At 38.8% G+C, this 144,179-nt stretch overlaps 1 protein-coding gene and 2 gene segments (V, D, J or C); 1 reads left to right on the top strand and 2 right to left on the bottom strand.

Annotated features, from left to right (window-relative positions):
• The first annotated feature begins 6,003 nt into the window (after nucleotides 1-6,003).
• On the top strand, nucleotides 6,004-58,935 carry STARD3NL (STARD3 N-terminal like). 2 transcript variants are annotated; one of them, XM_072760032.1, is made up of 10 exons: nucleotides 6,074-6,207; nucleotides 6,907-6,963; nucleotides 34,334-34,601; nucleotides 40,400-40,477; nucleotides 43,454-43,531; nucleotides 45,859-45,912; nucleotides 46,026-46,143; nucleotides 46,351-46,446; nucleotides 56,931-57,006; nucleotides 58,194-58,935. In XM_072760032.1, the coding sequence occupies exons 3-9, from the start codon at nucleotides 34,377-34,379 to the stop codon at nucleotides 56,987-56,989; spliced, it is 708 nt and encodes a 235-aa protein (XP_072616133.1). In that variant the 5' UTR covers nucleotides 6,074-6,207; nucleotides 6,907-6,963; nucleotides 34,334-34,376; the 3' UTR covers nucleotides 56,990-57,006; nucleotides 58,194-58,935. The 2 variants fall into 2 exon arrangements, with proteins under 2 accessions (XP_025839839.1, XP_072616133.1); XM_025984054.2 differs by lacking the exon at nucleotides 6,907-6,963 and having other exon boundaries at nucleotides 6,004-6,207.
• A 3,021-nt stretch (nucleotides 58,936-61,956) lies between these two features.
• On the bottom strand, nucleotides 61,957-112,433 carry LOC140599109 (T-cell receptor gamma chain C region C10.5-like). The segment is given in 5 exon segments: nucleotides 61,957-62,575; nucleotides 68,188-68,517; nucleotides 103,657-103,707; nucleotides 111,976-112,281; nucleotides 112,391-112,433. Coding segments are annotated over 5 exon segments (909 nt in total).
• On the bottom strand, nucleotides 90,537-100,903 carry LOC140598951 (T-cell receptor gamma chain C region C10.5-like). The segment is given in 4 exon segments: nucleotides 90,537-91,043; nucleotides 94,111-94,192; nucleotides 96,380-96,731; nucleotides 100,894-100,903. Coding segments are annotated over 4 exon segments (615 nt in total).
• Nucleotides 112,434-144,179: the final 31,746 nt, after the last annotated feature.

The following is a 144,179-nucleotide window of genomic DNA, read 5'->3' on the forward strand; positions in this document are numbered from 1 at the left end:
TAGTAAAATGAATATTTTATAATTATAAAGTAAGTCACAAAGTGAGAAAAAGATACATAATACATATATCTGACATAGGACTCATACCTAAAATATAGAAAAATCTCCTAGAAATCATTGACACAGTCTAATTTTAAATTGGGCAAAAGACTTGAACAAGTGGCATATAGACATATGAAAAAGTGCTAAACTCTTTGTCATCCAGGAAATGCAAATTAAACCTACAATGTGATTCCCCTACGTATGCACCAGAATGTATAACATTCTGTATAACAGACTTCCATGCTGTTTTCCATAGTGGCTGTACCATTTTACATCCCCACCGTGTACAAGAATTCTAACTTCTCCACATTCTGTCAATATTTGCCATCTTTTGTTCATTTCAATCCCAACTGGTGTGGGGTGTATATCTTAGTGATTTTGACTTGCATTTCTCTGATTAGTGATGTTAGGCATCTTTTCATATATATGTTGGCCAATTTAATGTCTTCTTTGGAGAAATAGCTATTCAAGTCTCCTGTCTCTTTTTTAACCGGGCTATTTGTTTTTGTTTTCTTTGTCAGAGTCGTAGGAGTTCCTCATATATATTTTGTGGGGAGAGGGGCTAACATCTTATCAGATACGTAGTTTGCAAATATTTTCTTCCATTTTTAGGCTGCCTTTCCATTCTGTTTTTCCCTTTTATTGTGAAGAAGCTTTTGTTTGTTGTAGTTCTACTTTTGCTTGTTTCCTGTCTTTTAGATGTCCAATCCATATACCCATGAAATCATTACCAAGACTAGTGTCCTGAAGGTTTTCACCTGGAAGTTTTACAATTTCAGGTCTTCTGTTTAAAGCTTTAATCTTATTTCAGTTGATTTTTGTGTGTGTTTTGAGGGAGTTTATTTTCATATTTTTACATGCAGATATCTAGTGTTCCTGACCCCATTTGCTGAAGACACTATCCTTTCCCCACTGTGTATTCTTGATACCACTGTTGAAGATTAGTTGCCTATATAAGTGTGGGTTTATTTTCAGGCTCTCTAGTATGCTCTATTAGTTTATGAGTCTTTTCATGGCAGTATCATACTGTTTTAACTATGGCCGCTTTGTAATATATTTTGAAATCATGAAGTGTGATGTCTCCAGCTTTGTTCTTCCTTCTCAAGGTTGCTTTGGATATTCTGGGTGTTTTGTTGTTGAACATAAATTTTAGGATTATTTTTTATTTCTGTATAAAATGCCATTTGAATTTTGATGGGTATAGAACTGAATATATAGTTTTGGTAGTATGGACATTCTAATAATATTAAGACTTCTAATCCATGAATGAAAAGACTCTTCCCACTTATTTGTGTTTTCTTTGTTTCACTAGTATATTATTTTCAGTGTACAAATCTTTCATCTCCTAAATATTTTATCATTTTTGATACTAAGGTACCTGAGAACATTTTCCTAATTTCCTTTTTGGATAGTTCATTGTTGCTGTATGGAAATGCAACTGATTTTTCTATGTTGATTTTTATACCCTGCAACTTTCCTAGATTCACTTATTCATTCTAATAGGTGTGTGTGTGTGCATGTAATTATAAGGGTTTTATATATATGATCATATAATCCACAAACAATTTACTTCTTTTCCAACTCAGATGCCTTTTATTTCTTTTTCTTTTCTAATTGTTTTGACTAGGACTTCCAGTATTATGTTGAATAGAAGTGGTGAGAGAGGGCACTTTTGTCTTATTCCTGATTTTAGAGGAAAAGGTTTTAGTTTTCCACCACTGAGCAGGAGGTTAGCTGTGGGCTTCTCACATATGGCCTTCATTATGTTGAATGAATTCTTACTATACCTAATTTGAGATGTTTAATATAAAGGGTGTTGAATTTTGTCAAATACATTTTCTGCATCTATTGAGATAATCATGATTTTTATGATATGATCAATAAACATTTATTGATTACATTTGAGCATCCCAGGAATAAATTCTATTTGATTGTGGTATATGATACTTTTAATATGCCATTGAACTGTTTGCTAGAATATTTGTCACAAATTTTTACACTAAGCACTCTTTTTTATAGATTTTTGCATCTATGTTCATCAGAGATATGGAGCTGCAATTTTCTTTTCTTGTGGTGTCTTTTTCTGGTTTTGATATCAGTGTAATGCAGGGCTTGTACAATGAGTTTGGAAGTGTTGCTTCTCTTTAATTTTTTGGAAGAGTGTGAGAAGGATTGGTGTTAATCTTTTACATGTTTGGTAGAGTTCACCAGTGAAGCTTTCTGGTCCTGGGCTTTTCATTGTTAGGAAGTTTTTGATTACTGATTCAATTTCCTTGCTTATCTATTGGTCTGTTTATATTTTATATTTCTTCTACCATATGATCCAATAATTCCATTCCTGGGTACATATCTAAATTGAAATAAGGATCTCAAAGAGATATCTGCACTGCCATGTTTATTGCAGCATGATTCACAACAGTCATGATTCAGAAATAATCCAAATTGCCATCAACAGATAAATGAGTAAAGACAATGTGGCATATGCATAAATAAAATGTTATTTAGCTTTTAAAAAAGAAGGAAATTCTATCACTTGTGACATCATGGATAGACTTAGAAAATATTGTGCATTTTTCAAGCATTTAAAAAGTAGAAGGGAATATTCTCTATACCTCTACATTTTCATTAAAATTCATTTTTAAAAGATTTTATTTATTTATTCATGAGAGACGAGAGAGAGAGAGAGAGAGAGAGAGAGAGAGAGGCAGGCAGAGACACAGGCAGAGGGAGAAGCAGGCTCCAGGCAGGGAGCCCGACGTGGGACTGGATCCTGGGTCTCCAGGATCAGGCCCTGGGCTGAAGGTGGCGCTAAACCGCTGAGCCACCCAGGCTGCCCCATTTTTCATTTTAAATATCCTTTCCTCCAAGTAATAATTGCTTTGAGCCAAAAGCTAAAGAGATAATCCATGCATTTCTGGCCTTAAAAACTTATTCGGGTCACAAATGATTGCATTTTGTAGTTTTGATTACTTAAAAGTCATGTGAAAGGCCAGTTGCAGAACCAGAGACAAGTTCTTACTCTGACGTTGTCTCACTTAGGTTCAAACATCACTCTTCCTTTATAGCATCTGTCTTGCCCAGACAATTCCTAGGGATTTGTGGAATACAAAATCCAGGGCCAAAACTTATCCTGGCCATCTAGGCAAACATGGGTCCCCGGAACCTGAATGGGGAGGCTACAGAGAAACTTTTAGGTTTAGGTGCCAGGTCTAGGGAAGTCTGAGGTGGGGGCTAAGAGAGGCGGCAGGCAGAAAGGAGTAGAAGGTGACCCACACTTACCACAGCACCTCTTACCTGCTTGTGGTCCCCTCATGATGATTATCCTCAGGGCAGACACTGAAGACTAGCCCGGTTTGGGGTTTTCATGAGGTTTGGTGTGAGGAACAGGAGACATTGTATCATCATGGAAAACATGCCTGGAAATAAGTCAGTCACAGAGGAACAAATGCTGCATGATTCCACTTATATGAAGAATCTGGAATAGTCAAACTCATTGATGCAGAAACTAGAATGGTGGTTGCCAGAAGATGGGAGATGGGAAAATGGGGAATTTTGTAATGGTTACAAAGTTATAGTACAAAATGAATAAACTCTAGAGATCTGCTGTCCAACACAGAGCTTATAGTTAATAATAGGGTGCTGTGCACTCAAAAACTTGTTAAGAGGGTAGAACTCATGCTATGTTCTCTTACAGGGAAGAAACAAAAAGCAACAAAATCAAGGGGGCACAAGAAATATTTTGGTGATGATGGATATGTTTATTATCTTGTTTGTGGTGATGGTATCGTGTATATGCACACTGTCTAAACTCATTACGATTTAGACATTACATACATGCAACTTTTTTGTATGTTCAATCTGTCTCAATAAAACTGAAAACAAAGAAAAAAGAGGATGAGCACAAAACAAAACTGAGAATATCAAGTGTCAACAAAGACGTTGAGCAACTGGAATTTTTACTCACTACTAGTGAGTTGTAAATTGGCAAGCCAAAACACTAATTGCCAGGGTCTACTAATAGTGAATATATGCATATCCTGTGGCACAGTAACACTACTCCCAGGTATATGCCAAAATCAGATGGGTAACTAGGTGCATCAACAGCGATGGACAAGAATATTCATAGTAGTATCACTTGTAGTCACTGCAAACTTCAAACAACGTAATGTCAAGCAATATTAGAGTCAATGGAGAAACTTTGGAAGCGTATACAAAAACGAAAATAAACTACTACCTTCTTTAACACGGATCAGTATTACAAGCATATTGTTGAGCTAAAAGAGCCATGGGGGAGTACATCATACTATCTGTTGTCCATTTACAAAGGTTCAGGCAGCCAAAACTAATTTTGGCGGAAAATTTTGCAATAGTAGCTATTCATCTGTAGAACAATGACTGAGACAAGTATGAGGAGAGATTCTATATTCCTGGTAAACCTTTAAAATCTTAGCCTAGGAGATGCTTACACAAGATCATTCGTTTTCCTACCAAGACATACACTCATGATCAGTGCACTTCTTTTGCACATGTGTCATCCCTCAAAACTTTTTTTCACACTGATCGTCTCAGAATTTTTTTTTTAATTTTATTTTTTCAATTTTAGCAAGGGTGCAGGGAGTTGCTCATCATATACCACGGGTAGGAATGCTAAGTTGTAACAGCTACTTAAAGGAGCAAATGAAGAGAACCCACCACGGGGATTTAAAATGTACATTCTCCATGCAGCACACCGACCTGCTCGTATTTCTACCCTAGAGAACACTTGGATGTGGGTCACAAAAAGGAGCATGAACTTAGGCGGAATGTAGCAACCTTTTTTTTTTTTTTTTTTTTTTTTTTAGTTGTGGTCCAATTTGCCAACAGATAGCATAACACCCAGTAGCAACGCTTCCAATGGAAAATAAAGAAACCAAGTACATATTCAAGGAATGAATGAATAAGGAAATCATAAATTGTATCTATTAGTTCCCAGGACTACCACGTAGTATTCCAAAAAAAAAAAAAAAAAAAAAAAAAAAAAAAAAAGAGGAAGATTTATATATAATACGGAAAAATCCCAAGGATGTAATGTTGATTGGGGGGGGGGGGGAACCCTACACATGCAAATGCATGGGAACTAGGTGTCCTATAGGGACCGGGTTTGCAATTAGCGGCGGAAAAGGATTTCGGCCCAATTTGCACGTGCACATCCATCATTATGTGTGACTTAATAACTAATAGCAGCACTTAGGGCGCCTTTGGCCTGTCCATCCAGAGAACAACACGGGTTCCCTCCAGTAGGCGAACTGACCGCGGGAGGGCCTGGAAGCGGAAGAATTTTCACTCTAGGACCTTCTTCATCTTTAAATGTAGCATCTTTTGGTTAAAAAAAAAAAAGTTCAATTAGGACTTAAAAGGTAATTGAAAGGCGCTGCATCTCGTGGGAAAGCAGAAGACGAGGATAACCAAGCGTGACGACACGGAGGTCGGGCGCCAGCCCCGCCGCGGGGCGCAGAGCGAGGCCGCCCGGCCGGGGCCGACCTGGGTCACCGCGGCCGCGGGCCCGCGCTCAGGGGCGGAAGGTCCCGCTTTTCCCTCCCGGAGCGCTCGGTGCGACGTGCCAGGGGCCGCGAAATCCAGGCCAGGACCGCTTTCCGCGAACTGGAACCTCAGTCCCCAGCGAGACACTGTAGGAAAGCGCAAGAAGCAGAATCCCCGAGAAAGGGGAAGCGGCCGCTTCACCCAACCGCGCGCGGCGACCATCAGGTCCGAGCAGCTCCGCGCTCTCAGGGTCCGGACTCCAGATTCCCACCCTCCCCTCGGGGCAGGCCAGCCCGCCCCCTTCCCCCGGATCCGCGTCGCCTATTGGGCAGCGAGTGATCGACAGACGCTTCCGCCAATCGCCGGCTCTGTGACGGCCCCGCCCCCGCCCCGTCTGCGGTCCCCCGGGCGAGAGGGGCCTCTGTGCGTCGACGTCAGCGTGTTGACGTCACGGGCCGGGCTCTGGAGGAGGAGCGGGGGTGGCTGACGGCGGGCGGTGGGCTGCGCGTCGGCTGCGGGGCTCGGTTCCCCGGTCCCGCCCCGCCAAGCCCCGCCCCTCCGCCCGCTGGGGCTCCCGCGGGCGCAATCACGGAACCGCTGTCCCCGGGCCAGCCTGGGGCGGCCGGCCCGAAGCCCCCCGATAAGGTAGGCTGGGTTTCCCATGACCCTATTTGACAGATTGGAAAACTGAGTCACCCGGGGGGGGGGGTCAGATGACTTGCTGGGAGCTCGCGGGAGACCGCGCGGACGGAGGCCCGAGCCCGAGCCCGAGCGTCGGGGCGTTTGCCGGGCGCTGCGCGGTCCTCCGGGAGGAGGAGGGAGGAGGAGGGGCTCGGCTGTTCGTAAAGGATGCGCGGGTGAAGTTGCCGATGGCAGAGACCCACCTCGTTTGGGCGCCCGGGCCGGGATGCGGGGCTGGATGCAGGCAGTGAGGTCTGCATCCCTTCACCCTCCGGTCCCGCCCCACCCTCCCGCCTGGGGCCCTCCGGAGTTACCAGGAAGGGAGACCAGGGCGACGCCTGGGCTGTGCAGGCCAGGACGGTCCCTGGCCTCTTTTACTCATTTAAGACAATCTGTGTTCAAAAATCTTAAAAATTAAAGCCCAAGTTATGAGGGTCGTGGTGGTAGTTTCCTTTCACTGCCTTGCCCACCCATGGTATCCGGCCATATTTTGAAATCTCAGCAGCATGATGATTTTTGTTGAGGATTTTCTAGAAAGAGATATATATATATTTTTTTCCTCCCCTCTCTTTTGTTCAAATATGGGTTAACATTGTGGAGCTTTTCTTACCCTTCCATTAATGCGCCAGTTATTCACCATGTCATTTGTCTTCTATTTCACAGATGGAATCACTGAATTCATCACTTGACTCAGTTAATAGTTTGGATAAGTTTAGCAAGGTAACAAACTAACAGGTCCAATCTCTCAAATATACTGGAACTAGTTCAGATGGTTTCCCTTAGAATCTTTGTTGAGAAGGGCTCTGAAAGATCATTCCCACCTATATACCCTCTCTTTCTAAAAGCAGGATCTCAAAAAATAAAACTTTCATTACCTTTGCTTTATTGATGGATTCATGCCCATAAAGTGAAAAATGTGCACTACACAATATATGCATACATATATGATGTTTTCTTCTTTTCATAAAACAATCATTCTCTTTAAATCTTGCTGTCAAAAACATTGGACTTTTAAGTCTGCATTATTGCATAAAACTGCATTAAAGATATGGAATTGAAGTCACTTTTGGGGGGACTTTTCCTTCCTGATGTTCACAGGATGGCCATTTTAATCATTTGAATTTATTCTTTGAACAAGTTTATCGGACGAGTACCTCGTCTCTGCCGCATTTTGCCTGAAGATGTTGAGGATTAAGTGCTGAAAAATCTACATCCTTAAAGACCTTCCATTTTGGTGGAGACACAATAAACATGTAAATGGAAATGACAGTTTTAGGTAATGATAAATGGTAGAAGAAATAGTTCAGGATAAGGGGATAGAGTGTGACTGGGATGTGGGAGAGTAGGAGGGGATTTAGGTATGGTAATCAGAGAAGACTTCCTTGAGGAAGTGACAGTTTCATGAGACGTGAATGTTTGGAATGAGTCAGCCCACAGGAAGATTGGTGGAAGTTTCCAGGCAGACACTGCAGTGCAAAGGAGCATGTTCCAGGGGTAGAAGAGAAGCTATGTGCAATGGAGTGAACCTTGGAGAGAGTGAAGGGGGGGGGGATGACAATGGAGAGCTGGGTGTGAGCTGGGTGTGAGCTGGGTGTGAGGCAGAGGACATAGGATTTGTGTATTGCCAAATCCCTCTTTATTTAGTGACATTCATAGACTCTAGCCAGCTCTCTGCTTTATTTTGGTTATGAAATCATTGCAGCAACTCATTACATATTTTTTTCACCAGTAGTCACCTCTCAATGAAAATATGTCTTCTTCCCTTGAGCACTGTGTCCCATGCTATTTTTTTTTTTTTGTGTGTGTGTTCATTATTATGTGCAGGACTTTAAGCCTCTGCTTCTTCTCAGCTCCCTGCTTTTATCCTTCCTTCCTATGAATCCTCCAGTATTATCTTTATGTGTTGGCCCTTTGGAAAGAACTGGCTGTCAATCCCAGCTCTTGTCCAAGCTGAGTTCTAGGAAACTGCACTGTCAAGTGGATTACCATTTTCCATGAGAACTTTGAACTCACCAGAGACTTAATGCCTGCCTTTATTTAGTGCCTACAGTGTGTCAGGTGCATTACTTACATTCTTATCCTTCCAACATATTGCAGAGGTAAATATGATCCCTTCTTGATCAGAAAGGAAGCTTGCCCTTTGGCTGTCCAGCTTGTACTGAGTGAGTAAAGATTTGAACACTCCAGTTAGCCTGCCCCCAAAGTCTAATCCATGCTACTCCACCTCACTGCTTCCCTGAATATATAGCAGTAGCTACAAATCTCTGTTATTTGAAGTTATATTTTTTGAAATGATATTTTAGAGGTCATGATTCAGTCCTCTCATTTTATAAAGATTTTATTTATTTGGAGGGGGGGAGAGAGCACAGGCATGAGTAGGAGGAGGGGCAGAAGGAGAGGGAGAAGCTGACTCCCCACTGAGCAGGGAGCCCGATGTGGGGCTTGATCCCAGGACTCCAAGATCGTGATCAGAGCCGAGGGCAGATGCATAATGGACTGAGCCACCCAGGCATCCCCAGTCCTCTCAATTTAAAGGTCAAGCTGTGGAGGCCCAGATTTTCAAAGCATAACTGGCACCAAGTTCTTACCTTACTGAATCTCAGCCAAATATTTTTTTCTGTTATACTTCATAAAAGTTCCATCACAGTGAGTTTCTACATATATGAAAATACAATATTTCTTTTTTTTGAGAGACAATATTTCTTTTTTCATTCTTATTAATAATAAGAATGAGCAGGTGGGAGAGTGGGGAGGGAGGGACACAGAGAGGAGAGAGAATCTTAAGCAGGTTCCAGGCTCAATGCAGAGCCTGATGTGGGGCTCAATCTCATGACCCTGAGACATAATCTGCAAGAGCTAGACACTTAACTGACTGAGCCACCCAGGCGCTCCTGAGAATACAATATTTCAACATGGTGAATTTATTGTCCATAAACTCATTCAAGGTAGTAATATTTCTTGGGCTAGTATAGTCCATTGCCTTGTTTTCCTTACCTTTTCTCAGCAAGGAGCAGCTGCAGACTTTCTGAATGAATCCTTGATTTTTGTTAGAAGAAAGATAGTAGTTTCAAAATGACTTTAAAATTTAAGGATTAATTGCACACATTTCTTAAAAAAAATTTTAAAAATAATTTTGTTAGAGAGAGAGAGAGAGAGAGAGTCACAGTAACAGTGAGAGAGGGAGAGGGAGAAGCAGGCTCCCTGCTGAGTAAGGAGCCCGACATAGCGCTCCATTCTGGGACCCTGGGATCATGACTTGAGCCACCCAGGTGCCCCTAATTGCCCACATCTTTGAAATGGAGTTCAAAATTTGTTACTGGTTTTCCAGATTTAACCGTGTACTTCCAAGTGTGAGAACATTGTCTAGAATTGCAGGCTCATAGTTTCTGTTAGCAAGTGGAGTTTCTTCCTGGAATTGAGGAAGTCTTCGGGTTATCTCAGAGATATAACTTCTCTTTCTTCGTAATATATAATCATTTTAAAAAAAAGTAAAAATCATTTCATGAATTTCATGGTTGAAAAATGGGTTATTATCTTCCTACAAATTTAAAAATACTCATTATTCATTTCCAGGCTTTGTTCATTATGATTGGGATATGGCAGGTGAATAATAGTAAACTAACAGTTTACCAGAAAGTACTTTCTGGTGGCTTTTTGACTCTCCTTATATAAGTTAATAGAGATTGTCTTTCATTAGTCAAATTAGAATTATATTACCTGGTATCCTTGGTCATACACTCTTATACATATATGTTTGCTTGAGTCTAAAAGACACGTAAGGATTCATGTTATAACATGCAAAGTTTTTTTGTGGATTGTAGAGCCCTTCAGTTTTATTTATCATTTCATCTTTGAGAGAGGCACTGTTATGGTTTTCTTGGCTTTGGTTCAACAGAACCTCTTTACTGTTTCAGTTAAGGATCTGACTTCTGACCCTCAATTCCCTTGAGAGGAGCTCAAGTCTCTGGGGTTATAGATGTTGAAGGCACATTGTCGCAAGTAAAAATCGTTATTGTCTGTCTTGGTGGTATTGGAAAAAGTAATAGAAAGTCCACTTTTTAATATTAAAGATTAGAAAAGGCCCAGAGAGCCTATCCAGCGGTGGGTGTCCTGCTGAGCTAAGAAGCCTGGTCCACATCCCTGGCTCAAGGCAGCAGGGGCTCCCACCAGCTGTTGCAGGCCCCCATGTCCTGCAGAGCTCGAGGCTTTGTGTGCTATTTGACTTGTTTGGCTTGTTCTCCATCTGGATCTGGAAGGTACCTGTTGTGGTGACTCCACATCAAAGCAGGACATCTCACCCAGGATCCCTGCCTCAGCTGTTTAAGCCTGCAGGATGTTCCTGGGCAGGTATTGGGGAAGTAAGTAATGGGTTTGGTCAGCCCTCTAGTTTAAAACCCTTCTCCTCTACTTCTTCTCGTTTTCCAAAAAAATATCCTGGGACCAGTGGGTATCCTCAGTGTGTAAAACTTGGGAGTTGAGAGGAATTTTGCCTAGTACCTTCTAAGTTATGGTAAACACAGGTTTCCACGACCCCTGTTTTACAGGGCAGGATACTTTTCAAATACTGTGCATTATTGCTCGCCCAGGTATATTCTTGTTTGCTTTTTGTTTTAGGAAAATGTATTTGCAGGTGTTCGTTTTTTTTTTTTTTTTTTTAATTAACTACTTGCTTGTTGAGCTAAAGCTGTGGAACTAGGGAGTTTCAAGTACATTTTCCTATTTGTATGGTAGTTAAGTTCATCAAAGCAAGGAGCTCCAGAGCTATTAGAAATTTCTTCAGCCGAGGTAGGAAGCCAGCCAGGACTTTGGGCATTATTGAAAAGAGCCGACACTTAGAGAGGCCTTCTTCTCTGTCAGCTGCTGTTCTGATTGCTTTGTGTCTGGATTTCTCATCCTGTTGACATTTTGGGCTGGGTATTTTTGTGTGTAAACTTTGCAGTGGCGTGAGATGATACAGAAGTGTATGTGTATTTGATGGTAGAAATGTGGGGGGGAGGCACGTTTCCCTTTGAAGGCTCTGGAAATGAGGGTGGATGGCAGGGGGTTCCCAGACTAGAAGTGGGTGTCTTGCAGCTTTGTAAGCCAGCATGAGAATGAAAGCTGGCCATCCGACACCCTTTGAACTTTCAGCGCTCTGCTGCTCAGTGCAGACCATTTGAAAGTTCTGTACTCTCTGGCCCTTCAGCACGTTGGTAACTGTTTCTCTCATGCCCTCTACTTTTCCAGGTGGTAAAATAGATATTTTTATAGGACATTGAGAAAACATAAATTCTGGAATCCTGGAACGGCTGTATCCTGGAGAAGCAAACCCCAACTATACCTCTCTTTGTTGACAGCCAGAAATCAGTTGAGTCCACATTTAACGCTTTGAATGACCAGCACCTCTGCCTACATTTCAGTAGCGGATGGATGGCTGTGGTCTTCAGTGCATTATCCTCATCCTCAGACTCTGGCCTCTTTAGTTGAGCCTGTGTGCCCTCATGCCTCTGCTCGGTGTGAAATCAAGCCCATGCTCCCCTGTTCCCCATCCATGCGCCTTGTCACCTGTCCTCCTTCCTGGTCCAGCTGCACCTTCTGAAGCTTCCTCACGTGGGGCCCCTTCCCAGACCATCCGTGGCTCACTGCTCCTGGACGTGATCCTATGCCTCTTTTTAATCTATTCTACTCGTCTTCTTCCTCAAAATATACTATCTTTCCGTTTCTTGCAAAGTCATGTTTCCTTTTGGGCCAGCTTTTTCATGAAGCCTTTTCTGGTCACCACAACCTAAAGTTCAGTCTTCTCTGTATTATAATTATCTTAGGCTTTGATTGCTCCTTATTTGTAGAACTATTTTACCTCCTTTATAAAACTAATTCTACTTGGGGATCAGAGTCACGTCTTTTCCATCTTAGTTTTCCTCATAGCTCTAGGATAGTGTCTTACTTGTGGTAGATACTTACACATCTGTCTGTTTGGGTCCCATTCACATAGTGATTTCTTTCTCTTTTCCATATATTTGTTTGTTTATGTAGTGTGTTGTTTTGGAGTGACTTCAGTAAATAGCATTCAGAATACACTGTAAGGGTCCCTGTGTGGCTCAGTCGGTTAAGTATCTGCCTTCAGGTCAGGTCATGCATCTCAGGGTCTTGGCATAAAGCCCTGTATCCAGCTCCCTCTCCCTCTGGTGCTCCTCCTGCTGGTGCTCTCTCTGTCTCTGTCTCTGTGTCTCTTTCTGTCAAATAAATAAATAAAATCTTTAACCCCTTTCCAAATACATTAGAAAAAGAGATGACCAAAATCATTAAATCGGGGCATTCTGATTGTTTTGTCAGTTATAATAATTCAAGAAAGTTCAAGTATTTTGGTTCCTTTAATGTAACATATTGAAACTCCAGACATGTGTGTAAACTTGCCTAATTTTGGTTAACAAGTACCCAGACCCCAGACTTCTTTACAATGATATTTGTGATTCATGAATTGAACAAACAAATGCTTAACATATGACCAGGTATTTCCCCAGGTGCAAAGGGTATAGACGTGTCTTGTAGGAACTCTTGATAGCACTGAGAAAAGAACATGTGAAAAAATGTGTGAGTAGAGGTGCCATTAAAGATATGTGCCATGTGTGTCATGCAGTGGGGCCACAGAAGGTTTCTTTGAGGAAGTGGTACTTAAGCTTCCTTGAACAATGACTTATTGTTGTTGTTTAAGGGCTCAGACGAAAAGGCTCTCTAGGAAGAGGGAGCATTAGGGCAAAGGCATACATGTTGAACTTCCTCCTGTATTGGGAACTAAAAATAGGTTCCTATGGCTAGAGCCCTGGTTCTCTATGGCTAGAGAGAAATTGAGTTTGGAGTAGAGGGATGAAATGAGCATTCAGGTTTTCATTTTTAAAAACCTAGCATGATACCAGCATGGAGGGTGTTTCGAGGATGAAGTGAGTCTGAATTATTGGAGTAATGTGAATAAATGATAATTGGGAAAACTGGGAAAGTCCAATAGAGATCTTAGGGGAATGACATGGTCCCCAGTTTGGAGGATGGAACTCATGGCAGAATGAAAATAAATGCATTGTCTTTGTAGTAAAAACTGTACACAAGACCTTATGGGTTATTATTTGTCAGTTTTTTCCTACCTTAAACATGTTTGAAATATTTACAGGTAGTATATATGTTTTACATTGTTATCTGTATTTTTAAGTCATTCTTATAATTTTCTTTTTGATTTTGTAATTGCTTATCTCTTGTTACATTGAGAGCAAATAATGGAGCTGGTTTCAAACCTTTATCGAGAACCTTGAGAGCTTAAAGAGATCCTACTACTTTTGTGATGTCCTCTGCCTCTGTAACGTCCTCTGCATCCATTCTCATTACGAGGCTATAATTCAGTTTTCTGGGTATATCACCCTATAGTTGCCCTGAGTCTTACAATTAGTTGGTCTTTGCTTTTGTGATTCTGTTTTCTGAAGCGTAAGCTAGGTTGATAAAGTCTACTCATGCTGATCTCCTGAAGGTCAGTTTCCTGTGTGACCACCTAAGAAGTCAGACGACAAAAGATTACTTTTTTAAAAAATCCAGGCATCACGATTTTGCCATTTATTTTCCTTATCTGTCATATGCACCAAGCTGATCTTCATCCATGGTAGAGATTAGTAATTATGTTAGGAACTGTGTGCCATATCTGTATGTCAGAGTGGAGGAGATAACATGTGTAACGTCTGCCTGTTGGTAGATAGTCCTGGGCAAAGATGTCAATAACAAATCCTTTTATTGGCTTGCTCTCGTTTGTGAATTAGGAAGTTGGCCTTGGATAATGCCAGGGGCGGTTGATACTCTTATCTTCCGTGGCGTCACTCTTAGGGTACCAGTTCTCCCTGTGTCGGAGCCACTGTAGGAGCAGTGAGTAGAGGATGGCTTTGTCAGCTAGAGTGATCCTTGCAGGAATGCTTATTTCTCCTCTTCCACAGAAGGAGTCTTGTGTTGTTGAATGAAAAGAAACCCTGCTCGCTTCTGGATAGCCACCTTAGGTTTGCTGTCTACTCATCAGCTGGCTACTTGGAATTTAGCTGCTATTTCCCTCCTGTGTAGAGAAGAGAAGTTTGGAGAGGCCTATGGAGAATGTGTGATGAACACATTCTTAATTCTAGTCATTGAGATGAAGAAAGATGGTTACCAAGAGAAGTATACACTGGTAACCCCTTGCCTGTGATTCCCAGGAGACCAGTGAGCTCACTGCCTTGGGCTATTAACTGATTTTCAGATCTAGATCAATAAGATTATAGTTTGTCCTGAGAACCAAAAGCCTCCGTTTGAAAATTGCTTGCACCAAGCACTAAAGAAGTGGCATTACGTGGTGTAGAAATGTCCTCAAATGCACTGAAAAATATTTCAGGTTTCTTAATTGAGGGATTTTGTTGGTTCACAACTTCCTCTGGAGCATCCAGAGTGTAACCCGAAACTGGCCCCTGTGTGTATAGGACAGGGACAGAGTGAAGGAGGAGTTCACTTCACATTGGCTGTGGCAGTTGTAAGGAACCAAGGAACTTAACTTACAAGGCTTGTTTGAGCAGCTGCAAGATGAATAGTTTTCCTCACCCAGCCTCCAGAATCTTTAAAAGTTTACATCGCGGCCTCCAGCGAGTTTAGTCAGTCATACACCCAGTCCAGATGGCTTCAGCACCACAGTTCTATTTCAAGGCTGTATCTTTGGAGCAGCTTCTGGGAGTGAGGAAGGCAAGGAGAATACACATTCCAAGGACAGGAAAGGGGATGGGGAGCCTCCAGTTGGCCAGGTCCAGCTCACAGGTTGGCTGGTGGTCACGTCTTCTTGATGATCTCCTCCAACAGACCTCATCTGTCTAGAAAATAATGACTGTTGACTCCATGATCGCTAAAGCTGGCAGCACATCCCTAAGAGGAAGTTTTAAATATTCATGAGAATGTGTGTGGTCAGGAGCAACAAGGTTGTCCGAATTGCCATCTCCTGATGGTTGAGAGTACTAATGAATTCAAAATTGGGAAAAATAGTGCTAACTCCATAATAGCCATAATAACTGATCTCTTGTGATTTTTTAGGAAAGCTAAAAGTAGATTTCCTTCTGTGGGAACAAGAACAAGTTCTGGAAAATGGTGGGTAGTCAGCAACCAAAAAAAAAATCAGCAGTCTTTTATACCTGTGGAAATGACTTTGTTTGACTCATGAAGGGAAATGGGGTTATGTATAGCTTCTGTGACCTAGAAGATTAAAATAAAGTTGTTTCTAGGTGAGCTGTGAAGGAAATATATGAGTTTAGACATTAGAGCTAAAGCTGAGAAGGGGAGAAAAGCTGGAAAATCTATTTGAGCACTAGGAGAGCTCTACTAGGAGGAGAATCAGAGTTTGGAGAGAGACAATAGAAGCTGCAGGAAGGTAGCTATAAAGACCCCATGTCATTCCAGTTATTCTTGGCCACCTGATAGCAGTTTCTGAAAGAGATGAATGTTCTTGTTTGCCAGAGCCCATCTTGAGAGAGACTTTTTTTTTTTTTTTGAACACTGATGAGATGTAGCTGTAACATGCCAGCCATCTGACTCGCCAGTGGGGGCGCATAACTCCCTACCAAGTTGTCAACCAGGGTAGTGAGCTAACAATATGAACTACCCAACATGACTGGCCACTCCATGGCATGCTGCCATTTTGCCAACTGTGATCTATGGAAGAACAAATATACATTGTCAGATGTCCTTCCTCTCTCCAACTGGTTCATCTTTTCCTGGACTAGGCCACACCCAAGGACATGGTTATTCTCAGGGGGACACACTTGACTTCCTTCCTTTCTTTTTCTTCAGTCGTTCCCTTCTCTTATTTATCTGTCTCCTCAATTAGATGGAAGTTCTGCTGAGATTAGGTGATGATCTCTTGCATTGCATTTTGAATCCTTTTAAATATCCTTGGGGTTTTACATTTTGTAGGTGTTCAGCGCTTATTGTTCTTAACAAAATGGGAACTTTTAGTGGATCTACTTTCTTACTTATTTTCTGCTCTATAAATAAAGGCACTTTGTTTTTTTCTCACTTTTATGGAAAGAAGGGAGAACATTCAACTTTCTGTTCTGTCTCATGGTTTGACCTTCCATCTGTATTCTGTCGACTCTCAGATTTCTATGTCTAGCTAAGATCTGTCTCCTGAACTCCTGACTTATTTCCAGCTACTTTAATTATAATTACTGTCCATTTGAATGTTTTTTTTTTTTTAAGATTTTATTTATTTAGTCATGAGAGACACGGAGAGAGAGAGGCAGAGACACAGGCAGAGGGAGAAGCAGGCTCCATTTAGGGAGCCTGATGTGGGACTCAATCCCAGAACCCAGAATCACACCCTGGGCCGAAGGCAGACATTCAGCCACCGAGCCACTCAGGCGTCCCTCCACTTGGATGTTAGTAAGTGCCTCACACTTTGTGTGTCCAAACTAAACTGATAGAAGTTTTTCCTCGAAGTTGCCCATCCATTAACTTCTCGATTTCAGTAAGGAGCAACTCCATCCCTCTGTGTCCCCTGGCTGTAAAGCTGGCAGTTCTTGAGTCCTTCCTTTATCCCATACCTCATACCCAGTCTATCAACAAATGCTTTTGCCTCCGTGTTTAGAACTAGTCTGTTCTCATCACCTCCACTGCTACCATCCCAGTCTGCTGAGTCACTGTATCACCTCTTCCCTGAATTGTTGCCATGTCCGTTGATTGGTCTTCCTGCTTCTATGGTTCTCTCAGCTAGAGAGCCTCTGCTGAAAACCTTCCAGTTTCTTCCTGTCTCCTTAAAGTTTTTAAAGTGGACTGCAAACTCCTCTGTCCCTTCTTAACCTCTCTCTTGTCCTCTTCTCCAACTCTATTCTGTTACTTCGCTCCAGCAAAACTGAAAGCTAAAGACCTGTGTGCATTCCTAGGTGGCCAGGCCAGCTGCACCCCACCTGAGGGCATTGGCCTTCTTCCCTCTCCTCACACTGCTCCTTGCAGGTCTTTGCTCCGCCTTCCTAGGGAGGACATCCTGACTGTCCAGTTTAAGAATTACAGTGCTCTTCTGTTTATCCTCAGCCCCCTTACTTTAGAAAGTAAGCTCTGTGAGGGCAGGAAATTTTTTGTCTGTTCATTACCACATCCCCACTGCTCAGAGGAAGACCTGACACATTTTTTTTTGGTGCTCAGAATGTATTTGTGGAGCAATAAAAGTGGACATGGTATATTTCTGGGAAACTCTGAATTTTCAGAAATTATCAAATGCAATTTTAAAATGTTGTAGTACACATCCAGATTCAGCTTCTCAGTATATATTTTTGTTTGCTTTACAAATTATGGAAACGTCATTATGGATTTATCCAGCCATCTGTAAACATTAATATGTCTACATTCAGTGTCAAAAGTTCACAAATATTTTTACTATTGCTATAGAAATAGATCACTTAGAAATCAGGTTTTCATAAAAACAGCTTTGGGCTTGGGAGATAAATTAGTGTTGTTAGAAGACTGACCTAAGGGGATCCCTTGGTGGCTCAGTGGTTTAGCGCCTGCCTTTGGCCCAGGGCATGACCCTGGAGTCCCGGGATCGAGTTCTGCGTCTGGCTCCTGGCCTGAAGCCTGCTTCTCCCTCTGCCTGTGTCTCTGCGCCCCCCCCATGTCTATCATGAATAAATAAATAAAATCTTAAAAAAAAAAAGAAGACTGACCTAAAAGCAGCACCATAACATGTTTGTTTTCTACTTTAATTTTTCCCCACCACTAATATTAATTTCTAAATAAATCTTAGTCTTGAAGCATACTGTTGAAAGGTCAAATCCTTTTTATGCACACACAGTTACTTTGGTCTGATATTAGCAGAAATTGTTGAGTGAGACAAGACTGCTAGAAAGGACTGAGGGTTTTAATAGAAAACCTTGAATGTGTGTGTTGGGGACAGGGGGAAGAGAGCAGAAAGTAGCAGCGAAGAGTGAGTAGATTTGTCAGGACAGAATAAAAGCTTTTGTTACATCCCAAGTGAGTAAACAACACTAGGAAATATGAGACCTAAAAAATAAATATTTGGAATAAAACCTTGGAAAATATATATGGAGAGATGACTATGGAGTTGGACATTCTTAAATTCATAAAGAGAAGTAGGAACAGAAGGAGGTGGTGTTGAAATGTAGGTACAAGTTAGTATAATAAATCAACTGCATGAGTAAAACAGCACATGGTATGCCTGGGCCTCGGTGCATGATACCTTGTAAAAAATCCCCTTCCCCAAGTGTCTGGGGAAAGTTTGGGTACTACTGTATGGAACCAAATGTGGGACAGATGTGGCTAGCAAAAGCTTACAGCAAATAATTATCTTGTGCACATTTTCACGAAAGAATTGAGCAAACTAGAGCCTAGACTGTTGCTCAGTGTACCCTCCATCATTTGATTGGGGCCTCCATCGATGGACAAAAAAGACCATTAGGTGTTTGACACTGGCTGAAAGTTCATGCAAATCAACTTCTATCTGCAGTCACAAGTACTTTAGAAGTCTTCAACCAACTTTCATTTGTGTGGGGATAATTTGTTAGTTATATAAAGAGCAAAATTATTTGGATGCCTAGAGATCTTACAGAGGTTTTCCTTTTAGTCTCACTGTCTCAAACAGTCATGTACAGAAGAATTCAGAAGAATTATGCAAATGTATACAAAATGCCTGTTCATTCTGTTTTGTAGAATGGCTTAAGCGGTTTTCTAGGATGAATTTAGTGCCTCTGTGCTCATAAGGGTAGCTCATACTTTAGTGATTTTCTTTTTGTAATGAAAATTTGCCTTTGCTCTTTATAATGTCTATATGCTACATATATATGTACATATTGTATACACATTGTATTTAAGTGTATGTCCTTTGTATGTTTATAGGTCCTAGTTGGATGGATAAAGAGAGCCAAATCTATTACAAAACATCTTTCTGTCCTCATGTATTTCTGAACTATTCATAAGTTAAGCTGTGTACTTCATGACACTACTACAGAGTACTTCAGCATGCATCTACTAAGAATAGGGGCATTCTCTATAACCAGAGTATTGAACTATAATCAATTCCCCAGTTGTCTTCTATAGGTATTTTTTCTTTTCTTTTCTTTTCTTTTTTTCTTTTCTTTTCTTTTCTTTTTTCTTTTCTTTTCTTTCTTTTCTTTTCTCTTTTCTTTTCTTTCTTTCTTTCTTCTTTCTTTCTTTCTTTCTTTCTTTCTTTCTTTCTTTCTTTCTCTTTCTTTCTTTTCCTCTTTCTCTTTTTCTTTCTTAAATTCAACATTTAGTCTAGACTTCTGCATTGCATTTGATAATTGTATCTATGTGTTTTAAGTTCAAAGAGTATGCACACTTTTCCTTCTTTCTGTTCTTGTTTTGTTTTTAACCCTGTTGACTTCTTTGAACAGTCCACAATACGTATCTTGGAGAACATCCCAATATGCTGTGATGCTGTGTTTGTCTGATTGTTTCTTTCTTTCAAGATTTTATTTATTTATTTGATAGAGAATGAGAGAGACTGACAGGGGGAGGTGCAGAGGGAGAGGGAGGAGCAGATCCCCCTCTGAACAGGGAGCCCAGTGTGGGGCGACTCGATCCCAGGACCTGGGATCATGACCTGAGCTGAAGGCAGATGCTTAACTGACTGAGGCACCCCTGTTTCTTTATGAGTAAAATCAGGTTAAACATTTTTGGCAAGGGCATGTCACAGTAGATAATTGGTGTTATGTATTTCTTACTGCATCACATCAGAGGGTATATAATGTCAGCTGATTCCAGTGTTGATAATGCTGTTTGAAGACTTGGTACAGATGGTGGCTGCTAGATGTCTTCACTATAAAGATATATTATCCCCAAAGGAATTATTAGATAATCTGAGGGATAAGACTTTGAGATTATGAAGATCCTATTTCTCAACAACATCTTTTTTAGTGTCCATTGAAGATTTTTACATGGCTCAGTTACTCCAATTGTGGGTTACAAATTATTGATTTTTTTCCAACTATATTATCTCTTCTTCTTTTTTTATGTGACATTTTTTTCCTGTAAAGGAGAACTTCTCTCTGTCTCTCTCTCTCTCTCTCTTACAATAAACACTACTGTGGACTTTTGCAACTTTTTTTTTTAATACTTTATTTATTTATTCATGAGAGACAGAGACATAGGTAGAGGGAGAAGCAGGCTCCCCACAGGGAGCCCGATGAGGGACTCCATCCCAGGATCTGGGATCACGCCCTGAACTGAAGACAGATGCTCAACCACTGAGCCACCCAGGCAGCCCTCAGTTTTTCCAACATATCTTGTCATTACTTGTTTTCATGTTGAGGTTTTTCTACATTTGCCAGTGGGAACTCTTCAAAACAGCATATACAAAATTTTTTAATGATTATAGATTTGTGTCTTCTATAAGAAATCCTTGCCTATGAAAAGGTTGTAAAAATATTCTCCCACACATTCTTATTTTTTGTACAGTGTGAGTCAGGGTTCAAAGTTCTTTTTTTTTTTCCCCGTTCAGTTTTGATATCTGGTTGTCCTGGGATGATTCGTTAAAAACAAACTTTCTTTTTACCTTTGGATCGCTCTGGCATCTTTTTTCAGTCAAATGATCATAGAAGTGCAGGTCTATTTCTAGGCTCTCTCTTAGCTCCGTTGATCTATCTGTTGATCTTATGCTGGTACCACACCATTTTCATGACTGAAGCTCTATAGAAAATCTCAAAGTTAGGCCATGTGAGTCTTCCAATTTAGTTCTTTTTTCTCAAGATTACTTTGGATATTCTCATTTCTTTGCATTTCTATATATATTTTAGAATTAATTTGTCAATTTCTACCAAAAAAACTTGATGGGATTATTATTAGGATTGAGTCATAGCTATAGATCAATTTGGGAAGAATTGAAGTTTTAACACTATGAATTCTTCTAATCCGTAGACATCATATATCTCTCCATTTATTTTCATCTTTATTTTCTAAGCAGTGTTTTATAGTTTTCAGTGTTGGGATCTTGCATCTATTTTGTTCAATTGCGTGTTTTTGATGCAATTTTCAATAGTCTTTTGTATTTTCTTCTAAGGTTTATTTACTTATTTTAGAGAAGGAGAGAGAGAGCACACACATGCAGAGAGAGGGACAGAAAGAGATAAGCAGACTCCTTTTCAGCAGGCAACCTGATGAAGGACTGGATCCCAGCACCCTGAGATCATGACCTGAGCCAAAATCAAGAGTCAGACACTTCACTGACTGAGCTACCCAGGTGCTCCATGTCTGTCTGTCTTTAATTTCTCCCACTTTCACTGTCCAGAATGAAGGGACTGGTAAATAGATGAATCCCAACATTTTAAGCAAACTTGCTTTAAAAAAAATGAAGAGCAAAAATAATCTTGATGCAGTGAAATAAATGTCATTATAGAAGTTCCGGCACTGCAGTTGCCAATTTTTTCTCAGGGCAGAGAGGTGTGAAAGAGTGGAAGAAGCCAAGGCTTCCTGAGAAAGTAACCTTTGAGTTAAGGCTTATAGGATGAGTCAGCCATAGAGATGAGAATAGCACTCCAGGTAGAGAGAAAAATACAAGTAGAGCTTCCAGAGAATGTGATTACTTTAGGGAAGTGCTTATGATTTTTAGCATGAGTGGTTCTGGAGAGGGAGGCAGAAGTAGACCAGGTGGTAGGTTAGGCAAGATTTAAGAGTTTGAGGTCTACCTGAAGGTCTGAGGAAATTATTTAATAGATGATCTCATAAATTTAATTTGCTTCTCTAAAAAATTTACAGGTATCGGATGAGAATTCTTTTTTATTAGAGTATCAATACATTTTTTTCTTATGTGTCTTGTCTTTGCCCATTTTTCTAATTGAATTTTAAGATTTTCATTATGTCTTTAAACACTTTTAAGTTTCACTTTTTTTTAAATAATAAATTTATTTTTTATTGGTGTTCAATTTGTCAACATACAAAATAACACCCAGTGCTCATCCCATCAAGTGCCCCCTTCAGTGCCCATCACCCAGTCACCCCCACCCCCCGCCCACCTCCCTTTCCACTACCTCTAGTTCATTTCCCAGAGTTAGGAGTCTTCATGTTCTGTCTCCCTTTCTGATATTTCCTACCCATTTCTTCTCCCTTCCCTTCTATTCCCTTTCACTATTATTTATATTCCCCAAATGAATGAGACCATATAATGTTTGTCCTTCTCCGATTGACTTATTTCACTCAGTATAATACCCTCCAGTTCCATCCACGTCGAAGCAAATGGTGGGTATTTGTCGTTTCTAATTGCTGAGTAATATTCCATTGTATACATAAACCACATCTTCTTTATCCATTCACCTTTCAATGGACACCGAGGCTCCTTCCACAGTTTGGCTATTGTGGACATTGCTGCTATAAACATCGTTAAGTTTCACTTCTAACGTAAGATAGAGACACCTTTGATTTTTATATACTGATGTTTCTCTTTGTAGATGTTCTTACAAATTCCTCATCCTAAAATCATTTATTTACCTGAAGTTTCTTTTACTACATAATGCGTGCAAGTGGTTTTGTTTCATTAACTTAAATGGAACCTTCAATATATTTTGACATATAAATTTCTTTCTCTGTGAGCCAGAAAGACTAGTTATTTTCTTTTGCAACTGAATTTTGATGGCATATTTATCATCTGTAGATGTTTTTTTGCAGAAGTACAGGCCAGATGGTTTATAAGTAATGAGTTTTCCTTGATCTTTAGTGGCTTTATTTATTTATTTATTTATTTATTTATTTATTTTTCATTAAACTAACACTTGGTGTTTGGTTAATTTTCTCTTACAGTCCAGATTTCTGACTTATACTGATAGAGCAACATTGTAACCTCTCTGTCCACACGTGTGTCCCTAAAGATGGGCACACACTCCTCTTCTGATGCCTCTTGTTCCCTGCCACCCAGCATTGCAGTTGTTAATTTTTTCTTTCAGTTTGCGCTTTTTTCTTATATCACTAATATATTACCCTGTCTCTTTCAAAACACGGAGAATGAGAGACTTGAAAGAGCCATGCTTGAAGGAAAGTGGAAGACAGTAGATGTCAATTTGGAGATGAAGAGTCCACAAAGTTTGAAAGTATGCCAGGGATCCCTGGGTGGTGCAGCGGTTTAGCACCTGCCTTCGGCCCAGGGTGCGATCCTGGAGACCCGGGATCGAATCCCACGTCGGGCTCCCGGTGCATGGAGCCTGCTTCTCCCTCTGCCTATGTCTCTGCCTCTCTCTCTCTCTCTCTCTGTGACTATCATAAATAAATAAATACAAATCTTTAAAAAAAAAAAAAAGATTAAAAAAAAAAAAAAAAGAAAGTATGCCAGGCCTCCTAAACTGAAAACCAGTCAAAATTTATATAATTTCAAAGCTTTTTGGCTTATGTGAATCATGTTTTGTTCATGCATACTTTTGAAATGCAAAGAAACATTTTTTTTTTGCAAAGAAACATTTTAATGGGTAGAAATATCTGCCTTATTGCGTTTAGTTTTTATTTGTATGAGTTTTGACTTATGTATGCCATGTTTTGGAAATACATTTGAATATAGGAATCCTACTCATGGGAGCTATTGTGAGGCTTAAATGATTCCAGTGTAAGTTAAGTACCCAGTACTCTGGGTAACTCAGTCTGTGCTAAGGAAATTATTCATTTTGCTACTAGGCTAATATATGGTATATACAGTGTTATATAATAACATGTTCATAGATAGGATATAGGATATGTTTATACTTGTGTTCTTTGTCCTTGTATATTCTTGGTCAGATAATGTCAGGATTATGCTAGCCTTATTTAATGATATGATAGCTTTTTTTTTTTAATGTTCTGGAACAGTTTGCAATATTTTACCCTTTTTTTTTTTTTTTTTTTTTATTTTACCCTTTTTAAATCAAATTTTGAAATACCGAACAAGCTGTCTGGCTCTAATTCCTTTGCTATGTAATTCTTTGTAAACTTTTTTACTTTTCTTTTTTGGGATGGTGCATTGTAGTCAGGCCATCTACATCTTCTTGATTTAGTATTTCCAGTCTAAGTTTACCTATTTTCCTATTTCTTGGGTTTATTTATATATTTTAAATTTGTGGAATTTTTCATCCATTTGCAGAGGTACAGAGTTTAGTATAATGAATCCTATTGTATCCATCCCCCAGCTTGGAACATTTATCCTTCTCCTTTCTCCTTTAGGATTTATTTATTAATTATACTCTTGTTTTTTCTTTTCTTTAATATTTTTCCCTGTAAGATACTTGTGATTTTTGTAACCTTATAATTTAAGTCTCTAATTTTTTTTATAAGTATTTTATTTATTCATGAGAGACAAAGAAAGAGAGAGGCAGAGACACAGGCAGAGGGAGAAGCCGGCTCCATGCACGGAGCCCAATGTGATACTTGATCCCGGGACCCCAGGATCATGCCTTGAGTCGACGGCAGACACGCTCAATGGCTAAGCCACCCAGGCATCCCAAAATGTCTAATTTTTAAATTTTATTCTTTATTTAAAAAGTAATTAAAGCACTTTAAGGAAGTGAATTTTATAAGTGCAACTTTCCACTATTTTTACTGTTATTTTTTTATTATACAAACGAATTTTTTTTTTTTTTCAGAGTAAGGTGTTTTACTTCCATTGTATCCACTTTTCATCCTTGATATAGGAAAGGAAAAAATGAAACTTTACATTCAATATCAGAGAGTTTCATGTGTTCTTACTTCAGTGATTCTATAGTAGAACATTTTCAGAATTTTTTTTAGATTTATTTATTTATTTATCTATTTATTTATTGAGAAAGAGAGGGAGCAGGTGTGCACAAGCAGTGGGGAAGGCAGGACAGAGGGAAAGGGAGAGAGAGAGAATCTCAAGCAGCTGAGTATGTGGAGCCTGACGTGGGGCTTGATCCCAGGACCCTGAGATCATGACCTGAGCCAAAATCAAGAGTCAAATATTTAACGGACTGAGCCATCCAGGAGCCTCTTCAGAAGTCTTTTATAAACATCTCCATATGAACATTTTCCTAAGGTCTAACTATCAGTTTTTAAATTTAATTACAAAAATTTTTAAATATATTTATCTCAGTAGTTATTTTAGAAAGTACTGCTCTGAGTGTCTATTATGAATTATTTTTTCTATATACAGTTCCAAATTTTAAGACTTATTGAATTAGATTTTTTTAGTAGTATAGTTTTACGCTGAAAAAAATCTAATTCCATATAAGAATATTATATCTTCAAAATAACATATAGTCTGTGATGGAGCGGTTAAAAAATAATTATCAAGCTTTAAAAAACTTATGTATTCAAATAATTTGCATCCATATGTATGTCATTAAAATACCAATAGAATTTTTAAAAAAGTAAACTATTAAACCTCCCATTTTGATTGTAATCTATCATTTACTTAGCTTTTACATTTTATTCATTTTTAAGATGCATGTTTTATCTCTGTTCTTTCTGGTAAGGCATACGTCATTGATACTGAGTGGTAAATCTTACACCTGATTTCAAATGTATTACACTTGTCTAAATATTAGCTATATTTGCTTAGTTAAGAGGATATATGTCAGAATCTATATTCTTATTAAGAAGCTTTAGCTGAACTTCCCCTGCCTTTTATTGGTTATGAATTAGTATTCATACTCAAATACTGGTAAATTTGATTTTAAAATAAGCAAATGTACTGTATTACCATGACAGAGTCAAGTGCATTTATACTATCTCTGTTTTGAGCCTGATAACTGTGGTCATCTTAATAATTTACTTACAGAAAATTATTGATAATTGCATATAAGTCCACAAATAAATCTGTGTGATACACCGCATTAATAAAAGAAAGGGTAAGAACTGCATGATTCCCTCAGTAGATGGACAAAATACATCATCCTTTCTTGATAAAAACCCTCCACCACATAGGGACAGAAGGAACATACGTCAACATCATAAAAGCCAAATATGAAAGACCCACTGCGAATATCATCCTCAATTGAAAAAAACTGAGAGCTTTCCCCCTCGGATTAGGAATATGACAAGGATGTCCATTGTCACAACTGTTATGTATCTTGTAAGTTTATAAGGAGATATTGGAAGAATACTCGAGTGAATGTATGACTTTCTATACATCTCTTTTGTTTTTGGAATGTCACTACTTGCATATGATACACAAAATATGCTAATATTTAAAGATGACTACCATTGAGAGTTGGTATCTCTAGGAGTTCTCAAAGAGCAATGCTTTTGAGGATCATCAGGCGACATCCAGACATTCACTTCCTCCAAAATTTCTCAGCAGCATCATATAGTCTTTGTTATAGTACAGCTCTTTCTCTTGATTCCCCGAGAAACTTGATTTGTCACCATCTGTTTATAGAGCCCCATGGGTTAATTCACATCTCACATCTGCAGTGAATACTGTAGCTGCTATGTAGACGGTTTATTTCAAGCTGGTCAGTCTATTGTTTATCTATCTACACTATGACATTTTAATAAGAAACAATTTTTAAAAGGTAGTAGGAGGCATGCAGGGAATTATTAAATTGTTCAGTGACAAAAGGCACTGATGATACCTTTATACCATCATATTAATCATAGAAATAATCTGGCCCGTGGACTGGAGATACTGAAAATGCAACAGTCAAGGTACTCCCACTTGAATATGCCAGGCTAAATACAGCTTCCGTATGCCGTGATAGTCCTTTTCTGTCTTCTGGACTGACCTCCATCCATCCCTTTTCTGATGGGCACATTTCCTCTTCCCCTCTTGAGGGATGTACATATGTCCTGTCAGTGTTCTCCTATCTTGGTCTGTGAACCATTTTACTTCTTTAGGAACACAGTACTTCTACTCTGATTGTTGATGTGTTGAATTTATTGTTTATCAGAGAGCAGTATTATTTTAATTGTTTCAAAATTCTCCTCTTTGCTCCCCCATTGTAGCCCTGATGATATAGGCAGATCTGTAAAAAGCTTTGCAGAGTTTTTATACATGCATATACATTTATTTTTTAAAAATATTTCACTCAATTGTTAAACTTATAGGGATCTACTGGCAAAATTTGACTTGTTGACTGAGGAAAGATTTTTTTTTTATTTGAAGTAATGCCAAACAGGGTGATTTAATTTAAGTGCTTTATAGAATTTTTTACTAAATTTTTTACTAAAATTCAATCCTAGGATAATTGTCTTTCTCTGACTGACTTACTTCACTTAGCATAATACATTCTGGCTCCATCCGTGTCCTTGAAAATGGCAAGATTTCATTCTTTTTGATGACTATAAAGAACATACTGAGGGATGCTGAAGAAGACATGGGTGAAGGATGGGCTAGCTGGGTGGTGGGCATTAAGGAAGGAGGGCACTAGTGATGACCACTGAGGGTTTTATGTAAATGATGAATCATTAAATTCTACTGAAATCAATATTACACTGTATGTTAACTAAAATTTAACTAAAAACCTCAAACAAAATAAAAGATAATAAAATTCAATCCAATAGCCTAGATTTTAGAAATATTTTTGTAGACATAGTTTGAAGTATTATATGGCATAAAGTAAACCAAGACTTTTGAAATGTGGACATAGTGGTAGTGGGCTATTTGCCCCTCAAAAAAGGGTTTGTTTGACCTTGATTTTGTTAAACTGCCTGTAGTGCTTTGTAATCCTGGTTCTCCAGCTCAGGAAGCCCAAGTGTTGCACAGAGGCGTCAGCTCCTTAACTTTGCCCACTGCCAGTCTTTCTAAAGCACTTTCATCAACATTGTACCAGGCCTTTACTTTCCAGGCTAAGATCGACATACCTCATAACACCAACAGCATGAAGTACAGGGCAATGAATTATACTTTTTCCTTGTTTAGAACATCTTTTCTACAAACCACTTTGGAGGTTTTAAAATATATAAGCAGCTTCACTTAAGCAAACATGAAGTAGACATTTTTATATTTTACAAAAGGTTAATAATTGAGTTTGACATGTAGGATATCCAACTCTTAGGCATGGCAGAGCTTTGCTCACATCATACTGATATCTTTAAAATAGGAAGGTTGTTTCACTATGTTTTTTGACACTCCAGGTTGGCTTTAGCTCCCTTCCCACATCCTCTCTTTCTCTGCATGTTTATTCTTTAAAGCGTCTATGTTTCTTAGTTACCATGCCTCTTTCTCTTACTGGCAGGGCATGTTTGTAATTGTCAGGTTATTTCCTCAATATTCCCATTTCCCAGTTCTAGCTGTTTAATCTTGGAACCTTTAGACTCTAGATAGGACTTTTGCCATGATAAACTAGGTCTTATTACATGTGGGCCTTGCAAGAGGATAGCCAGCTGAGGCTGCTTCTTCCTCCCAAAGAAACCCAGTCCTATGATAGAGTGGGCACAGCGAGGCAGCCCATGTCTCTACGAACTCTCAAATTCATTGCCTACATCCCCAGCATTTAAATACTAAGGAACTCCTAGTTCCTTTTAGTAATCTGGGAGGAGGCAGAGTGATGGAGAGGAAAGAAGTAGAAAAGTAGAAGTAGAAAGAAGAGTAAAAGAAGTTTTAATCTTAAAATATATTTTAAAGTATCTCTTAGATGGGCATGTCCCTATAATCCACATAGGCCTCAGATTCTCTTTTCTTTATTTTTAAATTTATCTTAAGAATTTAAGATAATTTAAGAAAAATTAAAATAATTTTTCTTAAGAATACATTTGTTTTATAGGCAAGAATAACTTTGGTAACAAAGATGAAGAAAGCTTTGAAACAATATGATGAGACTAGTCTTCAAGTGTTAATTCATCTCCTTGTCTATAAAACAAGGAAATAGGTCAGAGCGCCAAACTCAAATGCCTCCAAGCTATATCAAAACCTAGGCCAAGTAGAAAGTGCATGCCCCATCTAAAGAGGTCAGCAGCTTCTTGACTTTATTGTCATGGTAAGGAAATGCAGGCCTGGAAATTCTATTTTTAACTTTTCAAGGGAAGCTGCACATCTGGATTTTTATATGAAAATTTATTATTTAAAATGTTAGCGATTAGTTCAAAATCTTGGGAAACAATGTGCAAGACCAATCAAAACATGCCTATAAGCCAAGTCTGCTCCCTAGCCCTTTGGTTAAGATGATGACTAAAGTCTGTCTAAAATTAAGTGATTTTAAAGTCTGTCATTCTGACACTCTCTTGGAGAACGTACAGTGTCCTGGCTGTTGCCAGAAGTAGTACAGAGAAGAAGCTTGGGTGATTGGGTTGAAAGACATGGTTTGGCACCGTCAGTAGGTGCCTAGAGGCTCTCTCTACTCCTCCTAGGAAGGTAACAAGAATGTGTGGGACTTTTGTCTGATGCTAGCAGTGGTAGTGAGTGCTCAGAGCAGCTGCTGTTTACCATCTGGATAGTATCAGTTCTGTGCTGAAGCAGATGGAGTTGAAGTTTTGGCTCAGCATTTGCACCCAGCCTGGGGATGAGTGCAGTAGAAGAATACCAAAGATGTAAGCATTTCTCCTTGGTAGCAGAAAGGATCTTAGTTCTTTTTGTTTCGGTTCTTGCATGTGGGAAGGATATCATCATTCATGAAGCTACCAGCATAAATGGGGCATAGTTTTTCTCCAATTCTGGTAGTGTGGAATTAAGGAAAGAGAATTAAATCAAAGAGCAGCATATTTATGCTGTAGGCACTGCTGAAGTGGCCCTCGGGTAAGCCACCATAAGGCGTATATGTAACCTGTGGTGTTACTAGAGCAACTTGTTGAAAAATTAGAATGAATTACAGGTTTTTGCCAATCACGCAACCAGAGCATGTGTTGGAAAAATTAATATTCATCAATTAGCCTAGTTTTGCTAATCTAAACAACTCTAAATCTTACCTGGGTCTTCTTTGTGAAGCTAATGAAAACAGTAATCCCTCTTTCTAGAAAAATGCCCATAGTAAATATTGTAGTATATGACTTCTGTTGTGACAATTCACCTCTGCCATCATAGTGTGAAAGCATCCATAGACAATAAGATTGGGTGTGGTGGTGTTCTATTAAAACCCGATATTCAAAAACAGGCAGCAGGCCATTATTTGACCTTCAGGCTGTAGTTTGCCAACCCTGGTTTAGAACCTTGATAGCTGTGCTGGATTGGAACGTTAACCAGCAAATACTCCTTCTCCTCTTCTTTGAATGGAGCGTACATCCCAGCTCTGCTGCCTTCGGGCATGGCCTTGAGATATACTTTGGCTGATAGAATATGAACAGACGTGTATACAAAGATTTTAAATGTATTTACATGACCTAGCTTGTCTCATGTGCTCTTGCCACTTGCCATGAAAAGAACATGACCCAGATAGTCCTGGTCCAAGGAGGAAGACAGACAAAGATCAGAGTAGATGGAACACACAGTTTGAAGCCAAGTTCTACTGTCCCCAGAAGCCTCATTGCCCAGCTGAGCCTCTACTAGATAAGCTGAACTTCAGGCAACCTATAGACCTGTGAGCTTGAGAATAAATGTAGATTGTCTTAAGCCACTGAATTTTAGGCAGTTGTTAAAACAGCATAATTATAAAAATAGCTGGCTAATATTATAGTACAGGAAGATATTCATCTAGGCAGGAAGATAGGAATCTCATTTTCAAAAACTGAAACAACAAAAGGGGATTCTCATCTCCTTATACGAAGCCAAGAAAAAGATAAGGAGATGTTTGTCTTTTTTTTTTAATAATTCTCCACCCCACTCCTCATCCCCCATATTTTTTTCCAATAGTTGGAAAAAATCTTGAATTGTAGATTTAGGTTCCTGTGCATACAGCTGATCAATGCGTAACACCCACATTACAGAGGCTTAGCTTTCCTCAAGCCAACCCCAGAGAGGCTCTCAGTACCAAGAACTGAATATTCAGTAGTTCCAAAATTATAACTGGGCGAATATCCAAGCTCTTCCTTAGAAAAAACAGTTGTCGTCTCTTCCATTCAGAGAATTTTGAAAGCCACTGTGCTAGATGGTAGAATGGACTTAGTCAACAGTTGTTTTGTTCCCGCCATGTGCAGTTATACTGTGGTAGTTCCTGGGGCACAGAGGTGTGCAAGTCAAACTCAAGGCCTTTACGTAGCACACTGACCAGCAGGAGAGAGAGGCGAGTAAATGGGTAATTAGGGCACATTGTGGTAAGCAATACCGGAAGTGGCATGTCTACAGTCCCAGGGGAACTTGAAGATGTGCTTGACCCTGCCTGGGGATTGGAATGTGGCGAGCATTTCAGTGACGTCTTCCTGGAGGAATCCACACTTGAATCTTGGGAGAACAAGGTTAGCATGAAGTCCTATGACTGTAGAGTTGGAAGGGGCTTTATGTAGTACTCTTCTCTTTTTTTATACATTAAAAGGAAGCTCTCCCTTTTAAGATTTCCCTCTGTCCTAGGGAAGGATCAGTCTGATAAGAATCAATCTGCTCACGACAGTCTGTGCTTTGAGTAACTATTGTTGAAGGTATATAAATATCTATAAATTTTAGCTAGTTAGCAGTTGTGCACATGCATCTAAAAAATAATGTAATGATCCTCATTTCTCAAGGCAGGTGCATACCATCTGTATGGTGTCAGGTTTTAGTTCGAAATAGACTCGATTTCTAGGGTTCGTGTTTTGTTACCATTTTTTATTCATGAGGAGTTGGCTCAGGGAAGGAGGAGTGAATGAGCCTGAGAAAATGATCTAATTACCTTGGAAGTGATTTTCTTCCTAAAAACAGTCCTGAGTTTCAGTTGTGAATTCATTGGATTGTCTGTACAGTTTAGTAGACTTGAGAATTTTTAGATACAGTTGCTAATAGAATATTAGGTTGGTTTAAACACTATTTAGATTGGTTTTTCTTACTGTAGAATGTATTGTTACAGAAATAGGTCTGTATTTATCCGGGTTCAAATTTAGAGAGCATTTTTGGTGTCTTTTTGAACTCTGAAATGTGTGTTTCATCACAGAAAACACAGTTGCTTTCCTTTTTATTGTTTCAGAATTAACTCCTAGAAGCCTGGCATGTAAATTTAGTGTTTTGCAAACTTTGTTTTAAGAGCAACTATACTGGGGAATATGCCAATGTTATTCCTTCCCCTAGGATGGTAATGATCTCATTGAGAAAGAAATTGTGTATAAATAATTTTGGTTTTTGGAATTTTAAATTTTTTTTACAAAGCACTGCAGTGGACTTCTTTGAGCTTTTCAGAACGTCCAAGATGATGTTATCTACTGTCACCCGGATGTGTTGAAAAAGTAGGGAAGAGCCTCATAAAGTCCTGGGACATCTGTCCAGGACTATAAAAATATTACGTTTGAATTTAGTCCTTCCTGTTGTAAATATACTATGTACAAAATAGGGAATCTGAAAATATGGAAAAGGAAAAGGGGGGATATAATATTATCAGGGAGAAATAATCAGTATTAACATTTGATATGCTTCATATGTACATTCTTTTAAAAATTTGGTTTTATTTTTACAAAATTGTGAACATACTCTGTATGTGTATGTGTGTTCCATTTAATATTCAGAGTTTAGGCTAGTTACTATTGTAATATAAGCCTTCTTCTGACTTCTAAATACTGTATAAGTATTTCAATGACTACTGTGTCTGTACTATGATTTATCTATTTATCTATGATTATTACCTTTCTGTTAGATATTTAGATTGTTTTCTAACCAGAACTATTATAGATATATAATGATAAGGTCTGCTTAACAGAGACACATACACAGTTCATAAATATGTAAGTGTACATAAGTGTATAGCATTTTGAATATTCACAAATCAATATACCACTGAAACCACAACCTACATCCATGCTAGTACTACTCAAGCCAAGAAATGGAATTTGATCAAACTTGTGAGCTCTAGTCAACTTCTTGCTCAAGAGTAATCACAAACCTGACCTCTAATGACATAGATCAGTTTCTGTCCTGAAGGTCTATAGTTAATTTTCTCTAGGTTTGCTGAAGTAAGATTACTAGCCCAAGAAGGATGAATATTTTAAAGCATCTTAGTTTATGTAACCAAATTGCTTTCAAAAATGTTACTTCGTTTTATTACCACATCTATGAAAATGTGGGAAGGACTTTTGTTCCCGAATGTGGAAAGGGAGAGAAGTGAGGGTCATGTGTAAAGAAATAGTTCTGGACTGTGAATAGGACCAAGTGGGACTACAGTGCTTTAGGAAAATCTCAGCAGTCTGTTAACAAATTCTATTTTACATACCTTGAAAATGCTTTTCTTTATCTGGACATCACCAGTCACTATGCTAGAAAGAAAGGAATCTGCATTTTTCCTAGATCTGGACAAAAGTGGCACACAGACTTCTGCTTGCGATACATTGGCCAAAGAAAGGCTCATGAGGTTGATAGAGCCAGGGGTATAGAATCCTCCCGTGGGGAGAGATGCTGTGGGAGGGAAACGGGAATATTTGGTAAACGACACTGTTCACCATACTGTTTCATGACTTTGCATCACCTGTGAGGTGATCAGACCACTTAGATTACTAATCTTTTACCTTTATTATAGAAGCACATCCTGATCTTGGGGAGAGATGGCCCTGGATCTCTAGATAGAGCTGTAACTTGTGTAATTAGCACAGAGGTGTTTGCATAATGCTGAACTTTGGTGGTGGTGGTGGGGGGTGTACTTCCTTTGCAAGAAGAGGCCAGGAAACATGCTTACTCATTCAGAGGTGATGGGGAAATGCATTTCCTCTTCAGGAATATGTTTTTCCTGTCTAGTTTAGATATTCTGGTTACCTACTGTCTGGGGAGCTTTCAGAAAATGTTTTCCTGGTTCAGGAGAAATGACACAGAGTTGGAAAGGTTTTCTCCCTGGCACAGCAAAGGACGGGTCTGCTCTGGATTATCAGTTATACCTTTCTCATGTGGTTAGCATCCTGTCTTCTCTCTTTAATACTGTAAATTCGCATTCTTCTTTATTTCATTCATTTCTGTAACAGCTCTTTTGTAGTATTGATTGATAACATCTAGAATTGCTTCCTATTTCACTTTCTCTTTATTGTCTTCATCAAAACAAATGTCTTCAGTTAAGACACTGTTGCTCATTAAAGAAACAGTTGCACGGTGGTGGGTGGTGGGGCTGGCATGGTGGTGGTAGGTGAGCTCTGATTTAACACAAAGCTCTCCTTTCTCTAGGGATGGTGAAGTTGGAAAAAGGCTCCTTTAACCTTCCTTCAGGATGAACCCCCTGCAAGAAGACATGGAAAACGCTCTCACAGGGAGCCAGAGCTCTCACGCTTCTTTGCGCGACGTCCATTCCATCAACCCTACACACCTCATGGCCAGGATTGAATCCTATGAAGGAAGAGAGAAGAAAGGCATATCTGATGTCAGGAGGACTTTCTGTTTGTTTGTCACCTTTGACCTCTTATTTGTAACATTACTGTGGATAATAGAGTTAAATGTAAGTGTTTTTTTCCCATGACTTTATATAAGAGTTGTTTCCGAGACAGGAAACAATTTTCTTATTTTTCTCATCATTTCTGTCTCATTTCGTGAATTCCATGTTCTTTTCCAGCTGATTTTGACTTTTCTTGTGCTGTATTGGCATGTTTTAAAGCAAAGCCAGAAAAAAAAAATAAAGCAAAGCCAGGTCATTTAAAACTCACTTTGAAGTTTGAATTCATGGTGTTTTGCTCTATACCAGGAGTGAGCAAACTGCAGCCTGGGGGACAGATTCATCTGGCCTTTTTTATAAAGTTTTATTGGAACACAACCCTGCCCATCCATTTACCTATTGTTCATGACTGGCATTAGTGCTCAGTGCTTGACTTGAGTATTTATTTCCTGACCCTTTTCTTGTTCCAAAAAGGTAACATGCCTCTGGAATATGTTTTAGCTGTTAAACCTACTTTTTCTAATCCCCATGTTTGAGATTTTTCATGCATTCTTTACTGTTTCAGAAAGGGACTATTCATATTTTATGGAAAAAAATGTTGTAGAAACATTTGGAGGTTTATCTCTGTCTTGTCAAGTCTATGCAGTTATATTATCATATAATTGTCTGGACTAATACTGTCCAATGGAAATATGATGCAAGCCTCACAGATGATTAAGTTCTCCAGTTGCTACATTAATAAAGGTAAAAATAAACAGATGAAAATACATTTAAATAATATATTATATATCACCCAATAGATTTGTTTTCTCCCAAAGCCTTGGCTCTGTTTATATTCCTTACCAACAAATAGGAAACTTCCAGAATGCTTTCCTCACAGGCAAGAGTTGTTTAAAACCAATCAAGCCAGTGATAAGACATCGTAATTTAGAAACATCGTAATTTAGAATATTTTTTATTATTTGTCCCACATGTATACTTTAAAGACAATATTTAAATTAATATGTATTTCAAAGGAGTTAAGGTTTCCAAAGCTAATGACTGTGTATTAAGAAATGAAAAGAAATACATCTTTTAACAGGAAAGCATAGCAGTAGTTTTAAGGGAACTCACTTAAAAATTTTAATTTTAATTTAATTTAATTTTAATTTTAATGACAGCACAAAATCAAAGCATTTATTGATGTACCAGTAATATCACTATCTGCTTTTAAGTGAGTGAAATTGTGGGGGGGGGGGGATCACACTATCTCATCCTTTCTTATTGCTTCAACAAAATTGAAATGGAAGTGAAGTGGACTGTGCACTGTTATTCATCATAGGGGATCGGTTTTTGCCTGTATGCAACATGTTATAAAAAAAAAAATCACTAGGCCTTGCAATTAAGAAAGGTATTTTTATTTAATTTTTTTATGAAGTATAATGAACATATACAGTGGTATATTAGTTTCAGAACATAATGATTCAACATTCCTGTATATTACTCAGTCCTCACAATAAGCATAGTCGCCATCTGTCACCAGACAACAATATTGCTGTCTCACTGACTATATTTCTTATGCTGTACTTTTTATCTCTGTGACTTATCTGTTTTGTAACTGGAAGCTTATGCCTCTTAATCCCCTCTATTTCATGCATCACCCCACCCACCTCCACTCTGGCAACCATCAGTTCTCTGTACTTAAGAGTCTGTTTTGTTTATCTCTTTGTTTTCATTTGTTCATTTATTTTGTTTCTTAAGTTCCACATGTGAGTGAGAAATCATATGGTATTTGTCTTTCTCTGACTTACTCCACTTAGCATAACACCCTCTAGGTCCATCCACATTGTTGCAAATGGCAGGATCACATTCTTTTTCATGGCTAATATTCCAGCATGTGTGTGTGTGTGTGTGTGTGTGTGTGTGTGTGTGTGTGTGTATACACCACATCTTCATTCATCTGTTGATGGACACCTGGGTTGCTTCCATTTCTTGGCTATCGTACAATGCTGCAGTAAACGTAGGGGTGCATATATCTTTTCAAATTAAGATATGTGTTTTAAGACTCAACTTTTCCACTGACTACTAGTTACCCCTGTTGGAAAATTAAAAGACTAAATAAGAATATAGTAAAATAGCACATCTTGACCTTTTAAGCAAAGATTTATTTATTTATTTATTTATTTATTTATTTATTTATTATTATTAATAAATGATTTATTAACATTTAGTTTCTAATTCGGTTTGTTTTATATTGTCAGTCCTGACCTGGGTTTTTCATCCCTTTAATTTGTGGTCTGTCTCTAAATCTAATCACTCACATCCATTGTTCTTTTTACATGTCTCTATGTTTCCTGAGTGCTAGGGCATAGGGCATGGTGAACTCCACAAAAAAAATTATATAAGATTTGAAGTTTGGCTGAGGAGATAAGACACGTATCTTATACTGCCTTGTAGTGTTGGTCTTGAAAAGAGGAAAGAAATAGCACAAAGGGTGTTAGGCTTTTGGCAGAGTAATGGGACCTAGCTGTCCTATGCAATCATAACAGTAACCAAAATACTTTGCCCTCATCTATGACTTTCAAAGTAGCCAGTTTTCCTCCTTGCTTCAAGGAAGCAGGATTCTCAGGCCAAAAATGAAGACTCATTGTTTATTAAGTTGCTTGTTTGTTTTGTATTTCTCACGCTCCACATCCAGGGGAAAAGTAAGCCCTGTCAAATCTGCTTGTAGAATATATCCAAAATGTGACCTCTTCTTTCCATTCCTATAGTTGGTCCCCTCAACCATGCCGGTGCTAGCACTCATCCAAACTACTATACCAGAGGCCCAGCCGATTTCCCTATTTCCACTCTTGTCCTCCTCATGCCCATTCTCCTCACAGAAGCCAGAGGGACTTTTAAAAGTAAAAACACAAATCAGATAATGTTACTTTCTATTTATAACCCTTCACTGACCTACCAGAGCACTTTGAATAAAATCCAAATGCTGTAACATGGCTTGCACAGCCCCAAGGAGCTTCCAGACTTCCTTCCCCACTCTCTGTTCTGGTCCACCCAGAGCAGCCCAGACGTGCCTCCTGGTCTCACAGTGTAACAAACTCTCTTCTCTTGGGGGCCTTTATACTAGTTGTTCCTTCTAAATGAAATGGTTAATTGCCTTTATCTTGATGCAGATTCTGACTATCATGCTGGTAATCTGTCAGTTTAAATATCACCACAGAGAAGCTTTCCATTTACCACTGGACCAAAAGAAGTCAACCATTACTGTGTCACCCTGCTCTGCTTTGTTCTCTGCATGGCACTTATTTTCTTGTTTGTCATCTCTCACTGCTTGGTAGAATGTAAGTTCCATAAAGACAGAGATACTATTTTGTTTACTAAAGTATTCATTGTATTTAGAACCATACTTGACGCTTAATACGTTTTCAGCAAATATTTGGTGAATGGATAAAGATCTTGTGGCAGTGGTTTGCCAGTTGGATTACCTTGCGGACAGATTGGTTCTAAAGCTGTTAAAGGAATCCCATGTACAGTGGTGGGACTAGGAAAGAAAAAGCTAACCTTAGAGAAATACTAAAAAAATAAGTATGCTGATAGAGTTACCGATAGGCTGGTTTTATCATCCCCGGGGTCCAAAAACGACTCTGAAGATTTCTCGTGTTGGAATGTAGAAGAACAGGATGAGCTCTGTCAGAACTGTGAGGAGAGGTTCCATGTGAAACTAAAGACGAGTCTATAGTGGACACCCTGAGCTAGAGACAAAGATTTTGAAATAAGATTTAGAGTGTAGGTTGGAGCTACAGATGTAGATTTAGATTTCCCTATTTAAAGGCAAGACAAAATCCGTCTTTTTTTTTTTTTTTTAAACTTTTTTTAAAAAAAAGATGTATTTATTTTAGAGAGAGGGAGAACATGAGCAGGGGGAGAATCAGAAGGAAGAAGGAGAATCCCCAGCAGACTCCATGCTGAGTGCGGAGCCTGACATGGGCCTTGATCTCACAACCCCAAGATCATGATCTCAGCTGAAACCAGGGGTCAGCTGCTTAGCCAACTGAGCCACCCAGGCACCCTCCAAATCAGGGTCTTTTAAAGTGTGCAGATACTGTAGAAAACCTTTTTTCTACTGACTGTTGATTGAAGAACTGCATGAGCAGGTTGTTGGCCGTTCTTAGGAGGATAGAGATTAAGAACCCCTCTTTACTGTAGGTCAGTTGGAATAATCATTCTTCTAATATTTGAGATAGTGCTAAGTGTCCTTAGTCTGGAGACACACAGCGATAACACTGCATGATTGTTTGGCTTTTAATAATTATTTTTCTTTGCTCCCAAGTTTTCCATTCTATTTGCTATATAGATCTATATTCAAGCAGGTCAGTAGCTAGTCTGCACAAATTACACAGAAACCGAAACCTCCTTAGGGGATTTTAAAGTACCAAATGTTTTTTATGGTATATTTGCATTTAAGCAACAAATACAAATACTTGTAAAAGTTTCCAAGCCAAGAGGATCCATTCCTTGTGGCAACTTTAATTCCAGTTTGACCAATTAGCAAGCCTTACAAAGGCATTCCTTTTTTTTTTTTTTTTTTTTTATTATTTATGATAGTCATACAGAGAGAGAGAGAGAGAGAGAGGCAGAGACACAGGCAGAGGGAGAAGCAGGCTCCATGCACCGGGAGCCCGACGTGGGATTCGATCCCGGGTCTCCAGGATCGCGCCCTGGGCCAAAGGCAGGCGCACAAAGGCATTCCTTAATTGATTTTCTCCTCATTTATCCAGGTCTTTGGTCCATCACCCTTCACTTTGTCCTTTTTCAGATCATCTCCATCAGTTTGCCAGGATAAACAATGTCTGTACTTCAGATTGGAAATGCCAATTTACTGTTGCATGTCATGTTCCCTAATCCACTGGCCCTAATGATTCTAGTGTCTGCTTGACTACTGCATTAACTGTCAGACACACGTTCCATTACTTGATTTTTTAAAAAAGATTTTATGTACTTATCCATGAGAGACGCAAAGAGAGGCACAGAGACATGGGCAGAGGGAGAAGCAGGCTTCATGTGGGGAGCCCAATGTGGGACTCGATCCCAGGACCCCGGGATCACGACCTGAGCCAAAGGCAGACACTCAACCACTGAGCCACACAGATGCCCTATTATTTCATTTAAAAAATTTTTTTTCTATAAGTGTAATATGTAGAGTTCTGAACTTGATCATTTAAAAGTCATCTTGGTAGGAGAATTGGCAGAGGAAAGTTTGTAATCTTAGGTCTGATTTTCATCATTTATTGTAACTTCAGCACATATGATTGTAGGTCTGGTTTGTCCCTCATTTCATTACCAAGTTAAAAATATATGTTGATAAAAGTGCAGGGTTTTCATATGCCAGGAGCAAATAAAAAAGAAAAACCAGAGAGGATATCTACACTTCCATCCCATGTTATTGATCTTTGCTAAGATTAGAGGACCTGTTGGCCTTCCAAGAGCTAAAACAATGGAAAGTGGTCAGAGAGTGAGGGCAGCTCTGGACGAATGTGAATTGTCTCCCTTAAAATTACACATTTGTATAATTGAAGATTTTATTTAGAAGAAAAAAGAGGCGGTTTTTAAAAACATTTTAATTTGCTAAAATAGGAACTACAAACAAGGCATTGTTTTTCATCATACATTTATATTTGTTGAATAAATGAATTCAGAATTGAAGTGGGAAATGCTATTCAACATTTTTTCTATTAGAGTTAATGAGTATTTTGTTCCTCCTATTTTAACATTTCAGTGTTCTAAGAAAGTAGGCAGAAAAGCGCATACAGAACCTTACATGTATGTTTTCTTGTATTATTTTCACACGTAAATGTCTCATTTTTACTTCTCACTCTCCTTCCTAGGTGAATGGAGGCATTGAGAACACATTAGAGAAGGAGGTGGTGCAGTATGACTACTACTCCTCTTATTTTGATATATTCGTAAGTATTTCCTGTTTTACATTTCACTTCACATATGTGGTTGATGAATCTAACCACAAGTGAATTTCTTCTGAGTCGACCACACACTCTATGCCATTCTCTTTCCCTCTCTTGAACCCTGGTTTTCCTTCCCTCTCAGTTTCCGGACCAGTCAGTGCACTCTCACTCTCTTTGTAATGAATCGTCTTGTCACAGGAAGGAAAGAAAATGATTAATGAGAGATAAGGAAGGGCAACAGAAGGAGCCTTTTTTAAAAAATATATATATTTTTTATTGAAGTTCGATTTACCAACATATAGTATGATACCCAGTGCTCATCCTGTCAGGTGCCCCCCTCAGTGCCCGTCACCCAGCCACCCCATACCCTCACCCACCTCCCCTTCCACTACTCCTTGTTCATTTCTGAGAGTTAGGAGTCTTTCATGTTTTGTCACCCTCTAATTTTTCCCACTCATTTTCCCTCCTTTCCCCTATAATCCCTTTCACTATTTTTTACATTCCCTGTATGAGTGAAACCATATAATGATTGTCAGAAGGAGCCTTTATTCTTTTCATAGAAGCCAGTGACCCACCCTAATCACTAACAGGAAAATTGACCTCTTTATATAACAACACGATGAAAATGCCATTCCTTTCCTGCCTTGAGATAGATTTCTGAGTGTACTTCATTAATATACAACATTTCATTTTTCTATAATTGGAGTTTTCAAGGAAAGTTATCTGTTGATAATTCTGGGCAACCTTAGTTAGTTGTAGAACTACACAGATGTGATTCTCTATAGACAAGGCCTTCATTTCATTCAAAAGAATGCTTACAATCTTTCCAGGGCACACTGTGACGCGCACTGGGTTTGGTATATCTCCCCAGTATCTTTTTATAGTTGATAGTGTAAGTAAATCAGATTGTAACATCATGTTAGGTGTAGTGTGGGCAATTCATATTCACCATGAATTCCTCCAAATTCATTTTATCTACTTTGTTCACTACCTTCAGAAGCTTTATGCACAGTTGTTAAGAGCACGACAGTCAGAAAAACTTGGGTTTGATTCACACCACTATCACTATTTGTACATCTTTTAATATATTGGGTCTAAACTTCAGTGTTTTCATATGTAAAATAAGATTACCCTAGTTCTGAAAAGTAAATGAAATAATGCATGGAAAACATTTAGGCCAATGATTGATACATCCTGGAAGCTCAGAGAACCACCTGCTGTCACTATCATCATCATCATTTTTGGTTGAGAATTTTCATAATTGAGTAATTATATTTTCTAGACTATAGAAAATATAGACTATATTTTCAGACTACACTAGAAGGCTTTTTTTGTTGTTGTTTTATTTCTGAAGGGGCCTGCAGAAGTGTGTATGGGGAAGGAGCTGTGACTCCCAGTAAGCAGAGGTTAGGGTTCCCTGTCATTGACATCTTGCAACCCAAGTAGTTCCATTTTTCTCTGTATGATATGTTTGACTTCCAATAAGATTGTGTTGAAAAAGTGTTTGGTTGCTACAGAATATTTGGAAAATCACTAATATAATTTTAATTCCCTCATTTTTCCAAGTGAGGAAATTGAGTTTCTTTGGTTCGGTGTCTTGACTCATCCCAGGTCATTAAAGTTCGAGGCAGAGAGTGATAGATCCCATATTTCTTGACATTTCTTTCTTCAAAAACAATTGACCTATAATAGCAAGATTGATTTCCCTTTTTCCTCTTCTTTCCCTTGCCGAATTTATGTTAAACTAGCCTCAGCCAGGAAACCAGGCTAATCTATCAGCCAGATCTCTGAGAGTTGTCTGTCCTTTATGCTTAGGAAGTCAGTGGTCCTGGACAAATAGTCAGGGCCCATTAGCTCAGACTAAAAGGACTGACATGTCTGGCCTGGAAATGGACACAGCCTCCAGGAAACCTTTGGACCAGGGAGACTTTGAGATAGAGGGCTGAAGAAGACTTATCCTTTTGCCAAATCCAGAATGCAGGGCTAGAATTAGAATGAATAGAGAAGCTAAACAGTTTGCAGATTGTTGGAAAACACATTTTTAATGAAAACAGCAAATTAAAACAAAACATAACCTGTGACCTTCATTTACGTAAAAGGATCTTAAGTGTGGTCCTCTGGTCAGTGGCTGCAAAAAGGCTGTCAGCCTCCAGCCTTTCAGCAGTTTTGATTAGTGAGAAACTTTTGGCAGACTCCTGCCCTCAGGCACTGCTCAAGAGTCACCTGACTTTTCTCTATCCACAATAGGCATGTCTTCCAAGGAAAATTGGTAAAATCTTACTCTATATGTATTCCTTACTAAATGAGAATTACAAAGACAGCTGTGACATAGTGGTTCAGTAGAGCCCGACCACCTGGGTTCAAGTCCTGGCTTCCTCCCCAAGGAGTTGTGTGACCTTGTATAATTTTTCTATCTACTTTATGTGTATGGTGGGATTAATGACAGTAATTGATACATGGGATTGTTGACAAAGGGATTACATGGGATAATAATACACATGAAGGATTTCACAAATGTCACAGAGCTACCCTAAATAATCGGGTGGTAGCTACTTGGATAGAACTCTCCCAGTACCCCTGTAACCCAGAGCTTTACTAAGTGGACTTTACTAAGAACCTGTCTCTTTCAAAAGTGAGTGTCTGTACCAGGAGTGGGAAAGTCAACTCTGAGAACATTCTCTCCAGTCTTAACAGCAGATCAGAAATATATGTGTACTCAAATAGAAAGGAAAAATAAAATGGTGTTTTATTTTTATAAAAATAAAAATGGTGTTGATAATGGGAAGTGAATTTGAATCCTTATTTGGGCAGTATTACATAAAATCTAAAGCAGAGGTCCCAAATACAGGTCTGTAGCCCAGTGCCAGTCATCAGTTAAGTCAGAATAATAAAGACGCTTTGGTGAGTTCTTCATAAAACTCCATTATTTTATATTTGTATCTGTTTTTTAAAACTTACTTTGTCTTTTTCTTAATACAGCTTTTGGCAGTTTTTCGATTTAAAGTGTTAATACTTGCATATGCTGTATGCAGACTGCGCCATTGGTGGGCAATAGCGGTGAGTATGTCTGTGCGAGTTGTTCATCTTCTCCAGTGCTGGTGGCCCAGGCCTGCTCACAGCAGCAACAGGCTGGGAGAAAATGTGCTTTTCATCTGGGTTGAATTCTGCTAGCTTCAGTAGGTTCAGCACTCCAGGGCTTCTTTCCAATGGCAATGAGTAACTAGCTTTGTCTCAACGGATACTGAGCCAAATGAGGAATATAGAGACCCAACAATGGTTCTTGGCCAAACACCAATGCACCCTCTACCTCATTTTGCAAATGAATGATGAGATCAGTACCTCTGTCATAAAGATACTTGTGAAAATTTCCCCTTTGGTTGAAACTGCTTGGTAATTCTTCATGACTTGTTCTCTCCTTATTTTGATCATTGCCTTTCTTGCTATTTTATTCCCCTCCCTCCAATATCAAAGGGAAAAGTTCCTGTCCTCCTTTTATATTGTTACCTTCAGGCTTCTTGAAGTCAGTGGTGGTTTTTGTTTTGTTTTGTTTTGTTTTGTTTTGTTTGTTTGTTTTGGCAGTGGTGTTTTTAAACATTTATTTACTTTAGAGAGCTAGAGCACATAGTGGGAGCAGGAGAGGGAGAGAGAACTTCAGGTGCACTCCCTGCAGAGCTTGGAACTGGAAGTGGGGCTCAGTGTCTCAACCATGAGATCCTGATCTGAGCCAAAACCAAAAGTCAGACACTTAACTTAAGGAGCCCTGAAGGCAGTGGTATTTTTCCTCGTCTCTGTTTCTTCACATCTGGCACGGAGCCTTGACACTCGCTCTTCACCATCAGTAAATATTTACTGATTAAAAGAAGAATTATAAGCCGTTCTGCCTCAGTTATTTTTGCCACTTCCACAGATGTCTGAACACTCGCCTTTTGAAGAGCTCTAATAAGGCAGGTGTATGGGGATAACATTGAGCTCCCCAAGCTGGAGGGAGCAGCTCCAAAATACTTGCAGTTCTGCTTCTGGAGTGAGGCCTCGGTGTGTGTGTGTGGGCCAGGAAAGCTTGTCCAGCTGGGGATGGACCCTCTTCTAAGACGTGGTCCTCGAGGAGCCAGCTCTTCCGAGCATCCACAGAATCACAGGCAGGACATCAGACCCTCAGCTGAGTCCCAAGCTAATGTGTCTCAGTTGTAGGCTGACAGCATTAGCCAGATTTGACTCCCTGTCCTGAATATATTTTTACTGATAACAAATAGCTGTGATTGTGTCTTTCTGATTTTCTTCAGCCATCCCATTTGAGACATTCTACTCCAAAGTTTCTTTAACGTACACTAGTGTTTGTCAGGCCATCTGCCTCAATATTTGTTTCAGAGGCGTGAGTGATACTCAGTGAGTTTTTATTATTTATTTATTTAAAGATTTTATTTATTTATTCGTGAGAGACCCAGAGAGGCAGAGACACAGGCAGAGAGAGAAGCAGGCTCCCTGCGGGAGCCCGATGCGGGCCTCAATCCTCAGACTCCAGGATCATGCCCCAGGCCGAAGGCAAGCGCTCAGTCACTGAGCCACCCAGGGATCCCCGAGTTTTTAGAAAGTATCCAATATCTACTTCAAATTATGAAACGATAGGTCATGCTTAGCACATCCATTTGATTATTTTTTATTTTTCCTTTTAAAAACATTTGCAGAGAGGGGTCAGCTAGCTGGAAGGAGGACTCACCTGGTACCTAATAAGGTACTAAGTGTCAGCCTATAAAATTAATTTGTGTCAGAATGTAAAATGCCTCCTCTCTTTCAGACACAGCTCACTCTGGCTGGGGTGTGTGTGTGGGGAGATATATATATATATATATGTTTGCGTGTAGGGGGGTGATTTGCTAAAAAATACTGACTCTGCAACTGTGTTTATACTCACAGAGCTTGACACCCCATGTCCCCTGATCCCTGTTCTGTCAGGCTCCTGCTGGTATCACCCTGGTCAGGGGTCATGTTGCTAGGAATCCTCTTTGGGGGATGGAGAGACTAGGCCCAGGTCCTGTGGGATGATCTCTGGGCTCCCTAACCACTAGGGGGAGCCCCGGCTCTGCATTTCAGGGGTCCCTTCTGTAGGGACAGCGCCTTTGCAGGTTGGACCTTGTGGGGACAAAACTTGGTTTCCCCACACAGCGGCCTGCTAGACCCTGGGAGGAGGGAGAGCACCAGCAGTCAGTCGGGAGCCACGGAGAAGCCCATGTTGGCCCAGTGTTGGTTCAGGGGCTGGGGACAGAGTGGTGGGGGCAGAGCTTTTCCGGGCATTGGGAGCTTCTGGCTCAGACAGGGATCTTTGGGAGCAGGTGCCTTCCCAATGTAAAATGTCTAATGCAAATGATGTTGGATGATGTGTCTTTCAGTTGACGACAGCAGTGACCAGTGCCTTTTTACTCGCAAAAGTGATCCTCTCAAAGGTACAGCCTCCCATGTTCTCTTGCCATTACCATCTATAATGGCGAAGCCTTATTTTCCATTGTGAGCTCCTGGTAATTGCATTTCCCTCTCCTGCTCACATCTGTCTTTCCAGCTTTTCTCTCAAGGGGCTTTCGGCTACGTGCTGCCCATCATTTCCTTCCTCCTGGCCTGGATTGAGACCTGGTTCCTGGATTTCAAAGTCTTACCTCAAGAGGCAGAAGAGGAAAACAGTGAGTGTCTCCCCAGATTAGCCTCCTGAGACAAGCTAGGTACCAAGCTAGAAGGGAGACCCTGGAAGTCCTGATTTGAACAGAGCTTACCTTTTTGCTAAGCCTTCCTTTCATATAATGATAACAGCATTTTATTGTGATTAACCTTGCCCAGAAGCTACCAGAAGTATGACATCATTCCCAGCATCTGAATTTCTTCTCTTCCAGGACTCCTGATAGTTCAGGATGCTTCAGAGAGGGCAGCACTTATACCTGGTGGTCTTTCTGATGGTCAGTTTTATTCTCCTCCTGAATCTGAAGCAGGTAAAAAAAGTTGTGATTCTCCTTTGTGTTTACATTCATCACTCAAAAGCCCAGTCCTCCCTCCCTCTCCTCCCTCCCTCTGCTCTCAGAACACTGAGCAGACATGGAGCACAGCAGGCATGGAGACAGGAAAGTAACTGAGACCTGGTCTTGCTGTGGGACCTGTGGTGAGACCCAGAGTGTAAAATAAATGTCTCCGAGGGCCACAGACCCTGTGACGTGCCCTCTGCATCTCAGAAGACAGGCAGACCAGGGGAAGGGACTGGATGTTCTCTGATTACCTGTCATGCCCTCACCTGACCATCCTCCAGGACCCCTCTGTGTGAGGATGGAGCTCTGTCTACCTGGTTGCTGGTGATGGAGACCAGAGCCTCCTTGGGGACCTGCCCTTTCTTAGAGGCTCCCATCCCATCACTCACTAGGCCATGTCCACCCTCTGGATTTCTGCCTCCTGTGTCTCATCATTGTCCTACCTCCTGTTTCTCCACCTTGCATTCAGCATCTCCTGCTTCGGTTTCTGCACCAGCCTCCTGCCTCCTGCCACAGTCACCCTGTCCCAGCCCCATGTGAAGTAGAACACTAGACTTGTTCCATGGGTTCCTCAAACCAGTCTAGGACATGAAAGTCTCATTAACCCTGTTTTAGAGATGATTATATATAGGCACAGAGAGGGAAGTCATTTGTGCAAAGTCATACAAAGAGTAAGAGATGGAGCTGGGATTTGAACCCGGCTCAGGGCTGGAGTCCATGCTCACAGCTAATCCATGTGTGGCCTTTCAGTATTAATGGAAACACAGTGTTGATCACATCTTCTCCTGCACAACAGCCTTCAGCAGGGGAAAGGATTAAGTAAGTCATGGTCCTCATTCTGGTAGAAAGCACCATTTGACCTCCCACAGGCAGTTATCCAAACTCCCAGTACTGTCTCCTTGTGTCTCTTAGTTTTCTGAAAACACTATGTACCAAAACCCCCAGGCCATTGCTCAGCTTGCTTTTTCTATCCTTCCCACTGTTCCTCGGCAGTCCTACTCTCTGCTCACAGGAGAGAAAGCTTCTCCCACCCCACCCTCACCCCCAGGCTGCTGGGAGGGTGTTCTCTGCATTTCCTTAGGAACCTCTCCTACAGCCCTGTCGTCCGTGCTGGCTCCCTGCCCTCAGCGCTGACCTCGCTGTTCCTACCGTGGGGATGGGGACCTGAGTTAGAGACTGCATTATTGTATTCCCAGCATTGAGCTCAGTGAGTAATTGAACTCACACACACACACACACACACACACTGTATAGCAGTTTCCAGGCAGAAAGCCTCATGTGAGTGATCAGAGACACAGCAATGAGACACAGCGAATCAGGGGAACTCCAAGTAACATGGTATTCTGGACTCTTGGTATTGCTTCTAAAAGCAGGTTAAAATATGAAAGCATAGGATCAGATGAAATACAGATATGAATTAGCAGAAAACGTATTTCTCAGCCAACAGAAACTCAAGTAAGTAGTAACCTTTTGTATACCTCATGAGAGTTATTTCCTTGAGTTTTTTTGTTATAGGACTCATTCTTTTGGAAAGAGGAAGTTCGCATTCTTGTTCATGCTTTTGTATAGCTTTCATTTTCCTAAGAGTAATAAAAGTTCTCAGTAGTGATGTGTTTACTTAGTTAGAAGTTCAGAGCGGGATAACAACAGGAGGAATCCCACCTTAGACATTCTTCATCAAGCTCCCAGGTCTGAATCCACTGGCTTCCTGCCTCTGACTTGTACCCCCACCTAGTGGTGGTTGGGAGCATTTCCATTTCTTTGGGTTCCGGAGCTGATCTGGAACAAACCTGGTCAGGGTGCTCTGCTGGGAAGCTGCTTTGTTCAAGACAAAATGCAAGTGTGTAGTAGGAGAGAAGGAGTGTTCAAAGTGACTTACTTTATTGTATTATATTTTCATTGGCTGAACCTTCAAGTTAGGAAAGAATTATAATTAAAAACTGTTATTGGAATTAAAAACTGTGCCTAGAAAAGAAGATTCAACTCTAAAGCACCACTGGCTCATGAGGCCAGTGGTTGAAAATTAAGCAAAACAGGCATCTGTGCTTCTTCTGCCCTGGGACTGATGCGGCGCTGGTTGGCCCCTGGTGGAGAAGAGGGCATCTGAGGGCTGCTTGCCTTCTCCTGACTTTCTCCTGCACCTAGTGTGGTGCCGGCACAGAGTACATTTATTTATAGCCGTGGAAGGAATGGATGAAAGGAAGAGAAATAAATCAGAGTCAACAAAAATTAAAATGTTAGCATTTTTCCTTGTGAAGGATTGGCCTGAATTTTAGTATCACAGAGATTCTGAAAGTTAGCACCTTTTGATAGGTTACTTTTAAAGGCTATTAAGGTGGTGTGTTTGCAGGTTTACATGTTGGTCTAACCATATCGTGCTTACCTGTGTATTCAGTAGAAGGAACGAGGAAGCACAGTCCTTTGTCAGGTGATTGGGATGAAGTTGTTTGTGTAGTCAGACAGCTGAAGTGAACCCATTGTGATGTTGAGGAAAAGTTAGTCACCTCATCATCAAAAGACTTCATTTGAAGAGTAGTTCAGTTGCACAATATACTCTGTGCTAAGCAAATCTAGAGAAAGACACTGTAATTCTGCTTTGATACTTTCTAATAGTAACCAGCCACACAGGCTTGTTTGCCCTGGACAGTATTAGCTTACTCCTGTGGGTCCATGTAATTATTATTATACTCCTTTGATCTCTAGGAAATGTTCTTGTTTAGATGATCAACTCTGTAGTCACCTTACAGATAATCAATAAATTTGACACACAGGTTTTCTACTTTTTATTAAAAATTTTGAAGTGTATTAAAACATCACCACTGAGGATACTACCTAACCTTGATTTTAAAAAAAGAATAGCTTTAATGAGTTATACTTTGCATACCATAAAGTTGATCCATTGTAAATATGCAATTGTATGGCTTTTAGTAAATTTGTCATTTTAAACCAACATCATAGTATAATTATAGGGTACTTTTATCATCCAAAAATATTTTTTTTTATCAAATCATCACTCCTATTTCCTAGATAAAATGCTGATCTACTTTCTCTCCTGAAAATATGCCCCTTTTGGATAATTAACATAAATATTATCACAGAATATGTAATTTTTTGCATGTGGCTTCTTTCTCTTACTATAATATTCTTGACAAGCCACTCATGATGTAGCATGTGTAAGTAGTTTCCTCTTTTATGTGACTCAATAATATTCCTTTTTATGGATATACGTACAGTGTTTTCTTTACTCATCAGTGGTTAGCCATTGGAATGGTTGGCAGTTTTTGCTATTATGACTAATCCTGCTATGAACTTTTATGTGCGTGTCCTTGTGGAGACATTTGTTTTTATTTTTCTTAAATTCCTAGGAGAGGACTTGCTGTGTATGATGGCGAGTTTCTGTTGAACTTTTCAAGTCATTGCCAAAGTCTTCTCCAAAGTTACTGTACCATTTTTCATTCTCTCCAGTAGTATCTAAGGATTTGTTTTTCCACGTACTCACCAGTGCCTGGCAGAGGCTGTCTTTTTCATTCTAGTTATTCTAGAAGGTGTGAAGTACTTTCTCCTTGTGCTTTTCATTTGCCGCTGAGGACTGATGACCTTGAGAACCTTTTCATGTGCTGTGAGAGTTATTCATTTATTTCCTTTGGAGAAATGTCTGTTTTTACCACCACCACCTTTTTTTTTTTTTTTTAAAGTTATGTTGTTTGTCTTCTTCTTGAGTTGTAAAAGTTCTTTATACATTCTAAGTAAGAGTCTTTTGACTCTTGAATATGATTCACAAATATTTCTTCCCAGGCTGTAGACTTTTCAGTTTCTTCATGGAGCTTTTTGAAGCACACATTTTGAATTTGGGTGAAGTCCAGTTTATCAGAATGTATTCTTTTATGGATAATGTATTTGGGGCCATATCTAAGAATACCTTGCCTTAATCCTGTATTGCAAAGATTCTCTGTTATATTTTCTTCTAGAAGATTTTATAGTGTTGGCTCTTCCATTAAGTTTATCGTCCATGGTGAATTAATTTTCATGTATGGAGGAGGTATGAATTAAGTTCATTCTTCTGCCTTTGGATATCTAGTTGTTGGAGTACCATTTGTTGAACAGACTATCCCTTCCTGCACTGAATTAATGTGGCACATTTGTCAAAAACCATTTGACCATAAATGTAAGTGTTTATTTCTGGGCTCTCAGGTCTCTCTCAGTGACCTGTGTGCTCTCTTTGCACTCGTAGCACACTGGCTTGTTACTGTAACTTAACCTTTTTGTAAGCCTTGAAATCAAGTCCTGCAAGGCCTTACTTGAAAGGCCCACCCTGCTGTCCTCAGAACTCCATGTGTCAGTAATAAACCTTTCGACACCCTCCGTGTGTGTGGCATCATCAGTCTCCTCATCGAAATCAAATTTTGAGTGTGCCCTCCTACACTGCTTTTGCAGGGTGACCATATCATCCCTTCAACCTTGTTCTTTTTGAAAATATTTTGTTTATTCATGTCAATTTTTGGTCTTCATGTCAATTTTGAGATGGGCTCGTTAATTTTTGTGAATAAAGACTGCTACATTGGATTTATAGCTGAATTAGGGAAGAATTGCCATCACAACAATTTTGAATCTTCTGATCCATGAATGTGGACCCTCTCTGCATTTATTTATTCTTTAATTTTTTTGCATTGTTTTTTTTTCTTCTTTTTATAAATTTATTTTTTATTGGTGTTCAATTTGCCAACATATTGAATAACACCTAGTGTTCATCCCATCAAGTGCCCCCCTCAGTGCCCATCACCCAGTCACCCCCACCCCCCCGCCCACCTCCCTTTCTACCACCCCTAGTTCGTTTCCCAGAGTTAGGAGTCTCTCGTGTTCTGTCTCCCTTTCTGATATTTCCCACTCATTTTTGCATTGTTTTGTAATTTTCAAAGTTTTGCTCTTCTTTTATTGTATTAACTCCTAAGTGTTTTTTCCTTTTTGGTTCTACAGTAAATGGAATTGTTTCCTTAGTTTCACTTTCATATTGTCATGCTAGTGTATAGAAATGCAACTGATATTTTGTGTATGGAATGTGTACCTTGTGACAATGCTAACTAAGCTTGCTCATTAGTTCTAGTTTTGGTTTTGTGTATATGTAGATTCCATGGCATTGTCTACATACAGGATTATGTCATGTGTGGTTAAAGACTTTTTTAATTTTCACTCTGTTAAATATCTTCATTCTTTTTTCTAGTTGCACTGTCTAGAACTGTAAAACTATGTTAAATAGAAACGTCAAGAACAAACATCCTTATCTTGTTCATAGTCTTTGGGGGGATTCATTCAATCTTGCAGCATTAAGTATGATGTTAGCTATGGGTTTTCACAGATGTCCTTTATCAGGTTGAGGAAGTTTGCTTTTATTCTTAGAGTGAAAGTTCTTATCATGAATAGGCATTAAATTTTTCACATGCTTTTTATGCATCTGTTGAGATGATAATGCGGTTTTTATCTTGTATTCAATTAATATGATGACGTACATTAATATTTGGATGCACATCAACTGTTTATATAGTATCAATCCCACTTGGTCATGTTGTATAATCCACTCTTATTTTTGTAGATTTGATTTGCTTATATTTTCCTGAGAATATTTGTGCATATATGTACATATAAAATACATACTCATGATATTTTGCCTATTGGTCTGTAGTGTTCTTATGTCCTGGGCATTAATATCAGTAAAGGTGATCTCATAGAGTACATTAGAAAGTCTTTCCAAACACACTGTTTTCCAAATGAATTCTTCTTATGAATGCTTAATATTGTTTCTCCTTTGAATGTTTGATAGATTTGTCAGTGAAACCATCTGGGCCAAGAATTATCTTAATGACTAATTCAGTTTCTTTGCCTATTACATATAGATATATTCAGATTTTTAATTTCTTTTGATCATTTGTGTTTTCCTAGAATTCATCATTTCTTCTGAATTATCTAGTTCTTGACAAATTATTCATAATATTCCCTTATAATCATTTTAAATTTCTATAGAATTGGTAGTGATATTCCTTTTTTTTTTTTCTTCTTCTAGATTTTGGTAATTTGTGTCTTCTTTCATTTTCTCTTTGTAACTCTAGGTTGAGGTTTATCAAACCTGTTGATACTTTAAAAAACTGACTTGTTTTCATTGATATTCCTCTCTTGTTTTTCTTTATTCTACTTCAATTATTTCTGTTCCAATTTTTATTTCCTGTATTCTATTTGGGTTAGTTTGGCTTGCTTTCTTTTCTATGATTGATTTTAGATTTTTCTTCTTTCCTAACATAGGCATTTAAAGCTATAAATTTTCTTCTAGGCATTGCTTTAGCAACCTCTTATGAAATTTGATGTGTTATATTTTTATTTTCATGCACTCATGGCTTTCAGCAGGTTTACTGTTAGGTGAATCTATTTGTGTATATCCTAATCTTATTTGTTTTACTAGATTTGTAGATTAATATTTCTCAACAAAATTGGGTGTTTTAGCCATAAGGGAGTTTGAGACGTTGTTTCTTCAAATCATTTTTCCTGTTCTTTTTTTTTTTTTTTTTCCCTTTCTCTTCCATCTGGGAGTCCCATGCCATTAATGCTATCTCATTTGTCTTTGAGCTCTGTTCAGTTTTTCTTAAGTCTTTTTCTCTCTGTTACTCAGCTTGGATAATTTATACAGCTCTATCTTCAGATTCACAGATTATTTCTTCTGTCAATTTGAATATTTTTTTAAACTCCTAGAGAATGTTTCATTTAAAGTACTATATTTTTCTATTCTACGTTTTACTTTTTTAAAAAAATATATATTTTACTATTTTATGAGAGAGAGAGAGAGAGAGAAAGAGAGCGCACAAGCAGGGGGAGCATCAGGCAGAGGGAGAGGGAGAAGCAGATGTTGAGCAGGGAGCTGAATGAGGGGCTTGATCCCAGGACCCTGGGATCATGACCTGAGCTGAAGGCAGACTCTTAACTGACTGAGCCACAGGCACCCCCCACATTTTACTTTTTAAAGTATCTTTTTGGGACGCTTGGGTGGCTCAGTGGCTGAACGTCTGCCTTTGGCTCAGGTTGTGACCCCGGGTTCCTGGGATCAAGTCCTGCATCAGGCTCCCTGCAAGGAGCCTGCTTCTCCCTCTGCGTATGTCTCTGCCTCTCTTTGTGCAATAAATAAATATCTTAAAAAAAACTATCTTTTCTTTTTTTTTAATAATTTATCCCATCCTTTAGAATATCTCTTTGTTCATTTATTATTGTCATACTTTCTTTTACTTCCTTAAACATGGTTTTCTCTACTTTCTTGAACATATTTATAATAGCTGCTTTGAAGTCTTTGCTAAATAAAGTACTCACACTTTGCTGACATACTCAAAGACAGTTTCCATTGAATTGTCAGGATTTCCCTCCCTGCCCCCTGAGAATAGACACAGTTTCTGAATCTTTGCCTTTCTGTTTTTTTTTTAATTGAAAATATTTTGTTGAAAAAACATAGTAGCAACTCGAGAATCTAATTTTGTTCTCCCCCAAAATTTGCTTTTATTGTTATTTTTTTTAAATTAAAAAATTGCTTAGGCTAAATATGTGAAATTGTGTCCCTTGCAGTATACGATTGTTGATGATTGTACTCAGTTTTTTCTTTTTTTAATTTCTTTTTAAGTCTAGCTCCCTAGGGTCACCTGTGTGTCTGCATAGTTTAGTGGTAGCCAAAGATTGGATGGAGATTGTGCTCAAGCACCTTGATAAGATCTCCATCCTCTGTTAAGTGAAATAAGTCAGTCAGAAAAACAAATAGCATATGGTTTGGTTTCATTTGCTCTTGGGATTAAAGAAAGAAAAAAAAGATAAATAAAAAAAAGACTCTTAATTATGGAGAACAAACTTTTTACCAGAGGGGAGGTAGGTGGGTAGATGTGTAGAATAGATGAAAGGGATTAAGAGTATATTTATTGTAATGTATTGAATTGGTGAATCACTATTTGTACACCTGAAATTAATACAACAGTATACATTATACTGGAAATAAAAAAATTCCATTCTCTAACAAATATTATGGGTGTATATAGAATAGCGTATTCAGATTTTAGAGATTTTCAAGTTTTCCTCTGCTTGTACTCTCTCCTGAGTCTTTTCACATCTCCTCTGCATATGTCCAAAGCCTCAGGATTGACCAAGAGTCTTTGGCTGGCTTGGGCTCTTTTGGGTCTCTGCTAATCATGCACACAGCCTCAGCCAAGCATATGCTTGCTGCAGCCATGACCACAACCGCAGACCAGCAGAGCCCATGGCCTTCCTGCTTGCACACCACTGAGTTTGTAGTTCACCATCACATCACTCTCCACCCCAAAGTAACTCAGCTCCCTTCAGCTGTGTAATTTTGCTGACAGTCCTCCTGGCCTGGCCTGTCTTAAAGAGCTTTCATATCTATTGACTTGAATATTGGGAGGTCGGGAAGGGATGGGATCAGCTCTAGGTAAGAGCACTACTGTTGTTCCTTTCTGCAGCTTTTCAATCATAAACGCTTCTTAGATTGTTGTATGTCTTTGGAAATTTCCCAACTTTTGAAATGGTTGGTTTTGTTCATCTAGTCCAGTTGTATAGCTGCTTTTCAAGGAGATTTGTTAGCCTCACTTGACCATAACCAGAAAGCCTGCTAGCATGTACTTTTAAATTATGTAAAACATACCTATTACTATGTTTTAATTAAAAGTTTGGCTTTATTCAGAACTCCCAAATAATTTCAAGACATGTCAGCTCTTTGTGGTTCAAATGCCATTAGCCTAACAAGTGGGGTGGAACGTAAGCCCAGAAACAGGAAGATGTGGTATGATCATCTGCCTTAGACTTATTTCAAAGTGAGAACGCAGTCACCCGCGTGACTTAACCTCATCTTATGAGGTTAAGATGTGGGGCACGATCTTTTCTTAAGGTTCTCTGCTGTTCATACTCCTGTACCAAATTTGTTATTGCCTGTAATGCAGGCAGACATTCTCAGAAGAACAAAATGTCTTCTTTGAGGCATATTATCTGGCCAGAGGAAAGCAGCTATGAGGCAGGCTGCCTCCTCTGTGTGAGGAGGCTTCATCCCTCACCTACTCCCTTGTCTTCCCACCACTCCTGTTTTGTGTCCCTTCCCTGACAGTAACACTTGCCTTTTATAAAAACGTGCACAAAAAACAAACAAACAAAAAAGCAAAAAAACGGGCACAGAAGAGCAATCGAAGATCTTGTCCTTCCAACTCTACGGCCACATCTGTGTTGACAGTTCAGTTTGTCTCCTGCTGGTTTTGTGTTTGTAATTTCACATCATTGTGGCCATGCTGCTGGTATTTATACAACCTTTTTGAAAAAATTATAATTTAAAAATTATGAAGTCAGTTTGTTGCACATATTTTGGAACATCCAGAAATGATTCAGGCCATCTGGTTATTTTCTTATAGGCTTTCTGATTGGTGCATATATACTTAGGTTTTTATTTTTGTAATTATGATCCTATGTAATTACGATCCTAATTTTTCATTATGTATATGCTTTTACTTTATAAAACGTGCACTTCTAATGCTGTAATGAACTATATCAATGTAAGGGGGTACAAGATACTTTGTGAAAGTAAAATAATTTTTTAACTTTTACCCTCAGAAATCTAGATTTTTTCCCCTGATTTTTAGCAGCAGAATCTGCTTAATGGAAAATGAGTGTTATTTAGTCAGACATATTTCCTAAAGAAATAATTCCAGAGTGAAATTGTGGGCTCAAATGTACAAGTAACATAAGGTTCACAAGACAGGACCCAGCACAGTGATACCAGTGCTCACTGGTAACAGCCTACAGTGCCATCACCCTCAGCATTAGAAAGTCTTCACCATGCCTACTCACCGGGTACAGTGATTTGTAAAAATAAGTAGATTGAATGATTTGTACCAAAGGTTAAAGTTATTTGCACTTGATAAATATTCAGGCTTGGGGATCCCTGGGTGGCTCAGCGATTTAAGCACCTGCCTTTGGCCTGGGGCGTGGTCCTGGAGTCCTGGGATTGAGTCCCATATCGGGCTGCCTGCATGAAGCCTGCTTCTCTCTCTGTCTGTGTCTCTGCCTCTCTCTTTCTTTGTCTCTCATGAATAAATAAATAAAATCTTAAAAAAATATATTCAGGCTTGTCAGCAAAGAGATGGTTAGGGAAGGGCAGTAGGTAATTAATTCTTGTTCTCTCTGAATATTTTTAATAGTACCTCATTGATATCTGTTTAACAGATTAGTATGAGTCATAGATTCTATTTTAAATATTTCTTCCTCCAGGAAATAAGTAAAACTTTATTTGATAGTTACAGTTTTTTAACCTAAACCTTTGATATTGAGGTTAAACATCGGTATCTCCCACTTAAAATTTGGTGCCCATATAGTATAATTAAAAAAAATTGTTCATTTCCTTAATCGAATACAGTACTTTTTCTCTTTCCTTTTCCTAGGATCTGAAGAAGAAGCTGAAGAGAAACAGGACAGTGAAAAACCACTTTTAGAACTATGAGTACCACTTCTGTTAAAGTGAGTCTTTGAAAGCAGAAACATTAACAAGAAATTGGGTACATATGGATCACTTCTTTGAGTAGATTCAAGGTCAAATTCAAGAATATGAGTATAAATACATAGCCAGATTTATCCTATTCACTTGAATTTATAGTTGTAGTTTATTTATGTAAAATCTCTTAACATTCTTTTGCATTGGTATAAATTTGTCAAGTGTGAAAAATGCCTCAGAGTTCAAATTTCTTTTTCTTCTTCTTCTTTTTTTAAATTGAAGTAAAATTGGCTGGTAACATGAAAGTTTCAGGGCACAACATCAGAATTCGGTATATGTGTATACTACAGATCACTACTGCAGAGTGATCCCCGTCATAAGTCTAGTTACCATCCACGTAGACAGAATAAGGATGAGTTCATTATTCTTTACTTGGCCAGAATGTCTCCATGTCAGGTGTTGTTCAGTTACAAACCCTAACTCAGTGTGTTGAGGGGAGCAGTCGTATGAGACGGAGGGACTGCTAGTCTCTGTCTACACCCGAGCACATGGTACTAGGATGCTGAGCGGCAAAGCTGACAAGTGGCAGAGCTGGGACTCAGGCTCGCCCAGCATGATACCAGGGTCTGCCAAGTGCTGGGGAGATGGCTTAATGAAAGGTATGTTCTGGTCAGAACAGTAGCCTGATGGGCTTCAAGTGGAGCCACATTGTTGAGTTACTTCAGATCCTCAATGGAAAACACTTCAGCCTCGGAAATGCCAGCAAATAAACACAAAGTGAATTGTAGTAACAGCAGCTCTGCCTAATTAGTGATGTAGGAAAGTGGTGGCTGTCTCAGAGACATCTCAGAGCTGCCGAGCAAGTGGGACAGGTGGGGACTGGCTGCAGAGGCAGCCTGGGGCCAGTGAGCACACCCTGTTTCTACACCCCCAGGGCCCCAACATGCTCCAGCCCTACTTTGTGCATTGGTGGTTGCACAAAGTAGGGATCAAGCCAAGATGAGGACATGTGAATAGTAAAGTTCTAAAATGCCTTAAAATAAATTCTCATGGGGCTACATCCAGGTCTTTACGTATCTATAACAGGCCATCTTCATGGACTTTCTTATAAAATATATAAGGCATGTAAACATATATAAAAATATAAGGCAAAGTGCAGCACTTTACTTTTTAACACTGTATCTCAAATATTTTTATGTTCTCTTTTTCTAAGTGTGAAAATCCATCATTGAAGGTCACTGCAGGGAAAAAAAAGGACCAGAGCTGGGGTCTCCCTATTAAAAGTTGAAGGTGACGTCCACTGCTGACTTTAATGAATGGCTAATAAAGAATTTATTTATTGTAATACCTCATAGACATTGTACAGATCCATGTACCTTGAGGACCTGCCTGTGGCTGGTAAGATAATGTGATGATCCATCCTGTGTTCAGTGAGACGGAGTCTGATCTGTTCATGAATAGTTGGAGCAAAGTCTTGTGCTGTATTCCCGATCAAAAGACTTCTTAATATATTGGAATAACACTTTTTTAGTAAGCAAAATATCTTTTTATTTGATTCGCAGTTTGGAATTTTTTGTTTCATGTCTCAGATTTCTTTTGTATTTCTTTTTTAACATCCGACATTTCCCTTGTGTTTTTTAACTCACGCTTATGCGCTCTTTGTACAATTTTACAGAGTAATAAATACAACATATCAAAATGGTTCATTTTATTTTTTTGGTTTTGCATTATGCATTTGGCTTGAAGTGTTAGAATTACCAAATGGGGCAGGGAGGGAATGTGAGTACATGTACAGTGTAACCAGACATTTTTGTATTATTTTCATTATGAAGTAACATCTTTCTCTTAGAAGTATGGTTCTGAAATAGTGTGAGATCCTTATTTTGAACCCACATTGCCATCATTTCCCTTTGTGTGGCTAATTTGAATTAAAATAAACTAAATTATATTGTGAACTCTTTCTTTCCAACATGAATATTTACCTTAATGCTTCATAGGAAGGCAGTGTGTCTCTTAGTTTTCTTTCCTCATTCATTGTGTCCTTCAAGAAAAACTCAGTTGTGTATACTGACTGGTGCTCATTTGGCTGGAAAGCAGCCATTTGTGCAGGTCAGATCAGCTCTGCTCCACTCCCAGCACACTTACCTGATGGGCATGTCTTCTACTGAGCCTTGCTCAGCCTCACTTTGCAGTCATTTGTCCCGTTAGTGGGACTGAGATGACTCAGTCTGACATTAAATTACACACTTGAACTCAGGGCCTCCATATGTCTGTGTTCTTGTGGGGAGAGAAGAACTACTGTTGTGACGTCTACAGTCTCCCTGTGCTTCATGGGCAGGAGTTTCATGTCACCCTGCCTATGCTGACAAAACGAGACTAAAAAGTATGAACCTCAGTAAAACACCTGCCATAGAAGAGCGCAGATCCTGGTGGAATGTCAGGGATCACCTAGTGCTACAGGAAGTCTGCATGCTATTTCCTTCAGAACAGTGTCTCGAGTGGACTGAGGGTGCAGTGTCTCAACAGTCCTGGTCAGAGGATCCCAACTCATGTGGCTCCTACTTGGAGGAACATGGTATAAAATAGGGGACCCCTCAAGCACAGCCTGAGTATGTTTGACAGCAAGACCATGTGTGTGTTGATGAATATCTTCTTTTCATTAGCCGTGATCTTTTGGGAGTGAGCAAAGCTGGCTGTGGTTTATTTCATCTTACAACAACCAAGCCACTGCTTGCACAGCCCCAACCAGCAGAGGCCTGTTTGACTTCAAGCATTTTCCATGACTTGACCACATTTGACAGGGCACGTAGGCAGAAAAAAAACAAAACCCAAAAACAAAACCAAAAAAACAAAATAAAGCACCACCACCACACCAGCACCCTCCTGCCACTCACGCCATCTCCTGTACCACCACCCTCCCCCCAATTTGTATCTCCAGGGCAGCCGAGGTTGGGTTGGAGAAGGAAGGTGCTAAGATACTGGAAGCCACAGGAGACACTGCCTAGGAGCCCCAGCAGGGACATCAGCCCACTCAGCTTTCCATCATTTGCTGTTTTCCCCTCTGTGCCTCTGTGCTTTCCACATGCAGAAAGAGTTCTAGATCCCTAAGCAGAGGCCCAGGCATTTGTCCTAAAGAGGTCTGAGAATCAATGAGTAGATCGAGATTAAATTTCCTCTTCCTTGCATCTGGTGGGTCTTATATTACTTCTACATAGGAACCTTTACTTGATTTTCAAAGGTATCTGTTTCACTGAAGCTGATTGTAAGTAAAAAATCCTTCCCAATTTTAAGTGAGACATTGTTTTATTCTAACACATAAAACTTCTAGTTTAAAAGGATTAATGAGAAAATGAGAAAAAAAATCACATATTCGTTCACTCACCTACCATGCATTGAACATTTTGTTTTACACACGTTTGAAGAGATACGCACATGTAAATGAATATCATACTTGGTAGTATTATTACTCAGTAGAAATCATGGTCAAAAGACTGGACAAATATTACACAAAAGAAATATAAACAGACTCGACATATGAAAATATGGTTATACTCATCAGGGAAAAATTCAAACCATGATGGGATATTATTTTTCATGTGTCAGATTAGCAAAATCCTGATGTTTGATAGCAGTGTCCTGACATCCACCTACATCGTGGCAGAAGTACACAATGGTGCTAGATCTATTGGAGTAAGTTGGCAATACTTCTACCAAAATGACTAGTACACAAGCCCAAAGTGGCATAAAACTATTATAATTTCAGTATATTTTATAATACTAAAAGATTGGAAATAATCCATTGGTGTATCACAAGGAATTGATCTTAAGAAGTCACCAGTGAGATAACTGTGCAGCTAAGTGTCCTTCTATACTGACATAAAAAGAGCTCAAGGATGTGCAAGAATAATGTATATTGTACTCTACCTTTGTGTTAGAAGGAAGAAAATTAGTTTATGTGCATTTATATTTTATCTATAAATTCATATTCACATACATAAAAACTGGAAGGATGCACAAGCAATGAATGTGACCTGTAAGTGGTGGGAAGGTAGAGACAATGGTTGGAGGAAGATTTCTTAGTTCAGAGTGTTTTGATTTTGGCCACATGAAGGTATAATCTAACAATTTTAGTAGGGTCATGCCATGCATAGTTCTTCAACAACACTTTCTGATTAATTTTCCATTTTTTTTAACAATCTACATTTTTTTGTAGATGCAAACTACTCCATCATACGACATTATTTAGTTTGTTTAGTTTCTTATTGGGCATTTGAGTTGATTGGGACTGTTACGAATGGTATTATGGTATTGCACATAAATCTTCGTGCATACCTTTTGTGTATGTGTGTGTGTTTGTGTGGGTGTGTGTGTGCTAATGTGTGTGGGTATATTATTTATTGTTTCTAAAGTAGAGCTGCCAACAGTAGATGCTAATGCATTGAGGACTGGCATGTACCCCCAAATTAGATCATCTCACCCATACAACTCCAGGGACAGGGCGCACTATATCTTCATTTTACAAATGAGAAAATTATGGCACAGAGAGTTCAAATAGCTATAGACCCAAGATTTAAACCCAGGCACTTGAGTTTCAGAGTCCAAGCACTTAAACCTCCACCATTCTACTTTTCTGATGTTAGTGCAGCTCTCATGGGGTTCTTGTGAAATCAGGAAACATGGTGCTCATGAAACATTGCTATAAGGTCTGAGGTCATCCATCAGTCACCACCAGAGTGTCTTAAATGAGTATGAACCTGCTGACCTTTGAAGGGGAAATAACCTGGGCATATTCACTGGTTATGGCTCTCCCGGGGCCAGTGCCCCCAAAGAAAGCATCATAAGGTTTATCTCAGGGCAAGAATTAGAAATGTGGAGTTGATCAGTATTACAACCAGCACTGAATTGGAAGTTGTCATGCTGTCCCTTATCTTGGACTCTCAGATGGCGCCAAATGATAGTACACAGAGGCAAAAGTAGACATTTAATTGTTTTTATTGTGCCTATTATGTAAGACAGTACAAGCTTCAGGTAGCAAAGATGGCAGGTTCTGGACATGTAAATAGGCTTCCAGGCAGTTATCCAGTTAAAGAGCCCTGGGGGATGTGACTAGAAGCTATATGCTGGCTGTACTCAGAGGCATGGGTACTGGGTAGAGGGAGGAACTGGTGGACATAAGGAGAGAGCAGTGCTGATGCCCCTGTGAATGGCCCCCCGGCCCCGCCACTGAGTCATGGCAGAATTTGTTCTTGGTGCAGAGTGGAAGTTTCTGTTTGCCCAGGGGTTTGTAAACCTGTTCTGCAATAATGACACAATTGAAGAAGACACATGTGAACTGAAATAACCCAAAACCAGAAGGCAAGCCCAGTTAGATCCTCAATAAACACTTTTAGCGACAAAAGCCAATGGACCTTTGGTGCTACCATGTGTTAGGACTCTTCCCATTGCCACAGGGCGCTGGTCTCCTAAACAGACAGAAGGCGGTGATGATGGAGTACATCAGGCTCTTGAGGAAGAGGAGGAGGTAGGTGTAGTAGGCAGAGGTGGTCTTGAGCTGTAGCTGTAGTATGTCTAAAAGAAGTCATTTATTAGTATCTTCTGTTCTTTTGAAAGATGAAGACTTATTAATGAGAGACAGGTCACATTATACATTTCTGATCTAGGTTGAAGGGACACCCCAACAACAAACCAACCTGATGGTAAACTATCCACCACCACCATCACCACCAAGACAACTCAGAATCTAGCTTGTATATCAAGTCAAACAACAACCTCCAGGAAATTCACCTGCAATATTACAAAGTATTACAAAGTAAGATTAGGTCTTAGATGAATGAGTCAACCTGAAAAAAGCACTGGTGGTAAGTAACTTTTACTATTTCTTCACCATGACTCTAAGTAATAATAGCTAATATGGACCACTAATGCCAAACATTTAATCTGAGAGCTTTGTGTGCAAAGCTTTAATATGTTACTTAATTTTTCAGTAACCCAGGAGATTATTTTCATTCCATTTCACAAATAAGTTGAGGACAGAGAAGCAACTTCCCTGATATCATACGACTACTGAGTCCCACAAGCCAGATTTTATCCCAGCAACGTAATATCCAAGAACACATTTACCTATTCTGTAATTCTGAACATCCACGTGCAATAAATACCCAGACAATAAACAGTTAAGCATAAATATAAAGATGAATTGCTGATTTAGAAGCATTTTAGCCATTACACATCACGCATTAATGACATTTGTAACAAGGGGACAATCTTTGGAAATTTGGTTGTACTCACAGTGGAGTAGGTGGGAGATTTTAGTAAAGGGGGCACTTGTTGCAATGAGCGCCAAGTAATGTATGGAAGTGTTGAATCACTATATTGTACACCAGAAACTAATATTACACTGTATGTTAACTAACCGCAATTTACATAACTTAAAAATAATAAGGTGGAAGAAAGGGGTTAATTCAAATTCTCTGCAACTTTCCCTTGTCTTTCCTGAATACCTTAATTATAGCTATGATGTAATAGGACAATTGTCTTTAATATCCTCTGAGATTTTGAAAAAACATATTTGATATGAAGAAAGAATTAATGACAAGGATGGTGGACCAGACTGGCTACTCAATGAACTACAAGGCCAAGTCTGTTCCTGTGGAAATTTCTCCTACATGCTTTATCTTCAGAGAGAAGGAACTCCAGAATCATTAATCCTTGGTGTGGAAAGCTAATTCAAGTTGTGCTGTATTCATAACTTCTTGCCCTTGGCTAGGTAATATGTTAGCTAAGTTCTAGGAGCCCCTTGGGATTGGACATGGAAGGCATATGAGCAGGGTCTGGTGAAAGCCAATGATATACCCCATGATAGACATTCCACACATGTGACATTATGTCTTTAGTAACTGAGTGAAGCCTTGTTCTTGTTATCCCTGCTTAGCTCAGGAAATGTAACCACTGTACCTGCATTCTTGCAACTAATTAAAGAACTGGGATTAATGCCCAGTCTGTGGCACTGGAAGCCCTGCACTCACACTGATTCCCCATGTGTGCACCTGTCTCAGGGCCTTGGCTTTGGGATTTCTTGCTCTATGATGACATCACAGAGGAAGAATAGAAAACTGAGTAAGTGGGTCAGCCCCAGTGGTCCAGTGGTTAGCGCCGCCTTTGGCCTAGGGCGTGATCCTGGAGACCCGGGATCTAGTCCCACGTCAGGTTCCCTGCATGGAGCCTACTTCTCCCTCTGCCTGTGCCTGTGCCTCTCTCTCTGTGTGTGTGTCTCATGATTAAATAAATAAAATCTTAAAAAAAAAAAAAAGAAAGAAAACTTAGTGTGTGAATTGTCGATTCAGACAGTCTGGGTTGAAGCCCCAGATCTCACTGTGTGGTGTGGTGCAGGGATTGAATTCTTTTTAGCTCATTGCCTCATTTGTAAAATGGGAATAAAATACTTCCAGTGAGTATTAAGAAAATTAAACAAAATGCACTCACAGTGCAGCACACCACCTTCTGTACAAGAACCTCTTAATGTCAGTTCATATAATTAACTACCAGCAAGAAGAAAGACAAAAAAAAACAACTTGATACCATGTTTTCCTCAGTCAGTAGAAAAAAAGGCCACAGAAATTCCTTCATTGTTGAAAGAATTCAGAGCACATCACTGCACCCTGAATTCATAGTCTTCTCACACCCAACCCATTATTTACTGTGTGAACATGATTCCTGAGAAATGACGGATTGACTTCAAATATCACTCAGTCTATTTTGCAAGAGCCAGCCATTCTGAGGTTTCTCCCTGAAGCCAGGGGAGTTCAAAGGGTAATTTGGTCAAGGAGGAAAAGATGCTATAACGTAACATAAAGGCAAACATGGACAAAAACTTACCATCATCAGTTTTTGTAGAATTAATAGCAGTGAGCTCTAAAACAAATGAAAGCAAGTATTATTCAAAGTTTATAATCATTATTTGACATATGTCTATGTTGTGGATAGAAAGATAACAGAGAGGAGAGTCATTACAAACATGAGTCCCACAATTCCAGAAATGCTTGATTTGATTCTGTGTAATTCAGTAGGTCAATTCATACGTTGTATTTTGGTGCTTGAAGATGTTGAAATTCATGAATGATGCGTTTTTTTCTTCTTTTCTCACAACTAGAGGGTAATGTCTAAGACTATCTTGTTTTCCGTCTATGCTCATAGCTCCCAGCCCAGTGCTTGCTGCACTATAGGTGTTCTATAGATATTTGTGAATGGAAAAATAACCAGAAACAGTGGCTTCTGTGCAGTCGTCAGCACCCACTGTTGACATGAAGGGTTGTTATAAAATGAATTCAAATGAATTTGCCCAAGCCTAGAATTCGCAGTAAAATCTTACATGTTTGAAGAAGTTTGGTTGTTTGATTTAGGTAAATTTCTGTCTAAGTTGAAGAGGAAAGCCCTACCTTTCCAAATCATGTATGCCCCATTATCCCCAACTCCCAAATGATCTTCTGAAGTGGGGATGCTGTTTGCGGACATGACAATAAAGCTAATGAAAGCCAATTCCTATTGGGTGATTATTACTGTGCTAGGCACTTACGTGCATTATCTCATCTGATCCCCCAGGGACAACGATATGAGACAAATTTGGAAAACTCCATGTTAGACTTGAGGAAATAAGTTTTAGTGAGTAATTAACTAGCCATGAGTCATACCAGTGACTGGCAGAGCCAGCATTCAGAGGTCACTTGTCGGCGTTTAGATGAGCTAGAGCATGTGGAAAGCACTTTGTAAAATAATCCATAGAAATCAATCATACTTCACTATTGTGGACTCCAGGCATCATCTCTTCCTGATATCATAATGAGTCTTAGCAAATGACCTTTTCATTGCAGAAGCTCAGCATTTCAGTGTACTTCTTTCCAGCGACAGAAGATAGACTGAGTAATAAATATAGGTTTCTGAATATATAAAACCTGAGGTGAGAGTTGCATTTCTCTATAGTGTAAAAAAAAAAATGCCCAACATACATGCAAAGACAAAATTCCTTTGACCATCGGATGTAGGAAGAGAAAGTTACAAGGTGTTTTGGTTTATTTTTTTTCTGCTGGATATGTTCTTGTCCACACAAAGACATGGTTCTGGTGTGCAAATTGATGCACTCCACAAGCCTTATTATGGCGTGTTCTTAAAAAAATGGGTTTGAGGTGTAGGCTTTAGGGTACACCTAGGGTACCCTAGCGTAAGTCCTCAAAATAAAATACCTATAAAATTATGTTTAGATGTTAAAATATCAAGAACTGACTTTAAAGTGTCCTAAAGTCCTTTCTTTTCCATACAATGGCTTTACCCATTAAAAGAGAAATAAAAATCTCTCTCCACCATGCAATGATTGATGTAGGGTTATTTGACTAAGGTTAACAATTTTTCAAATTAAAATCTGTGAGTGTACCCTGGATTCGCTTTCTCCATCAAACTTGGTTGAAAATTTGGACCAGATAGTTTTATCTGTTCAAAATCACTTCATGGATTTGTACTTACACATTCTATATATTTTCAGCTTTCACAAAACCAAAAAGAACAAACACAAAACTTACAAGCAACAGCATTAGAAATTTGCTGATGAAAGGCATTAACAGAAATGCCCTCATTAGCTTTGTTTCTAGGAGAAGACTTCGGGAGACATTCCTTTCAGTAATTAATTCTCACGTGAAACACATCATGAATAAGAATTTCTCCCTTTTCTGTAATCATCACCATGGAACTTATTATAGTATATTTTTACTTTGATTACTCTAAAAGTTAATACCTAAAGAACTTCAGCCCAGTGATTAAACTTGTGCTTCGCTCTTTTGCCTTCTCTCTGTTTCTTAGCTATAGAAATAAAAAATTAGGGCTGTTTGTAAAATCAGTTCAGTTATTTTAGGCAAAGATAAACATAAATGCAATAAACATGAATAAACACATCCATGTCATGCTTTCAAAATCAAGCATTTTCACTGACATGTTTGCACTTCCTCTTCATCACATGCCAGAACAAAGCAAAGATAAGTGTTTCATCTTAATTTGATCATTGGAAAAACGAAGGATTCAAGAAGATATAGATTACCTTCAGGAATTCCGAGTGGCATGCTGCAAAAGTCTTTGCACATCTTGTTATGTGCGTGTTCCCCACTGCTTCCCAAGGGCTTGTGAAACACAGGGAAAAGTGCAAACTGGTTCCTTCTTATGGGTCCTCTGAGGCCTTGATCTGTGATGTTCATGCTCACGACTTGACTTCTCAGCCCAGTGAGTTACTGGACCACAGCTGGGCCAGTCACATTCAGCCTTCTGCCCACACTGTCTAAATATGTCCAGACTCTGCACCAATGAGCTTAATTTGGGACACCATACCTGAATCATGAGTGACCCTGAGTGATTAGGAAAAGTATGTTCTCTCTACTGTAGTGATCCTCCTTGGGAGAGTGGTTCATCCTGCATCCCTTCCAGACCTGGCACGTCCTAGCATTATAGTAAATGTTTGCTGAGCAACATTTATCAAAGTTAAGAAATATGTTCATTGTGTAGAATGAAAAATGTATTTACACATCAGCCTCACCCAAACTTTATTTGCCAAATTTCGCTTTATGGTGGTATATAAAATTCAAATCTAAAAACCACAGGACCGTACTAAACCCTCAGCACCCAAGTTATTCTATTTTTTGTTGAGTTGGGATCTGGTTCCGTCAAATGAATATCATTTTGCCACCAACTCTTCATTGACAGGTTACACCTGAGGTAGACCAGATTGAAGTAAGAGGGACTTTGACTTCTGAGTAGAACATTCCTGAAAGATGTGTGATTGTTTTTATGTCTTGATCAAGTAAGATCATCAAAAGCAGACTCTCTTCTTGAGCATTTATGTTGTGCAAAGTTGCTAGATGCTTTCATGTGCATTGTTTCATTTAATCCCTACAATGACCCTAAAAAAAAAAATCACTGTACCCTTCATATTTTGGATGAAAAACTGAGGCAACAAAGGGTAAGTGAATTTGTCTTTTTCCTTTTTCTTTTTTAATGTTCCAAAACCACGAATATTTCAATCCATGGGGGAAAAGCAGCACATTTATGCTATCATTAACAGTTTAGAAAGATTTCTATTTGTTTCTTTTCATTAATATTTCACAGAAAAGCTGGAGTATTTCCTTCAAAAAAAGAGCACTGCAAGATTATATTTCTATTTCTATATCACATACCTTTTTTCATTGAACGATAAAGAATCTCCTTATTAATCCCTTCTTTATTATTCTCGTGTGTGATGATACATTGTTGTTCTTCAGCCATTGACTTTTTAGCCACGGTCAGCCAGCTGAATTTCATGAATGTGTCATTAGTCTTCACGGTGTCTCCCTGCTGGGATTTCAGAATCATTTGGCCATTCTTCTCTTTCCAATGTATCTTGATAACTTCAGGGAAAAAATTCTCAACAAGACAAAGATATGTTCCAGTCTTATGGAGTTTTATTTCAGCAATGGAAGGAAAAAAAATTGTGGGCTTGGGGGAAATGTCTGTATCAAGGCTTCTATCTGTGAAGGAAAATGGAATATCAATTAATAACATTATTAGAGAAAAACAGACATTGTGTACTTTGGAACCACTTAGCACAGAGTGATATGAAGGAAACTTGCCATTGAATTAGTGCTTATCATAGTCTTTCATCCACAATGAGTTATGAGGTATTGATTGTTCTTATTTTCAGTGGGAAAATAGGTACCAGAAATCATATAACTTGCCTCAAGTCACAGCTATTAAGTGGCAGAGTCTAGATTAATATATTAGATTTTATTAAACAGTACACACTCCTTTTTATATGGGAATCTACTTCCATGTGTACTTGACAATCTATCAAGTTGATTTTTAAATCTTCAGATATGAATCCCATGCGCACTTCTGAAGTATGGAGGTCTCCTACTTGATTGTTCTGATTGTAAGACTGAGATGTCTTACATCTGAACAACTCCAGGGTTTTGAGTAGGACAATGTTTATAACTGCCTCCCAATTATTTACAATGTCTTGAATTTGGAAGCTAAGGGGCAGTATTTCCAAGACTGCTATGAAAAAATATTATTTTCAAAAATGCCTTTATATTAATTTTATCAAGTAACATACTTATCAGAATCTTGTTTTGCTTTGGAAAATGTTTACCAAAAGCACATTTTATTTTGGAATATCATTTGTAGTTTAAGTATAACTAAGAAGACGCCATTTATTTTGACTTCTAGAATTCCTCTCAAAGTTGAATGTGCCCTAAAAAGCTGCCAAACAGTTTTAGAATGCCACAATATACTGTGATTTCACCAGCTGAATAAAGTACACATAAAACTGGTATAAGTGTTAAAAGTTATGATTCCAGAGTTTCTTGCAGATAAAATGTCAAAATATATATCAAGATATCATAGTTTTAAAGGTCATGTCACTTGAATGTTGGTATGTTACTTAATTATACATTTACTGTTAATTTAATGGTTGAAATTACAAATGTTAGAACTCTTTTAAAATTGATTTCCACAGCTCTTTCTAGTGTTTTTCTTATCTTCTCTTTGGACTAGTTTAATAATTCAATTTCTTAAGAAAAAGGGAATTGGATTTCTCATCTGATAAAGGAAAGGGAAAAAATTTTTAGGGGGGGCTCTTAATACTCTATTTTTTGAGGGACTAGATAATGCAAGAGAATTTCTACCTGGGTGGCAAAGCTCCTGATTTTTATACTAAATCAGCAGGGAAACAGTGAGTTCTTATTCATGGTTTAAGTAAGTTTAGGTCATAACATGCTTATTTTAAGTTTATACATGTTGCTTTGAGAAATAGTATTTTATTAATTATAATAGTAAGGCACTGTACAATCTCCAACCATATGCTTTGCTTGTAATTTAAAAAGCGTGTTAGATAAAGATCAATTTTTCAATTGTACATGATAGTTACATAATTTTAGCCTCTAGTCAATATATTAAGGAATCTAATTTTCATCTTAGAAATTTTGTGTTTTTTATAAGAATACGTCTGATTTGTTACGAAATCAGTTAAGAAATTGAAAATCAAATGATGAACTTGAAAGGTTTCAGGATAATAGTACACGTTTTAACCCCCTGTGACTTTTCCTTAGCTATAGTCTTGATGTTTTATTCTTTTGGATAAAATTAATCTTGAACTTCCACAATTTTGTCAGTGGAATGGTTGACTGAGCCATTCCACTGTTTAATTTGTTTAATTTGATTGCTAGAACATACATTGATTAGGCAGTCAGGTGGAAAAAAGAGGTCCAGAAACTTGCTTTTCAGTTTATGAATTCATATGTGCCTATCATCACAACCACTAAGGAAAGCAAGATATATTTATTTCATTTTTTCAATGTTTCAATTTTCATCTTTGTGAAAATTCTTGAAAATTTTATTTGAGTAGACCTTGTATGCTAGAAACATCCCTGTGATATATTTTCCCTCATTCAGGCAAAATTTCATCTCTAAGGCTAGTGAAGAATGAACAAATATAGTAGATTGAATTTAGGGGGAGAAACTTAGCTTATAACATCCTTGAATATGTTTATACAGTTAAATGTTTTGATACTTGATATTAATCATCCTCTGACTAAATGAAAGTTTAGCAATTTTTTTGTTCATTCTTTTTCATTGGTTATTTTTGAAGTCAAAGAAATAGGACGTTCAAACCTCTTTACAAAACTTTCTTTTCTTAAAGATCTTATTTATTCATGAGACACACACAGAGAAGGGCAGAGACATAGGCAGAGGGAGAAGCAGGTTCCCAGCGGGGATCCTGATGTAGGACTCCATCCCAGGACTCCAGGATCACGCCCTGAGCCGAAGGCAGACTGCTCAACCACTGAGCCACCCAGGCATCCCTCTCTAGCAAACTTTCAACACAGAAATCCCAAATGGCCCTAATATCTCCATCCCTTAAGGACCCCCAGTTAGCTCCTTGTTAATGTCTTCTATGCTAGATCAAACAGCAACTACCCTCCCCCCAAGGACTAGGACAGAGTCCTTTACCTCCCCAAGGATCCTGCTGCTGTATGTGACCAAATTGTTAACAATCCTAGAATTCTGAGCCAGCACCAGCACCTAGCCGGCAGCCCCTGCCTCATCTGCCTCGCCTCCCTATCTTATACTAAGGAATGTAAAGAAATTTACCTGTAACCCTGAGCTTTGTCCCACAATCAAATGCTTTGATTTTGCTCTAGCCATACTAATCTTGCCTGCAAAGCTTTTATAAAAATCTCTCTTTGTGCCTTTTTTAAAATTGGGCTTATATTTTTTCAATATTACATAAATATATAAAAATGGACCCTGCTAACATTAAACAAAGATGAAGCTCAAGAAAAATCATGTTAGAAATGAACATAGTCAAGAATTGATGAAATAACCCCTCTCTGCCTGGGCAGCTTGGGTCTGTCTTTCTTATCTGACTCACACAAATTGGAGAGTATGATTTCATTTTTTCTCATCATTTTCTTGGCCCTTAGAAATCTCTTTCCTAAAGGTTTTCTTGTATGATATAACTCCTTTACTCAAGATATACAGCTATTATTTCTTTTGTTTTCAAAGAGGAACAAAGAATATTTAGTAAATATTCAATATTTTTACAGGTTTTTTTTTCTTTCTACAAATTGAGGGGTGGGTATCTTGTTTGACTGTAAAGCAAGCTATTTCCAGAATCCAATCCCCACTAATTGGAGACCAAATGAGTTGTTACAGGGTCTGACATCTTAATGATAATCTCTTAACCTATTTATTCCTGAAAGATCGCCTCTTTGAACTCAATATTATCTTAACAGTTTCTAGGGTATTGATTTACAGCTATGAACTGCTCATCAGAGGATACTATTGGATACTTTTGGTTTGGTCTTTCTGCAGCTGTCCCAGAATGAGTGGAAAGTCAGCTCTAAGTTATGCAATTTAGTCATGCATGTAGTATACTAGCTCCAGTTCTTCTGCTAGCTTCAATATTTCCAGCAAATTGGGGAGGCGGGGCAAGATGGACAGCCTGAAGGAAAAATCTACATTTAATCGGGGTTCCAGAGGGCGCCAAAAGGGACAGAGGTCCAGAAAGTGTATTTGAACAAATCATAGCTGAGAACTTCCATAACTTGAGAAGGGAAACAGGTATTCAGATCCAGGAAATAGAGAGATTCCCCCCTAAAATCAATAAAAACCACTCAACACCTTGACATTTAATAGTGAAACTTGCAAATTCCAAAGATAAAGAGAAGATCCTTAAAGCAGTAAGAGACAAGAAATCCCTAACTTTTATGGGGAGAAATATTAGGATAACAGCAGACCTCTCCACAGAGACCTGGCAGGCCAGAAAGGACTGGCAGGATATATTCAGGGTCCTAAATGAGAAGAACATGCAGCCAAGAATACTTTATCCAGCAAGGCTCTCATTCAGAATAGAAGGAGAGATAAAGAGCTTCCAAGATAGGCAGAAACTGAAAGAATATGTGACCACCAAACCAGCTCTGCAAGAAATATTAGGGGGGATCTGTAAAAGAAAGAGGAAGTCCAAGGAAACAATCCACAAAAACAGGGACTGAATAGGTATCATGATGACACTAAAGTCATATCTTACAATAGTAACTCTGAACGTGAATAGGCTTAATGACCCCATCAAAAGGTGCAGGGTTTAAGACTGGATAAAAAAGCAGGACCCATCTATTTGCTGTCTACAAGAGACTCATTTTAGACAGAAGGACACCTACAGACTGAAAATAAAAGGTTGGAGAACCATCTACCATTCAAATGGTCCTCAAAAGAAAGCAGGGGTAGCCATCCTTATATTAGATAAATTAAAGTTTATCCCAAAGACTGTAGTAAGAGATGAAGAGGGACACTATATCATACTTAAAGGATCTATCCAACAGGAGGACCTGAATGTGCGAGCTGCCAAGTATATCAATCAATTAATAACCAAAGTTAAGACATACTTAGATAATAATACACTTATACTTGGTGACTTCAATCTAGCGCTTTCTAGACTCGATAGGTCTTCTAAGCACACCATCTCCAAAGAAACAAGAGCTTTAAATGATACACTGGACCAGATGGAGTTCACAGATATCTACAGAACTTTACATCCAAACACAACTGAATACACATTCTTCTCAAGTGCACATGAACTTCCTCCAGAATATACCACATACTGGGTCACAAATCAGGTCTGAACCGATACCAAAAGATTGGGATTGTCCCCTGCATATTTTCAGACCATAATGCTTTGAAACTAGAACTAAATCACAAGAAGAAGTTAGGAAGGACCTCAAACACGTGGAGGTTAAGGACCATCCTGCTAAAAGATGAAAGGGTCAACCAGGAAATTAGGGAAGAATTAAAAAGATCCATGGAAACTAATGAGAATGAAGATACAACTGTTCAAAATCTTTGGGATACAGCAGAAGCAGTCCTGAGGGGGAAATACATCGCAATGCAAGCATCCATCCAAAAACTGGAAAGAACTCAAATACAAAAGCTAACCTTACACCTAAAGGAGCTGGAGAAAAAACAGCAAATAGATCCTACACCCAGCAGAAGAGAGTTAATAAAGATTCGAGCAGAACTCAATGAAAAAGAGACCAGAAGAACTGTGGAACAGATTAACAAAACCAGGACTTGGTTCTTTGGAAGAATTAATAAGAAATAAGATAGATAAACCATTAGCCAGCCTTATTAAAAAGAAGAGAGAAAAGACTCAAATTAATAAAATCATGAATGAGAAAGGACAGATCACCACCAATAACAAGGAAATACAAACAATTTTAAAAACTTATTATGAGCAGCTATACGCCAATAAATTAGGCAATCTAGAAGAAATGGACGCATTTCTGGAAAACCACAAACTACCAAAACTGGAAGAGGAAGAAATAGAAAACCTGAACAGGCCGATAACCAGGGAGGAAATTGAAGCAGTTATCAAAAACCTCCCAAGACACAAAAGTCCAGGGCCAGATGGCTTCCCTGAGGAATTCTATCAAACGTTTAAAGAAGAAACCATACCTATTCTACTAAAGCTGTTTGGAAAGAGAAAGAGATGGAGTACTTCCAAACTCATTCTATGAGGCCAGCATCACCTTAATTCCAAAACCAGACAAAGACCCCACCAAAAAGGAGAATTATAGACCAATATCCCTGATGAACATGGATGCAAAAATTCCCAATATTTCCAGAAAATTTGTTGCCAGTACAGAAAGAAGATTGAATGCACTAGTGTCAAAAGAATTTGTACTTTTATAGAAATACCCAAAAAATCACACTGTGAGAATTTAATAAATGTGTATTCGGCATGACTTACCTGATCTTGTGTGAGGGAGAGAGGTATTTTAATGCCATGATTAGAAGCTGAAACATTGTTTTCCACATGATTAGTAATACAGATTATGAGCTATTACTAATTAAGCATTCAAGTAAGGAGTCTATTTAAAAGGTCAAGCTACAAAAGAGTACATATCGGAATATAAAATTACAGCTTAATGTTTCTAATACCACATAATAGTCTAAACCATGCTCTTTGGCATGGACAAGTCTCCGTTGGACCCCATTCTTTGCCATAGTAACAAGCCATGTGACGTTAGGCAAATAACTGAACTTCTCCAAGCCTCAGTTTGCTCATCAGTGAATTTGGAATAAGAGTATCTTCCATATAGGGCTGTTGAGGAATGAGAAAATGCACTAAGACCTGTTCCTCAAAAAATCTTGGCTGCTATTATGATTCTCCTTAGTGGGATGGTTTCAGGCCATTTTATCAAATTCTTCCACTAAACAAAATATATGGATTTTATTTTTTTTAGATTTTATTTATTCATGAGAGACAGAGACAGAGAGAGAGAGAGAGAGAGAGAGAGAGAGAGAGAGAGAGGAAGAGACACAGGCAGAGGGAGAAGCAGGCTCCATGCAGGGAGACTGATGTAGATTCGATCCTGGGACTCCAGGATCACTCCTTGAGCCGAAGGCAGACGCTTAATAACTGAGCCACCCAGGCGTCCCAATATATGGATTTTATAAGCAACTGGTATTACATAAATTAAGAAAACAGAAGAGCTCATGAATCCAAGATGTTCTGTGTCTCTCACACCCACCAGCCAAAACAACATAGGACCCAATGAAGCCACAATCTAGAATAATTGCCCTCTAGACTAGAGGCTTTTTGAGTGTTGAGGCTGTGTCTTCTTCACCCTTTTATCTCCAGCATCCAGCAGAGAAACTGTCTTTAATAAATGTTTGCTGAGGCAATAAATGAACAATTGAAAGTGTAAAACCATGCAGACAGACCCTTTTTATGGACTCTTTGGGGCTGAAGTGGTTTACTGAGCTCACAAATTTCATTAAACTGGACCATCTTTAGGTAATATCCCAAGACTAGCAGTAGCACAAATTTTGACCAGTGTCAGCCTCCCCCTAGCTAGAGTAATAAATGGGATTATTAATGTTCTATAGTCATTTACTGTAAGAGTTAAATTTTTTACACTGCTGTTAAAGATGACATCAAAAGTAATCACTTAGATTTTGCATGTTACTAGAGAAAGGAGCACTATTCATTAAGAAAGGAGCACTATTGGGGATCCCTGGGTGGCGCAGCGGTTTGGCGCCTGCCTTTGGCCCAGGGCACGATCCTGGAGACCCAGGATCGAATCCCACATCGGGCTCCCGGTGCATGGAGCCTGCTTCTCCCTCTGCCTGTGTCTCTGCCTCTCTCTCTCTCTCTGTATGACTATCATAAATAAATAATAAAAAAAATTAAAAAAAAAAAAGAAAGGAGCACTATTAATACTAGAGGTACTTCATCAAAGTGTTTCTCACTTAAGAGACCAATTAGAAGAAAAGCATCTTGAACGAATAGCACACACAACCGATTTGTAGGCACGGTCCTAAAAATGATTTTAACTTCAAGCCTGAGTCTATTTTTGAGTGCATGCATATATTTTCTAAAAGTAGAATTTTAATCTGCTTACATGTAGAAAAGTAAATAAACCATTTGAAAAGTAGTTCTGTTTCCATGTAGAGGGACCAGTAGCTGCAAAATTACTGTCCATGTGCTGAGGTGATTCTACATTATTTTTTCTAAAAAACAGCTATCAGGTTCTCATTCACAGGGTCAAAACAGAGCAAAGTTACTTACCTGGAGGAATTACTATGACCTTAGTTCCTTGTCCAAATATCTTGATCCAGCCTGAGTTATCACAGTGGTTAGAGCTTCTACAAAAATGTCAGCCTTCTCTTGAGGTTCGTGACATGACCAACAGGTAAAACCTTTTACTGGCAATATGATCTTCTGGATTCTTTTGGAAGTCCTTGAATATAGGCTTCATGGCATCTGATATCTTGTAAGTTTTCCTCACATTAATTGACAACAGTGTCTGTTTTCCAATGAGGCAGTAATCACAGAAACAATAGGAAACAGAAACAATAAAAGCAAAAGAAAAAAAAAAAAAAGAAAGATTGGGAGTAACTGGTCAACCAACTACTTATATTAATTACTAAGAAAAGTAGTCTGTGAATTAAGAGGTTTTGATTTCCAGGTGTTCAATTGTGTGCAGCTGCTCAAAGATTGCATCAAAGGAAACGCCCTTTTGTTCTCACAAACACAAGATCTGCTCCGTTAGTAATTTGGGATTGTATTTCTGAAGGAGGAAACTCTTCAGTAACCAAAAATGCAAATATGCCAACAGAAATATACTTGAGAAATGTGAAAGATGTTTTCTATTTTTTAATCAGGTACTTGTACATCTTACCAACATGATTCTTTACCACAGAACATAAAGACTCCTAACTCTGGGAAACGAACTAGGGGTGGTGGAAGGGGAGGAGGGCGGGGGGTGGGAGTGAATAGGTGACGGGCACTGAAGGGGGTACTTGATGGGGTGAGCACTGGGTGTTATTCTGTATGTTGGCAAACTGAACACCAATAAAAAATAAATTTATTATTTAAAAAATGATTCTTTACCACATAATGCAAAATGAGGGAATAATCTGTGTAATGACATTATTTTTCCTAGAATAATAGGAAATTTGTGAAGTCTATCCTCCTTGAAATAATAGATTCTTATTTAAAGCAAAATTCGAAAAAAAATTCCAGTTCTCTGATACGTTGAAAGAAGCAGCCCCTTGGGAGCTATTCTTTGATCTTTAGCAACTTATGTGTAGCTTTACTTCTGTGGTCAACTAGCTTTGGACAAGGCATTTGCCATCCCTGGGTTCTCACATCTCACATTTGTTGTGTGGCCATTGAGCTATGTATGTCCAAAGAGCCCTTCCTATTCTGAGTTTATGAAACTTTGATTAAGAGTAGGAAAGGTGGGATCCCTGGGTGGCGCAGCGGTTTGGTGCCTGCCTTTGGCCCAGGGCGTGATCCTGGAGACCCGGGATCAAATCCCACCTCCGGCTCCTGGTGCATGGAGCCTGCTTCTCCCTCTGCCTGTGTCTCTGCCTCTCTCTCTCTCTCTCTCTCTCTCTCTCTCTCTCTCTGTGACTATCATAAAAAAAAAGAGTAGTAAAGGTCTGCTGTGGTTGAACAAGTGAGGATGTATTTGAGTGTTAGTAATAGAGAAGGTTTTCTTACAGGTCCCTTCTGACTTTGTGACATTGTGAGATCTCAGCAGGCACATAGCAGGTGACATAATTGGACTTGAGGACATTATTGATTATCAAGCAAAAGACTCTGTTGTCTCTCTCTCTCTTTTTTTTTATAAATTTATTTTTTATTGGTGTTAAGTTTGCCAACATATAGAATAACACCCAGTGCTCATCCCATCAAGTGCCCCCTTCAGTGCCCATCACCCAGTCACCCCCACCCCCCGCCCATCTCCCTTTCCACTACCCCTAGTTCATTTCCCAGAGTTAGGAGTCTCTCATGTTCTGTCTCCCTTTCTGATATTTCCCACTCATTTTTTCTCCTTTCCCCTTTATTCCCTTTCACTATTTTTTTATATTCCCCAAATGAATGAGACCATATAATGTTTGTCCTTCTATGATTGACTTATTTCACTCAGCATAATACCCTCCAGTTCCATCCACATCGAAGCAAATGTCTGTTGTTTCTATTATCTGTGTCCAAGCCAGAATTGGGCTTGTTTTACAGATAATATTGGTTGAACCATATAGGATTCATTTCAGGGGCTCCCCTTCTTTTTGTTAATGCCATGCATAACAGGCTGCTCCAGGGAAACCCCAGACAGTTTGCAAGCTCTGTGGGCCATTCCCTCATATCTTTAGTTAAAGGAGACTTGATCCTTAGATATTCTTATTTTGCTATCTGTATCTGAAATGCAAAGGAGAGAAATCAGAGCCATGTGAACAAGTTGACAGCGGACATAAAAACAGTGAAGAGACAAGAAAGGAGTTTACTCAATCTACTAACCCAAGCTGAAGACACATGTGCATCCATAGGGTTGGCATTGCTAATGACTACTCAGAATTTTCTCCAAGATGGGTATACATCAGGACTGGGGAGGCAGTGACACCCCTTGTTCTCCAGAAGCAAGGATGGGGGAGGAAGGTTTGCTTTAGGACTAAGGAAAGATCTCATTATGATCTGTTTCAGTGTCATTTTATTATGTTCCTGGTGTAAAGAACTATCAGATCCCAGTAGACCTCACCAAAACACCTATGTCATAAGAATTCATTATTATCTCCCCCTTGGTAATAACATTCTTGCATTGTCCTTTAGGTTTTGCTTCAAACACACCTATCTTTGAGCCCCTTTTCATTCTAAGTGATAGTATAGGTAGCTCTATGCCTATCATGAGAACTGGAAGAAATGTCTTATTACTGTATGATAACAAATGAGATAAAATCTCACATTAGGCAGAAGTGTAATGTGTAATAATTAAAAGTGTAATAATGTTATCAAAATCTAATTACTGTATAATAACAAATGAGATAATACAACTTTATACATATAGAGATCTGTAGTTTGTAGAAAGTTCATAAAGTTTGGTGAATATTAAAATTACTGTAATTATTGCTTCAGATGTTTCTATATTCTAATGTGAATGAAGAAAAATCGTGGAGCAAAAATATCCTCTGGTTTATTCTCAACTCTTTTACTATTCACAAGTTTTAGCTTTTCAAAATAAAGCAAACTTTACTGTTGTTTGGAGGACAATGTAAGATGTGACTTTTCAAGAGTCCCTGAGCTCCTGTGTTAGCTGAGATGGCTCAGTGAAGCATTTTAGTAATAATGGGAAAGGACACAGTGATGTGTTGACCCTGTACTAGAACTGTCCTGTATGGAACCTCCCGTAGTCCCCAGAAACCCTATGAGAAAGATTTAGTAACTTTCCTGGATGGTGCTGTGAGTTAAGTGGCTGAGTAGGAATTTGAAATTCAGATATTTTTTTCTTTCTTTCTTTCTTTCTTTCTTTAGCACATTTTACACATTGAGTTTGGCTTCTTTCCCAAGAAACTCCTCATAAATGGAGAAGTAAAAAAAATCAAGACACTAACAAAAGCCAGCCTAGGACCCAGAGAGGTAGGGATAGATGATAAAATGTTCTTATCAAAAGAAATATCACAGGCTGGATCTGAAAGTCCTACCTCAAGCTTTGCTGAGGACACAAATGCAGGAGAAAGCTCTGTATAGAGAGTGAGCAGGTCCCTCTGGGAGGCAGAAAGGAGCATGTAAATGTTTAGAGGGGTGTGGAGTTGTGGAAGGGTTTTTGTTCAGTGGAAGTGGAGCATTTCCATATGGTGCATCCCAGCAGCCACAGTAATACAGCCCAGCATCTGCCTCATTAACTCGGTGTATCCTGAGACTTGCTGGCAAATCCCTCTGTCGTTTCCTGGCTTCATATCATCTTTCCTCACTAACACTTTGTTCATGAACCACATTTTCATTTGAGGAAATGTATACAGAGTTTGTTGTAGAGGCTGGTCTGACTTCTGTAGGTACCAATACACTATATATATATATATATATATATATATATATATATATATATATACACACACACACACACACACACACACACACACTTCTTAAAGGCACCTGTTTTTATTCAGCATTCTAAAAGTGCTGTGTTTCCTTGTTTCTTGGTAATGGATGGTATGAGCTGTGTTATTAAAGTGTTTCCATTTGTATGTGATAGAAAAACAAAAGCAATGATCAGTGAAATTTTGACATTTGTTAAAATAGTACACATTTGTTCTCTATTAAGGAAAAGCTTGGGATCTGAGGTTCACATTTTCTTCCTGAAGAATTCAAGGTCATGACAAAATTTGTCAGCTTAGTTTGAATGACCAGGTGGGATTTCTGCTGACACTTATTCTTTGTGGTCACATTGTTGAACAGCCCTCCTCTGCTCCACCCCCAGCACACATTTCTGACGTGCCTGTCTTCTATTAAGCCCTATTCTGGGGAAGGGAATATGGTGGAGGTATAGGGTACCCTTGATTTGTCTGCTCCCTGGAATTCAGTTGGATAAGCATCATATCATTCTGAACACCTGTGAACTCAACCTGAGATCCAAGAAAGCAATAGCTGAAATTCTACAAATAGAAAAGCAACCACTTTGTGTAAGGTAGGAGGTGTGGAGAAGGGAATCTGGGAGGATATATTGGAAGAGAGACCATGTGGGGACAGAACCTCTGGCAGCCAGCATTGGAAAGTGATAGAGCACCAGAGTACAAAATCAGAACTTTTAGAAGTCCGGCTTTGGTGAGATACACCCTGGCTTGACAGGTGCTCAGGTAGCAAAGGGGGCCAAATCCTAGGTGGGACAGTGTGTCTCAGGATCCTCCGGGTCACAGAAAGAATACAAGTGTCTACAGCAGAGTTACCAGACATTAGAGCAGGGAAACCTGCTGCAATCAGTGAGCTCAGGAGTGGGCTCTCAGCTTGGGATAGCCAGAAACCAGAAACAGCAGCATAGTCAGGCATCTGCTCTCTGAGCAGGAGCCCAGCAAGCAACACAACAGGCAAGATCCCCTCCCCCTTCTCATCTGGGAGGAGTGGCATTAGTGGGAGCTGCAGGAGCCTGCAGGGTTTGGAGACTTGAAATGGGATTGCGTGCCTGAGACAGAAATGCTTGTCACAGGCTGGGTGAGTGCAGAGTGCTGAATGGGACTAGCGAGACAGGAGTGATTCACTGCTTTTCCCTGAGAGCACAATGAGGAGGAGGGGCAGGTGTGGGTTCCCAGCTCCGGGGCTGGAGATCTGGGGCACAGCCAATGTCATTTTGATTTCCATATCCCAAAGTGGTGTGGAAAGGCTTCCGGGAACACAAGCCACAAAGAGCAATCTGGAGCTGCTTACACTGAGCCTGGCCCCACCTGGCAAGGGGGTGGTGCAAATCTCTTTGGGGTAAAGACAACTGATAATCAGTGCAACAGGCCCCTCCCCCAGAAGATTAGCAAGAACATCTGGCTATTGCCAAGTTTACCGATCATACAGAGCAATAAAACTCCACTGCTAGGGGAAAATGGTATATTGAATTCACATTTTTTTTTTTTTTGGCTCAGTATTCTTTAGTCTTTCAGTTCAAAATATTTTATCCTTTTCAACTAATTTCTTTCTTTCTTTCTTTCTTTCTTTCTTTCTTTCTTTCTTTCTTTCTTCTTTCTCTTTCTTTCTTTTCTTTCTTTCTTTTTTATTTTTTAAAAGATTTTATTTATTTATTCATGAGAGACACAGAGGAGAGAGTCAGAGACACAGGCAGAGGAAGAAGCAGGCTCCATGCAGGGAGCCCGACATGGGACTGGACCCTGGGTCTCCAGGATCACGCCCTGAGCTGAAGGCGGGTGCTAAACCGTCGAGCCACCCAGGGATCCCCTAATTTCTTTTTTTAAAAAAGATTTTATTTATTTATACATGAGAGAGAGAGAGAGAGAGAGAGAGAGAGAGGCAGAGACACAGGCACAGGGAGAAGCAAGCTCCATGCAGGGAGCTGGATGTGGGACTCAATCCTGTGACTCCAGGATCATGCCCTGAGCGGAAGGCAGATGCTTAACTACTAAGCCACACAGGTGTCCCTTCAACTAATTTCTTATTTTATCAACTCTTTTATTAAATCGATTTTAGGGGATATATATTTATATATATATATATATAATTTTTTTCTTTCTTTACAATTTTGGGACCTCATCTCTTCTAACAATCAGACAAAAATACACCCATGATCTAGTGTATTCCTTTGTTCTATTCACCTGTTTGAATATATTATCTTTTTTCCCCTTTTTCTTCTTTTTTGGTTTCTGATCTCTTCTGATTTGTTTAGGGTATATTTTTGGGGGGCTTGTTGTTGCTATTTTTGTTCTATTACTCATCTATTCTTCTCTTGACAGAATGACAAGATGGAAAAGTCACACCAAAAAAGAGAACAAGAGACAGCACTAACTGCCAGGGACTTAATCATAATGGATAAAAGTAGATGTTGGAGCTAGATTTCAGAATAAGAATTATAAAGATAATAGCTGGGCTTCAAAAAAGCATAGAGGACACTAGAGAACCCCTTTCTAGAGAAATAAAGGAACTAAAATCTAAACAGGTCAAAATAAAAGGGTATTACTGAGATGCAATAAGAAATGGAGGGTCTAACTGCTATGATAAATGAGGCAGAAGAGTGAGTGATATGGAAGACAAAATGATGGAGAATAAAGAAGCTGAGGAAAAGAGAAATAAACAACTGGTGGATCATGAGGGGATAATTTGAGAGATAAGTGATACTATAAAGTGAAACAATATTAGAATAATTGGGGTCCCAGAGGAAGAGGAAAGGAGTGAGTCAAAAAGTATATTTGAGAAAATCATAGCTGAGAACTTCCCTAATCCGGGGAAGGAAACAGGCATTCAAGTCCAGGAAACACAGAGAATTTCCTTCAAAATTAACAAAAACAGGTCAACACCTTACATGTAATAATGAAGTTTTCAAATTTCAGAGATAAAAAGAAAATCCTGAAAGTGGTTTGGGACAAAAGGTCCTTAGCAGAAACATTAGACTGGCAGCAGACCTATCCACAGAGAGCTGGCAGGCCAGAAAGGACTGGCATGATATATTCAGGGTGCTAAATGAGAAAAATAAGCAGTCAAGAATACTTTATCCAGTAAGGCTATTATTCATAAAGATCTTCTAGGACAAACAGAAGCTAAAAGAATTTGTGATCACCAAACCAGCCCTGCAAGAAATATGAAAGGAGATCCCTTAAGTGAAGAGGATGCCCGAAACTAACAGACCAGAAAGAAACAGAGACAATATACAGAAACAGTGACTTTACAGGTAACGCAATGGCACTAAATTCATAGTAACTATTCATTCAATAGTTACTCTGAATGTAAATGGGCAAAATGCTCCAATCAAATGACTCAGGGTATCAGATTGGATAAAAAAGCAAGATACATTGATATGCTATCTACAAGAGACTAATTTTAGACCCAAAGACATCTCCAGATTGAAGATGAGGGGGTGGAGAACCATTTATAATGCTAATTGACCTCAAAAGAAAGCTGGGGTAGCAATTCTCATAACAGACAAGTTAGATTTTAAACCAAAGACTTTAATAAGAGATGATGAGGGACACTATATCATACTTAAAGGGTCTATACAAGAAGAAGATTTAACATTTATATATATTTATATTCCAAACTTGGGAGCAGCCAATTATGTAAACCCATTATTAACAAAGCTAAATAAACACATTAATAATAATACAATAATAGTAGGGGACTTTAACACCTCACTCACAGCAATGGACAGATTATTTAACCAGAAGATTAATAAGGAAACAAAGGCTTTGAATGACACTCTGGGCCAGAAGGACTTAACAGATATATTCATAAAATTGCATCCTAAAGCTACAGAATATTCATCCTTCTCAAGTCACATGGAACATTCTCCAGAATAGATCACATACTGGGTAATAAATTAGGTCTCAACCAGTACCAAAAAATTGGGATTATTCCCTGCATATTTTCAGACTATAGTGCTTTCAAAATTGAACTCAATCACAAGAGGAAATGTAGAAGGAATACAAATACATGGAGGTTAAAGAGCATCCTACTAAGAAATGAATGGGTCAACCAGGGAAAGAAGAATTTTAAAAATTCATGGAAACAAATGAAAATGAAAACACAACCGTTCAAAACCCTTGGGATGCCACAAAGGCAGTCTTAAGAAGGAAGTATATAGCAATACCAGCCTTTCTCAAGAAACAAGAAAAGTCTCAAATATACAACCTAACCTTACACCTAAAGGAGCTGGAGAAAGAACAGCAAATTAAGCCTAAAGTAAGCAGGAGAAGATAAGTAATAAAGATTAGAGCAGAAATCAATGAAAAATAAACCAAAAGAATAGTAGGACAGATAAATTAAACTAGGAGCTGATTCTTTGAAAGAATTAATAAGATGGATAAAGCACTGGCCAGAATTACCAAAAAGAAAATGGAAAGGACCCAAATTGATAAAATCATGAATGAAAGAGGAGAAATCACAACCAACACTAAAGAAACACAATTATAAGAACATATTATGAGGAACTATATGCTAACAAATTAGGCAATCTGGAAGAAATTGATGCATTCCTAAAGATTTACAAATCGAAACTGAAACAGGAAGAAATGGAAAACGTGAACAGACCTATAACCAGCAAGGAAATCGAAACAGTGATCAAAAATCTCCCAGCAAGAGTCCAGGGCTGGGTGGCTTCCCAGGGGAATTCTATCAAACATTTAAAAAAGAATTAATACCTATTCTTTTGAAGCTGCTTCAAAAAAATAGAGTGGAAGGAACTTGGAAACTCTTTCTATGAAGCCAGGATTACCTTGATCCCCAAACCAGAGAAAGACCCTACCCAAAAGGAGAATTACAGATGGATATCCCTGATGAACATGGATGAAAAAATTATCTACATGGTACTTAGTCAATAGGATCCTACAGCACATTAAAAGGATTATGCATCATGACCAAGTGGGATTTATTCCTGGGCTGCAAGAGGGCTTAACATCACATATCAATCAATGTGATACACTACATTAATAAAAGAAAGTAATGAACCAAATGATCCCCTCAACAGATACAGAAAAATAATTTGACAAAGTAGAGCACTGTTAATTGATTAAAATTCTCTCCAGTATAGGGATAGAGAGAACATACCTCAATATCATAAAAGCTATATACAAAAAGTCCACAGGAAACATCATTCTCAATGGGAAAAAGCGAGAGCTTTTCCCTCAAGGTCAGGAACATGACAAGGATGTCCACTCTCATCACTGTTGTTCAACATAGTACTAGAAGTCCTAGCCTCAGCAATCAGACAACAAAAAGAAATAAAAGGCATCCAAATTGGCAAAGAAGTCAAGCTCTCACATCTTTGCAGATGATGTGATACTCTATGTGGAAAACCCAAAAGACTCCATCTCGAAATTGCTAGAACTCATACAGGAATTCAGCAAAGTGGCAGGATATAAAATCAATGCACAGAAATCAGTGGAATTTTTATAAACTAATGCTGAGGTAAAATAAAGAGAAATGAAGGAACTCTCCCATTTACAACTGCACCAAAAAGTATAAGATATCTAGGAATAAATCTAACCAAATGGGTAAAGGATCTGTACTCTAAAAACTACAGAGCGCTCATAAAAGAAATTGAGGAAGACACAAAGAAATGGAAAAACATCCCATGCTCTTGAGTTGGAAGAACAAATATTGTTAAAATGTCTATGCTCCCCATAGCAATCTATACATTCAATTCAATCCCTATCATAACACCATCAACATTTTTCACAGAGCTGGAACAAATAATCCTAAAATATGTATAGAATCAGAAAAGACCCCAGATATCCAAAAGGGTCTTGAAAAAGAAAACCAAAGCTACTGGTATCACAATTCATGACATTAAGCTCTATTACAAAGATGTCATAATCAAGACAGTATGATACTAGCACAAAAAACAGACACATAGATCAATGGAATAGGATATAGAACCCAGAAATGGACCCTTAACTCTATGGACAATTAATCTTTGACAAAGTGGGAAAGAATATCCAGGAAAAAAGACAGTCTCTTCAACAAATGATGTTGGGAAAATTGGACAGCCACATGCAGAAGAATGAAACTGGACCATTTTCTTATACCATATATAAAATAAAATGAATGAAGGACCTAAATGTGAGACAGGAATCCATCAAAATCCTACAGTAGAACATAGGCAACAGCCTCTATGACCTCATCCAGAGCAGCTTCTGCTAGATATGTCTCCAAAGGCAAGGGAGACAAGGGCAAAAATGAACTTTTGGGACATCATCAAGATAAAATCTTTTGCACAGCAAATAGTCAACAAAACCAAAAGACAGCCTGCAGAATGGGGGAAGATAATGGCAAATATTTTATCAGATAAAGGGGTAATGCCCCAAATCTATAAAGATCTTGTCAAACTCAACACCCAAAGAACAAATAATCTAGTTAAGAAATGGGCAGAAGACAAGAACAGACATTTCTCCAAGGAAGACATACAAATGGCCCACAGATTACGAAAAACGCTCAACATCACTTGCTTCAGGGAAGTGTAAATCAATACCACAATGAGATACCATCTGATACCAGTCAGAATGGATATTATTATCAGAATGAAAATATTATTCAGGCATCAAATAATTAAATCTTGCTGTTTGCAACTATGTGTATGGAACTCAAGGGTATTAAGCTAAGCGAAATAAATCAATCAGAGAAAGACAATTATGATCTCACTCGTATGTGGAATTTAAGAAATAAAACAGAGGGGATGCCTGGGTGGCTCAGCAGTTGAGCATCTGCCTTCAGCTCAGGGCATGGTCCCATGGTCCTGGGATTGAGTCCCACATCAGGCTCCCTGCATGGAGCCTGATTCTCCCTCTGCCTATGTCTCTGCCTGCCTCTCTGTGTCTCTCATGAATAAATAAATAAAATCTTTTTTTTTTAAAGAAATAAAACAGATGAGCATAGGAGAAGGAAGGGAAAAATAAAAGAAGATGGAATCAGAGAGGGAGACAAACCAGAAGAGACTCTTAACCATAGAAAACAAACTGAGAATTCTGGAGGGGAGGGCGGTGGGGGATGCGGTAACTGGGCAATAGGCATTAAAGAGAGCATGTGATGTAATGAGCACTGGGTGTTACCTACAACTGATGAATCACTGAGCTCTACCTCTGAAACTAATAATGCACTGTATGTTAATTAACTGAATTTAAATAAAAATTTTAAAAATTAAAAAAAATAGCCTTGCTCTGATTATTCTTGATTCTGCAGTCATGTGTCCCTTTAGAGGGACATAGACTCAGCCTATGACATCCAATTCCACAGTTGAACTCAGGGCCCCCATATGTCTGTGTTCTTGTGAGGAGAGAAGCACCTGCTGTTGTGACATCCACAGTCTACCTGTGCTAGTAGCTTCATGGGCAGGGGTCTCATGTCACCCTGCCTACCCTGACAAAATGAGATCAAAAGTAGGAGCCTCGGTGAATCCTCTGCCATGGAAAAGCACAGATCCTGGTGGAATGTCAGGGATCACCTAGTGTTACAGGAAGTCTGCCTGCTGTTTTCTTCAGAACAGTGTCATCGGAGGGGACTCAGGGTTCAGTGTCTCAACAGTCCTGGTCAGATGATCACAACTCATGTGGCTCCTACTTGGAATGAACAATGGTATAAAACAGGGGACCCCTCACTCACAGCCCAAGAATGTGTCTGACAGCAGGAGCATGTGTGTGCAGATGGATGTTTTCCTTCCATTAGCTGTGGCCTATTGGAAGTGAGCAAAGTTGGATGTGGTTTAACTGTCCTTATTTCATCTTTCAAACCCCGGGGCCACCTCTTGCACAGCCTCAACTAGCAGGGGCCGGTTTGACCTCAAGCATTTTCCACGAATCAACCGCATTTGATAGAGAGCATAGATAAAACAAGCCTGAGAAAATAAAGCTCCATCACCACACCAGTGGTCTCCTGCCACTCACATTGTCTCCTGCACCACCACCCTCTTCCTCTCTCTGCACATCCCAATCCAGGGCAGCCCAGGTCCAGTTGGGGAAGGAAGGTACTGAGGAGTCGGAAGCCATAGGAGACACTGCCTAGGAGCCCCAGCAGGGATATCAGCCCACTCAGCTTTCCATCATTTGCTAGTTTCCCCTCTGTGCCTCTGTGCTTTCCACATGCTGAAGCAGTTCCAGAGCTCTAAGTAAAGTCCCAGTGATTTGTCCTAAAGAAGCTGATAAAATTCTTAAGAATCAATAAGTAGATCGAAATTAAATTTCCTCTTCCTTGCATCCAGTGGGTATTATGTTGTTTCCACATAGGAACCTCTACTTGGTTTCCAACAGAATCTGTTTTCACAGAAACTTAAGCTGATTGTAAATAAAAAAATCTTTCCCAATTTTAAATGAGACATTGTTTTATTCTAATATGTAAAAACTTTGACTTCAAAAATATTCATTAGAAAAGGAGAGAAACAAACCATCATTTATTTCTTCCCTCACCAACCAGGCATTGAACATTTTGTTTTATACTCATGTTTGTAGAAATATACACACACATATAAATGAATGTCATACTTGTTAGTGTTATTACTCCTGGAAATCATGGTCAAAGGACTGGACAAATACTGCATATAAAAAAGAAATAGAAATGGACTCAATGTATCAAAAGATGATTATCCTCATCAGAGACAAGCAAACTAAGACCATGACGAGATGCTATTTTTTCACCCGTCAGATCAGCAAAACCGTGATGTTTTACAGCACTGTCCTGACATCATCATCTTGGAAGTGCACAATGGCGCTACCTCTATCAGGGTAAGCTGCAATACCTACCAACATGACCGGTAACCACGTCCAAAGTGACATAAAACAATGTTGTAATTTCAGTATATTTTATGATGGTAAAAGATTGGAAGTAATCCATTGGCCTATCACAAGGAACTGATCTTATAAAGTGTCTTATAAAGTATATAGTGACCAATGCAATACTGTGAAGCCACCTAAGTGTTCCTTTGTATTGACATAAAAAGAGCACAAGGATGTATAAGTGAGAAGTGCACAATAATGTATGTCATTACTCTTGTGTGTTAGACAATTAGATCTATATGCATTTATTCATTTTTATATCTATAATTCATATTTTCCCAAGTAAAAACTGGAAGGATGGGTAAGAAACAAAAGTGTGACCTATAAGTTGAGGGCAGGCAGAGACAGTGGTTGAAGTAAGATTTTGTAGTTCAATTTTTAGGGTGTTTAAATTTTGGAACTATGTGGTATATTCTAAAAATTTTATTAGAGTCCTATAATGCCTATTTCTTCAACAACACTTTCTTTTCTTAAAAAAGTTTTTATTGGGCAGCCCGGGTGGCTCAGTGGTTTAGTGCCACCTTCACCCCAGGGCGTGGTCCTGGAGTCCCGGGATCGAGTCCCACGTCGGGCTTCCTGCGTGGATCCTGCTTCTCCCTCTGCCTGTGTCTCTGCCTCTCTCTCTCTCTCTCTCTCTCTCTCTCTCTCTCGCTGGTCTCTCATGAATAAATAAATAAAATGTTTAAAAAAAGTTTTCATTTATTTATGTAATCTCTATACCCAATCTCTACACACCAATCTCTACACCCATGTGGGGTTCTAACTTACGACTCCAACATCAAGAGTCAGTTACTCCTTCACTGAATCAGACAGCCACTCCTCAACAACACTTTCTGATTTTCAATTTCTTCCAACAATCTACATTTTGTGTAAATACATACTAGTCCATCATACAATGTCATTTATTTTATTTTTTCTCTTTCTTATTGGGTGTTTGACTTAATTTGGGACTGTTGTAAATGGTGCTATGGTATCACGTATAAATCTTAGAGCATACCTTGAAGGTTTGTGTGAATGTATAGGAGCAGGTGTGTTATCAATTGTTTCTCAAGTGGAGCTGCCAACATTAGATGCTAATGATGTTGAAGACTGGCATGTGCCCAGCAAAGTTAACTCATCCCATCCACACAGCTCCAGGAGACAGGGCACAACGTATCTTCATTTTACATATAGGAAAATTTTGGCACAGAGAGTTCAAATAGATATGGAACCAAGATTTAAACCCAGGCACTTAGTGTTCAGAATCCAAGCCCTTAATTCCTCCACCACTCTACCTTTTCAGTGTAAGTGGGGTTCTTGTGAGATCAGAAACATAGTGCATGTGAAATACTGGTAAAGTTTTGACCACACCAACCAGTCATGGGACATATTGTACTGTCGCCACCAGAGTGTCTTAAACCAAAAAATTCTGAATCTTCTGATCTTTGAAGGAGAAATAACCTAGGCCTTCCCTGGCTATGACTCCCCTGGGGCCAGTGCCTCAAAGAAGGCATTGTAAGGTCCATCTCAGGGCAAGAATTGGAAATATAACAACGAGCACTGAATGTGAAGGCTCAGTTGCCATGCTGTTGCTTACCTTGGACTCTCAGTTATATTGCACCAGATGAAAGAACACAGATGCAAAAGTAGACTTTTGATTGTTTTTATTGTTCTCATCATGAAAAGCAGTACAAAATTCAGGTAGCAAAGATGGCAGCTCTCAGATGTGTAAAATAAAGGGCTTTGAGGCAATTATCTGGTTAAGGAGCCTCAGGAGATGCAACTGGAAGCTGTGTGTTGGCTGAACTCAGAGGCACGGCTATCGAGTGCCTGAGGAGCTGATGGATGTTAAGGAGAGAGCAGCGCTCAAGCCCCGGGGATGGCCTTCTGGCCCCATGCCTAAGTCATGGCGGAATTTGTTCCTGCTGCAGAGTGAAAGTTTCTGTTTGCCCAGTAGTTTGTAAACCCAATCTACAGTAATGGCTCTAACAAAAGACACACTTGAACTGAAATAGGAGAAAGCCACACTAGGTCCTCAGCAGACCCTTTTAGCCACAATAGCCAATGGAGAAAAGGGGACCTTTGGTGTCACCATGTGTTAGGAACCCTTCCCATTGCCACAGAATTCTGGTCTCCCAAGCAGATAGAAGGTGATGACGACGGAGTAGACCAGGCTCTTGAGGAGGAGGAGGAGGTAGGTGTAGTAGGCAGAGGTGTTCATGAGCTGCAGCTGCAGGGGATCTAAAAAAAGGTCATTTATTAGTTTCACCTTCTGTTCTTTGGAAGGCTAGGACTTATTAATGGGGAGGGGTCACATCATACATTTCTGATGACCCAGGTTGAAGGGATGTTCCCATACCATCATCACCACCACCACCAGATAACTCAGAATCCAGCTTGTATGCCAAATTAATCAACAACCTCTGGGAAATTCACTTAGAACATTCCAAAGTCTTAAAAAGTAAGGATATATATTAGATGAATGAGTTAACCTGAAAAAAACATTATTGAAAGTTAGCTTTTAGCATTTCCTCATCTCTACCATGTCTGTAAGTAATAATCTAGCAAATATGCTTTACCCACTAAGTAAATGCCAGACATTTAATTTGACAGGTCTGTGTGAAATGCTGTAATCTTACTTAATTTTTCAATAGTCTAGGAGATTATTATTTTAATTGCCATTTTACAAATAAATCGAGGACACAGAACTAATTTGCCTAATGTCATACAATTAGTAAGTACCACAAGCAAGATTTTAATCCCAGCACATAATGTTCAAGAACACATTCTTACCTACTCTGTATATCTGTACCTCCACTACTCCAATAAATACTCCTGGCAACAAAGACTTAAGCATAAATATAAAGAAGAATTGCTGATTTAGAAGCATCTTCACCACTACATCTTGTGCATTACTGAGATTCCTATCAAGGGTACAATCAATGGAAATTTGGTTGTGTTCAGAGTAGAGTAGGCAGGAGGTTTTACTAAAAAGGGCGTTAGTTGTGATGAGCATTGAGTGATGTATGGAAATATTAAATCATTATACTGTACACCTGAAATTAATATACACTGTATGTTAACTAAGTGGAATTTGAATAAAAACTTTAAAAAAATAACAAAATAAAATAAAGTGGAAGAAAAGAGTTAACCCAAAATCTCTTCAACTTTAGGAGGTCAAACTCACTCCCTTGTCTTTCCTGAATACCCTCATTTTAGTTATGGTGTTAGAGGATAATTTTATCTTTTTTCCCTTTGAGGTTTTGCAGGAAATACATGATATCAAGAAATAATTAATAACTGGCTATGCAACAAACCAGGCTGAGTCTTTTCATGTGGAAATTTCTTTTATGTGTTTATCTCCAAAGAGTCTGAACTCCAGAATCATTAGCCTTTGGTGTGGAAAATGACTTCTAGTGGTGCTGTACTCATAACTCCTTGCCCTTGGTCAGGTAATATGTTAGCTAACTTCCAGAGGCTCCTTGATATTGGACATGGAGGGCAGATGAGTAGGACTAGAGCCAAAGCTTCTTATAGTTTCTTGGTGCAGGTATTGGGAGAAAGATCCAGAAACTAGTGCTTACAATATGTCAGCTAAATGAGTAAGTGTGTGAGCCTTTTTTTTTTTTTTTTTCAGATGGTCTGGGTTGAAGCCTCAGATCTCACTGTGTGGTGTGATGCAAGGGACTTAATTAACTTTAGGTCATTGCCCTCATCTGCAAAATGGGAATAAAATCCTTCACAGTGAATATTAAGAGATTAAACAAAATGTGCTCACAATGCAGCACAACACCTCTGCACAAGAACTTCTCAGTGTCAGTTCTTGTTATTAACTACCAGCAAGAGCAAAGACACAGAAGTGAATGAAATCCACGGTTGAAAGAATTCAGAGCACATCACTGCACCCCTAATTTACAGTCTTTCATACTCAAGTCAGCATTTACTGTGTGAACATGACCCCTGAAAAATGATGAATTGACTTCAAATATCACTCAGTCTATTTTGCAAGATTCAGCCATTCTGAAGCCAGGGAAGTTCAAAGGTTAAGTTGATCAGGGGTAAAAGATCCTATAGCATAACATAAAGGCAAACATAGACAAAAAATTACCATTTTTATCTTTCAGAGAATATTTTGTAGAGGTAATAGCAGTGAGCTCTAAAGGAAATGAGAGCAAGTATTATTCAATTGTTCATATCCATTAATTGACATATATCTGTGCTTTGGATAGATTGATAGGTTGATCGACCAACTGATGGATAAAATTCAACACAGAGGATAGAGCCATTACTAATATGAGCTCCACAATTGCAGAAATGATTTGTCTAACCTGTGTTGTTCAGTAGATGAATTCATATATTTTATTTCTGCACATTAAAATGTTGAAATTCATGAATGATTCATTTTTTCTCTTTTTCTCACAACTTAAGGGCAATGTCTAAGACTATCTTGTTTTCTGTCTGTACTCAGAGCTCCCAGCCCAGTGCCTGCTGCAAAGGAGGTGTTCTATAAATACTTGTTGAATGGAAAAATAACCAGAAACAGTGGCTGCTGTCAAGTCCTCAGCACCCACTGCTGACATGAAGGATTGCTACCAAAATGCATTCACCCAACCCTAGAATCCACAGCAGAATCTTACATTTTGGAAGGAGCCTAGAATAGGTAAATTCTCCCAAGCAAAAGAAAGCAGCCTGACATTTACAAATAATGCATGTTCCCAGTATCCCCAGCTCCTGCACATGATTTTCTGAAGTGGTGGTATTTGTGGACATGCCAATGATACTAATGAAAGTCAATATCTATTGAGTGATTATTACTGTGCTAGGCAGTATGTGAAAAGCTCACATGTATTATGTCATCGGTTCCTCTAGTCACACTAATGTGAATTGTATTTTAGAGGACTCCATGTTAGACTCAAAAAAGTAAAGATTTATTTACTAAGTAACTTTTTGGGAGTCATACCAGTTATTGGTAGAGCCAACACTCAAAGAACCATTATGGGGGTTTAGATGAGCTAGAGCATGTAGAAAGTATCTTGTAAAACAATCCATAGAAAACACACATAACTCCACCATTGTGGACTCTCAGACATCATCCCTTCCAGTATCTTAATTACTCTTAGCAAATGTCTTTTTTTTATTACAGAAGCTCAGCATTTCGTTGTACTTTTTCCCCAGAGGCAGAAAGATTGACCAAGTGATAATCATAGTTTTCTGAATATATAAAACTGAGGTGGGGATTGTATTCCTCCACAGTGGGAAAAAACTCACAAATATAAAAACAAAACCAAAAACCCAACATGCATACAAAGACAAAAATCCTTAAAAAGATCATTGACAGTTGAATGGAGGAAGAGAATCCCAACATGCTTTGTTTTATCCTTTCTCTGCTCAGTGTGTCCTTGTGCACATAATATGGTTCTGTTATGCAAATTATTCACCCCACACAATCTTATTTTGGTATGTTCTTAAAAAATGATTCTGAGCTATAAGCTTTGGGGTAAATCCAAAGAATAAAAAATGTTCTTATAATTATTTTTAGATGTTAAAATATCTTCAAGAACAGACTTGTAAGTGTGTTAAAAGTCTCTTTTCCATACAGTGGCTTTGCTCACCAAAAGAAAAATAAAAATCTCTTATCATCATGTATTGTTTGAAGTTTAAACATTAAGGCAACGGTTTTTCAAATTAAATCTTTATATGTAATCTAGTTTCACTTTCTAAACCAAGGTTGGTTGAAAACTTGGACCAGATTAGTTTCTCACTCTTCAAAATGACTTCATTGATTGTGCTTCAAGAAACAAAAAAACTTACAAGCAATAGCATTAGAAATTTGCTGTAGAAAGGCATTAACAGAAATGCTCTCATTAGTTTTGTTGCTATGAGAAGATCTTGAGAGACATTCTTTTCAAAATTTAATTACTTAGTAAAACACACCATAAATAAGAACTTCTCCTTTTTGGATAATCATCACCATGCAATCTACTATATTTTTACATTGATCATTATAAAAACCAATACCTACAGGACTTTAGCCCAGTGGTTACATTAACTTGTGCTTTGCTCATTTGTCTTCTCTGTTTCCTAGGTGTAGACAAAAAACTAAGGCTGTTTGTAATCTAATACCAGTTTTTCTAGGAAAATATGGATAAATACCATAAAGATATGAATAAATGCATCCCTGTCATGTTTTCAAAACCACGCACTTTCGCTATTTTTGCAGTTCATCGAATGCCAGGAGAAAGAAAAAGTAAATAATTGTTTCACTCTAAATTTGATCACTGGAAAAATGAAGGATCCAAGAAGATAAAGATTTAGTTCAGCAATCCAGAGTGGTACACAGCAAAGGTCTTTGTATATTTGGTTAAGTGTTTATCCTCTGGTCCTTCCCAAGGCCTTGTGAAACACAGGGAAAAGAACAAATTGGTTCCTTCTTATGGGCTTCTGGGGCCTTGGTCTGTGATGTTCATGCTCAGGACTTGACTCCTGAGTCTAGAGGTTACTAGAGCACAGCGGGGCCAGGGCACATTCAGCCATCTACCCACACTGTCTAAATATGTCCAGTATCTCTACCAAAGAGGTTAATTTGAGTCACAGTGCCTGAACCACAAGTGACCCTGAGTGATTAGGAAAAGTATATTCTCTCTACTATGGTGATCCTCCTTGGGAGAGTAGTTCATCCTGCATCCCTTCCAGGCCTGGCACACACTAGAACTGCAAGAAATGTTTGCTGAGCAGCATTTACCAATGGTAAAGAATATACTCATTGTGTAAAATGGAAGAATGTTTTGTACACGTTAGCTTAACCCAATCTTTATTTACCAAATTTCACCTTAGGGTGGTATATAAAATTCAAATATGAGAAACTGAAGACCATGCTTAAACCTCAGCAACCAAATTACTATTTTTGTTGAACTGTGATCCAGCTCCCTCAAATGAATAGTATTTTTTGTCATCCACTCATTGATGGGTAGTACCTGGTTAGACTAGATTAAAATGAAAGAGACTGGGATCCCTCAGTGGCACAGCGGTTTAGCGCCTGCCTTTGGCCCAGGGCGTGATCCTGGAGACCAGGGATCGAGTCCCACCTCGGGCTCCCTGCATGGAGCCTGCTTCTCCCTCTGCCTATGTCTCTGCCTTTCTCTATGTCTGTGTGTGACTATCATAAATAAAAAAATAAAAAAAATGAAAGAGACTTTGACTTCTGAATAGAACATTCCCAAAAAATGTATAATTGTTTTTGTTTCCTGATCAAATAAGATCATCAAAATGTGGACTCTTTTTCTGAACACTTATGGTGTGTGAGGTTAGTAGGTGCTTTCATGTGTATTTTTTCATTTAGTCCATATAATGACCTTAAAGGCACCACTGTAACCTTCATAATTTTCGATGATGAAACTGATACTGAGAAAGGCTAAGGGAATTTGTCTTTTTTCTTTTTCCCTATATTTTCCAAAGCCCAGTTTACTTTGATTCTCTGGGGAAATAGCAAGACATTTATGTTACCATTAAAGGTAACAGCATTAAAGAAAGATTTCTATTTGTTTCTTTTCATTAATATTTGACCAAAAATGGTGGGGTATTTCCTTTGAAAAAAGATATATACACATACACACATACATACACATACCTTTTATCTGGGAAGAAAACAGAATCTCTTGATCAACCTTTCCTTTATTTCTCTCATGTTTGACGACACATTTGTATTCTTTATCCATTGATGCTCCCGTCACAGTCAGCCAGCTGAATTTCATGAATGTGTCCTTAGTCTTCATAGTGTTTCCCTGCTGGGATTGTGGAATTGTTTTGCCACTCTTCTCTTTCCAATCTATCTTGATAACATCAGGGAAAAAATTCTCGAGAAGACAAAGATACGTTCCAGCATTGTGAAGTATTTTTTCAGCAATTGAAGGAAAAAAAGTGGTGGGCTTGGGGAAATTGTCTGCATCAAGGCTTCTATCTGTGGGGGATGTGGAAGAGCAATTAAAACACTATTAGAGCAACACAAATGTCATGTAGTTTGGAACCACCAACCACAGTGAAATGAAGGAAATTTGTCATAGAATTAGGGCTTATCGTGGCCTTTGTCCAGAGTGGGTTAGGAGATACTAATAGTTCTTATTTTTATTGGGAAAACCAGTTCAAGAAGTCAAAAACTTGCTCAAAGTCACAGCTATTAAGTGGTGGAGTTTGGATTAAAATGTGAGATTTTTAAAATAGTATACACTCACTTTTTGAATGGGAATGTACTTCAACACGTACTTGACAATCTATCAACTTGACCTTTAAATCTTCAAATATTGATTATGATAGTAAGATACTGTATGTTTCTCCAATCATATACTTTATTTTTAATTTAAAAGCATGTTAGATAAAAGAGATTAATTTTTTCAATAGTACATGATATTAACATGTTAGCCTCTAGTCAATATATTAAGTAATCGAATTTTCATCTTAGAAACTTTGGTGTGTTTTTTAATAGGAACACTTCTGATTCATTATTGTAAAGAAATTGAAAATCAAATGATGAAATTGGAAAGTTTCTGGATGGTAACACATTGATTTTACCTCCTGTTACTTTGTTTAGCTAGATTCTTGATATTTTATTCTTTCCAGCATGAAATGAACCTTGAACTTCCACAATTTTCTCAATGGAATATTAGCTGAGCATTAAAATAGTGTATTTGATTATATATGGTTAGTGCCTATATTTTGGGTAAGTATATTACATGGTTTTCCTTCAACATTCTTTTTAAAACTTATTAACAGTTATTTTATAGCCAAAATCATTTTTATAATACGTAAAATAGAAAGCATATTCAAAAATAAATAAGCCTAACACATTTATACAAATTCATTTGCATAATCATAAAATATATTGGAGTTAAATTGCCTGAGTTATTTATATTTTATTAAGATGCAGCAGTGTGAATTCTACGGAAATTTACCAAATGTCAAGTACATTTTCAAGTACAAGTGTAATATTTCAATTTTTATATTGGTGTTGATATCATTGTTCTCTATTTTTCTTTTATTAAATAAATAGAGATATTTCATATTTGAATATGAATTTCAAATTTATGACATCTCTAACTTTAAAGTTGTAACTATAGTTAAGGGGAGGAGGGCGGGTGTTGGAGGGGAATGGGTGACGGGCACTGAGGCGGACACTTGACGGGATGAGCACTGGGTGTTTTTCTGTATGTTGGTAAATTGAACACCAATAAAAATTAATTAAAAAAAAAGTTTAAACTTTTTTTTGGTAAATATGAGCATGAAAGCCAAACTTGTTGGTGTCTGGCCATGTCTGCTGGAGGTCACTATCTGTGAATGACATTAAATGTCATGGTGCCCATAGCAATGATGCAGCGACAGCATGAAATGCATTTGTTTAAAGACCATTTCTTCCATTTTACAAAATGGCTGTGGAAGCCAATGCCCATAGTTTCACTTCACATTCCTTCTAGAGAAATCCTTTTCTAATTTTATGGTGGGAAAAACATAACATATTTGAAGATTTAGTGTGCATGATTTTCTCAGATAATATAAAGTATGTACTCCATCATATTTTTCTCATACCTTTGAACATAAAATTTTACTCTGTGTTTCTTGCTAGATAGTCACAGGCCATTTTTCTCTGCTTTCCTTAGTGCTTTTGATCTTATATTTTTCTTTCATGGCCTAACTCTACTTGTGTATTTTATTTTAAGTTTTCTCAAATAGATTTTGGAAATTATGCAGAATAAATAAGAGAAAAATAGTTTGTGCATTAGAGCTTGTTTCTTTTTCTGCCCCAGAGCTTCATAGTTTGGTGAGGTCTACCTCACCAAACTATGACATAAAATGACATAAAATGACATAAGATGACATAAGATGACATAAAAAGTGGCAGAAGATGCTTCCAAATCCCACTCTGTGATATAGACACAAAACATGTCTAGTTCCAACACACTGAAATGCCAGAGCATAAGGTAAGGCTTTCTTTCCCAACATTATACCTCATGAAACAGAGGTTGCCTTCTGTTTTAGCTTCTCATATTCTAATGCCTTACTATACAAACAATACTACTTGACAAGATATCAACTGAAATAAACTCAACGCTAGTTTTAGAGGTAAAGCTAGTAAAAGACAATAAACAAGTTTAATATGGATTTGATAAATATTACCTGGAATGAAAGTCTCTGCATGTTCTGCTTACATTGCAAAATATAGAATACCAAAGTAAATAAAAAATATGTTTTTAAAAAACTTTGTAAGTGGGTAATTTTGTCTTCAGATAGACTATCCAGCGACATCATAAGGGGATCCCAAAGCAGACACTCAGACCCTAAGATATGGCAGAAATTTGCTCTAAAGTAAAAACTGAAGTCTGAGATGCATGTGAAGAGATGGAGCAAAATTTTCTAATGAAACTGAGGGCAAAAAAAGCAGTATTTCTCAACTGATGTTCGTATTGATATAATTTTTAACTTTTAGGTATAATTCAATTAAGAGATTAAATATACAAGTGAATACTTGACTTTTTTTCTGGATCGCTATACGTTTATATACTCAAGTTGCAAAACCTCCTTCCTTTTTCCTTTATGTCTGGAATATTTCCACTTAAAAAGGAGAGATAACCTTATATTCAGGCTAATAATATTTGAGACAATGCCTACTACATTCTCATCATTTTCAGAAGCAGGTGACAATGAGTCTTAGAAACTGAAGTATTCCACAAATTAATTTGTTCTAAAATGATCCTCAGACTAGATGGTAATTAGTAATATATTTTTCTGTACTCTTGATATCATAAAGATCTCCAGTGAGTGGTCATTTGAATTCTGAAGAATGGACATTCTTTATCACAGATCATTTCCCAATTTTAACGATAGCTATTTCCGTATTTAATTTCATATACTCTTATCATAATTCATTTGATATTGTTGTTACATTGATAAAGTGAGTGGATGGAAATACAAAATGTTAACAGTAACAAGTGTCACTATAAAATTTTAATTTTTTTCTTTTCCAATTTCTTCAATAATGAGTAATGTATTATTTTTATAATTTTAAGAAAGCAATGAAAAGTGAATCAAAACGCATTTGTTAAAGGATGATTATATGGAAAATGATAGATCTAGGTTCACAATTCATATTTTTTTCTGCACTACACTCTCCTAGAAGACATTTTTGTAGGACCTCATGAATTATATGCGTCACCATTATTAAACTTGATTGCTAGAATTTACATTGCTTATGTAGTGAGTTGGAAAAAAGAACACCAGAAACTTAGTTTTCAGTTTATGAATTCATTTGTGCCCATGATCACAACCACTAAGGAAAACTAAATACATAATTTCTTTCATGTTTTCAATGTTTTATCACCTTTGTTAAAATTCTTTGAAAACTTTTATATGAGGGGCACCTGGGTGGCTCAGTTGGTTAAGCATCTGACTTCTGCTCAGGTCATGATCTCAGTATCCTAGGGTCACCCCACATGGAGCTCTGTGCTAAGCAAGGAATCTGCTTCTTCTTTTCCTTCTCCATCTGCCCCTCCCCCGCTCATCCTCTCTCTCTCTCTCTCTCTCTCTTTCTCAAATAAATCAATAAAATCTTAAAAATATAAAGTATTTTTATTATTTGACAAGACCTTGTGCTCTAGAAATATTCCTGTGAGATGTTCTCCCTCATTCAGGCAAAATTTTATCTTTAAGGCTAATGAAGAATGAACAAATTTACCAAACTGAATTCAGAGGGAAAAAAAACCCTACCTTATGATGTTCTTGAATATATGAACAGTTTTTTGTTCATTCTTTTCCATTGGTTATTTTTTGGGGGGGGGGCCATTGGTTATTTTTTGAAATCAAATAAATAAGATATACAAACTTCTTTACAAAACTTTCAACACAGAAATCCCAAATGAATTAACATCTACACTTCTTAAGGACCTTCAGTTGCTTTAGCTAATTAGCTAAAGGACGAGGATGTAGTCACCAACCTCTCCAAGGATCCTGCTGCTACTTCTGACCAAACTGGGATTGAATCCTAGAATTCTGAGCCACCACCAGCACCTTGCCTGCAACCCCTGTATAATCTGTCTCCCCTCCCTACTTATAGGGCAGAATGTAAAGAAATTTACCTGTAACCATGAGCTTTGTGCCAGGACCAAACACTTTGATTCTGCTCCAGTCAAACAACCCACTGTTTGAAAAGCTTTTACAAAAAACCCCTGTGATGCCTCTTTTAAAATTGTGCCTATATTTTTTCAGTATTTATATAAATATATTAAAAATGGACCCTGCTAACATTAAACAAAGATGAAGCTTAAGCATAATCCCATTAGACATGAACATAGTCAAGAATGGATATGAACTCGAGCCTCTGGTGGCTCAATCATTTAAGAGCATAACTCTTGATTTCAGCTCAGGTCTTGATCTCAGGGTCCTGAAACCAAGCCCTGGTTTAAGCTCAGCACTAGATCTGCTTCAGATTTTCTCTCTCTCCCTCTCCTTCTGCCCCTCTCCCCCGTTCTCACTCTCTCTAAAATAAATAATAAAAAATGCTTTTTTTTTTTTTTTTTTAAAGAGTGGATGTGAACTGACTCCTCTCTGCCTAGTCTGGTTCTTCTCTCTTTCTCATCTCACTCACAAGTGTTAGAGATTATGATTTTACCTTTTCTCTCCATTTTCCTGAACTGTCTAAACTCTTGCTTTGAAGAGTTTTCTTCTGATGTCACTTTTTTATTAGAGTGTAATTTATAGTTATTATTTCTTTAAAATTTTCAAAGAGGAACAAAAATAGAAATGATATATTTGAGTATATACTATATCAGTGTTCAATATTTTTACAGATATTATTTTATTTCTATACATTAAGGGGTGGATATCTTGTTTGATTGTAAAGTAAGCTCTTTCCAAATCTAATTCCAAGTGATAGTAGACCTGACGAGTTGTTATAGAGTCTGAAATTTTAATGATGATCTCTTAATGTATTTATTTCTAAAAGAATGCTCCTTTGGACTTGAAAATATCTAGCAGTTTTGAGGGCACCGATTTACAATTCTGAGCTGTTCCATCAGAGGACTCCATTTGGTTTGGTCTTTCTGTAGCTGCCCCAGCATGAGTGGGAAGGCTGCTCTGAGTTATGTAATTGAATCATGCATATGGTACAACTACTCCAATTCCATCAGCTTCAATATTTCCAGCAAAATTCTTCTTTCTTCCAGAAAGAAGATTGAATACAATGGTGTCAAAAAGACTTGTCATTTTATAAAAAATACCATAAGAATCACATTGTGAGAATTTATTTTGTTTTAAACATTTTATTTATTCATGAGAGACACAAAGAGAGAAGCAGGCTCCCCACAGGGAGCCTCATGTGGGACTGGATCCCAGGATCCTGGGATCATGACCTGAGCCAAAGGCAGACGCTCAACCACTGAGCTACCCAGGGACGCACATTGTGAGAATTTAATAAATGCATATTCTACATGACCTATTTGATCTTGTGTAGAGAAGAGAGTCAATTTTAATGGCATGATTAGAAGCAGAAGCATTCTTTTCCACATGAGTAGTAATACAAATTATGAGCTATTACTAATAAAGAATTCAGCTAAACTATCTATTTAAAAATTCAGGCTACAGAACAGTAAATATCAGAATATAAAAACATGGTCTATTGTTTTTTAGTATCACTTAATAGTCTAGACCATGCATTTTGGAATGGATAAATCTCTGTTGGATCCCACTCTCTGCCATAGTAACTAGCCATGTGACTTTAGGCAAATAACTGACCTTCCCCAAGCCTCAGTTTCACTGTCTATGAAATGCAATAAGAGACTTTTCTATATAGGGCTGTTGAGAAATAAGATAACGCACTGGAACTAATTAACATGGTATCTGGTCCTCAATAAATCTTAGCTAATATTATTATTCTCTTTACTGAGATGGTTTCAGTCCATTTTATCAAATTCTTCTACCAAATCTAAATATGTGGATTTTATAAGTAATTTTTTATATAAATTAAAAAAACAAAAGAACTCATGAATCCAAGACATTCTGTGCCCATGGCAGTTACAAGTGGAAAAATAGGTGGTCCAATGACCACAATCCAGAACAGTTGTCCTCTAGACTAGAGGCTTTTTGAGTGTTGGGACTGTGTCTTGATCACCCTTTTACCTTTAGCTTCCAGCACCAAAACTGTCCTTAATAAATGTTTGCTGGGACAATAAATGAACAAACAAAAATTTAAAGTCATGCAGACTCTTTTTATGGGTTCTGGAGCTGAAATGATTTATTTAGCTTACAAATCCACTAAACTGGACTATCTCTAGGTATTACTAACCAAACTAACAATAGTACAAGTTACTAGTCTCAGAGTCCCCTCTAAGATGCTCCAGTAATAAGTCGGATTATTGATGTTCTATTAGTCATTTACTGTAGGAGTTAATTTTTTTGCACTGCTCCTAAAGATGACACAAAAGCAATCATATAAATTTCGCAGGTTATTAGAGAAAGAAGCACTACTCATTAAAAAAGAAGTCCTATTAATATTAGAGATAACTAATAATGTTTATCACATGACTGTCTACAAGGAAAGCATGTTGAACCAATAACTCACACCAATGGTTCATAGACACAGTCCTAAAAATAATTTTAGTTTCAATCCCGAATATATCTCAGTGTGTGTGTATTTTTTAAAGGCAGATTTAATATCTGCTTGCAAGCAGTGAAGTAAATAAACCATTTGCAAAGTAGTTGTGTTTCCATATAGAGGGACCAGTAGATGCAAAATTACTGTCCATGCGCTGAGCTGATCCTACATTGTTGTTGTTGTTGTTGTTTTCTAAAAATAATCTGTCAGTTTTTCATTCACAGAATTAAAACAGAACAAAGTAACTTACCTGGGGGAGTTACTATGATCTTAGTTCCTTCTCCAAATATCTTGATCCAGCCTGAGTTATCACACTGGTTAGAGGTTCTACAAAAACATCAGCCTTCTGCTGAACATCACGACATAACCAGCAGGTAGAAACCCTGTATGGTCAAGTTGATCTTCTGTATTCCCTGGGAAATTCTTGAATATAGGTTTCATGGCATCTGATACCGTCTGATACCTTGTAAGTTTTCCTCAGATTAGCTGACCCAAATGTCTGTTTTCCAAGGAGGCAGTAATCATGGAAAAGTGCTGATAGAAAACAAACAAGAGCAAAAGAAAAAGAAGAGAGAGATTGGGATTAACTGGTCAGCCAACTACTTATATAAATCAGTAGGAAAAGTAGTCAGTGAATTAAGAGGTTTTGGTATCCAGGTGTTCAAGTGTGTGAAATTGCTCAGAAAAGGCATCAAAGGAAAAGCTCTTGTATTCTCACAAACACCAGACCTGCTCCGTTGGTAATTTGGGATTGTATTTCTAAGGAAGGAAACTCTTCAGTAACCAAAAATGCAAACATGCCAACAGAAATATATTTGAGAAATGTGAACAATGTTCTTCATCTTAATGACTTTTTATAACTTAACAATATGATTCTTTACCACATGATGCTGTTATATTTCTCGTGGGAATACATCCTTGCATTTTTTCTTTAGCTTTAGCTTCCTATCTTTGGGCTCTTTTTCACTCTGAGTGAAAGTGTGGGGAGCTCTAACCTACCATGAGAGTTGGAAGAAAAGTCTTATTACTGTCTACAATAACAGATGAGACAATAATCCTACAATGTTTGCCATTCACTTTATAGATCAGTAGGTTTGTAGAACATTCACAAGTGTGGTGAATTAAAAGTTACTGTAGTTATTGCTTTAGATGCTATGATATTTCTATACTCAGCTGTGAGTGAAAAATATTGGAGGAAAAATAACCTTTGGTTTATTACATTCAAATCTTTTCCTATTCACAATTGTTAGCTTTTTATTTATTTATTTATTTAATTAATTTATTTATTTATGATAGTCACAGAGAGAGAGAGAGAGAGAGGCAGAGACACAGGCGGAAGGAGAAGCAGGCTCCATGCACCGGGAGCCCGATGTGGGACTCGATCCCGGGTCTCCAGGATCGCGCCCTGGGCCAAAGGCAGGCGCCAAACCGCTGCGCCACCCAGGGATCCCCTTGTTAGCTTTTTAGAATTAAAGCAACACTTTACTGTTGTTGGGGGACTAGTGAGATGTGACTTTTCAAGAGTCCCTGAGTTCCTGTGTTTGCTGAGATGGCTCAGTGAAGTAGTTTAGTTGTTAGGGGAAAGGACACTGTGGTATGTTTGACCCTGCGCTAGAACTGTCCTGTATGGAACCTCCAACAGACTCTAGCTGTCCAATAGGTTGACACTTAAAATTGAGAAAGCAGGGGCACCTGGATGGCTCAGTCAGTTAAGTGGCTGCCTTTGGCTCAGGTCATGAACCCCAGTGACCTGGGATTAAGCCCTGTGTTGGGCTCCCTGCTCAGTGGGGACCCTGCTTCTCCCTCTCCCTCTCCCTCTGCTATTCCCCCTGCTTGTGCTTGCGCTCTCTCTCTCTTTTTCTCTTTGTTAAATAAATATTTTTTGAAATTGGGAAAACAGTGTGACAGAGAGTTAGTAACTTTTCTCGATCATGTTGTCATTTAAGCGGCTAAGCAGGAATCTGAAATCCAGATCTATAACACTCAAGTCTTGTATCTCCTATCATTCATTCATTCATTCATTCATTCATTCATTCAAAGTCAGCACACCATTTTTGACATTGGATTTGGCTTCCTTTCCAGGAAGAAATTTTTTTAAAAAAATATTTTTATTTATTTATTCATGAGAGACACACACACACAGAGAGAGGCAGAGACACAGGCAGAGGGAGAAGCAGGCTCCATGCAGGAAGCCCGACGTGGGACTCAATCCTGGGTCTCCAGAATCATGCCCTGGGCCAAAGGTGGGCGCTAAAACGCTGAGCCACTGGGGCTGCCCTCCAGGAAGAGTCTTATAGATGGAGAAGTTTAAAGATCAGAGATATATTTGAGAAATGTGAACAATGTTCTTCACCTTAATGACTTTTTATAACTTAACAACATGATTCTTTACCACATGATGCAAAATGAGAAAATAATTTGTGTAGTGACATACTATTCCTGGAATGAAGGAATAGATTTGTGGAAATCTATCTTCCATGAAATAATAGATTCCTATTTAACCAAAAATTTGAGAAAAAAAATCCAGTTCTTTGATATGTTGAAAGAAAAAGCTTCTTGGAAGCTATCTCTTGGATCTTGAATATTGTTTACCTTTGCTATTAGGTTAGAACCTTTAACATAGTTATTTTGAATTCCTTAATAGTTCCAACATCTTTGTCATGTCTCTGTCTGGTTCTGGTGATTACTTTGTGTCCTCAGACTGCACTTCTTTTTGACCTACTGTATGCTTCTGAAATTTTTGGTTGGAACCTGGACATGTTGTCTTGTATAGTAGATATTGAGGTCAATATATTTTGTGCTTGAAATGAGCACACTTTTCCTGCTAGGCCTTGAGCATGGGAGTTTGTGTTAACTAGTTAGAAGTTAGACTGGATTTGAAGCTTGTAGTTGCTAAGTTATCAGGGTTGAAATTTATTGTTTTCAGAGTTCAGACACTTAAATATTTCCTAGTTGTAACTTTTCTTTCTCTCTTTACTTGTCTTTGAGTCTTCGCTTTGTACTCTTCCTCAGAGAAAGTCTGTCTTTTTTTTGAGAAAGTCTGTCTTTTGAAGCTCTATGAGGTCTATTCCACTTTTAGTTTTACTCAAGGTTTAATAGCATGGGAGTGAAAGGTCAGGAGATGTTCTCTGATATTTTTATTAAGTCTCAATTTTAACCAGGTACAGCGAAACTAGGTCTTAAGGATGTGGCCTTCACAGATATTCCTGCCTTTTTTTTTTTCCAGAGGTAGAAAATTTTAAAATTTAAATCCTGTCTCCCTCCCTCAACTGCAATAAGTACGCACCTATTTCAGATTGTGGTTTGATGTTCATCCTTCTGCAGATGAATGTGTTATTTTTGAACATTTCTGGGGAACATTTTTTGTGGTCCTCTCCTTTGCCTTCCCTCAACTATAATGAGATTCCACCAGCACCTTCCCCTCCAGATAAGGTCACTTGTTTCCTACAGTAGTGATGGGGTACATGAGGTCTGGGTGGGTCTCAGCAGTAGTTGTCCCCCCTTTTATAACACCAACAGGGAAGCCTTTTCTGGATTGTTCCTGATCTTTTCTGCAAGAATTTTATGGAGATCCTGGAGAAGAAGCTTAAAAGGTGACAGGAAATACCTTACATATGGTCCCTCAGGTTTCACACTTTTCCAGCTCTTAATATTCCATTGGAAATTTCCACTTTAATCTTGTGACCAGGTGTATGTGTTCCATAACATCTGTCCAAGGTGAGCAAATGCTCACTTACCGTTTCTCCCTGCAAGTGCCTGTGTGTCTACAATTATTGTTTAGGTAAAGTACCCTGAATCTCAGCTATTCAATTGATTCAAACAAAGTATTACATTTCAGGTTGTCCTGCTATTTGGGGTGTTGTTTAAGATGGGAGCCATGTTCTCTACACCTCTGAGCACATTGGGGTCCTTTTTCCTAGTTTTTGTTTGTTTGTGTAAATTGTTATTTACCTTAAAGTTCTGCTATCAAAAGAAGAGAAGTAAATTTGAGTTCTGCCCAAATTCCCAGTATAGCTCTTTATAATTTTTAAACTGAGTTTCATTTGTTATTATTGAGTCTTGAGACTTCTCTCTGTATTGTGGAGCTCAGTCTTTTCTCTGATATGTATTTGGACAATATCTTATTTTAATCTGGCTTTTCTCCCCCTTTTCTATTTTCCTTCCATTTGCAGTCATGAGAAGAACAGAAATTGTAAGTTTAAGGAAGTGCAAATCATCAAACATTTCCTTTAGGATTCTTACTTTTTGTGTCCTATGTAAGAAATCTTTGGCTAACCCAAGGTCACAAAGATTTTCTCCTGTATTTTCATCTATAAGTGTTATTGTTTTTGTTTTTACATTTAGTCCTGGAAACTGTTTTTATTTAGTTTGTGTACGTGATGTTTGGTATGGATTAAGGTTTATTGTTTTTTTACATAGATGAACAATTGTCTCATACCCAGTTGTAGAAAAGTCTATTCTTTGTTCTTTGGATTTCCCTGGCATCTTCATTAGGAATTAGTTGACCCCTTATGTGTTGCCCTATTTCTGGATTCTCTTCCTCTTATCTATGTGTCCATGCTTTCACCAATATTCCACTGTCTTGACCATTGTAGCTTCCTAGTAAGTGCTTAACTTCTTTTCAAACCTGTTTTGGCAATGCTATGTTTTCCTCTTCCCATATAAATTTTGGAAACAGTTTGTTGATTTCTATGAAAAGTTCTCGGATTTTGGTTGAGATTACATGGAATGTATTTATCACTATTGAGTCTTTCAATCTATGAACATGGTATATCTCTAGATTTATTTAGTTCTTCTTTGGCTTTTGTCATTAAAGTTTCATTGATTTCGGGATACAAACCTTTCCATTTTTGGTTAAATTTCACCTCTATGTATTATAGAGTTTTTTTTTTTTAATTGTTAGTGTTGTTTTTGTAAGTGATACTATTTATTGAATTTCATTTTCCAATTGTGAATAACCAGCATACAAATTACAAGTGGCTTTACATATCACATTCTATTTACAGTGTATATTCCTTCATTAGGTGCATGTGCCATCATTTATTCAATCAAACTTGCTATGTTATATCCAACATTTTGCAGTTACCCAGTGAATATCTTTGTGCCTATATATGCTCATAGTGTTGAAACTGTGCCTTCAGAGTAATTTCAAAAAGTGTTTTTGCTAGGTTGAAAGGTAAATGCATATGAACTTTTGTTACCAAATTACCCCATGAAAGGGTTGTACTTTGCATCCCTACGAGCAATATGTTGTAAGACGCCAGTTTTCTACCACAGTCTCACCAACAGAATGTTTCACTTTTATTCATTCTCATGAATAGGAAATGGTATCTCTCTATAGTTTTATTAGACATCTATCTAATTAAAAGTGAAGTTGAGCATGTATTCATATATGTAAAAACTATTTTTATATTTCTCTTCACAAATTAGCTTTTTATGTTTTTTGCCATTTACCTATAGAAGGTTTTTAATAATTTTAATGATTTACTTCCATTTTTAAAATGTGCTCTTCTTTTTACCACAGTTGAACATTATGTGCTTTACAAATTGCAAATATTTCCTCAAAGATTATCATCTGTCTTTTAACTTATGCTGCTTTCTGCAAAACAAGGTTTATTTTCACTTTCATGTAGTAAAATTTATCAATGTACTTTCTTATTGTATTTTGAATTTTAGTAATACTTATGAACTCATTCCTTTACTCATTCTGCATGGAAGGTGCTGCCAACATTTTTCTGTACAGGGCCAGATAACTAATATTTTACTTAGGTTGTTTGGCCCTAAGGTCTCTCTTGTCATTCATTACTTCCAGCATTCTAGCCCAAAAGCAGTCACTGACAGTTAGGAAATGCATAGGCATGGTTGTGTTCCAGGAATGTCGACAGCAGGTGTTCTACTGGAAATGTCTGAAAGGAAAAATACTCTATTTTCACTTATTATATTATTTAAATAAAAAATTTGAAGAAAATAATAAGCTATATATTTTGGTTTTGGTTCTATATGTTGTTATAATATGTTCAAATATGCCATAATAACTCAGATATTCAAAGTATGCATAAAGAGAGTGAGCATTAGGCATGTTCCAAGCACTTGCAAGAAATTTATATGTATTCTATGAGTTCATCCTCTCACCAGTTCCTCATGGTAAATATATTTATATTTTCCCTTTTCCAGTGAGGAAATGGATTCAAAGATATGTTAAGCAATTCATTCAGAGGAAGACAGTTAATATGGGGGTGGAGTGGGTATGTAAGGGTCATTGAAAGACTCTGAGGAATAGGGAAATGTGAAATAAAAATAAGTGTCACTCCACGGTATATCATTCTAGGGAAGTGATTGACATATATCTTCTGTAGAGGGCGAAAGATAAAAATTTTAGGCTTTGTGGGTCTCTGTTGCAAATATTCAGCTCCGCTATTGTAGCATAAGAGCAATTATAGACAATTTGTCTATAAGCATATGGTCAAGGCCAAGTTTCAATAAAACCTTATTTACAAAACCAGGGGTTGCTGGGGATGGACATAATTAGCAGACCCCTGTTCCAAGGTAACTACTATTGCCAGTGTGGTTAATTATAGTTTTTTAGTTTTGCTTTTTTCTGGAGATATAAGTAGTAATATTATTACATGGGAAAACATAAATACGTGACCATTTTACATGTCATCTATACAATTTTATTTTATTATTTGTTATGCAGTTATATTTTAAACTATTTTATAAAACTATTAAATGTAAAAATCCAAAAATACTGATGGCAAGAGTGCTAAAAATACCGACTCTATCTTTAGCCCTCCATCTTGATCAAGTCTTCTCTTGGGGCTACATGTTTTGGGCCCTTGGAGGTTAATATGCATCCCTTAGAATTGCCTATCAAGGTCTAGATTAGGCAGACTTGGTTTGTCCTTCAATAATTTATAAATTTTACTTATAATTCTTCAAAAAAGACATGTTTCCTAACAGTTACAGAGGATCCTGTCACTCAAAGCCTCCTAGATAAGGTACCCCTTTCCCTATTGCTCATCAGTATTATGTTTCATGGTTAAAGGTATATTGAATAGTCAGGGTGGCTCCATCTCCTGAGGTTAGTCCTCATGTGTCCACATTAATCTGATTCTGCACAGTTATTTTAAGGATTAAATGAAATAATCTGCATAAAGTATTTAGCACAGAGACTGGGAGAAGCTTAATCCTTCTTTTCATTCACTTCTCTTTAAAGGGCTCTTATTCTCTGAAACTATATTCCGTTTTTGGGTCTTCTTAGGGGTGTTAGGGAGTGTTAGGGGCCAGGTGAGGCCAGGTTGAGACTCATCCCTCAAGGTCTTCCCACTGGGGACCCAAATCAAGTAGGGGTCATAATGGACAAGGTGTGGGACACAAGATCCTGAGTTTGCCCCCGGGAAGGGGTTGACACTTCTGTGGGAGGAATTCATTCTGCTTTCCATGGCATCTCTGCACTTGATAAGGTCTCCTCATTATTAAAATGATACAGAATGAAGGTGTTGTCATGATCTCAAGAACCAGGGTTAAATTGCCAACATGGCAATTAAATGGTCAGATAAACATGTTACCAAAAGTACCAAATTTTTGAAGTAAAGGATTTATCTCATCCTTTGAAAGTAGATTCTAAATCTGTGGGAGAGAAGTTTTTACGCTGTATGTTTCCCTATTTCTTGAAAATTCACAACAACCCAGATGTTAATCACAGAATTCAATTATACATAATTATTTCTTGTTTTATTGATTTGTGATGGACATTGCCTTTCTTTTCTTTAGACATATAGGGAGTGTGTATTATCTTTCTTTTAGCCATCTAATCCTTATTCAGGATCTTTATTTTTCTTTGTACAGCCTTGGAAAATAAAGTCTTAGAGGTATATCTACCATTCTGGAGACACTTCATTTGCTCAGGGGCCTATTCCAATGGAGCAGTGCTGTTTTGTCCCAGTATTGATCCTTGAATGTGGAGTCAGGTGCTCCTTCTACCTCTAGGACATAGGATTTATTCCTCGGTCTCTCCTATCCCTGAAATAGCTGATTGTTTACCTCAGGATTTAATGGTCACTAGATTCCTTCAGGATGGCCAGAGACACCAACAAAAGGCACCAATTTTTACATTTGACAGATCTTTGCATCTCTGAGGAATTGTATGCCTATGAGTAAAATCAGAAATAACCCAATAACAAGGAAATATTTATGTAAAATGTATACCCTTTCTGAACCATTCAAGTACTAAAAATCTCTTCCTCTAAATTGAGTTAAACAAATGGAGTTTTCTCTGAACCATCCACCCTATATTTTCAGAGTTCCCAGACAAGTGAATTTCAAGGGAAACAGTATCAAAATTCTTATACATATGCCATCATTGCTGATATTATGTGGGATTCACTGTCTGAGCAGAGCTGATAATGTCTTCCTGCAAAGCCCAGGAAATACTGCCAAGGGAGAGAGGCTCAGGCTGGGTACACAGCTGTGGTTGCCCATGTTGAGAAGGATGTGAGTGGGTCAGACCTGAAGATGGTTCTTGTGCAGCTTCTCTTGTCAACTCTGATGCTGTGGATCCTACTCCAGCAGGCACAGTAGTACATGGCCTCATCTTCTTCTTCTAAGAAATTTATTCTCAAAGTTGAAGTGGAAGTAAGAGCATTTTTACTTGCCTCAAGTTTGTTTTTCCTCCCATCTAAAGATGGGACTTTGCTAGCGCTTGTTTGGACCCATGTTAGATGTTCTATGTCCTGCTCTGGTTTCTGTCGGTACCAGTGTATCACTTTAGTGTTAAAGTTTTGAGCATGCAACTTGCATAATACGTTAATGCTCTTATATTTTGTTCCAGAAATTGATATTTGAGGTTGTTCCAACCTCACCTGCCCAAGACCAACTGCAAACAAAGAAGAGAAATTTCCATGAATAAATGATATGGGAAAAGATAACAATAAATAATTTCTCGAGTCTTTTCTGCAGACTGATGTGACTTAGGGACAACTCACAGGTCCAGAGGGATGAGAAGATGACCGCTTCCAGCAGTGGCATCCTGTTGGCCTGGCTGGATCCCCAGACACAAGGTAAGAAGTGAGATCCCTTTAGCAGGACTTGTCAGATCAGTGGCAGGAGGGTGGGGCTGGTTCAGGTTTCTCAGAAGAAGTGGTGGCTTAGATAGCTCTCTGAAGTTCTTCATGATTTGTCACCGATATGAGCAATTTGGAGCTTTCTGTGCCCCATGAGTGCTGGGCAGATGAGGTAAGAGGGCTCCCATCAGGAAATCTGGAAAGAAATTCCTGGTATGAATGTGTCCTTCTGGCTTAGATAGGATGGTTCTCACACTCACTCAGCCATTCCCCCTGATATCCAAACTGCAAAAACTTGGCTCAGAAACATGAGGACAAGCCTGCTGGGTTTGGCCTTTATGTCTGTCTATGAATTGCTGTTGATCTAGGACTGGGATGTGACAGATCTGGATTCAGAGTCCTTTTTTTTTAAAATAAGATTTTATTTATTTATTCATGAGAGACAGAGAGAGAGAGAGAGGCAGAGACACAGGCCGAGGGAGAAGCAGACTCCACGCAGGGAGCCTGACGTGGAACTCCATCCCGGGTCTCCAGGATCAGGCCCTGGGCCGAAGGCGGTGCTAAATTGCTGAGCCACCTGGGCTGCCCAAGATGAATCTATTAATATAAGTGTGGAAGGCAGATTTTGTTGTCCTGAAAGTGACAAGCATTTCTTTAGTTTCAATTATTTAATAAGAGTTTGAGATTTTTTGAACTCCCAAACAATTGTTAATGTAGTAAAGAACACTGAGAACACAGAATTCATTCATCAAAATACTGATTCATAATTCATTTATCTAGACATGGATCTCTTTTATATTATTTGTTTTATTTGACTTATGTATGGCTGACTTACTGAATAAGTCATCAAACACCAGAGAATCCATTATTTAATCTAAGAACAAAAGAATTATAAATAATCCACAAGTTCCTTTCTTAGCTCATCAAGCAGAAAAGCACAGACTTTAAATGATAATCTCTAAACAGTTATCGAGTTTCCTGTTTGTTATCAAAGCAACAGGGCACATCCTGTTCTGTTAGGGATATGACCTTGGTGGCTTTGTGGAAAGTGAAAAGAAACAAACTAGATTTAATCTCCCCCCTATGCCCTAAATTATTTTACTAATTTGGGGACAAGCATAACCCACTTATGTGACCATCTTCTTGATTTCTTCCTTTTGCTCCTCTACAAGAATCATCTACCTTTCTTTACTTTGCTCTGGACCTTAAGAGGCAGACCCTCGTGGGCTGCATCTATGGTGTTCCTTATTTTCTGGGAGCTACTTTGAAGCAGTCTTTGGGAGCATCAGCAGGAGATTGGGAAGTGGAAGCAGATTCAGCTAAGGGGTCCCTCCCTGACAGTGGCTTTGGGTTGGCAGCATCAAACTGCACCCAACGTATAGTGGCACCTACTCCAGAGCTGGGGGTTTATACTCAGAACTAAGAGGGGACGGCCAGTGGGAGAGGTCATTCTCTTTCATACCAATTAACCCACTGAATGAATTTGTTTCTTTTCTCCCAGAGCTCTCCCAGAGCTGTTTCCACAGGCTTGGAAATCTAATGCCCAAGAAGGAATGCTTATGTCAGGTGACATGGTGATGGTTTTAAACTTCAGCTTTGAATGGCCAAGATCTGCTGGCAATCAGAGCAAAGATGTCCATTAGTGGAATGCATGGGGGTTAGCCAAAGGGGCAGAGAGCAGTGTGGAGAAACCAGGAGTGTCCATCCTGGGTGGGAAGCAAGGTTTCGGAGAACCCAGCCTTTATGCCCCTCAGCATCCATGCTTGTCATTTGACTGGGAGAGAAATGTGTGCCCACAAAGAAAGGGACACACAGAGTACTAACTGAAATTTTATCTTTTCTCAGTCTCCAGGTGAAGGTCACATGAAAATGATTTTCTAGCAACATTTCTCCAAATTAGGAGGTCACATATTCAGGCAATAAAGGTGCCAAACATCTTTGCTGAGGGAAACTGCCTGTGTGCAACACTGTGTGCAGTTCTGCTAGATGTGATCTCATTCCTGCATCTGCATGGGGATGCAAGAGACATAAAGCAAGAAATTACACTACTTTGTTAATAAGAAGATTGCATTTTGGTGCCACTCTCTTTAGGACTTTGTATCTATCCTACACAGAGGAAAAGACACAGTCTGGTCAAGAAGCTACTCTGAGCTCTCCAAGAATAAACCTTGTCTCTAACTTGGCAGAGAGCAATGGGAATTGAGAGAAAATAAAATTTTGTTTTCTAAAAGAAGCCAAGGTTTGAGAAGAGGGGAGAAAAATGATCAAGATAGAGCCAGTTACAGGAATTTAAAATATCAAATTTCACATGTGGTGTCTAAGTGCTGAGTAATATGCAGAGATTTTTAATATTAAGAATCATGTGAATTCTTTTAAAATAAATTTTAAAATAGGATTCAAATATAATACAAAATTTCTATGAGATAATTTAGGGAATATGGAAATGACATAAAATAAGCTATTCTGATCCCAGTGTACCTAGGTGACCTCTTCAAAGTTGTGCTCTTTCCTCTGTCAGGCTGTGTCCCTGGGCAGGTTCTCGTGACTGAACACCCAACACAAAACAGTCAACATGGATTCCCAGATGTCCCAGGCAATTTTTAGAATTATGATTTTTACAAGGTGAGTCTGAGGTAATAGCCATGAATTTTTCCAAAATACTAGCATGTGCAGGCAGTTGATAATAAACCTATGAAAATACTGATATTTAAAATATTCTGAAACTTAATCAGCCTTAATTTGGTAACATAATATTGGTCATATTGTTCAGAGTCACTGTGTCTTTAACCACATCAGAAATGAAATAAAATGAGTTATGCCCAAATTATCAGAATATTTTGAGCTTCCATTATGCAAAATCCCCCACCATGAAGTAATGTGAGCCCTCAGTAAGAGTCAAAATATCAATCTCAATTCAGACACTAAGGGAGTCACCAACTGAACATGGTGCTTTACATTCAAATAAGATGATTCCAGTGCTTTTATGAATCCACAACTTAAATAACATTTGATTAGCAAATGTTTACTTAGGACAGGTGGGCTGGGTGGCCTCTGGATGGTTTGCCTTTGGTGTGTGTGGCCAAAGTGTCCTTGGTGAAGCTCACCTTAGCCAAAATAGCCAATGGGCAGAGGAAGTGTCTGGAAAGTTGAACTTACACCGCCCCCCATAGGGTCGATTGCTCCATGCCCAAGATCACTGTCCTTCCAGTTATGTGTAACTGAAAGGTACTATGGAATCATCTTGATAAATTATAATTTAATTGACATGAGCTGACTTCTCCTGAGAGTGTCTTCATATTTAGCTAGTTTCTCCCTAACTAAAGTGTAATAGTCAGGTCTCAGAGTCACTGCTCTATGGAGTCAGGCCCTGAGAGGATGCCACGAGAGGAGAGGGTTTGCTTGTATTAGGTAATGGGGAAGATGAAATGGAGGAACATCCCCCAAACAGACCAACAAAGATTTCTGCGCCTCCACCTCTACCCCTTCCTCACATGCTGGAAGTCATAGCCTTGACCCAGGCCTTCAAAAGAGTATGTGTCTGTGGGTGTTAGCTGGACTCTTACAAAAGAAGACATTTCTTAATCATAAATCTCCCGGATCAAAAACAGAAGCTCATGGAGACAGATGAGGAGTGAGTGTCCCCGAGGGTTCAATTTTGTCTCAGTTATTTAGAATTTCTTTTCATTAATTATATTTACCAATGTTATTGAGCCATATGTAGACTTTGAAAATTCATTGAAAATGGGTTTAATTCAGCTAGACCTCCTCAAAGAGCTTTTACTTCTTCCCCACATACAGCAGGAGTTTTCCTGTTTGGAGCTGGAGAACAGTAACACCAGTTTTCTTTCTTCTTTCTTTTTCTTTCTTCTTTCTCATTGATCACCTAACTTTATAGAAGGTAATGAACACAGTGCTATGTTATTTGTACAATTTTGTTTTAACACTGAAATCTGTCACACGATCGTAGAAGTTGAATCATCTTATTTTACAGACGAGAGAAAAGAAGTCCAGGGATCTAATCCCCAAATCCCCTATGGAGTAGCATTCAAGCAGAATTCAAGCAGAAGTGGAAGGTGAGGACCCTGGTTCTCATCCAGAGTTGATGCATCAACCTGCCCGAGGATCATGTCCCCCCACAGTGAACCCAGTCATGCCAGTGCAGAAGGGTGCTGAGAAGTTAGCCTTACTGCTTCCTGTGCTTCTGCTCCGAGTCTCCACTGTAAAGTAACTAGTAGTGGGCGGGGCAACAGGACCATAGCCTCTGCTCAAGTTTGATCACGGCATGGCTGCCTTTGAGGACCACAAAGAGGCAGTGGTGGCCAGAGCCTCAGGATAAGCCCTTATGCCCTGCACCTGGGAGGGAGTCCAGACTTACCTGGAAACAGGAAAGTGTTTGGAACAGCATGACCCCGTGTCCTACCAGGTGGACAGAAGCCTGGTGTGACCTCAAGGCTGCACCTGTTGAAAGGAGACTGCAGAGGGCAGGTTAGGGTCTGAGCCTCTGCTTCCCTGAGGCACCTGCAGGTACTGGTGAGAGAGAGGTGGGAGGAGGGAGGGGCAGAGGACAGGGTTAGGTCTGACCACAAGGGAGGGTGAGAGACCATCAGTGGTCAGGGCACTGAGAAATACTGAGGAATGGTGGTACAAGCAGAGCTCCAGTGACAACAATAATCCTTCACTGGATATAGATTATACCTGAGCACTGCGCTAATTACTTCTGCTCATTGTTGGATTAAATCCTGAAAATCACCTTGTGAGATGAATGCTACTTCCTCCCCCCCTTTAAAATGGGGAAGGCTTGGCTGGCATTTTAAGTAACTCTTCCAATGTGGCATGCCTAGGATGAAGTAGGTGTGGATGTTAGCTAGTTCTTACTGGACACAAATCTCAAGCCTCAAATGGTCTCGTGGTAATAACGGAGCAGTGAGTATGCAGCCTGCTTGGGAGGCAGGGATAAGCAGAGAACAGGGATCCCTGCTGAAAAGGGAGCAGCTATATTGGAGCCTTTCCCCAGAGGGCTTAATCAGAAGACTTAAATGCCCTAACATAACATGAGAGTTGTGTAGTCTTGGGCAAGCTGTTTCTCCTCCTTTTCCTTATTTGTTAAAAGAGACCTCATTTAGTTACAGGCAGTGTAAGTAGGGAATATGAGCAAAGCATGTAGCCTGTCCCAGATGCATAGAAAATACTTAAGAAATGTTATGCTTTCACCTTAAAACTAGGCTGATTGCAGTAGATGATTTCTGGGGTCTTCATAGTGTAGAATTATAGGAACTATTATAGTCTTGGAAAATAGGTGCATGTGTGTGAATGTGTGTGTGTAGTCTGCATTGAGCCAGGGGGCTGTGCAGACCAGGGAGCAGGACCAGGTGCTGCAGTTCCAGTGTCAGATGCTCAGAAATGATAAAGGCGGGGCCTCAGGAAGGGTCAGCTGAGGAATGCATCTGAAATGAAGCTTTGAGAAATAAAAGTAATATTGACTTCCAAGGAAATGTGAAAGTATACCTGGGCCTTTTGGGTGTAGTTACAGAAATTAGTTATGCTAATGACAGCCTGTCAGCCTGGAAGAAGAAAGCAGTGGAGACAGTCAGGAAGGGTTGGCCGGGGCAGGAAGTTTGGGTCCTTCACACCCACTACCAGACCTAGCTTCTGAGCTCCTCCTCTTGGTAAAAACTGAAAGACAGATATGCTGAACTACAACCAAGATTGAAGTCTCAAATGCTCCAAAATGCAGGCTTTGAGGTTATACTGACTTGGTGAAGTGTTGACTAGAATATTCTGCTAAAAGAATATTCTGGAGCCATCATTCAGGCCCTCATCAGGTGTATAGGGCAGCTGGGCCAAAGTGGTAAGTGGAAAGGAGTGAGCCGGTGGGGCTGTCATCGGCACAGCAAAGGACAGGTGGAATGAGTCTGAATATAGATGTTGAGCAATGTGGGTTCTTAGAAATTGGGTAACACTTTTCTTTGCATTTTTCTAGATTTCTTCCAATAAGAGAATCTTTTTTAGAGGGGAATAATACACAACCATCTATTGTTTTATGAAACTAAATTTTAGTTTGTGTTGTCAGCCTTCAAAAGTATTTTTCTCTCAATTATTGTTATCATTTGTTCAAACACTGCTGAAAGCAAAGACTCAACAACTTTTGGTCATGACCAGCCTTAACGTGTAATGAAGTCTGTCTCACACTTCGAGCCAAATACTCTCTTGAGTGTGTCATATGACAAAATAATATAATATATATTCTAGAATGTGATGTCCTTTATTCAAAGGAGAACAATCCATGGATTGAGGAGTTCAGAGTCTCATAAGCAGTGGAGCACTCTGCCCCAGAGATTCAGAGCAAGAAATAGTTTTGTAGAGCCTTAGAAGCAGCCCAGGATGAGCTGGGAAGTCAGGGATTTCTTCACTAGCTGGCAGGTCAGTCAGAGAATGAGGAAAGAGTATTTGGCTTAGGCTGATTGGCTGGGGTTACATATCTGATCTTATGTAGAACCGGGAAAACGTTACATATTCTTGGTGTCTGGGGCCTGGCTGGCTGGGATAGACTGTTTCTGGTCGAGGGCAGCATTTACAGGGAAAGGAGAGTATCTAAGTTTTAGTTTGCTGATCTGACAACCCAGAGAATAGAGAGTCCACCCTGGACCTGGAAGTGCATTTCAACAAGTGACAATTGTTTTCCCGTCCTCTACTCCTCCTCCTGCTGTGGTGCATCTGTGCACTTTGTAAGTGGTGCTGAAAACTTATATAGTCTAAAAGGAATACATTTAAAAATTATTAGCAGAAAACTCTTGAGCAGCACAGAAAGAGTATCTAAGGCTTTCCCTCCACCCTCATGTGGAGAGTGGAGGGTTCTGAGCAAGACCTCCTGGTCCCCAGGAAGAAAGAAATCAGGTGGCTCTGAAGGGAGCAGTACTTCCTGTCCTCCCAGGTCATCCTGCCATGAATACAACTGCTCTGATGGCCCCTGACCTCAGCTCCAGGGGAGAGGCAGGTGGGTCAGAGCAGGTGTGGACTCAGGCTGACCCTGCACAAAGAGCCAGGTGATGAAACTTGGACCTTTTCATTTAACCTCTGAGACATCGGTGAGTTTTCTCTGACCTGGCACAGCTCCCTTCTGACCCTGGGAGAATCTGAGATCTAATGCAGTTTGACTTCTTTACTAGGTCCCATGGAATAAATTGGATGTCCACATGATGTGAACTCTTAGAAAACTGGACAAGATTGGAAAACCCAAAAGAGAAAGCTATCAATACATTCCAATGAGTAGAATGTGGATAAAATATTCTTTTATTTTCAATTTCTTTTTTAAAATTTTTTTAAATTTTTATTTATTTATGATAGAGAGAGAGAGAGAGAGAGAGAGAGAGAGGCAGAGACACAGGCAGAGGGAGAAGCAGGCTCCATGCACCGGGAGCTCGATGTGGGATTCGATCCCAGGTCTCCAGGATCGCGCCCTGGGCCAAATGCAGGCGCCAAACCGCTGCGCCACCCAGGGATCCCTATTTTCAATTTCTACCTTTATAATACATTGTATTGAAAACAGTTAACAAAATCAGTTGTCTTTGTTAGATGAGTAACTCTGTTATTACAACCAGTCATAAGTAGTGTGCTGGGGAATCACACTTTGCTAAGGAATCACAAAACTTAGTTCTACCATCTGTTTTTAGTTAGTTTGTGGTATTTGATATGCATTGAGATATTATTTTCTACACAGATGTTCAGTTGTCTCATAAACAGTGGGGAAAGGTCTCTCTTTTCTTCATTGGATTTCCCAGTCATTGTTAGGAATTAGTTAAGCGCTTATGTGTTGCCCTATTTCTGGGTTCTGTTCCTCTTATCTATGCCTCTATGCTTTCACCAATACTCCACTGTCTTGACCATTGTAGCTTCATGGCATTTTACGTACTTTTCAAAACTGTTTTGGCAATGCTATGTTTTCCTCTTCCCATAAATTTTGCAAACAATTTGTTGATTTCTATGAAGAGCTCTTCTGGGAATTTGGTTGGTATTACATTGAATGCATTTATCACTATTGAGTCTTCCAATCTATGAATATGGTATATCTCTAGATTTATTTGGTTCTTCTATGGCTTCTGTCAATAATGTTTTATTGTTTTTAGCATGGAAATCCTTCCCAAGCTTAGTTAAATTTCATCTCATCTCTCTGTGTTATAGAGGTCTTTTGATAGTTATTGTTGTTACTGTAAATTATACTATGTTTAAAATTTCACTTTCCAATTATGAACTGCCACTAGATAAATTACAGGTGGTTTTACACCTCACATTCTATATAGCAGTGTATACTCCCACATTAGGTGCATGTATCATAACTTATTCAATCAAACCCATTATGTTTTGATATGTCATTTTCAAGATTTTGCCGTTACCAAATGAAGCTTTTTGCATATACTTGCTCATAGTATTGAAACTGTAACTTCAAGAGTGAATTTCAAAAAATGTTTTTCCTAGGTTGAATTATAAATGCATAAACGTTTTTGTTAGATATTTCCAAATTCCTGCACAACAGGGTTGTATTTTGCATCCTTACCAGCAATATGTAAGATGCTTGTGATTCACCACCTCTGCTATTGTAGCACAAAAGCAGTCATTGACAGTTAGGTAATACATAGGTATGGCTGTGTTCCAGACATGTCAACAGCAGGTGTTCTGTTAGAAATGTCTGTAAGGAAAAGTGGTCTATTTTTTCCTTATTCTATTATTTAAAATAAAAGATTGAAGAATATAGTGAGTTATAGTTTGTGTTCTATATTTTGTTATCTTATGATCAAATATGCCATAATAACCCATATATTCAAAGTATGCTTATGGAGAGTGCGTATTAGGCATCCTCCAAGCACTTGTAAGACTTTATATGTATTCTGTAAGTAAGTCCTCTTGACAGTTCCTCCAGGTAAATATATTTATATTTTCTATTTCCAAGTGAAGGATAAGAATGAAAGATATGTCAAGGAATTTATCCTGTGGAAGACAGTTAATATGGAGAGGGAGTGGATATACAACAAAGGCTGAATATTTTAGGATTTGTGGATCTCCGTTGTAAATATTCAGCCCTGCCTTTGTAGTACAAGAACAGCTATAGACAATGTGTAAGCATATGGTCAAGGCCAACTTTCAATAAAACCTTATTTACAAAACTGGGGGTTGCTGGGCATGGGCATAATTAGCAGTCTTCCTGTTCCAAGGTAAACACTATCGCCAATGTGGTTTATTACAGTTTATGGGTTTTCCTTTTTTTTCTGGAGATTTAAGTAGTAATACTATTACACAGGAAAATATAAATATATATCCATTTTACTTGTTATCTATACAGTTACTGTACTTATTGTTATGCAGTTATATTTTAAGTTGTTATAAAACAATTGGTTACTAAATGTAAAAATCCAAAACTATTGATGGCAAGAGTGCTGAAAATACTGACTCTAACTTTGGCCCTCCATTTCAGTCAAGTCCTCATGGGGCTACATGTTCTGGACCCTTTGGAGGTTAGAATGCACACCTTAGGAATTCCTGCCAAGGTTCAGATCAGGACAGACTTGGTTTGTGCTTCAGTAAATTTATAAATTTTATGTATATTTCTTCAGAAAACATATTTTCAAAGAGCTACATTGTATTTTTTCACTTCCAAGCCTCCTAGATAAGTTACCTCTCTCCCTATTGTTCATCAGTGTAAAGTTTCATGGTTAATGTGTGTTGAATAGTGAGCGTGGCTCCATTGCCTGAGATCAGTCCCCATGTAGCCTTGCCATCAAATTTTGCACTCTTGTTTTAAGGATTAAATTAAGTAATCTGTATAGGATATTTAGCACAGATACTGTGAGGAACTTAAACCCAATTTTTATTTACTTCTTTTTGGAAAAGGTTTATATTCTCTGACACTATATTCCATTCTGGGATCTTCTTACCATTGTTTTTGTAGGTGTGTAGGGGGAGGTCTCAAGTCCCTATTGAGACCCATCCCTTGGGGTCTTACCACTGAGGACCCGCCACAATTATGAGTCATAATGGACAAGGTGTGGGACACAAGATCCTGAGTTAGCCCCCTGGGAAGGGGTTGACACTGCTGTGGGAGGAATTCATTCTGCTTTCCATAGCATCTCTGTACTTGATAGGGCCAATGATTCTTAGAATGAGAAACAGAATGAGTGTGTTTCATGATCTCCGGAACCAGGGATAAACTGCTGGCATGGCAATCAAATGGTCAGATAAACATGTTATAAAAAGTACCAAATTTTTGTGAAGTAAAGTATTTATCTTATCCTTTGAAAATGGTTTCTAAAGCTGAGGGAGAAGAGATTTTACACTGTGTGTTTCCCTGTTTCTTGAAAATTCACAACTATCCAGATGTTAATCACAGAATTCAATTATACATAATTATTTCTTGTTTTATTGATTTGTGACGGCCATTACCTTTCTTTTCTTTAAAGATGTAAGGAGAATGCATTATCTTTCTTTTTAACCATCTGTTCCTTATTCAGGATCTTTAGTTTACTTTGAAGAACTGTGGAAAACAAAGTCTTAGAGACATATCCACCATGCTGGAGGCACTTGATTTGCTCAGGAGCCTGTTCCAATGGCTCAGTCCTAGTTTTGTCCCAGTATTGATCCTTGAATGTGGAGTGAGGTGCTACTTCTATCTCTAGGATACAGGATTTATACTTTGCTCTCTCCTTTCCCCAAAATAGCTGATTGTCTACTAGAGGATTTCATGGTCAGTAAGTTCCTTCAGGATGGCCACAGACTACTGATAAAAGACATACAATTTTTACGTTTGACAGATCATTACACTTATGTGGAGTTTTAATGCCTATGACTAAAATCAGAGAATAGTAATAAAAGGAAATACTTATGTAAAACATATACCCCTTCCTGTCTTCCTTCTGAACTATTCAGTACTAAAAATCTCTTTCTCTAAAATGAATTAATAGACAGATGGAGCTTTCTCTGAACCAACCACCTTGTATTTTCAGAGTTCTCAGACAAGTGAATTTCAAGGAAAATAGTATCAAAATGGTTATACACATGCTATCATTGCTGATATCATGTGGAATTCACTGAGCAGAACCAATGATGTCTTCCTGCAAAGCTCAGGAAATACTGCCAAGGGACAGAGGCTCAGAGTGGTCACCCAGCTGTGCAGCTTTTGTGGTTGCTCATATTGAGAAGAATGTGGGTGGGTCAGACCTGAAGATGATTCTTGTGCAGCTTCTTTTGGCAACTCTGATGCTGTGGATCCTTTCCAGCAGGCACAGTAGTACATGGCTTCGTCTTCTTCTTGTAAGAAATTTATACTCAAAGTTGATGTGGAAGTAAGAGCATTTTTACTTGCCTCAAGTTTGTTTTTCCTCCCATCCAAAGAAACTTGAGTAGAGCTTGTTTGGACCATTATTAGATGTTCTATCTCCTTATCTGGTTTGTGTCGGTACCAGTGTATAACTTCACTGTTAAAATACTCAGTGATCACCTTGCATGATATGCGAGCAGTCTTATCTCTTGCTCTGGAAACTGATATTTCATGTTGTTCTAACTTCACCTGCCCAAGGCCAACTGCAAGCAAAGAAGAGAAACTCCAGTGAACAAATGATATGGGAAAAGGCAACAATAAATAATTTCTCAAGTCTCTCCTGGAGACTCATATGACTTGGGGACAACTTACAAGCCCAGAGGGATGAGATGATGATCACTTCCAGCAGTAGCATCCTGTTGACCTGACTGGCTCCCCAGGGTACAAGGTAAGAAGTGAGGTCCCTGCTAAAAGAACTTGTTAGGCATTGGCAGGAAGGCGGGGCTGGTTCAGGTTTCCAGATTCTTTCACAAAAGTGTTGTATTTTGCATCCTTACTAGCAAAGTGTGAGATGTCTGTTTTTCCCATAGCTTCACGAGGTTATTATTTTTATTCAATCTCATGAATGTGAAATGGTATCTCAATATAGTTTTAATTGATATTTATCTTATTAAAAGTGAAGTTGAACTATTTATATTTTAAGAACTATTTTTTTTATATTTCTTTTCATAAATTGGCTTTTCATCCTTTGCTATTTTCCTACAGGATGTGTTAAGTGATTTACTTCCATTTTTAGAATGGATTTTTATTTTGAGGATAGTTGACCATTATGTGCTATACAAGTTGCAAGTATTTCCTCATGGTTTGTCATTTGTCTTTTGCTTCATCTTATGCTGCATTTTGCATTGCAAGTTTTTTTTTTTTCATTTTCATGCAGTAAACTATAGCAATATATTTTCTTCTTGTATATTAAATTTTAGTGATAGCTATGAATTCATTCCTTTACTCATTTTGCACAGAGACGCTGCTAACATTTTTCTGTACAGGGCCAGATAGCAAATATTTTATTTAGACTGTTTGGCCTAAGATCTCTCTTGTGATTTACCACCTCTGCCACTGTAGCACAAAAGCAGTCATTGACAGTTAGGAAATGCATTGGCATGGCAGTGTTCCAGGAATGTCTGTCAGCAGCAGGTGTTCTACTAGAAATGTCTGAAAGGAAAAGTGGTCTGTTTTCATTTATTCTATTATTTAAAATAAAAAGTTGAAGCAAATAATAAGGTACAGTTTTGTTTCTATATTTTGTTATCTTATGTTCAAATATGCCATAGTAACCCATATAATCAAAGTATGCCTAAGGAGAGTGAGCATTAGGCATGCTCCAAGCACTTGTAAGAACTTTATATGTATTCTGTGAGTAAGTCCTCTTGACAGTTCCTCTAGGTAAATATATTTATATTTTCCTTTTCCAACTAAGGAAAAAGAATGAGAGTTTAAGCAATTTATCCAGAGGAAGACAGTTAATATGGGTGGAGTGGCTATGTAACAACAAAGGGTCATTGAGGAAACTTGGAGGAATAGGGAAATGTGAAATAAAAATAAATGCACTCCACAGTATATAATTCTAGGGAGGTGATTGTTAAATATTTTCTGTAGAGGGCGAAGGGATCAACATCTTGGCTTTGGGTCCCTGTTGCAAATATTCAGCTCTGCCATTGTGGTATAAGGACAGCTATAGGCAATTTGTAAGCATATGGCCAAGGCCAAGTTTAAATGAAAACTGATTTACAAAACTGAGGGTTGCTGCACATGGGCATAATTAGCAGACACCCTCTTCCAAGGTAACCATTATTGCCAATGTGTTTAATTATACTATTTTAGTTTTCCTTTTATCCGTAGATATAGGTAGTAATACTATTACATGGGATAATATAAATATGTAATCATTTTACATGTCATCTATACAGTTTTATTTTATTATTTATTATGCAGGTATATTTTAAACTGTAATATAAACAATTTGTTATTAAATGTAAAAATCCCAAACTATTGATGGCAGGGGTGCCGAAAATACTGACTCTACCTTTCATCCTGGTCAAGTCCTCTCTTGGTGCTACATGTTGTGGACCCCTTGGAGGTAAAAAGGTGAAAGATTTATATGATCTGAAGAGAAACCGGAGTATCCCCTTGTAGGTTAATATGCACACCTTAGAAATGCCTGCCAAGGTCCAGACCAGGGCAGACTTCATTTGTCCTTCAGTAAATTTGTAAGTTTTACTTATAACTCTTCAAGAAAAACATGTTCTTCTTTATAAACTATCCCGTACTTCAAAACCTTGTAGATAAGGTACCCCTTTTCCTATTGCTCATCACTGTAGTGTTTCATGATTATTGTGTGTTGAAAAGTCAGGGTGGCTCCATTGCCTGAGATTAATCCACATATGGCCATGTGGATCATATTCTGCACGATTGTTTTAAGGATTAAATTAAATAATCTGTATTAAGTATTTAGCACAGAGATTGGGAGGAGCTTAATCCCTCTTTTCATTCATTTCTTTCTTGAAAGAGTTTATATTCTCTGACTCTCTATTTCATTCTGGGGTCTTCTTGCCATTGTTTGTGTAGGCGGAGAGGGGGGGAGGTGAGGCCCATCCCTCGGGGCCTTACCACTGGGGACCTACCACAATTATGAGTCATAATGGACAAGGTATGGGACAGAGGATCCTGAGTTTGCCGCTGGGAAGGGGTTGACACTGCTGTGGGAGGAATTCATTCTGCTTTCCATAGCATCTCTGCACTTGATAGGACCAATGATTCTTAGAATGAGAAACAGAATGAGTGTGTTTCATGATCTCAGGAACCAGGGGTAAACTGCGGGCATGGCAATTAAATGTTCATATAAACATGTTACCATAGTTTTGTGAAGTAAAGGATTTATCTTATCCTTTGAAAGTGGTTTCTAAAGCTGTGGGAGAGGAGTTTTTACACTGTATGTTTCCCTGTTTCTTGAAAATTCACAAATCATCCAGTGACTAATCAAATAAATTGGTTCTCAATAATTATTTTTTGTTTTATTGATTTGTGATGGACATTACCTTTCTTTTCTTTCGACATGTAGAGAGATTGCATTATCTTTCCTTTTAACCATCTGGTCGTTAATCAGGATCTTTAGTTTGCTTTGTAGAACCCTGGAAAACAAAGTCTTAGAGGCATATCTACCATGCTGGAGGCACTTGATTTGCTCAGGGACCTGTTCCAATGGATCAATCCTGGTTTTGTCCCAGTATGGATCTTGAATGTGGAGTAAGTTACTGCTTCTACTTCTAGGATACAGGATTTATACTTTACTCTCTCCTTTCCTCAAAATAGCTGATTGTCTACTAGAGGATTTCATGGTCAGTAGGTTCCTTCAGGATGGCCACAGACACTATTAAAAGACATCCAATTGTTACATTTGACAGATCATTGCACTCTGAGGAGTTGTGATGCCTAGAAGTAAAATATGAAGGTAATAATAACAGGGAAATTTATGTAAAATATATACCAGTTCCTGTCTTCCTTCTGAACCATTCAAGTACTAAAAATCTCTTCCTCTAAAGTCAGTTAACAGACAAAATTATTTTTCTCTTAACAGTATATGATGTATTTTCAGAGTTCCCAGAAAATGAATTTTGAAGGAAACAATATCAAAATGTTTATATATATACATTATCTTTGCTGATATCACGTGGGGTTCACCAAGCAGAATCTATGAAGTCTCCCTGAAAGCTCAGAAAATAATGCAGAGGGAGAGGCTCAGGCTGGGCACCCAGCTGTGCAGCTTCTGTGGTTTCTCATATTGAGAAGAATGTGGGTGGGTCAGACCTGAAGATGATTCTTGTGCAGCTTCTCTTGGCAACTCTGATGCTGTGGATCCTATTCCAGCAGGCACAGTAGTACATGGCTTTGTCTTCCTTTTGTAAGAAGTTTATATTCAAGGTTGAAGTGGAAGTAGGAGCATTTTTACTTAAGTTTGGTTTTCCTCCCAAAGAAACTTGAGTAGAGCTTGTTTGAACCAATATTAGATATTCTATCTCCTGATCTGGTTTGTATTGGTACCAGTGAATAACTTCATTGTTAAAATCCTCAGTGACTACCTTGCATGATATGTGGGCACTCTTATCTCTTGCTCTGGAATTTGATATTTCAGGTTGTTCCAATTTCACCTGCCCAAGGCCAACTGCAAGCAAAGAAGAGAAATTTCCATGAACAAATATTATAGGAAAGGCATCAATAAAGAGTTTCTTGAATCTCTTCTGTGACTGACATGACTTGGGGACAACTCACAAGCCCAGAGGGGTGAGATGATGACCGCTTCCAGCAGTAGTATCCTGTTGGCCGCTGGATTCCCAGCAAAAAGGTAAGAAGTGAGGTCCCTCTTAACAGGACTTATCATGTCATTGGCAGATGGGCGGGGCTGGTTCAGGTTTCTCAGAAAAAGTGGTGACTTAGACAGTTTCCTGGGTTCTTCATAATCAACGAAGGAAATGAGCAGTTTGTGGCATCCTCCCCACGAATGTTGGGCAGATTGGGTAAGAGGGATCCCAATCAGGAGATCTGAAAAGAAATTCCTGTATGAATAGGTTCATCTGGATTAGGTAGGATGGCTCATACCCACTCAGCCATTCCCTCTGGAATCCAAAACTGCAAAAGCATTGCTCAGGAACATGAAGACAGGCCTGCTGGCTTTGGCCCCTGTGTCTGTCTATCTCTGATTTGCAGTTGTTCTGGGAATGGGATGTGAAACCCAACCTGAACTCCTCTGTAACATAGCACAACAGAACTCAGACAGTGAAATATCTCATGAGGTTACAGAGTATGCTTTGTGCACAAGCATTTTTAAAGTTGACTGAAATGTCACCAGCTAGATTAATACTCAAGAATCAAATTTTATATTTAAGTGTCTCTACAAAGGGACTAGACTACAACTGCTGGGGATACATGAGTCTGAGCAGTCTCTGGAAAGCAGACTTCTACTCGCTCTGTCTCTTGAACTGTCTCATGAGCAGGATGTCACAGGCAGGAAAATTTTCAAAGCAATGTTATGTGGAGTAGAGTGGTCAGCATTATAGTTAATAGACGTCTAAAGTCCATTGTGGCCTTGCAGTTTTTGAGGCAATGTTGTAAATGCCTTCTTGCATTATTTTGTGTAATACATTCTGTAGGCCCATGAAATAACTGTTATGATTAATCTCCATTTCACAAATGAGGACTGTGGCAAAGATAAGGGACTCCTACAAAGACACAGAGCCAGGAAATAAGAAAACACATATAAGTAACAGTTCCATAAGGGAATTCTTATAAAAATGAATTATAAAAATGACAATACAAAGCACCCCTCATTTAATTTTACTTTGATCATTTGCTACATATTTATAATTTGTAAAATATTTATTTATTTGTGAGAGAGAGACAAGAGAGTGCACCTGTGTATAGTATACATGGGGGGAGGGGAAAAAGGAGAGAGAGAGAGAATCCCATGCAGACTCCATGCTGAGCTCTGAGCTGGATGTAGGGCTGGATCGCAGGACCTTGAGATCAGGCCCTGAGCCAAGAGTCCAACACTTCACTGACTATGCCACCCAGGCGTCACTCTGCATATTTAAAAATGGAAATAGGAATGCTTTCAGTAATATATATATATGTATTTTTTTTTAAAGAGAGAGAGACTCTTTTTAAAAAAATATTTAATTTATTTATTTATTCACGAGAAGGAGAGGCAGAGACAGACAAAGACACAGGCAGAGGGAGAAGCAGAGGGAGAAGAAGGCTCAATGCAGGGAGCCTGACATGGGACTTGATCCCAGGTCTCCAGGATCACGCCCTGGGCTGAAGGCAGTGCTAAACCACTGAGCCACCCAGGCTGCCCCTAAACATAACATTTTTAAGGGAGATTTTCATATTTGGTTTTTATTCTCTTCATTTTAACCAAATAAAGTTAACCACTTCTTATTGTGAGCAATATTGCAGGTCTTTAAATTATCTATGAGAAAATTTTTAATTGACAGAGATAATCAAACTTCCTCCTCTACCACTTAACCCATTTAGTTAACTTCATATTTTGAAATACATCAAGTCCTTAAAACGTTATTGTGAATATTATTAATGGCCTATAAAAATAGGCACTCTTCTATACTACTTATCCCCTCAGATGTCAGCTGAGTTATTTAATTGTTCATGTCTGAGTTTCTACATCTATAATTAGTGTAGTAAATATCCTTCAGAAAGTTAATTTATGCTATCATGCTAAAAATGACAACAGACACAAAGTGCATCTGTGCCTGGAAATATGTTCCTTTGATGCTTTCAAGTTATATTTTTATTATTATTGGAAAACAAGGAAGACTTTGTTAAACAATATTTTGATTCTAAATATTCTTGTAGTCCCTTTTATGAAAATATATAAACTCAGAAAAAGAATTAAGAAGGATGTAATGCACCCATATTCAGCAAGCAAAGTATCAAATCAACTTCTCAATGCAGTCACCATGATTGACCTGGAGGTCCTTTACTCTCTTGTCCATTCACATATGAAGAGTTTTCTGTACACGTCAGTGGGCAGAGTGGAGGAATGCAGCTCCAAAGACAGTAATCAAGGAGCATCAATTTGTTTTCCATCTCAATGCTTTCTTTTGCTCAATAAACAGTTTTTGTTATGCCTATCTTTCCTAGAGAAAAAATCTAGGGATCCAGAAGTCAGAAAAAAAAATTGATTGCATAATAGTCTTTGCAGAAAATCATCTGCAGATTGTCTCTAAGTTCATAGAACAGGGATCAATGTTAATAACTTTGTGTGGTTCCAGGAAATGGAATATGCTTCAGATCAAGAAAAGAAAAACCTAATCATAAAATGGAAGGTTAAATTCTATTTCCCCCAACATGTCTTCTTCAAAAAATTGTGTGTTTGTTTTGTTTTGCTCATCACTCTGGATCGAGAGCTCAGATGCTGTCATTAGACAGATCCGGAGTCAGATTCCAATTTGCTGTTCATTATCAGAGGACTTAATTTTTCCAAGTATCACATTTCTAACTATAAAATACTTATAAAATTGAGATGATGATACTAATAATGGCTATCTCAGGTATTGTTACTGGGATTACAGAACAGAAAGTATACAAAGAATTTAATACAGTGCCTAGTGCGTAAGGGATACCAATTACCAATAGCTGTCATATGTTCTTATCACCTCATTACATTATGTGTTTTCATTTTCATATGGAAGTCCACTCCTTGACGGAATGGCTGCACATTCACCTTTGTACACAGAAACTAATGAATTCTTTGTTTTTAATTGACTAAGGAAAGAATAGAAGTAGAGTCAATGAAATCTGTTGGCCCATTGGCTGCAAATTTCTTTAAAAAAATTTTTTTTTATTAGAGTTCAACTTGCCAACATATCGCATAACACCCAGGACTCATCCCACCAAGTGCCCCCCTCAGTGCCCATCACACAGTCACCCCAACCGCCCACCCACCTCCCCTTCCACTACCCTTTGTTCATTTCCCAGAGTTAGATGTCTCTCATGTTTTGTCACCCTCACTGATATTTTCACTCATTTTCTCTCCTTTCCCTTTATTCCCTTTCACTAATTTTTATATTCCCCAAATGAATGAGAACATATAATGTTTGTCCTTTTCCGATTGACTTATTTCACTCAGCATAATACCCTCCAGGTCCATCCACGTTGAAGCAAATGGTGGATATTTTCGTTTCTAATGTCATTTTCCATTGTATACATAGACCACATCTTCTTTATCCATTCATCTTTCCATGGACACCGAGGCTCCTTCCACAGCTTGGCTATTGTAGACATTGCTGCTATAAACATCGAGTGCAGGTGTCCCAGAGTTTCATTGCATCTGTATCTTTGGGGTAAGTCCCCTGCAGTGCAATTGCTGGATCGTAGGGCAGATCTATTTTTAACTCTTTGAGGAACCTCCACAAGGTTTTCCAGAGTGGCTGCACCAGTTCACATTCCCACCAACAGTGTAAGAGGGTTCCCCTTTCTCCACATCCTCTTCAACATTTGTGGTTTCCTGCCTTGTTAATTTTCCCCATTCTCACTGGTGTGAGGTGGTATCTCATTGTGGTTTTGATTTGTATTTCCCTGATGGCCAGTGAAGTGGAGCATTTTCTCATGTGCTTGTTGGCCATGTCTATGTCTTCCTCTGTGAGATTTCTCTTCATGTCTTTTTCCCATTTCATGATTGGATTGTTTGTTTCTTTGCTGTTGAGTTTAATAAGGTCTTTATAGATCTTGGATACTAGCCCTTTATCTGATACGTCATTTGCAAATATCTTCTCCCATTCTGTAGGTTGTCTTTTAGTTTTGTTGACTGTTTCTTTTGCTGTGCAGAAGCTTTTTCATCTTGATGAAGTCCCAATAGTTCATTTTTGCTTTTGTTTCTCTTGCCTTCATGGATGCATCTTGTAAGACGTTGCTGTGGCCAAGTTCAAAAAGGGTGTTGCCTGTGTTCTCCTCTAGGATTTTGAGGGATTCTTGTCTCACATTTAGATCTTTCATCCATTTTGAGTTTATCTTTGTGTATGGTGTAAGACAATGGTCTAGTTTCATTCTGCATGTGGATGTCCAATTTTCCCAGCACCAATTTATTGAAGAGACTCTTTTTTCCAGTGGATAGTTTTTCCTGCTTTGTCGAATATTAGTTGACCATAAAGTTGAGGGTCCACTTCTGGATTCTCTATTCTGCTCCGCTGATCTATGTGTCTGTTTTTGTGCCAGTACCACACTGTCTTGATGAGCACAGCTTTGTAGTACAACCTGAAATCCAGCATTGTGATGCCCCCAGCTATGGTCTTCTTTTTTAATATTCCCCTGGCTATTTGGGGTATTTTCTGATTCCACACAAATCTTAAGATGATTTGTTCCAACTGTCTGAAGAAAGTCTATGGTATTTTGATAGGGATTGCATTAAATCTGTAAACTGCCCTGGGCAACATTGATGTTTTCACTATATTAATTCTTCCAATCCATGAGCATGGAATATTTTTCCATCTCTTTGTGTCTTCCTCAATTTCTTTCAGAAGTGTTCTATAGTTTTTAGGGTATAGATCCTTTACTTCTTCAGTTAGGTTTATTCCTAGGTATCTTATGCTTTTGGGTGAGATTGTAAATAGAATTGACTCCTTAATTTCTCTTTCTTCAGTCTCATTGTTAGTGTATAGAAATGCCATTGATTTCTGGGCATTGATTTTGTATCCTGCCACGCTACCAAATTGCTGTATGAGTTCTAGCAATCTTGGGGTGGAGTCTTTTGGGTTTTCTGTGTAGAGTGCCATGTCATCGGTGAAGAGGGAGAGTTTGACTTCTTCTTTGCCAATTTGAATGCCTTTAATGTCTTTTTGTTGTCTGATTGCTGAGGCTAGGGCTCCTAGTACTATGTTGAATAGCAGTGGTGAGAGTGGACATCCCTGTCTTGTTCATGATCTTAGGGGAAAGGCTCCCACTTTTTCCCCATTGAGAATGATATTTGCTGTGGGCTTTCATAGATGGCTTTTGAGATGCTGAGGAATGTTCCCTCTATCCCTACACTCTCCAGAGTTTTGATCAGGAATGGATTATGTATTTTGTCAAATGCTTTCTCTGCATCTATTGAGAGGATCATATGGTTCTTGTTTTTTTCTCTTACTGATATGATCAATCACATTGATTGCTTTATGAGTGTTGAACCAGCCTTGCATCCCAGGGATAAATCTCACTTGGCCATGTTGTTGGATCCTATTGGCTAGTATCTTGTTGAGAATTTTTGCGTCTGTGTTCATCAAGGATATTGGTCTATAATTCTCCTTTTTGGTGGGGTCTTTGTCTGGTTTTGGAATTAAGGTGATGCTGGCCTCATAGAACGAATTTGGAAGTACTCCATCTCTTTCTATCTTTCCGAACAACTTTAGTAGAATAGGTATGGCTTCTTTTTCTAAACGTTTGATAGAATTTCCCAGGGAAGCCATCTGGCCCTGGACTTTTGTGTCTTGGGAGGTTTTTGATGACTGCTTCAATTTCCTCCCTGGTTATCGGCCTGTTCAGGTTTTCTATTTCTTCCTCTTCCAGTTGTGGTAGTTTGTGGTTTTCCAGAAATGCGTCCATTTCTTCTAGATTGCCTAATTTATTGGCGTATAGCTGCTCATAATAAGTTTTTAAAATTGTTTGTATTTCCTTGTTATTGGTGGTGATCTCTCCTTTCTCATTCATGATTTTATTAATTTGAGTCTTTTCTCTCTTCTTTTTAATAAGGCTGGCTAATGGTTTATCTATCTTATTAATTCTTTCAAAGAACCAAGTCCTGGTTTTGTTAATCTGGTTTTGTAATTTGTTCCACAGTTCTTCTGGTCTCTTTTTCATTGAGTTCTGCTCGAATCTTTATTAACTCTCTTCTTCTGCTGGTGTAGGATCTATTTGCTGTTTTTTTTTCTCCACCTCCTTTAGGTGCAAGGTTAACTTTTGTATTTGAGTTCTTTCCAGTTTTGGGATGGATGCTTGTATTGCGATGTATTTCCCCCTCAGGACTGCTTTTGCTGTATCCCAAAGATTTTGAACAGTTGTATCTTCATTCTCATTAGTTTCCATGAATCTTTTTAATTCTTCCCTAATTTCCTGGTTGACCCTTTCATCTTTTAGCAGGATGGCCTTTAACTTCCATGTGTTTGAAATCCTTCCAAACTTCTTCTTGTGATTTAGTTCTAGTTTCAAATGGCTGCAAATTTCTAATTCTACTAATTCCAGAATATAATGGCATTTTTGGTAATTACTCTGTAACTTCAATTTTGAAGTTAAAAAAATACAGGCAACAGAACTACAGTAGCTAGAAATGATCAGCTTGTGATTGAAACATGCTTAAATGTTGACACAAAAGTGGCAAAAAGGTAGTTTAAGAAATTACAGAAAAGATGAATCAATTAACACAGAGTGGAAGGCAGATTTTGTTGACATGAAAGTGGCAGCCATTTCTCTAGTCTCAATTGTTTTGTAGTTGAGATTTTTTTCACTACTGCATACTTGCTTATTGTATTAAAGAACATTGAGAACACAGAATTGGATTCATCAAAAATTTTTATTCATAAGTCATTTATTTACACCTGGATCTCATTTATATTATTTATTTGACTTATGTATTACTGACTTACTGAATAAGTCACCAAATACCAGAGAATCCATTATTTAATCTGAGAATGAAGGCATTACAAATAATCCACAAACTCCTTTCTTAGTTCATTAAACAGAAAAGCACAGAATTTAATAATAATCACTCAACACTTGTCAAGTTTCCTGTTTTGTTACCAAAGGAATAGGGCACATCCTGTTCTGTTAGATATGGGACGTTGGTGGCTTTGTGGAAAGTGAAATGAAATGAACTAGATTTAATCTCTCCCTTACTCTCTAAATTGTTTTACTAATTTGCAGACAAACATAACTCACATATTTGACCATCTGCTTGCTTTCTTCCTTTTGCTCCTCTACATGAACCAAGGCTCTCTACCTTGCCCTGGCCCTTAAGATGGAGACCTTTATAGGATGGATCTTTGGTCTTCCTTATTTTCTGGGTGCTTCTTCGAAGCAGTCAATAGGAGCATCAGGAGGAGACTGGGAAGTGGGAGCAGAGTCAGCTCAGGGTTCCTTCCCTGACAGTGGTGGAACTCAATCCCAGGACACCGGAATAAGACCTGAGCCACCACTGAGCCACCCAGGAGCCTTGTGAATTCTTTTTAGAATAAATTTTAAAATAAAATTCAAAAATAATACAAAATTTCTATGAGACAATTTAGGGTATGTGGAAGTGACAGAAAAAACTATCCTGGTCCTAATATGCTGAGGTGACCTCTCCAAAGTTGTGCCTTTTCCTCTATCCTGGCTGTGTCCCTGAGCTGGTTCTAGGAGCTGAACATGAAGAGCACCTGACACAAAACAGTTAACATGGATTTCCAGGTATGCCAAGTAATTTTTTGAATTGTGATTTTTTACATGGTGAATCTGTGGTAAATAGGCATCAGTTTTTCCAAAATACTAGTATTTGTGGGCAGTTGGTAATGGACCTAATGAAAATCCTGATATTTAAAATATTGAGAGTTAATCCGCCTTAATTTGATAACATAATGTTGGTCATATTGTTCAGAGACATTGTGTCCTTACCTCAGAAATGAAGTAAAATGAGTTCTGCCCAAATTATCAGAATATTTTGAGGTTCCATTATGCAAAATCCCCCACCATGAAGCAATGTGAGCCCCTTAGTAAGAGTCAAAATATCAATTTCACTTCAACAGACGAGTCACCAACTGAACTTGGTGTTTTCATTCAAATAAGATTATTCCAGTGTTTTTATGAATCAGTAATATTTATTTATTTATTTATTTATTTATTTTTTAAAGATTGTACTTATTTATTCATGAGAGACACACAGAGAGAGGCAGAGACATAGGCAGAGGGAGAAGCAGGCTCCACACAGGGAGCCCAATGTAGGACTCTTTCCTGGGACCCCAGGACCACACCCTGGGCCAAAGCAGTGCTAAACTGCCAAGCTACCAGGCAGCCCTTGAATCAGTGATTTAAACAACCATTTAATTAACAAATGTTTACTTAGGACAGGAGGGCTGGTTGGCTTCAGGAAGTTTTGCCTTTGGTGTATGTGACCAAAGTGTCCTTGGTGAAGCTCACTTTAGCCAAAAGGAGAAGGGCATGTGGAGGAAAGTTGAACTTACACCCCCAACCCCAAATGGTTGATTGCTCCATGCCCAAGACCACTGTCTTTCCAGTTGTGTGTAACTCAAAGGTACTATGGAATCATCTTGATAATTTTTTTTAAAGATTTTATTTATTTAATCATGACACACACACACACACACACAGAGAGAGAGAGTGAGAGAGAGAGAGAGAGAGGCAGAGACACAGGCAGAGGGAGAAGCAGGCTCCATGCAGGGAGCCTGATGTGGGACTCCATCCCAGAACTCCAGGATCACGTCCTGGGCCAAAGGCAGGTGCTAAACCGCTGAGTCACCCAGGGATCCTCCATCTTGATAAATTATAATTTAATTGACATGAGTTGACTTCTCCTGAGAGTGTCTTCGTATTTAGCTAGTTTCTCTCTAACTAAAGTGTAATAGGTCTCAGAGTCACTGCTCTGTGGAGTCAGGCCCTGAGAGAATGCCACAAGAGGAGAGGGCCTGCTTGTATTAGAAAATGGGGAAGACCAAATGGTGGAACATCCCCCAAGCAGACCAAGATAGATTTCTATCTCTCTACCCCTACCTCTTCCTGCACATGCTGGAGATCTTAGCCTTGATCGAGGCCTTCAGTAGAGGGTCAGGGTGTTGGCTGGGCTCTTTCATAAGAAGGCATTTCTTTTTTTTTATTTCATGCAGAACATCTTTATTTGATGTTGATAGTGGCCAAGGAGCAGTTGGTCAGGCGAGGTGCTCCTGTCATATGCTCTGACACTCCAGATTGCGTCTCACCACACCTGTTATGGCAGTTTTCAAGAGGGAATGGATAAAGAATCTTAAAGATCAAAACTAATTTTTAGGACCATCTGTGTTGCATTATTTTTTTTGTCTTACATTTTTTTAAAACAAGTCTTATCATATTTAAAGAAACTTGCATACATAAATGCATGCATATTGATATATAAAAATATACAGAAAATCCTAACTTTGCCTGTTTCAATATGCATGAATTTCAGTTACCACAGTTTACTGAAATAATACCATGCTCTTAACAGTATATTCCATATTTTCATTACCAACATATATTAACTGTTATTACAAAAAGTACAAACTTCACTGCTGGCTTTTGAAGTCCACAAATCATTTTGTGAGTGACAGACATACATCTTGATCAGTGACTAATCACATTACTTCCTTCCAGATCTGTCAATAATTATTTATTGTCTGTTTGCTTGTTTTTCAGATTATACACTCAACAAAACAAAATAGTTGAGTTGCCTCTTTGTCTTCCAGTGACAAACCCAAATATAATTTCTATAAAAATGAGTAACTGAAAAAGGGTACTGGCCAACAATGATGGGAGTGCAACCAAAGCATTTCTTTTTTTTAAGGCCTTTCTTAATCATAAATTTCCCACCACAAATACAGAAGCTCTAGGAGACACATAAGGAGTTAGTGAACCTAAGGGACCGATTTCCTTGAGATCATTTAGAATATCCTTTGATTAATCATAGTTACCAATGCTATTGAACAGTATAGAGACTCTGAAATTTCAATTGAAAATGGGTTTAATTCAGTTAGACCTCCTCAAAGAGCTATTACTTCTTCCCCCCGTACAAGAGTTTCTTGATCAGGCTAGAGAACCAGTAACACTTGTTTTCTTTCTCTCGTTCATTATTATTATTATTTTTTACCCAGCTAACTTTATAAGAAGGTAGTGAACATAGTTTTATTTTATTTGTACCATTTTGTTTTAACACTGAAATCAGTCACACAACTGTAGATGTTAAATCATCTCATTTTACAGAGGAGAGAAGAGAAGTCCTCCAGGGAATCCGATCCCCAAATCCCATATGGAGTAGCGTTCAAGAGTAAAGGTGGAGGTTCCTGGGTCTCATCCAGTGTTGATGCATCAACCTGCCTGAGGATCATGTCCCCCCACCCCCCTCAGGAGCTGAGGCCCAGACATGCCAGTGCAGGAGGGTGCTGAGAATTTAACCTTACTGCTTCCTTTACTTCTGCTCTGGGACTCTCAGCTGCAAAGTAAGTAGCAGTGGGCAGGACAACAGGACCATAGCCTCACTCAAGTCTGATCACTGCATGGCTGCCTTTGAGGACCACTAAGACGCAGTGGTGGTCAGAGCCTCAAGGAGCCCTTATGCCTTGCACCTGGGAGGGAGTCCAGGCTTACCTGGAAACAGGAAAATGCACAGGACAGCACGACTCTGGTCCTAACAGGGAGACAGAAGTCCGGGGTGATCTTAAGTCTGTACCTGCTGGGAGGAGACTGCCTGGGTGGTGGCAGAGGTAGGTTAGAGTCTGGGCCTCTGTTTCCCTGAGGTACTTGCAGGTACTTCAGAGAGAGGTGGGAGGGAGGGAGGGGCCAGAGAGCAGGGATAGTTCTGATCACAAGGGGGGCGATGAAGGACCATGTATGGCCAGGATGTTGAGAAACACTGAGGAATGTTGATGCAGTGAGGGCACCAGTGACAACAGCAATCCTTGGACATCACTACACCTGAGCACATACTAAATGGTTCTGCTCATTGATTGAATCCTGAAAATCACCCTGTGAGATGAATGTTACTTCCCTTCCTTTAAAATGGGCAAAGCTTTTGCTGGTATTTTAAGCAACTTTTCCTAAGCAGTATGGGTAAAAGGAATTAGGTGGTGATGTTAGCCAGGTCTGACTGGACACAAATCTCAAGCTTCAAATGGTCTTGATACTAATGGAGCAATCGGTGTGCAGACTGCTCGCAAGGCAGGGACAAGCACAGAGCAGAGATCCCTGCTAAGAAGGCAACAGACACCCTGAGCTAAATTGGAGTATTTCTCTCAGAGGGCTCATCAGAAGATTTAAATTCCCTAACATAACTTGGTTCTTTGTAGTCTTGGGCAAGCATTTCTCCTCCTTTCCTTATCTGTCAAAAGGGACCCCATTTAGTTGCAGGCAGACTGAGCAGGGAATGCAAGCAAAGCATGTAGCCTGTCCCAGATGCATAGAAAGTGTTCAAGAAATCATGGGGGTTGGTTCACCTCAAAACTGGACTGATTGCTGTAGATAATTTCTGGGGTCCTCATAGTGTAGAATTATAGGAAATATACAGTTATGGAAAAATCTGATGTGATTGTGTGTGTGTGTGTGTGTGTGTGTGTGTGTGAGAAAGAAGAAGCCTGCATTGAACTAGGGGATAGTGCACTCTAGGGGGCAGGACCAGGTGCTGTACTTCCAGTGTCAGATGCTCAGAAATGGTAAAGGCAGGACCTCGGAAGGATCAACTGTTAAAAGGTTCTGAAATGAAGATTTGAAAAATAAAAGTCGTATTGACTTCCACCTAAATGAGAAATTCCTTTGTAGTTGTGCCTTGTTTACCAGGACCTCACGGGTATTGCGATATCAATTAATTATGCTAATTATAGCCTGTCAGCCTGAAGGGAGGACAGATATGGTGGGCTATCACCAAGATTTAAGGCTCAAGTGTCCCAAAATTCAGGCTTTGAGGTTGTGCTGAGTTGGTTAAGTGTTGACTAGAATATTCTGTTAAAATAATATTCCTTTGAGATATTCCTCAGATGGCATCTAGGGCAGCTATGCCAAAATTTTAAGTGAAAAGAGTGACAATGGGGGTGATATATGCACAGCAAAGTGACAGGTGGAAAGAGTCTGAATATAGAAGTTGAACAATATGGGTGGGGAGAAATTAGGTGAACTCTTCTGTTTCTATTTTTCTAGATTTCTATCAATAGGAGAATCCTACTTTTGGGGGATAATCCATGACCATCTATTGTTTTATGAAAATAAATTTTAGTTTATGTTGTCAGCATTCAAAATTCTGTTTCTCTCAATTACTCTTACCATTTTTATTCAGACACTGCTGAAAGTAAAGACTCAATATCTACTGGCTCACATCTATGATCACCCTTAGTATATAATGAAATCTGTTCCAAACCTCCAGCCAAATACTCTCCTGGGTGTGTCAAATGACAAGAGTAAAACAGTTCAGTGTGTAGAGTATGATGTCCTTTATTCAAAGAGAACTATCCATGGATTGGGGAGTTCAGGGCCTGGTAAGCAGTGGAGCACTCTGCCCCAGGGAATTTAGGCAAGAGGGAGTTTTATAGAACCTTAGAAGTAACCCAAGGGCAACAGGACGGATGAGCTGGGAGGTCAAGGATTTCCTTACAAGACTAGTAGGTCAGTCAGGGAATAAAGATAGAGTATATGGTTTAGGTTGATTGGCTGGGGTTGCATATCTGATCTTACGTATACATGGGAAATCATTACAGATTCTTGATGTTTGTGGCCTGGCTGGCTGGGATATTCTGTGTTTCTGGTCAAGAAGAAGGAGCCTCGGTGTCCATCGAAAGATGAATGGATAAAGAAGATGTGGTTTATGTATACAATGGAATATTACTCAGCAATTAGAAACGACAAATACCCACCATTTGCTTCAACGTGGATGGAACTGGAGGGTATTATGCTGAGTGAAATAAGTCAATCGGAGAGGACAAACAGTGTATGTTCTCATTCATTTGGGGAATATAAATAATAGTGAAAGGGAATATAAAGGAAGGGAAAAGAAATGTTGGGAAATATCAGGAGGGGAGACAAAACATAAAGACTCCTAACCCTGGGAAACGAACTAGGGGTGGTGGAAGGGGAGGAGGGCGGGTGTTGGAGGGGAATGGGTGACAGGCACTGAGGTGGACACTTGACGGGATGAGCACTGGGTGTTTTTCTGTATGTTGGTAAATTGAACACCAATAAAAATTAATTAAATAAAAATAAATAAATAAATAAATAAATAAATTCTCGGCAAAAAAAAAACAAAACAAAAAAACAACAACAACATTTACAGCGACAGGAAAGTCCTTGAAGTTTTGATTTGCTGACTTGACAACCTAGAGTGTAGAGGATCCATTCTGGGCCTGGAAATGCATTTCATCAGTGACAATTATTTTCCTGTCCTCTATTTTCTTCCTGCTGTGATGCATCTGTGCACTTTTGTAAGTGCTGCTGAACAGTTTTATTTGTCTAAAAGAGATACACTTTTAATTATTATTAGCAGAAAACTCTTGATCAGCACAGAAAGATTAGCTAAGGCTTCCCTCAACCCCGCTGTGAACAGTGGAGGGTCTCCAGGAAGAGAAATCAGGTGGCTGTGGAGGGAGCAGTACTTCCTGTCCTCCAGGTCATCCTGCTGCTGCCATGAATACAACTGCTCTGATAGCCCCAGACCTCAGCCCCAGGGGAGAGTCAGGTGGGTCAGAGCAGGTGTGGACTCAGGCAGACCCTGTGCAAAGAGCCAGGTGCTGAAGCTTCAACCTTTTCATTTAACCTCTGAGAGGCTGGCCTGCTCTCCCTGACCTGGGACAGCTCCCTTCTGACCATGGGAAAGTCTGAGATTCAATGCAGTTTGACTTCTTCACTAGGTCCCATGAGATAAATTTGATGTCCACATGATGTCATCTCTTAGTGAATTGGACAAGCTTGGAAAAGCCAAAAGAGGAAAGCCATCCATATGTTTTTATAAGGAGACGGTGGATAAAATATTTTTTGTATATTCATCTTATACCTTTATAACACATTTTACTGAAATAAGTTAAAAAAATCCATTGTCTTTTGTCAAATGAGTAACCCCATTATTAATACTCAGTTATAAAGTAGTGTGCTGGGGAATCACACTTTGCTAAGGGATCACAGAAACTTTGACAGATGAAAAATGTGGGGACCGGGGAAGGTTGACCCTGATGGGCCACTTTGGCATGAAGATTATTTTAAGTTAAAAAATCAAAACCTAGCAGATGCAGGAAAAGCTTGTGCCTCTCCCTGAACTGCTAAAATTTACGCTGGAAAGGAGAGCCTGTGGCAGCAAGAGACCTATTAATAGAGACTCCCTTTGCTTAAGGAATCATCTGCAGCCTTGTTCCTCTAAACACCTCCTCTCACCTTTCTGCTCCTGGACCCCTTGTGTCCTAGACCCTGACTCTCTCCTTAGCTCTTATAAGATGCCTGTTGCCTCATTGTTTTGGGAATTTCCATGTCTGTGTGGACCCCTCATATTTCTATTTAATTTGATCTTCTCCTTTTAATCTGTCTCATATCAATTTGATTCCAAATCCAACTAGAAGGACAACAGCAGAAGAAAGTCTTTCCCCAAGAAAAGGAAAACCTTCCTTACAGAAGCTCATTGTTCCTCATCTTTAAGGATGAAAAAACAGCTCCCCAAATGCAAGGGACTCATTCAGTATGACAGGACCATGAGCAGCTGAGGCAGGATTAGAGCCCCCACCCCTCCTCTGTACTGTGTGCCTCTCTCATCAGGTGGGCCTGGCATTTCAGACTCCGTCACTATATCAGAGCACCCAGGACATGTCAGGTACGGGGGTCAAGCGCCTTTCAAACATTAACCTTAGTTTATAACCCGTGAAAATGAAATCTCTGAGGTGCACATGAGTATTCTCGGTCAACAGATAATGACAGGCTCTTAGACATTCTTCACCAAGGACTCCTCTAAAAAGATGAGTGAATTTGACAATCATTGAACCTACTTTATTAGAAGAAATTTGGATCAGTGATGTTGGTGCGCATTTGGGTTTTCTCAAAGGTAAATGGATGTGTGTGTGTGTGCGTGTTTGTGTGTGCATGAGCACATGCACTGGTGCACATAGTAATTCAGTTTGTCAGAGGTTTTCTGTTCCTCCTAATGTAAAAAATCAGCCTCACATAGGGTTACCAGACTTAATGAAAAAAGTGCAAAATGTCTTTCTTCTGGAAAGATCCGTGAGGCTGCAGGAAGGCACACCAGCTCCGGTGGAAGGCTTCCGGGTGACTCGGGCGGCATCATCGCGGAGCGCAGCCCTCTGTCCCTCTCTGATCTCTCAGCAGCTTTCCCTCTGATGCTGTCGCTACCCTGTCAGGAGCAGGAGGCCGCGGTGACAGCAGTGTGACAGCATGGTGCACGGAGCCCAGGACTCCAGTTGTGCGGAGGGACTGTTAAAAATCCAGACTGAGAGAGGGCCTGCTTGGCACTTATAAGCACCACTCAGATATACGTTAAGAATCTCTTCATGGTATTGCTGGGAATGCCAGCTAGCTGTCTGTTTAATAAAAACCACAGGCTTGCTTCATGTGATTTTTTTGAAGGGTCTTGGAACTGTTCGAAGGTCCACGCGCCACTGGGTTTGAAAGAGAAATCTGAAAACACAAAGAGCGGGCGTGGGTAGGACTTGCTGGGTCAAGGCCATTTGGAATAAAACATTGCTACAGTTTCACCAACATAGGGCCCGGGGATGTGTCTACGACGATTTGGTGACCTCAGAACTTGAGTCAGAGTAGCTGGGAGAGAGACGTGGAAAGAACTTTCACGCTGGTAACCACATATCCTCTAGAAATCCACTGAGTGGAAAAGAAAATTCTGCCTTTGGCTCAGGTCGTGATCCTGGGGTCCTGGGATCGAGTTATGCATCGGGCTCCCTACATGGAGCCTGCTTCTTCCTCTGCCTATGCCTATGCCTCTCTCCCTGTGTCTCTCATGAATAAATAAATAAAATCTTAAAACAAAACAAAAAACCCAAACCATCTCTGTGGACACTTCTGGAGAAGACCACTTTCCCATCCTCCTCCCCCTCATCCTTTTTTTCCAGTGCTTTGGACAATCAAGGATCTTGAAATTTTCTGAAGTAAATATTT

Source organism: Vulpes vulpes, chromosome 5 (genome assembly GCF_048418805.1).
Source record: "Vulpes vulpes isolate BD-2025 chromosome 5, VulVul3, whole genome shotgun sequence".
Classification (NCBI taxonomy): Eukaryota; Metazoa; Chordata; class Mammalia; order Carnivora; family Canidae; genus Vulpes; species Vulpes vulpes.

Excerpts from the sequence above, each read along its gene's own strand:
- STARD3NL (XM_025984054.2), top strand. The coding sequence starts at position 34,377 with ATGAACCCCCTGCAAGAAGACATGGAAAACGCTCTCACAGGGAGCCAG. Across the intron at positions 34,602-40,399 it reads TGTGGATAATAGAGTTAAAT|GTGAATGGAGGCATTGAGAA; the intron begins GTAAGTGTTTTT and ends TCTCCTTCCTAG. Across the intron at positions 46,447-56,930 it reads TCCTCCTGAATCTGAAGCAG|GATCTGAAGAAGAAGCTGAA; the intron begins GTAAAAAAAGTT and ends TCCTTTTCCTAG.